Genomic DNA, 140183 nt, shown 5'->3' with positions numbered 1-140183 from the left:
TTTGCGCAGGCAACGCCGTGGAAAAGCTCGCTATGTGCGCGCTACGCGCTTCACACGGAGACCCCCGACCCGGGTCAAGGAACAGGACCGACTCCCCTCGTGGCGCAAGCTTCGGGGAGCTGTGCCACGCCTCGCCCATGAAGAAGCCTCTGCCGGGGTTATAACGTGTCCCACCCATGCCGGCTTGTTCAGCGGGGGAGACGAGAGGGCACATGTCACCAGCGCGGAGTTCAAAGGCTGACAAGCCCAGAGGAAAAGACGGGGAGGTGTTTGTTCCCGGCCCCTGTGCCGCTTGTAAACGCTTTCGCACCTGATAATGTTGCAAGTACACGTTACAGTGTGAAAGGCTAACAAGGAATTAGGCTACCAAGGCATTACCCCCAGCCTGGGCGCGTTAAAGAAAGAAAAAATAGAAAGAAGAAGAGTATTGGCTCATTGAGACCTGCCCTTGCCCCGGTTAAAGCCGTGTGGCTGAGGAGGAGCCGGCGGCCTGCCCTTGCCCCGGTTAAAGCTGTGTGGGAGAGGAGCCGGCAGCCTGGATCATAAAGCATGTGGAGCGGGGGCAGAGGAAGAGCTATTAAGGCAATCGGGAATGCATCCTCTGACGCTCAACGTCCTGATGTTGCAACCTTAACGACGTTTCGTTTGGCATGTCTTGGATGTAGCTTCCTGCAAGTGTGTTTAATGTGGGGACAAACTATTTTCTCCTTTGCATTGTCGTAGCAAGACTTTATGATAGGAGTGATATCTACCATTTCAGCCAACCCCCCTTGTCCTCTGCCCCAATGCACAGCAAACAGCCAAAGGAAGCTGTTGCCAGCAACCTCGGGAGACCTGGAAATGCTTGTTGATTCACATTGTAGGCTGGTGTCAGCTGGAAGATAGATGCCTGCTTGCCTCCATCCTTGGAAAATGTCCTGCGTGACGCAGGGTCAGCAGAGATCTGAATAGGTTGGGGGGCTGTGCAGAGGGACTTGTGATCTGGTAAGAAGCAGCCTGGCCTGGCACATCATGTTTCTTCTCAGCTCAGTGTTGCTGCCTTGGAGAAGGGATAGTCCATCATGTTAAGAAGTTCATATCCTCTTGTAAGTTTTCTGGTTACCAAAGTTTCTCTGGGGTGTGCAAGTCTGAATGAGAAGATGGAAAATTTCAGCAAAGCAATTCATAAGTTTTTTGGTTGGTCAGTTGCAAGAAATTAAAATAATTCTTCTCCATCCTGCAGCCCTTAGGCTTGTCAGTTCTCCTGCTGAAATCAGTAACACTAGCAGGGACTCACAAAAGTCACCACAATACCATACAGTGGAAAATGCTGGTACCTCACTGACAAGAGTGGCCATCAAAATGCTTTGCAGTCATCAAAGCCACTTCTTTTTTCTTTTATGACTGCTGATAGTGCCTTGCACTTTACATAAACTTCATATGACATTTTGAATCATTTAAAACATATTAGTAAGCTGTTTATGAGGTAGGCAAACACTGCTCAGAGCACTCCTCCTACTGGCCTTTTGTTTGCTTTTCCTGATCTTTTTTACTGCCTGAGCTTGCTGCCTCGCCAGCTTCGCCCTTCTACACAATTTGGTAAGCCACTGGCCAACAAGCTCTTTTCATCAAGTATTGCAAGGTTGTTTCTCTGGCCTCCGCTTGCTTTTGTGGGTCATGCACCCATGCCTGTGCTGCCCAAAGTCTCCATCCACAACCCCGCAGAGGTGGAAGTTGGGCATGCTGCTATTTAGGGCTGGAATATCCTGCATTGTGTAGTTTAGGTCCCCGTGCTGAATGAAGAAACAAAAATAAGTGGCTTTTTCCATTGACAGAGAAAAGTTAGCTAGATGATTTTCAAGTTTTTTGTTTCTAAATTCTTGCTAATTTTAGGCTGTTAATAAGAAGGGATTAGAATAAAAAATCTGCCATGCAACATGTTCAAATCACCAAAGAAATGACAACTGTTATTTTGTTGTTGATTAAATCCTCTGAAATTATGAATATTATGATTTTTTCAGTTAAAACTAGTAATTTAAGGAAGCAGTTGCAAATACTGTGGGCACCTGCTGTATTTGTATGTATGTCCTCCATAGTTAGTGAAAAGTGGATGAAAAATAGAAACCTGATGCAGACAAATGTGAAAGATTTCCTTCACATGAATATTTGGAATGAGTCCAGAAGAAAAATAGTTGTGAACATGGCTACTGGAGGCTGCTCAAAGTAAAATAGGGAAAAAATGCTTTATTCCAGATAAGCTACAACTTGTTTTCCCAGCATTATTGCAGAAGAAGTGCGATTACTGATCTAAAAACTCAACAGGGCCCAGAACAAAATATAAAAATCAAATTCCTGTTGACAGGTTAATACAGATTTTACTTCCATAGGCAGAACTGCTACATAGATAGTTATTAATGCAGCTCTAGCTGGTGAAGTATTGAGATCTTTAATTTGGTTCAGTATCATGAAATGGTTTGTGTGTTTTGAATGCAGAAATCCTGTTGGGGAAGTTTGGGAAGAAGCACTCTTGTGTTAATTCTAAAATGTCGCAAAAACATTTGGTAGGCACCTTGCTGCTGGATCACCAAAGATGCAGAAACACAACAATAAAACTGAGGAATAAAGAAGAGTGAGCATTTTCCCATTTGAGAGCTTGGCATGTGAGAAGTTGGTCTGATGGAGATTTTCTGCATTATCCAAGACTATTCACAAACCTTACACTGCTTGAAGATACAGTATAGTGTGGCTTAGTAGGTAGGCAGTTTTCAACTTGGACTCTTTTCATCTTTATCCCCTGTGGATATTACCTCTAGTATAATATTTATTTATTTATTTATTTTTAAAAAGCAGTAACCCTTCCAGAAGTAGGAAAAATTAAGACTTTCCTTCTACTACATCTACAGCTGGCTTTACAAAAGAAGCCATATTCCATCTTGCTGAAATCTAGAGCAAAGCTCCTCATGGAAAGCAAGGTTTGCTCCTCAAAGAACAGACGGGCAAATTTCCATTGTAATCTACATCCTATCTTCATTCTGTTTGGTTTGGAGCCGAGAGTGGTTACACATTTTTCTACATTTTTTTGTATTAATAATCAGCCTCTATTATTTCATGGCATATGGTGGCAAACTAGGCTTAGACAAAGGCTTTACTGAGCTATTGTATGGACAATGTAAGTTGAGGCAGAACTGAACAGTTTTATAACTCCTCCCCTGCTCTTTGCTGCACCATTAACACAGCACTGTTAACAGAGCTCAGTTATTTGTACTTGGGAGTACATTTGCTTAAAGCACATAAGTGCTTGTGTGAATAAGAACAGCTACTACTATTTCAACACTCTTAAGAGACTAAAACTTGGATTAAATGCATTGTCTTCAAAAGTCCTAAAAGAATCATTCTCCCTCCCTAACAACCTTTTGCAAATGACTATCACCCTGATTAGTGTCATAACAGTAAGAGAGATTTAGATGTTTAGCAGCTTTCAAATAGCATTTTGCTTTCACTTCACTGGATAAATTGCAGAGAAGCAAGTATAAAAAATACCATTAAATCAGATCAAATTATGTGGAAATTGCAATTTAAACAGTATAATGCTTTTTATTACATCAAAATATCATATTATGCATTTTACATTTTCCTTTATTGCCTTTGATGCTGTTTTATGAAGCTAAGTAATAAGATTGTGCACATAGATGTATCTTTTCCAAAGAAAAAAATTAGAGGGCACAGATAGCATCCAGTTACTTCTAGAACCTACTGCTTTATTGTATCTCTTCTTTAAATAAATAAATGAATAAATAAAGTCTCTCAGATTTTTTTGTATGAGGAGTTTTTATGGAACCACAGCAATAGCACCACAGTCCTGCCAACAGAAAGCTCATTGTAATTCTACTTCCCTTTACCCCCCTAAAGTAAAGCTATCAACTGTGTCTGTGAAATTTGAATAAAATGGATTGTATGTATGGATCTTAAAAAAAACAAACGGGAGAAACAAGTGTGTGCAACATCTGCATTTCCTGTAGCTGTAGCCTATGTTCAGGTTGTAGGATTTTATCACATCGCCACAGTGAACCACTTCATTTACCTCACTAGCTGCAAAAAGCTTAAGACCAGCGTAGGGGTGATCAGTCGACTCAGCCTTGTGAAATTCCACTGAAGTTACACAACAGATGATATTAACTAATAGAAGGCATGAAGTTCATTGTTGCTGGTCCTTATTTTGCTAATCCAAAATAAGGAACTGCACAGTATAACAGAGAACAGAATTTATGCTGTCACATCAGTTTAACTTTAGGGAACAGAAATATGCGTATGATTTGAAATGCCAGACTCAGACTACCCAGCTCTGCTGAAAGCACTGACACAGCTAAACAACTCAAAGAGAGCTATGCTGAACAGAAGTGATTTTGCTTGGGAAAACATAAAAATTAAAAAAAAAGCCCAAACTTACTGATGTTACCTTAAAACATCAGTGAAATCAGTGCAATGAAACAGCAAGCCAGGTGCCATCTTCATGGCGTGTATGAAACAGCCTGGAAGGCAGAGCTTTAACCAGCAATTGCAGAACATCAGTGTACTGCTTCTGGTAATTGGTATTAAACTGTGCATTTCAGCTGCAGTACTTCAAATGTTAACATCATAAAAATTAATTTATCCTTTATTTTGCTGAATTGCCACGAGCTGTCGTCTTTGTAGGAGCATTACACATCCTCATTTTGTTGCTGTCTTCTCTTCCAGAGGAGGTAGCGACAAGCATGTGTTACGCATTCAAAAGCTGACACTTGTTTTCACTGGAGGAAGAAGGGCAAAGGAGGAACATCCCTCTTCACTGACAGGAGCTGAGATTTTTACTAGCTGCTTAGCAATAGTACAAGCCTTTCAACTACAACTGTGTTACTCAAGTTTGCCATCTCTTTTATGTCATCTTACCACTAGGAAATTATATATGTCAGAAGCAAGGGACATTTTAACTACCTGATAGTTGTTCTCAATGCTAGAGCATCCTTTTCCTTTCTCCTGGTTTCTGTTAAGAACACTACAGATGCAAACTACTTCTCTTTAGGCACCACAGCTGCTTCCCTCACCTGGGCTCAGGAATGACCAGTACATTCACTGACTGCATGAAAGCCTTGCTAATATTTGATTTACAGGAGGAAGGGCTCTTTGATATGGACCTGCAGCCGTGATAAGAGAAAACCCATCACTAAGTGATCCTCAGTAGCAGCTACAACATGCCCGCTGCAAAGCCAAACATTACAACAAAACATACTTTCCAGACACTGACATGGTTACTTGCTACCACTTTCAGAGAAAGGAATAAGCGCATTTCAGGATGGAGTTTATTGCAGTCATTTGCTTGAGGTATTAGTTTTCCAGCACAACTGAAAATCTGGCAATGACAGCCCTTTTTTCCTCACAAGAGATCAGTCTTGCAGCACCACCCCCTGTCGACAGCAAACAGTTAAATGTGTTCCCTTCCACCAGTACATTTTTTTCCTGTTGGCAGAGAGGTTTCTCTCTCAAGAGAATGGTTAATTTTACACACATAATAAAGTGATAAACTCGAATTAACAAGCTGCTTAATACCTGCGTGGGTCACTTCTTTAAGGGCCTGATTCTAAGTACACTGAAACTGATAGCAACCTTTCTTTTCCAATGAGGAGAGATCAACATGGATACGTTGTTATAGACGCTACTGAACTGGGGCAAGTACTACTGCAGTGTGAAGCTTATCATGCCAAGAAAACCATAACCAGGTCATAGGAGTAACTTACTCTCTGTTCCACTACTTATGTAACATGCAATAATATCTCACTGTCTTCTTGGATTGCTCCTGTCTGGCCTCCTGGCATGCTAAGTTTGCCTGTAGGTCAAAGATGGCCAGACTCAACCTTAATTAGTGTGCTTATTATACAAGTTCAAGGCCAGGTTGAATGGGGCCCTGGGCAGCCTTGTGTAGATCCAGGCCTGGAGGTTGGTGGCCCTGCCTGTGGCAGGGGGGTTGGAGATCTATGATCCTTGGGGTCCCTTCCAACACATGCCATTCTATGATAACCAGGCTGCAAATGTTTTTGATTTATAGTCCTTAATAATCTCCCTTTGGAAGGTGATATTTTAACAGGAAAATTAGCTAATATAAGTAAAGCTTGAGATGAATCATGGAAGAATAAACTATTTTGATTTGATTCTTTCAGTATTTCAGTAGTCAAAGGACTGAAGCCCTTTTCATACCAGAGAAATCTGTATTAATAATGTCACCATATGCCACAAGATTAAATCCAGCAGTCATACATTTTAACTCCTGTCAATATCAAAACTATATCCTAGAGTTTTATATTCACTGTAATCACAGTGGCAGGGATTCATTTCACGGGGTCAGTCTCTCGGAACTTATAGTTGATGGCTGATAATGCAAAAGCCATGTTTAGAAGTGCTAGCTTAACTTCAGTTTTGTACATCTTTTTTTTAAATTAAATCTAGGAATTTTGCTTTTTTATTTTTTTAAGTCTAGGAATCACCAAACTGAATCAAATCAGAGGTCTACTTATTTCAATATCCTGCTTTAAAAACCAGCTTCAGACGTTGACTCCTGTAGAGCCAACTGAATCAATAAACTCTTTCATAACTCTTTTAAACTGACAAAAAAAAAAGTTGTTTGAACTCTGCAAAACCTTTAACTTGACTAAGCTTTGTAACTCTTGCAACTCTTTTGTTTTAGCGCATAACCTAGATTACAAACCATATTTATCTGGATTGTCCAGAGAAATACTTACAATTAAAAAGTAAAATCCTTAATTTCCAGCAGCTGCAAGCTCCATGATGTTATCACACAAAAGAGATTTGATACTCTCGATTTTTGCAAAAGCATGGTGGATTTTTTGCCTTTTATACCTTTGCTTTCTGAAATAACCTAACTTTCCTCTAGTTAGAAGAGCTTTCCTATGGTTTAGTCTTGCATGCATTCTCTGATCCTTCTACAGTACTTTAGAGGGACTTGGCTGTTGCAATATATACTATTAGATTTTTTTGTGTGTGTTACGTTAAGATGATGAAATGCATGCTTAAAATTACCTTGAATTGCAAATTTCTTACATAATTAAGGGAAAATATTAAGAAAAGGTTTGAACAGCATGATTTTAAAAAAGGTAGTTTCGTTACTTGCTACCATAAAATAGATCCCTATCTGTAATCTAAAAGTTAAAAAAATAAAACTTTTTCTCATTTTTGGTTTGCCATGGACCTTTACCTTTTTTTTCCTGTACGAAGTAACACAGAAAACATACGCTGTTACAGTTTTATTTGGAACTGCACATCACCTTTAACCTTCAATGGAGATAAGGCATTATTTAAACTAACCAAATAACGCAGTGCAGCTCTAGGTTAAGGTTAGCACATGATCAGAATTTAGACTGATAATTTATAGCAGAAAACGTTTTGTGGCTGCGACCGTGAGGCACCAGCATGTACTGCTGGTCTTCATTGTGTACCTACTGCCTGAATGAAAACGGAGCCAAGCAGTAAGATTGTATTACATCCTAAGCAAAGCTCTGCAGACTAGTCACCGAGTTGCTTAGAGATGGAGTTTTAAAAAGGGAGCTTGCATATTTATGGACATATTTAAAGCTGAATACATTATGTATGCCATGGCCCAACACAGAATCACCTCCGCATTCGTGCAGGCTCGGGAAGAATAACCTGAACTTGCAGCTTTGCATCAAGGGTTACAAATGATTAGCTGTCCTTTTGCTGAACACAGAGTCCTGATCTCAGAAATGCCATCGTATCGCAATGCCATCTACTGACAGGGCTTTTAAATACAGGGAGACATTCCCCACCCCCGCCTCTTACAGGTATGGGAAGTTCTCCTCTCCGCCCTCCCCTCCATCCGTGGCTTGAATACTGACAGTCTGCATTGGTTATACACTAGAAGACTGAGGTTATTTTTTTTTCCCTTGGGTAGATCTATGGCAATCTGGATACATGCTCAGCCTGTTGCACCCTGCTCAAATAGGCATTTGCTACTTTTCTTTCTACAATAATCCAACAAAACTATTTCATTACTACTCCGAGCAATTCCCAGAAGCTTTTCCTCTATTTTCCAATTAGTGAGAAGCCAAGTTAACAAAGTACCCCTTTACAAATACTGGCATTGCTATATTTGAAATTCCTAGCACACTATGGAGACCCTTGAAAGCTAACAGGCGATTCTGACTGCAACATATCAATAAATAAGCATTATCAGGGCAAAAGTTCATATTGTACGCACCCCCTCAAAACCTACACAGCGAAGTAGGTTGGCTTGAGGTTGTTTTTTGTGTTCTGGAAGAAATAAATATCAGCAGCACTGCCATGCATACAACAAATTGTGACCCAGTCATCACACTATCTGAAGATGAGCAAGTTGATAGCCTTTTAAACGATTCAATTTTAAAGGGTGATATTAGTTGGCACCTGCTTAGAGTACAGCTTACACATTGCTTATGTCAGGACAAAGCTTACAGAATACATAAAAATAATTTTCATGCTTCTCCAAGTATCATTTATATGTAAGAATTACAAATGCGAATGGAATTAGCACTTTCTTTTCCAGCCTGATGCAGATCCCTGCACACACACACACACACACCGTACACTTAGTCTGTATGCCACACAGAGGGAACAAAAAAGACCTGTATGGACAGCAGACAAGCCCGAAGAAGCAGAACCTGTCATCCTTACAACAAATAGGATGCGAGTTTAGCCCAGAGGAGGCCTCTTGCTTGCAAAAGCTTGCGACTAATTGCCTCCTGCCACGAGTTTACAAGTCTGGCTGACAAAGAGTTCTCACTTGCGGCAGCTAGGCTATCTGCAGGAGAAAGTACTCTGCACAGGAGCAGCAGGCTGCAGCAAAAGAAATACTCCAATGTCAGACACTACAGAAAACCCTTTGAGTAATATCAGATGTAACAGAAATTGCCTAGAAGCAGCATTTGAGTGCACAAAGCTCTTGTTTCCCTCAAAACTGCTCTTTTGCCTCAAATTTCCCCAATTTTGTTTTTGAAGTGCTGATATTTTTATTGGTCTTAAATGGGCAATTTCTTCCACTAATCATCCAGGATTTATCAGTAAAAATAAGGGAACATACTGTGCCATCCAAGGCTACTGTGATTTATAATCCTGATTATCTCATAATATTTCAATAGCCTTGGCATTAGCAGCAAGCCATCAGTGCAATTTCCAAGGCTACAGAAGAAAAGGATGTGAGCATGTGGCCTCAGGGAAGCTGAGAAAAGAAACTGTCCTGTTCCTCCAGCAAGGTCAAGGGCAGCCTAAATCAGTGCAGTGCCAGCAACTGACGGAGTCCAACAGTCCTGGCAGCCCACACCTCAGTTTTCCCTTCCTCTGAACCAAGTTCTCTCAAGTCAACCATTCTGTAAGCATGGCCCCTTCATGAACTGGTACAGTATTGGGCTACGTATTTTCAGCAAAGGCAAACAACGTGGACTCCCCACCCACCTGCAGTAAAAGTCCTCTTCATTCATAGAGTGTGAAGTTCCAATGTTCTACCACAGCAATACAGCTGTTGCCATCATTCCTCCTCCCAAGGAACCATTTTGAACTAGCTACTGCAGCTAAACAAATTTAGAAATGCAAAGATGTTTAAAAGCATCCTTAGAGACAGCCCACTTCCTACACAGCTGTTTCCAGACATAGCTGCAGCGTTCTGTACTGGATGCTACACAGAAGGGGTTCTGCTTTTTACTTCCAATGGACAAGAAAATGGTGTTGCCCCCTCCAAACTGGAAGTTCAAATGAAGGCAGAAGCCACAGAAAGGTGAGCTACAATGATCTTCAATGTTCAGAATTTATATGAACTCCTATTCCACCATATTAATTTTTTAAATTAATATATTTAAAAATTTAATTTTTAAATAAAAATATTTACAATCCTTAAAAGCAACAAGCCTTAGGACACCTACCTACCTGATAAAGAGCACGGCAGAGCTGTGACCTTTAATGTAACTGAAACTGTGAATACTTCTCTGAAGTTTAGTACTGCAACTGCATTATTAATTCAGTGTTCTTAAAATATATGAATTTTAGGCCATATAAACACATTATAGAATTTATAACCAGTCATTTGTTTACCAGACATGCTAGCAGGGAGCTTTTCATTCCATGGGAATGCTTTGGGATTTGAGAGTGGAAATTGTCAGATAGGGCTACTGCCAGCCCCACGAAAACACTGTTAATAACAACACGGTTATGTGCTGAAATTGTTCTCTGCAAAATGGTGATAAAACAGGTACGAGGTCTACAGAGAGAGGGCTGGTGCAATCAGGTTAAGAAGAACTTCTGCTAATAAGGCTTCTCTATACATACTTGTATATCCAGCTCTGAGACAGAGCGAAACCACAAGATACATTTGTTTTCTTCGTTTGGAGAGAACCTTTTCCTGCCAAAACCATCCTTTCAGACAGTACCGCAACAAAACCAAAACACAAACTCACCAAGACACATCATTCAAATCTGTCACAGACATCAGTGCATCCAGCAGCTCCTACAAGAAATCAATTTACAGTTATCTACTTACTGCAAAAACTAAATGTCAATTTGTGTCTAAAAATTTAAAACAAACAAAAAAAATGAGTCTCTTAGCTTGAGCGTAACTACCAAGCTGGTTACAAAATGCAAGGTTAATAGTATGGTCCCAGTTTCTTGTTATTCGTTTCTCCTCTATGCATTCTTGAACCAGCTCTTGGTATTACGCTCTTTGAAGACCTCCTTTGGGATCTGGTAACTTTGAAAGATGCTATGTAACAAGAAAAATAGCTGAACAGAAAATTAGCAGTGATTTTTACTTATCTGGGAACCAAGCATTTATTTCTTAAATTTTTACAAACAGGATTTTATACAAATGACAGAGAACAAAGTTTTCTACCCACACAAAAGAAATCTTATCATAGAGTATACTGAGTTGGAAGGGACCCACAAGGATCATCTAGTCCATCAACGTATGCTCAGTATCTTCACAAAGCTAGTTTGGTGTCAGTATCAAAATAATACCCAGCTGGTCCACGTACCACATTCTCAGGTGCTGTAAACTAATATAACTTTTGAGCCACACCAATTTATACCAGCTCTCACAAATATTTGTATCGGATTATAAAAAGCTCCCCACACACCAGTTTACTATCAGTTTCCCCCGTTAACTTCTTGAAAAGCAACAAACAACAAAGCCTTCTTTGGGGAATTATTGACCATAGGTTATTACTATCACAAGCAACTACATCATACAATTTCTTTCATAAAGCGATCACACAATTATTTTCCTCCTCTCTTAAGTCATTGGAAAGCAATTGAAGAACCTTGCTGTTCTGATGGGTAAGGCTTCCTCCCATCTCTGACATATTTCGTGAGTCTCAATACATGCAACTTTTCTTCAATTCCATGTTAATTTTGAAAGGAGGGGGAAAAGAAGTTCTGGGTAAGAGAGTCTTCTAAAAAAAAATAATCCAGATGATTTCAGTGCCTTTTGTCACTGGCTTTAAATACAGTCTGCCTGCATATTCCTTCTGTACAGCAACAACTGTTGTCCAGCTACATTTTCTTCAGAACCATATGAGTGTCCTTCACAAAGTGTTGTTGACAGTTTCACTATGTGCATAAACTCTCTTCACTTCCCCAAAAAAAAAGTTTGTTTTTTTTTTCCTTTTCCCTGAATTCTGCATTAGCCTTAAAATATTCCTGGTATGAGGCGGTAAGGCACTGCAGCCGTGTAGCGCTTCCAGTCCTTCCCGTACTTGCTGAAACAACGGTGTTCATCCCTAACGCAACGGTGGATCAGCAGAATAGTCATATAAACAATGTAGAAGTAAGGCAAGATGTGCTCAAACCCACACGTCAGGCAATAGGCCAGGGAGCCCATCAAGTCTCCGGTGTAGTTAAAATGGCGTGCCCACCCCCAAAACCCTGAGGTCATCAGTTTGCTGTAGTACTTGGTCCCATCCACAGACATGTAGGAACACTCAATATACTCTGGTTTTTTCCCCCATATTTTGCAGTTGCCATTTGTCCGACGGAAGAGGTCCTTCTGGTGGTTGGTCATTCTGAAGATGTAATAGCCGATCAAGCCCAGCATCAAGATCCCTATGGCATTACCTGTGCACAGCTGGACAGGGTGGTAAACCAAATACAAGCCCTAGGGAGAGGAGAAAGGGGAAGAAAAAAAAAAGGGGAAAAAAAAAAAAAAGAGACTTTTAAGTAATTTAAGTATATGCTCAGGATGCCAGACTAATTCCTTGACCTACAGTGACTCAGAACAGATAAGTAGAAACAACAGAAAAAATCCACCCTACCAGTAAAGCCATGGACAATTTTTAGAAAACTCTGCACCCTAAATTCTCTCCCTCTCCCCAAACTTGCATTTCTTAGGTCAGGATTTCGAAAAATACACAGATGGTGACAGAAGAGTGCGCAAAAGGAGAGGGAAATATGTCAATTCCATGCTGGGGCAGAAAGCCTTCCCAAGAGTGAATTATTATAAAGGATGTTATAATGGTTATTTGGTATTCAAACTGCCTAGAAACAACTTAAGATACAAATCAAACCGCTGCGGAGAATGTTTCCGCAGTTTCTTTCCTTTTAGCCCAAACACATATTGTACCACATTTTTACCTGCAAAGTATAGAGGTAAGGCAACCAAACACAGTCTCCCCAGCCCAAATACCATCCAAAATGATCATGGCAGATATCAATGGTTTTCAAATACCAGGCTTCATTCCAGAAGAAGTCCAAAACATAAATACCCTGAAACAGAATCATCTCACGTTAATAACAGAGCACTGTCACCAGCTGTCCTGTTTAACTGCATCAGCCTAATCTTTGTCTTTTAACATCTCAAGAATAGGATATTGAGAGGAACATATCATACAAATATAGTGCATCTATAAAGATAAAGTAATACACAGCAATATCAACCAAGATAACTAAGGCAAGCATGGTACTATAAGGACATACACTTAAGAAGCATACTCACATTTGACCACCCCTACACCTCTTCAACTTAAAGAGTCTTATTCTCACAGAGAGGGGGAATAGAGCTTCTATCGATCAGGGTCCCATTTATACATAGCCACAAATGAAGCCAAACTATTTTCTGTACTTACTACTTCAGGGGTCTCTTCAGTACAAAGCACAGCGGCTGCCCTCAGAAAAAAACCTGCCCAATCTAGCTCAAATTAAAGCCATGGAATGTATCATTGTTCCCTTTGGGTTCAAGATCAGGCTATGCCTGTTTCCATAACACAGGCTCAGGAAAATATCTGTTAATTGAAGTTTACACTGAAATCTGCTGGTGCAGACATGGCCATGCCACAGGTGGCGCTCTGAACAAACACAAGAGAGTACTCACAGTGCCACTCTAAATGAATACAAGTGCCCAAAGAGATGAATACAAGAGTCCAAAGAATCAAGTGGCAGTGAGTCATCACTGAATGAGTTTGTTGAGGCCAGGAGAAATTGTTTAAGTTCAACTTCAGTGCAAGGAGGGTTTTTTTTCCTAATTTAATACTACTGTATTTCCAAGCTGGTTTCTTATTTTCTTCCTCCAAATTTACCTGAAGGACGTTGACAAGGATCATGGAGTTGGTTACTTGACCATACAGCTCCTGTTGTTTAGCAGCATAGGAAAGGTTAATTAGAGTCCAGGCTACAATACCAGGGCGTCCGTTGAAGAATAACTTGAAATCAAACCACTTTCCTATTCGAGGGTTAAATTCAATCCCCATCATGTAGTCATAAAAGAAGTTGCCAGTGAATTTACTACAAAGCATAAAAAAATTAGAAATGTAGTTACACACAAATATAGGTAATTACTATGCTAACTACACACTTCAGATTCACTTGATGTAGTGATAACAATCATAAAAATATATATATACTGTTGTGCAAGATAACACAAACTGGTTCAGACAAAGGATGACATTAGTAGAGAAAAATTTTAGCTTCAGAGGTACCCTAGTTTATTCTTGGTAACACTTTTGAACTGTCTAACTATAGCCATAGATCCACCCTATTTGTGAAAAATATCTGTGACAGAGGCTGCCAGTGACATCACATGTAGCATGAAAGAAGATAGTGCTAATGAAACAGAGAACACAGCCATACACTGGTGTCTGTATCTGTGCCAGCAAAATATATCCTGTCATCATTATTTTGTACAGCATTCAATTTATATGTCTGATTACCTATTATTCTCTCATTATTAAAAACACATACCAGTCTTTAGCATTGGTAGGGAAAAAGTAGCTTTTAATCATTGCAAAGGTGGAAACTGCATATCCCAGGATATTGGCACACCAGAGGAGAGGAATCCAGTTGTCAAAAATGATGGTGGGTGAGAACCAGTGGAAGTAATAGGCGTTTGCAAACCAAAGCACATGGGTAATGATCCAAGCCTGAAGCCCATTGATTTCATACTTATTCACTACACCTAAAATATGAAGAAATAAATGGAAACGTTACTGATACTGTGTCCGTACAGCTTTTCATTAGTATTGGTAGCATACAAAATATAGAAGCTCAATCAAGTGCTCATGAAATGACCTCACTCTCCTCACCCTCCCAAGTAAACATCTTGTGGCACTTTTCTGAAACTTTGGTTAGACTTTGCTGTACCCATCAGGCTTTGTTAGGCTGAGTTTTACTTTTCAGTTTCATTTCACAAAACAGTGAATTTGGAAATTCCCCTGAAGTTGACCCTTTCTCACACTCAGTTCACATCACCCACTGGGTTCAGGACTCGTGGGTTAACTTAGCTTCAGCAGGTACAACTGCACTGTCAAATACGAGCAATGCCTAGCCCACTGCTGATTTTAAGAACCAAAGTAATGAATCTGTATTTTTCCACTGCTGGCATGGTGCCTGCTGTATCAACAGTTTTACTAACAGTAAGAGACAGAAATGCTATCATTTATTCTAAAAGATTACACTGATTGCTTTTTATTTTTGTTTGAAGTAAACATATGAGCTAGGCAAAAGCATCAAAAGAAGTTTGTGTTTCTTCCAGACACATATGGGTAGCTGAAGGCTGTAAGCACATAAATACTGTGATTTTAACAGATCCCAAGGTGTGCATATATTCTAAGGAAGAACTTACCAGCAGGGGTGACAGCACCTTCTTGCACACCTCCTACATATCCAGGAAGTAACTTATGGCAGAAGTCAGGAATGAACAGATACAAAAACACCTAGAAGAGAGAAAATGTATTAACAGTGAAAACCAACAGGACAAAACTCAATAAACCACCATCCCTTTCATACACAATGTAACGCACAGCACTTTTAATTAAGTATTGGATAAGCAAATATGGCAAGATTTAGCCGTTGTGATTTTAGACTGTAATATGTCCAAGCTACTAAACAGTTCTAAAAATGTACTTCATATATGGTTGTCACTCCTTTTTGGTGGGGAGGCAGGTCAGTTGATAACTACATTCAGGTCATCATCCTTTTATTTTTTAAGTTAACCTGTGTTAAATGAAAGCTGCTTTCTGATTCAGAAAAAAAAATGTGTTGTTTGGCAATTTTGACAGTATTTTACAAATCTAAGTTACATTTTATATGTCAATGTTCTTTTGCAGTCTGTCTGTAGAAAGCATCACCCCTTCTGAAGAGTTAAGTTTACAATACATTTATTGGGTGCTAATTTAAAACAAACAAGTATTGTTGTTAAGTAGTTTATTTTTCTTAAAAACCACATAAAGGAGCACCTCACCCAGGGAGTATCACACAAGGAGTATTTACGTATGTTCCCTGCATATTATTTTTTCAAGTGTATAAGCTTCATTTGAATTCCAAAAAGGCATGGAAAATGAGAAATGCCAGAGCAACATTTTATCATTATTAGTGTAAAATGGTTAATCAAACAGCTGTTTTAAAAACCAGCCACTACATCTAGATCACAACTCAGCAGCATACCTGGAAAGTAACCCAAATGGTATAGATGCCAGCAGCCTTATAGGTCAGTGTAGGAGTCTTGTTCCAGATGTCAGACAGATGTTTATTCCCCGTGAACAAGTCAATGAGTGGATCAATCAGAGAGCACTGGTACTGGTCACAGGACATTATGAAGTAATACACGATAAGTGGTGCAAACATGAGCAGGAAAATGATGTTTGCCAAGGAAAACCAGTCCACTTCCCTGTAATTCAAAACACAGGATTTTAATTTTTTTCCCAGCTTTCAGTTAGAACAGTGGTTTGGTTAAGCCAGGAATTTTTTTCAAAACTTCTAGACTAACCAGATGAAAAGTGAAAGTGTTTTCAGGGCATATACATTTCTTTGGGTCAAAGATACAAAAAACCACCCCCAAACCTTAGCACGTTATATATTTCTCCACAAACTGTTATAAAACATTCCATTTTATAACAGTATAGCAACAGAACAGACAATATGTCTCCTCCAAAAAGCAGATTATTATTACAGCCTTCACACTTTTGATGGCAATCATGGCTATAACTGTGTTCAGTTGGAAGTGGTAACAGAACCACAAGAATATAACACAGAACTTGGAAACACAGAAGAGAGAGACCCTGGACAGCCAGAAATTGAACTGGCTCTACCACACACTGTGGTGGCAAGCCATATAAACCCATGGCTGTTTCCAGATGCAATATAATACTCTTAATACTTGCACAACTCTGTGACAACAGGGACATGAGTCTTGCTGTTGCTGTAGCAGGAGATGTCAGCTGGCAATGCCACAGATGGATGCCCGTTTTCCAAATCTCATGAAATATTTTGTTCAGCCCTTGAAGAAACTACACATTTTACTAATTTTTATTGTTTTATTCTTTTTTTGCAAGGAGGGTTGTGTTTTAACCTAGGCCATCTGGCATGGTCTCTCTCCTAAAAATCTGGAAGAACTCTTCTTTGGCATCTGTTACAACAGCTCATTATCCATGAGCTTTCAACAGAAAGGCAATAAAACAATCTGTTAATAATAGTGTGAAGTTTAAGGAAGATGTAGCATCTCTAAGATTATGTATGAACCAAGCTGAAATCTGATGACTAATTATGATCATCAGCTTCTCTCACCATGCTCTTCCCCACTGGACTTTAGATGCTCGAGTATCGTTTTGGGTGTTTTTACGTTTTCTTTCTTCAGGTTTTTTCTCCTGACGGGCTGCCATGATGTCCTGTATGAAAGAAAATACTCATGGTATTACTCCATTGGGTTCTCAGTAATTCTTACAGCTCTACAGAAGAGAATCATAGAATGGTTTCAGCTGGAAAAGACCTTCAAGATCATCAAGTCAAACCATCTATCCAGACCTACTAGGTCCAACACTAGACCATGTCACCAAGTACATCATCTACTCTTAAACACTTCCAGGGATAGTGACTCAACCACCTCCCTGGGCAGCCTTTTCCAATATCTGACAACCCTTTCAGTACAGAAATTTTCCCTAATGTCCAACCTAAACTTCCCCTGATGCAACTTCAGAACATTTCCCCTCCTTGTCCTGTCACTAGCTAACAGGGAGAAGAGACCAACCCCCACCTTTTAGAAACATAAATAAAAGTTATTAAAAAGCACTAAATACTACATAGCCTCCTGATTACAAGAAGTTTAGGGGACAAGAGTAGGAAGCATAAGTATTTCCCAGATCCTCATGATCTTATATTCAGCAAAACATAATCAAAACATTGATGTCAAAGTAATCAACCCATTAAGGTTCTTGCTACCTGGAAATTTCTTTTAAGGAATACTGTATATGGCTTATTACTTACATGCAAGATGCAAATTGAAAAAAAAATGGTTTGCCATGTTCTTATATACCTCTAAAAGTTCTGCATATGTAACTAATTGCCTTTCTTAATTAGAGAAATTGCTACTGTTGCAACATTAACTGTACTGGATCTTGGCAAATCACATACTTTTCCCCAGACACCTTGCTCCACGTGTTAGCTGCATCAAAGAAAACAAGGCAGGTTATAATCCCATCTATATGAACAATCAGTGGGAATGAAGGATGATTTCCTAGGCAACACCTAATTCTCACACTATAGCTTTCTTTTGCATTGCCCCAATACTTATTTTGTTAGAGATCATCATCCCATAATCTGAACATGTGGTAAACCCTCATCCAAAAGGAAAAGCTATTTTTCCAGAACTTTGTCTCATGGGAGTCTTCTTGTTGGTCATTTGGGGGAATTTGCTAACAGTTGTTAGTTTTGTACTTTTTCAGGCTTTCATGTTTAAATTCAGACCAGAAACTAGCAGTTATTTCTACTGAAAAAGAAGTGACAAAATGAAAGCCTCTCAGGGCCCTGAGGACACTAACAGATCTTACTGTCCCTGCAGGGGACCCATTTCAGCCCATCCCAGAGGCACCAATCCCTGCTCCAGTGGCACCTACAAAAGCTGCTCTCCAGCTCCACCGGAGTCCTGAGCCAGGCCTGACTCACAGGCTGATGGCCTGTCCTCATCCCTGTGGCCCTGCATGGTCACCCTGGGGCTGTTCCCCTCCCCAGGCCTGACCCTGACCTCCATGCATGGCTGATGGCGCCTGCCTGACCTTGCTCAGGCCCTACCACCATTGGCTTGTCTGTCAATCAGGGAACGTGACCCTGACCGACAGACCGACTTCCTGGCTTCACCTGCCTCATCACAAAGAGCCTGCCTGATGATCTGGACTCTTGGCTGAACCCGGCTGTGATCTCTGCATCTGCCCTGCTCACCTCACGGCAGTATGAGGGGACTGACAGGCAAGCCCCTGCCTGCAGCCCTGCTATCCCCACTGAGCCCGCTGGTCCTGCCCCAAGCCCCTGCCTGCAGCCCTGCTATCCCCACTGAGCTCGCAGGTCCTGCCCCAAGCCCCTGCCTGCAGCCCTGCTATCCCCACTGAGCTCGCAGGTCCTGCCCCTTAGGAATCAACAGGCTCTCACTGCTCCCCCAACATGCTCAGGAAGATGCCTAGATGCCAAAGTAAGGACATCTCAAACGGGATCAGCCCAGCCGTAGGGATAACGTGCCATCCTCAGATTCAAAATATGTAGCATATGACTCTAGAAATCTACAGGCAGGATATTTCAATAGAAGTGCTTATTTTCACAAGTAATCAGAAAAGAAATTTAATCACTCTCCTTTGCCAACCTGGTTAGCCAGAAATCCTAAGCAAAGAATACAAGAATATACATGGACAACAGCAGGAAGCTTATATTATTTACTGCTTCACTTAACCACTTAACTACCACCCTATCTTTCAGCACAGACATTTTAAAATATGGTCAGACTTCTGGCTTAGATTTGTACTTAATTAGAGCTCAGATTTGAGCCAGAAGTCTACATCTTTCCAGGTATCAATAATTGCTTTAGAAACCTTGTACTAACAGTAATGAACTAGCTTCCAAAAGAGATTACTGATCACATACAAGATGAAAGAGGCAAGACATGAGATGTACTGTATGAAGGTTAGAGTGTGGGAGCTTACTGCAGTTATTTAGGTTGGTTTCACTTCACAGTACTTGTGCAAATTCTCACGAGGAACAGTCATATTACTAGTAAGGATGTTGCCAAGATAGAAAGGCTCATATTCAGAAATCATCAGAATTGTAAATATTTAGGTCAGATAAAGCCTTTGATGTCATTTAGCCCAACTCCACTTGCCCCCGTTGAGAGCAAGGACAACTTAGAACAGGTTGTTCTGAGCCTTGCCCAGTTAAATTTTGAGCATTTCCAAGGATTTCACATAATTTTTCAGTCCTACTGAGAAAGCAGGCCTCTTTTCTAAGCAACCAAGAAAAGAGATCTTAGGCTGAGAATTTCTCACAGTGTTTAGTTTTGGCTTAGGCTCTTAAGCAGCCAAATAGCCCAGCTACTTTTCAGAGCTCTGCATACTACATGTGAAAACTCTGCTCAGCCTGCTGAGCACTTGTAAAGAGCCTGCCTGAAGCTGGTAGTACCTGGGATTTTGTGCAACACACACACACCCAACTTACCATTAATCCTACCAGACAGCACAGAAATGGGATAATCATCCAACTGGTAAAACTGGGAACTGGCCAGATGAGAAACACACGCAATAGGATGTATATGGGATCCATGCTTCCCCTCTACATAATGGCCAACAGTTACCACTAAGTTTTGCCTTTCTACAGAACAATTTAAGCAACAAGTGCCCGCTTAGGAACATTCCTCCAAACAGATATACCTCAGTTTGACAGACAGCTATGGTGGCAAAAACAACCTCTCATGTTTAGAGTTATTTCCAAATCACATAACATTTCTGGATCAAGACTCCCATTGAAATGGTACTCCTATTAGTAACTACTTCAATTTCTATATACGCAAGCTTTCTGTTACCCCACTAAACACACCTACTGCTTTCCTAAACACTTAGTCAGCTTCTTAAGAACAGCCTGAAGCAAAGTTCACAACAGAAGTATTGCCTGCACAGAGAACTCCAGAGATGCACCCTTCCTCTGAATCCAAACTTCAGGGCTGCACGATGAAGCACTGCTCACACTGTGTTAAAGGAGTAATCACACCAACCACACAGTTCATTCGGAAGCTCTCCCTATTTGGTGCCTAAGCCAGATATCTAATATACAGTTCAGAGTGTAAAGTTCACATAAAGTCCTTTCAAGCATGTAATTGATGCTTTTCATCATGTTCTGGACTTACCGAAGCTAATCTCAATCAAATATAAGTATGGCAACCTTCCCCCTCCCCTCGATTTTGTCCTACAAAAATAAGGCAGACTCCTGGTCATGAGTATGTGCTTTAAAGGAAAATACCTAGTTAACATGCAACATCCCACTGAGCCTCATGCTTTGCACAGCAAAGGAACCGAGCACCGGGCTGCCCAAGCCAGGCTCAGCACTCAGCCAAGCAGAGAGGATTCTCTGAAAGACTTCTCGCCTGCCAGGCCCCTCACGTTAGACACGGGTACCTTGGGGAGCATCATTGGGAGCGGAGGGCACAAATTAAGAACAACCCACGCAGTCAAGGGGCACTTTCCGAGCCTACAAACACTCCCGTCCAGCCCCGCTTCGCTCCTCCGCCCCGCTCCTCGCTAAGGCCCGCCACGGCTCCCAACACGGTACGCACCCGCGAACCCAACTCTCCAAGCCCCTGCACACGGGCAGACTCACCGGTTCGGCGGGCGCTACCCGCTACCCAGGGCCGACGCGGAGACAACCTACCAAGGCCAGCTCAGCAACACCACCCGGCCAGTGCCACTCGTCAAACCGCGGGGCACACCACGGAGAAACAAACCTCACCCGGCACCGGCGGCAGCGCCTGGGCGTGGCGCATCGCCGTCCCGCCCCCGCCTCGCCGCCCCGACCAATCCCCGCCGCCCACCGCTCCACTCCGCGCCACCGCATTGGTGGAGGGCGCTCAACCCATGGGCTGAGGAGGCGTGGCGGTGCCAGGCGTGGGGTCCCCGGAGTGAGCGGGGCGCGATGGGCGCAGCGGGTCGTCTCGTCGCGTCTCCGCCGAATGACCGCGGGTACCGCTAGTTAAGGCAGGGTGGCTTGACAGGCACGGATGTTCTATTAACCGCAGCGGGAAGACGCAATTCGTGGCTGTTCCCGGGAAAACAGCCGATACAGCAGGCACGCTGCGAGCAGCGCCTGGTTCAGCCGTGGCGGGGCACGGTCCCTGAAAGAGCAAAGGTTTTGCAAGAAAACTGGCGGCCAAGGAGACAGTTTAGTACTGAATAAACGGAGAATCTCATACGTAAGGAGGCTCACGGCAGGCAAGAGTGTGAAGGGACGTAGGGCGGGAGATTGGACTCCGGAGCCTTGATACTTCGGGGTTTGCGCCCGGAAAGCTGCCGCGATGATGCTGAAACGTGAATGATGTGTAAAACTGGATCCTGCTCCTGTCGCCTTCAGTCCTCGTGCTCTGAACTTGTCTTGAGAAACACCTCTTAGAGGCTGAAGGCATAAAACCAGAGCTAAACCGCACTCCCGTTATTCTGGGCTCTGGGTTTGCAAATTGCAGAAACAGGGTAAGGGGTGCAGCAGCAAACCCCACCGGAGGAGTCACCACGGGTGCCCGGCAGCAGCTCTCAACGCTGCCGCTACCCACCAGGCTCAGCGCGCAGGAGCTCCCGGCAGCCCCGCCGGGCAGCGGCCAGCCCGCCCCACAGCTGCGCGGCCAACCACTGGTGGGCGCCGGGAGGAACGGCCCGCAGCGCCCCGGCGCCGCCCCGGAAGCGGCGGGGAGGCGGTAGGGCCGCCATGGGCCGAGCGGTGACTGTAGCCACCTGCGCCCTCAACCAGTGGGCTCTGGATTTTGAGGGCAACCTGGAGAGGATTTCCAGAAGTGAGTGGGGCGGCGGCGGCACTGGCATCGGCTGCTCCGTGGGCGCCCGGCCCCGGCCCCCACGGAGCTCGCTGACTGTCCCCGGCCATCGGGAAGCGTCTGTCCCTCCGTGCGGTTCTCGCCGGGGCGGCAGCGGAGGCTGTGCCTGGTTTATGCAGTCTGGGTCCCGGAGCCGTGGAGCCGCGGGCGGTGGCGTCGGGGTCCGGGCAGGGCGGGCCGGGGCTGGGCGTCCGGCTGGTGTTTAATCCAACCCTCTCCCAGGTATTGACATCGCAAAGAGACAAGGAGCCCGTTACCGGCTTGGTCCAGAGCTCGAAATCTGGTAAGAGGGCTTTGTTGGCTCCGCGTTTGGGATGTTCCCAGTTAATAACTGAAGAACAGCCAGTAAGATCAGTGGCAGTACTCCAGTGCCCAAAGCATCGCTTAAGGCATGCGGCTCTGGGTGCAAAGAAAAGTCTTGTAGTTGCAAGCACAAGACTGGTTCTCTTGTCTCGGAAATGTGGCTGGTACTGATAATTTTTGACCCATTTCAGCAGACCTTCCTTCACAGCAACTCTAGTGCTTTGCCTTCTGCCTCGGCCCAGGCTGCTGCTCTTGAAAGGAAAACCCAACCGTGCTACAGAGTTTTACATGCTGGCAGTAGGGACAGTGACAGCGCTGCTTCTTCATGTGCCGTATAAAACACCAGTGTGGATGAGGTGTACCTTGTCTGAGGTAGTTCTGGTCCTTTGGCTTTGGTGCTGATTTGCCTGAATTGTCTACTTCTTGTTTTTTTTTTTATATGCAGTGGTTATGGCTGCTCGGATCACTATTACGAGTCTGACACGCTCTTGCATTCGTTTCAAGTTCTGGCAAAGCTTTTGGAGTCTCCAGCTACTCAAGATATTATTTGCGATGTGGGAATGTAAGTTTGTTGTGTACGTACGTTAAAGGGGTTGGCTTAGGAATGGTGTTTTGGGATAGGGAGGGCTCTGCATCAAACTTAAATGCTTCTTAGAAGCTGAGCTACTTTCCCTGTCAACTGCCACGACTAGGACTTCAGCATGCAAAACACTTTCTGGAAGATAATCCTTTTGAGGATTTGTGGTGGCTGAGCCCTTCAAGAGGGAAATAGGATAATTACAGTTATTTATTGGGAGCCTTAATGGCTGAACCCTATCGCTGTGGGTAGGACTTTGTATTGTATGTAAGGCAAAGGGGTTTGGAAATGGATTCTCTTTCAGGAAAGTCAGGGCTAAAGTAGCTTGCTTTGCTTGGAGGCATCTTTAAGCAACATACATGTATATCAGAATCACTGCAACCATTGTAAATCACGTGCTGACAATGAGCAGTGGTAAATTGTAACTAAAATGTACGTGTGCACTTGCTTCTTAGTATAAATACAAATGCATAAAGCAAGCTTTATATTTGAACTAGCCTGGTAGTGTCACAGGGAGTCAGTTTTGATTAAAGGAGTTAGCCTAGGCAGGGGGATTCCTCTGGTCTGCTTGTGTTTGTCAGGCGTGTCAGTGATCCGCCAGTAACTGATACATCTGAGACTTGGCAGTATGGTCAGTATCTCTGATTTTTTGTGAACCATTGGAATTACAAAATTAGAAGCTAAAACTTGATATATTCTGTTCAATTCCCTTTAGTGACAATGTAGAACTGTTGTCTTAAAAACAGTTTCCGTTCAGTGATGTAGATTCTGTAGCTTTTTAAATTTTGTCTAATGAGCTTAGACAGCTCTGGTTCTTGTTTTCACAGGCCTGTCCTGCACAGAAACGTTCGCTACAATTGTAGAGTGATCTTTTTTAATAAGTAAGTAGTTTTGTGAGGCAATACTTCAGTGCCTCCTTTCAGAGACTGTTACACCTTCAAGAAAGATGCTTCGGTGCTATGTAGAGCAATGGAGTTGTCTTCATATCTACATAATCTTTAGAGACACAACTAATGTTTTTCACTCTCTCTTTTTCCTTCTTTAATTTGTAGAAATGAAATTTCCATTGCTTTCTGAAAGACTTCAGGAAAAAAAACCCTTAAAAGAAACTTTAAAACTTATTGTATGTAGTAGTTGTTTCATGTCCATCATAATAGAAAGAAAAAAAAAAAGGGTTGCTATTAATCATTGTTCTCATATAGTCCTCTTTGGCTGATCGGGTCCTAACTTGCCCTTTCTGTTTTGCTTTATGTTTTAAGGAAAATTCTTCTGATCAGACCAAAAATATCATTGGCAAATGCAGGAAACTACAGGGAACTTAGATGGTTTACCCCATGGAACAAAGCAAGGTAGGCTGGCTACCATTAAAACTCTGTTTAAAAACACAGCTCACTGTTTGCAGCCACAGCAGACAGATTGACATCTCTATAGCAATCAATCAATGCCACTACAGGGTGAGCAGAAGACAGAACCAGCTAAGCTACGTAATTGATGCTCAGTTGGAAAGCTTATTAAGTACTATTAAATCCTGAATTACTGATCTGAAAGGAAAAGTGCCTGAACAATCCTGCAACTAGGGTAGTAGCGTCATTTTTGTTGTGTCTGCTTTCTAACTACATGCAGTTCGGGATTGGCTGAGCCTGTGTTTATCAGCTCAACTGCTGCATCCTGATCAATATTAAACTGGAAAACAGTGTGAAATGGTTGAACCCCATCAGAGCTTTAATGACTGCAGAGGTTGAATGTCACATACCTTATGATGCTGCAAAATACACTCAGTGCTCATCGCTGGTGCTGTGTACCCATCCCATAGTCAGAGAATGTTCTGATGTAGTGGTCTCAGTAAAGTGCTTCTGAGAGAGCCTCTGAGCATCTGTCCTCTTACCCTAATCAATGCCAGATGAGTTCTGAGTTATTCATGTAGTAACACTGCAAAAAGAGAAACTTGTATTTGGTATTTGACTTGCATGGTGTGTTCTTTGCTAGGTCTGGTTTATAGCTGGGGGGAGCATTGTTTATTATGTATTTCTGAAGCAAAGTGGGATGTTGCTACCTTATAATCTTAGCATTTCTTATTAGTTTCACATAAAATATGAAGGTTTTTCTTTGGGTTTTTTGTGGTTGGGTTTTGGTTTTTTTGTTAGACGTACACCACCCTGTGTAACTGGAGTGCAGTTTCTTTAATGTTAGAAGGTGACAGAATGTGGACTTCAGAATCAGTTTTTACACTGTGATTTACATAACAATGTATTCACAACCTATAAACCTGCTTTAGGCATGTGGAAGAATATTTTCTACCCAGGATAATCCAGGAAGTGACGGGACAGGTAAGTTTACAAAGTATCATTTTCTTCTCTTTTTAACTTTAGCGTCTTCTAGAGCAGCAATTTAAATGAATAGAATTTGTGGCACAAAACCATAGTACTCCAAATTCTGCTGTCAGGCATTCTAAATGCATAGGTTTCAGCAATAGTTCTCAGTTACATGAGAGCGTAATTTAACCTCGTTTAGGATAGCATGTGGCAGAAAAACAAATTTTAAATTTTCTCCAATTATTTATATATACAAGACCTCTAAGATTGCCTTATTTTTCACAGTTCAGGTACTGAGATTATCTGTGCTTGAGACGAGAAATAATTATGTATTTTTTGATGAAAAACCAACCCAACCCAACCCAACCTTCATAATTCCGAAGGGTCTGAAGCTTAGGCTATTTCCTGCTAAAGCACGAGTATGATTCCTAGTGAAAGATAGGCTCTGCTTTGTTTTAGAAGCAGTTGTCCTGTCCTGAAGCAAAGCACTGGATCTGCATATGACTGAAATTGTAACACAAAATTTCAGTACAATCCAGAGATTTGCAGTTTGGGTGTGGGTTTTTTTTGGTTTGGGGTTTTGTTTTGGGATTTTTTGTTTTGGTGGTGGTGGTGGGTGAGTGGATTTCTTCACTTAAAATGAAGGAAGGTGTAATGTGATTGATACAGCGTCACTCATTTCGTAAAAGTGGGTATTCAGTTCTCTATTTTTTTTTTTAGATTTGTAATTAACTTTTTGAATCAGATTTTTCTACTGCGTGTGTGTAAGGATGTTCTCTTTTTTTTTTCTTCTTAGGAAACTGTTCCTTTTGGGGATGCAGTGCTAGCAACCAAAGATACCTGCCTAGGGGCAGAAATATGCGAAGAACTCTGGGCACCAAACAGGTAACAGAGAAGGGGGGATAAAAAGTAAACTAAAACATAAAAACATACCCCAGACCTGCTCAAAATAAATGTTTTTAAAAAATCTGCTTATCCTTCTTCCAGGTAGTATATCTTTCAGAAAGTGCCAGTAAGCTAGAGTATTTATTGTCAGGAGCAATAAATGCATCCTAGGAAAGATTTCTCTAGGCTAGAAGTAGGGTGGCAAAAGACATTTTAGGTACTTAAGCTAAATTAATTTGAAACAAAAGGTAGGAAATACAGAAAAGAAAAGGAATAAAAAGGTGACTTGAGGAAAGAAATGACAGATAGCTGTAGTGCTCCTATTCCAGATACTGTTCAGCTTTCAATTCAACCTGAAGTGGAAACATCCTTTCTAGAGCCATCTCTGTAACTTGGTCTAGGGTCAAGCTGACAGTTGTTTGACATCAGTTTGTAGTATCAATTTTTTCTATCAGTTTTAATCCCCTATTATTCCCACTTACTGAGCCTAGTCTCAAAAATTTGAGCGTAGTTTTATTTACTTTATTCTTTTTATCTTTGGCTTTGACCAACTCCTTTAAAGTGTTCCACATAATGGACAAGTTGAGTTCTTAGATTTGACAAGCTAGAGCAGAGGCGTCTAGGCAATGTCACTTGGAGATGTGTCACTTTTTTTCCCTGTTTAGCTGTTAGACTAATCTTTCTTTATTTCTAACCAGCATCAGACAATGCATAAGGAAACAACAAAAGCTGCATGAAAGCTGTTGCAGTTAACAGAAAACAAACAACATGTCAAAATGTTCCTGATGTTTTTCTGTATCTCTCAGTTACATTAATTTTCATGTAATTGCAGAGAGTGGGATGTGTTACTGGCAAAGATGTGATGCTTTTTAAAGTGGTTTTTTTTTCTATTTGTTGCTCTTGACATTGGGAAAAGAAAAAAAAACAGAAGTCATCCTCTTGTGGTTCTGATGGCTTATGCTTTTGGATTCGCAAAAAGAGAAGGAAAATGGGACAACTGAGATTGCACAAGCATCTCAAGAGTTGTCCTTTCAGACCAAGATTGTTTTACTCTTTCTTTGAGACTCAGGCTTCTGTAAAGCAGAAGGCGTTTCACTGAGGACAGAGCAAGCAAAAGCCCTTCTGCCCTGTCCAACCAGTACTGGTCTTCTGACAGAAGAGTTAGGCAGTGCAAGAAAAATAGGAGTTTTTGTGAGTCCCATCCTTGTTTGAACTAAGGCATGCAGACCACTGGCAATGATATAGATGTTTTTATTTGGTTTTAAATGATACTTGCAGTATTCACAGCAAAGTATGGCTGGCTGAATTATTTTCTGCCTTTTGGTTTGACAGCCCTCATATTGAAATGGGACTTGATGGTGTGGAAATTTTCACTAACTCTTCAGGGAGTCACCATGTGCTGCGAAAGGCTCACACCCGTGTGGATCTGGTGAACTCTGCCACGGCAAAGGTATGTGCTTAAAAAATGTAAAATTTCTTATTTTTCTCTTTTTTTTCTTTTGGTTATGTACCTCATTTTATTTCAGAATAGCCTGTCACAGGAGATGAAACTATAGCTTTTTCTTGCTGTATGAGTGTAGTGGCCTGGACAGACCTTGTTGTTAGTTTCTTGTCTTTTTAACCTGCAATTACCTTCCCTGACTGAATCAGCTATAGGAGAAGAGCTCTCTGGTTGTGGGGGGAACTGTACATTTGGTCCTGCCCTGCTATATATTGTGTTTGAATGTGAAGCAGTGTAACTTGTCTCCTGCTCTATGACGCCAAATGCCAGAGGCTGATTGATTTCAGGTCAGCTCTGTCTGGTCTGTGGACAGTGGACTCAAAGAGAGGCCACTTGGTATTTGCATGGGAATAGGGGAGATACAAACCTACCTATGTGTGTGTGTGGGAAACTCCCAGAAGAAACTTGGCATGGGAACATGTAGTTCTGCACCGGCATGCCATCTATATAATCTTTCTCTCATGTATATCTATAAAGATGAGTCACAATACCTTAAAACATTTTGATAACTCCCGGCTCTGGAGGCTTATGCTCAAAAAAAGTATTTGATGTCATTGATGTTATTTCCATTAAGCGTTGAAGAAAAAAAGTTGCACTCATATAATGGACTAAAAATAGTTCATCAGAGTAACTGACTTTCAGTAATGGGAGGTGTGAAATACTGAATTCACTGCAGACAGAGAATAACCAGCTTGAAATTGTGTTGAATGCACGTTATCTGTGCCTAAACAGTCTCACTCCATATGCATTATGTACTGAGTTGGCAGCTCGTGGCCAGTTTGTAATTTGGTTCATAGAGGGGATTATTTTCGTGGCACATATGAAGTCTCTTTTGTTTCCCTAAAATGACAGTCTCCTGAATTTTCTTCACGTAGTGATGCTGTGTAGAAGAAATATTGGTAACTATCAGGAAGGGGAAGTAGCAATCAGTGTTTAAACATAGACTTAATTTTCTTTTTCCCTTGTTGTCATCTTACTTTAAATCTGTTTTTCTACTTTGAAAGTTCTGTTTATGTTAAAGAAGAGAAGACATTTAGCTATTAGACTCTAATCCTGGCTTTGACAGAGACAAAAAGCAATGAAATACACCCACACTGAAAAATGTTTATTTTGTACAAATTGCTTTGTCACTGTAACTAAAAATGCATTGGTTATATAGAGCAGTATCTGCTCTGTCCTCAGATAGCCAAACAGCTTGTCATCGTCTTTCTACTTTTCTCAGTCTCAATTTGAATTTAGAATTTCAATTTAGAAGTGCAGCCCTCTCTGCTTGGGCTAAGGGAGTGATGACTCTTGCTAATATCAGAAGACTTCTGTCTGCCAACAGTGTGAAAGGCATAGAACTCACTACGTTTACTTAGGTAATTACTTGTTTCTGTCATGTATATTACATTCATAGTAATTTTTCAGATGACGAGAGACTCTAAGTCATAAATCATTCTCAGTGTAAAATGATGCCTTTACAGGGGAAGATTATGACATTAAGAAGGAAATAACATTTTGTCTTTTAACATTCTGTCAGGTGCTGTATTCTGAAAGCATTTCTTGTCTGCATGTTTGTTCTCCTCCCAGAACGGTGGAATATATATTTTAGCTAACCAGAAAGGCTGTGATGGTGATCGTCTGTATTATGATGGCTGTGCCATGATTTCCATGAATGGAGAAACAATTGCACAGGGATCCCAGTTTTCACTCGATGATGTGGTAATATATTCAACCTATAGCTGCTACTTACAGCTGAAATTAGGGTGGCTACATTTATGCTCAACACATTCCAGATATTAGGTCCATGTCTCTATCCCTTTCTCAGCAGTTCTGTCATCAAAGCAGTAGGTTTCCTTGCATTATGTGCCCAACTCATCTTTTCCCCCAGTATCCTTCCTTCTTGCCTTTTCCTCTAGTTCTTTGCTGCAACTGATGGTGAACCTATTGTTCAGCCATCTGACAAGTGCTGTAGATTTGTTGGAGTTCAGGAGTGTCCTGGTGCACTCAGTGGACTGAATCAGTTGTGCTCACTGTGTGATGTACGTTATTCTACTGAGTCAGAAATGACTTGTGAAGTGACCATGAAAATCTGTCTTGGAAAAAAAGTTGCCTGCTTTCTTCTTCCCCAACATTGTTTTGTAGTCCAGGTCTGTCAAACATTGTTTGTGTGGGATCAGTCTAATGTTGAAAGCCTTTCCGTAGGAGGTGCTGGTTGCCACTCTGGACTTGGAGGATGTTCGAAGTTACAGAGCAGAAATTTCATCTCGTAACTTAGCGGTAAGGATTTGTTTCAGAGATTGTTTTGATTAACTGCCAAGTTTTAATAGTTACTGAATTTTTAAAATATTTGCATGTCTTGATTTTCATAGTATTCTATAGATAGATCTGATGTTTTACATCAGATTAAAATTGATGTCTTTCCAATTCTTTTATACTATTGCTTAGGCAAGTAAAGTGAATCCTTATCCCAGGGTGAAGGTGAATTTTGCTCTGTCATGTTCTGATGATGTAGCTGTACCTACTTGTATACCAATCCAGTGGAGACATCACAGTCCTGAGGAGGAGATCAGGTAAGTACATGCTACTTCTGTTGCTTGAGGATTGTTTTGATTTAAAAAAAACCCCACAGAACCAACAAAAAATCCCCTCAAACAAACCAAACCAAGAGATAAAACATAAGATCATATTTATGTTTAAGTTAAGAAAGTATCTCATTGGAAGATCACAGTAATTATGTTGACTTGCTTAGTTCTTACTGCATTATCCTCTTGGAATAAGCATGTTCTGTAATTTCAGCCTTGGTCCTGCATGTTGGCTTTGGGACTATTTAAGGCGCAGCAAACAGGTAAGAACAACTGGTTTTATTTTTTGCTTTGGCATACACACCTTGTTTTATGCCACAGGGACAGAACACATTGCTATCCTCTGCTGCTCTTAATGCAAAGTGATGTTAGCCCAAGGTGCGAGGTTTGAGTTTTTCACTGGCAGCTCATACAGATTTAAAACAAGTGTGCAAGGTGTGACTTCAGTATGCTCTTCAGCCCTTTGCCTTAGGAATCATGCTTGCTTTCAAAGCAACACTTAACCTTCCCTGATAAAGGGGATTGCTTTTCCTTTGAAACACTGCTTTTTCGGTAAGGAAAATATTTTAATGGCATAAAGGAGATGTCTAAATTAAGCATAGTGACATGAACTAGTAATTCAATTTAATAGTGAAATAAATATGAAAAATTTAATCCTTTTCATTAAGTTTTCTGTCTTTCTAGAGTATAAAAACTTGCTGGAAATTTTTCTAGCAAAAGGTTGACACAGATTACTTGTTTGTTTGTCCAGTCAATGAGTTTAATAGGGGTTTTAGGTCTGGTTGGTTGGTTGGTTTTTCTCCGTAGAATATAAGCAGAGCTGAAAATACATTTAATTCTTCTGCAAATGTATGTTTCTGAATGGTACAATACATTTTTTTCTAATCTTGCTATTTGGAACATCTTCCTTACTCTGTTTTCAAGGCAGGATTTCTCCTACCTCTTAGTGGTGGAATTGATAGCTCTGCTACAGCTTGCATAGTATACTCTATGTGTCACCAGGTTTGCCTGGCTGTCAAGAATGGAAGTAAGTAGATGTGCATGTCTAGCTAGTGACACTTTCTAATGGTTATGGACAAGTTACTGTTAGCTGGGTGAAACAGATGCAAGAAGTCGTTCTAATGGAATCCTCTGTATAACTTCAGAAATTCCAGCAAAAATGTGCATCCAAATTTCAGATTCTTAGAACTGGCTTAATAGTTTTCATTTGGGGTTTAAGAATTGGATGTAGAACTCAGACTAGTTTCTGTCTAGAGTATTGTTCAAAATGTTGATGGATATAATTTGGGGATTTTGGTTTACCATGAGAATTTTCTTCTATTAAATTTGGCACTATAAAATATGGGTAAAGATAGTTCAAACTCTCACACTGGCTTTAAGTAGTCCAAATGCATTTAGCTAGGTCTTTATACATACCGGCTCATATTTTTTTATGAAGCTTCTTTAAGGCATAAACCAAAAGGATTTAATATTTATGTGTTCAGAATTAGTAGCCAATCAACAGTTCTTTCATTTGCTGTATGAAAGTATCTTTGGGGACTTAGGTGATGGAGTGACCTTATTTGGGAGGAGCAGTGCTAAGCTTAATTGGAATCCAAGAAACATACAAGATACTTGTGTTTTCTGGATAGCAGGAGTGCAAAGATTCCCACCCTTGTTCTGTTTCCTTTGCTGTGTCCGCAGACGCAGAGGTGCTGGCTGATGCGCGCAGGATTGTGCGCGATGAGGCCTATGTCCCTGAGGACCCTCGAGAGCTTTGCAAGCGCGTCTTTACCACGTGCTACATGGCGAGCGAGAACTCCTCCCAGGATACCTGCAACAGAGCTAAACTCCTGGCTGAGCAAATAGGCAGGTACAAGTTGAGAAGTGCTGGGAAAAGAAAACCGCTTTCTGGCAAGAACTTTTAAACTCTAAAATGAGGAAGAATAGGACAGGAATAGTTGGTATGTTTAGTAGAAGCGTTACAGGCGTTACTTAAGTATGTAAATGTGAGGCAAACTTGGAAGCATTTGGTGAAAGACATGGCATTTTGGAAACACTGCGGCAAGCACTATTCTTCCCTACGTTTCTTCATACCCTGTCTGAGATGGTAGCAGCCTTAAAACGTCATTTGATGGGTGGGGTTTTGCCTTTTTTTAAAATTTTAAATGCTGTTTTATATAGTGAGATTGTGCTAGCTGAATCACTTCTGCTTGAATTCTTCTCAGCTACCACATCAATCTGAACATAGATGCGGCTGTGAAAGCTGTTGTGGGAATTTTCAGCGTGGTGACAGGTCGAACTCCTTGTTTTTCTGTCTATGGAGGGAGCAGCAGAGAAAACCTGGCACTCCAGAATGTGCAGGTGTGTTTCATATAGGCTGAATCAAGTCAGACTCTTTTTTGGGGGGGATAGTACAAAATGGTCAAGTAGCAAGGGGGTGCTTCAGTTTGTGTTGCTATGAAAGCCTGAACTTGTTGTGGTGTGTCTCTGAAGGCTCATGGGCTTCCAGTAAATTCCATGTGCATCAGAAATCTACAATTCCATGTAACTCAGAAGACCAAGATAGTTAGCACTAGTGACTTTTTTAGGATGGTCAGGTAGAAACAGTACATGTCTGTGTCCCATCAGTAGCATTGGTCTAGATGCAGTTTAGAAAAGCATCCCAAGAGAAAGTTGACAGTTCAGGAAAATGAGCAGCAAAGTATTCTAATAGACAAGTCTGAGTCCAGAAGGATTGTGGCATATTAAGGCTGAAAAATATTGCTGATAGTATTCCAGGCTTTCCTCTGGTAGATACTGGCAATGTCTGAAAGGCCCTGTGTGAAATGTCAAGCTTATCCATTTAAATTTCTAAATGTCTTCAGTTTTAGAAAGTAGAAGAGAATATTTGGGGGGAGTCACATAAGAAGGTATTTAATCTTAAATTGGCTTATAAAACAGAGCTCAAATACACTTAATGCCCCACACAATTGTGGCTAGAGCTGGAGGTTGAATCTCGGGTCTGTTTGGTGTTATTACCATCCTTAAAAAGGTTGAGTTTCGAGTGGAGGCAAAAGCAAAGAGAACTTTTTACAAATTTTATGTAAATAAATCCCTTTGGTCTAATACTCCATAGAAGCATGTGGTAGACAGATGGTGTATCTGCATTCTTCATCCCTCGTGGATCCTTATTAGTGCTCACAGGAGGCAGAAAAAGGAAATTACTCTCCATTATGCAATTCAAAGTAGAATGAACTTGCTCAGTCAAGTAATTGTGGCAGTAGCAGATACTGAATCTGACTTTCCTACATGTGTTTAGGATCTTCTTTACAAGACCATCCTTTTTGCAGTAACAGTTACCCCTCTATCATTTTGTTCTTTATGGGTTTATTTAGGGAATTGATTAATGAAAGTAATTAAGGAGAAATTACTCTGCTTTGTAAATTTGCTTTATTTTTCATTTTGCTTTGCAGGCTAGAATAAGGATGGTCCTTGCCTACCTGTTTGCTCAGCTGACACTTTGGACTCGTGGGATGCCAGGGGGACTTCTGGTGCTCGGATCAGCAAATGTAGATGAAAGGTTGGTCACAATGAGAAATCTAAAACCAGGTGAACTGAGAACAGGTCACTGCATTTCCTTCCAACTTTACCAAATCACAGTGTAGATTATGACTCAGAAGAGGTAATAAGATAAGAATAAACTGACAGCTGTGAAATTAATTAAAATAGTTTAATTGGCCTGAATAGAAAATTATGTATTTTTCAGAAGTTTAGCCAAAGTATTGTCATAGTTTTCCAATAAAATGCTGTTTCTGCCTTAGCTGTTTGCAGTAGAGCTTGCCTGTGCAGTTATCATGTTAATTCCTAATACAATAACTGAAAATACAACAAATTACTGTTTGGAAAGTTAAGTTGTGAACTTTGAGTAGAAAAACAGATTTTTGAAATCTGGAGTACTATTCTTAGAGCTGACTATTTAAAGATTAAAGCAATCCCCATAAGATTGTGAGAATGTTAAGCCCAGAACCTGGGAGAGCAGTGTGTGCTGAGTCAGTGGGTGTTTTGGGGTTGGCTTCGTTGGTTTTTTTTTTAATTGGTCAGGACAGTATTTTTTGCATCAAATGCATCTGATGTTTTGCATCAAATATATTACCTAAGCAGAGGTGGGTTTGCAGTGCTTCTTCCTGGCAATTTCATGGCTTTAGAATAACCCTTTAGCAGCTGAACACCTGTTTGACCCTTAGGTATAAAAACAATATGCAGTCTGTTTTTCCCAGTCTTTATATGGCATGTATTCTATATAGAATAAACTACTATATATTATACTATTATTACACTGTTCTTTACCATATAAAATTTCCTCTCTTGCCAAGTCTCCGAGGTTACTTGACGAAGTATGATTGCTCAAGTGCTGATATCAACCCCATTGGTGGAATCAGCAAGACAGATCTGAAGAACTTCATACAATATTGCATTGAAAATTTCCAGCTCACAGCCCTCAGAAGGTGAGTAATGAAGCAGGGATATTTGGTGACTATATGTGTATGTAGCATATTGTGGACTTCACAGTTTGCTTTTTCTCTACTAACAGAGGTAAACTGCAGTAATATTGCAAATACTAATAAAGAAAAGTATTTTGCACGTCCCTCTGTCTTCAGATGATTGTGTATGCTCACATAATGTAAAATGCTGGGTGCTGACAGTGCCTCTAGTCTTAGGAGTTACTGTATGCAAGCATTTGTGGAGTTAATTCCACAGAAGGAACTGTTTGAACCAGATGCTTTCTGGTTTTTGTATGAAGCACTGTTTTTTAAACCTGGAGCGGCTTGCAAGTACCAACTATTTAGAGTTATCTAGGCCTTTAACAGCTTATGCCCTGAAAAAGTTTTGAATAAAGCATTTAATTTTTAACAAAACAGACTGTTAATTAGTATTCACAAGCCTGGGTAGAATTCATGTTTTCTTTCTGCCTTTTCCATACAGTATCATGTCAGCTCCACCTACAGCAGAGTTAGAGCCCCTGGTGGATGGACAAGTGGCTCAAACGGATGAGGTAATGGGCAGTGATTTTAAAATGCTCTGGGAAGCTGGATCCCAACAGAATTTGGGTGTTTTTCTCCAGTAACTACTGCTTGCTCTTGTATGTATCCGTGCTTACTGGCAAGCATGTTGTAAACAATCTTAAAGCCACTGAAGGAGGCATTAGTATCCCACACTAACCTTATCTAGGATAGCAACAATTACCAACAGACAGATGAACTTTTTTGGAATGATTTTATATTTGGGGCACTTAAAAGGATGGGTGTTCTAAAATTCAATTTGATTTAAATTTTCTTTTGATCACTGGCAATTTAAGTTTGGTGTTTCTTTGATTAAACTGGGTTATTTTAATTGCTTCATAAAACTATTAATTATAATTTGCGTAGCTAAGATTTTCAGTGACTTTCTGTGTGTATGATTTCAGGCAGACATGGGCATGACATATGCAGAGCTCTCAATCTATGGCAAATTAAGAAAAATTGCAAAGGCTGGACCATACAGTATGTTTTGTAAGCTGCTTAATATGTGGAAGGAAATTTGTACTCCAAGAGAGGTAATGTACCAAAAAGAAGTAATAAAATTATAGAATCATAGAATTGTCTTGGTTGGGAGGGACCCTTTAGAACATCAAGTTGTTGCTTGTTTGGAGAAAGGTCAAGTGGAGTTCCTTTAAACTGAATGGGATAGTTTAATTTATCTGCATTTAGAGATTATTTTACAACTGTAGCAAAATTTGCTGGCAAAACTGGTATGCATCTTAAAGTAATGGAGCTGCTTGTTTGCGTTGTGAATTGTTAGAACAGTAATTGGGTAATTTGAAAACAATTACTTCAGAAGTATAACTTAGGTAGGAAATCATTCTCTGAAACATACATGGCTAACTACTCATGAAGCCTTTGGCTATGTATTCTGAGACAGAAAACATGTCTTGCTTTGAAAGATTGTCTACACTGAAGACGTATCTGCTGTTCTGCAGTTTCCTGTCTTGTGCAGATTATTACCTGAATTGGCGCAGCTACTTCTTACTGTTAGGTTTCTTACAAGGCACTTCCTTGTTGGTAAATGGTAGGTGCAGAGACTGAGGTGGTGTCTGGAAACAGTCTTAAATGCCTCTTACAGGTAGGGTCATCCGTAGTGATTCATACTAGTAGTGTTTATGTAAACATTAATGGAGGAAAATGAACGTGTAAAGCTAGAACACACTCTCAGCTTGTTTTTTAAATTCTATGAATCTCCATCTGATTAAAAACTATAATCTTTGTACACCAGGTGGCATCAAAGGTTAAGCATTTCTTCAGGATGTATTCCATCAACAGACATAAAATGACGACCCTCACTCCTTCCTACCATGCAGAAAACTACAGTCCAGATGACAACCGATTTGACCTGAGGCCTTTCCTTTATAACACCACATGGTCCTGGCAATTTAGGTGTATAGATAAACAGGTAAATACCCTCTGCTTCTTGTATGGTTTTACATTTAAAGCCCTTGCAGTGGGACAAGCCCAGTTCCAGTGTATATCCAGCAGAAGGCAGCCAGCGTTTAGGATAAGAGAAACAACTGTGATTGTTCTTTTTGTGTAACTGTGAGGCCAAGAATTCTCTGCTTTCAGTGTGGGCTGTTGGGTTTGGGCTTTTTTCATTGTTAAGTTCAACTTGTCTTACTGCTAGGAAAGCAAGGAGAGGGAAAAATAAGAGACAACTTTGTGTACTGAGGCCAAAATCTAATAGGACATGAAGGCTTGTGGGCTTGTGAAGGCTAGTAGGGAGAACAAGCTTATGTGTTTTGGTTTCAGTTCAGGACCTGTCTGAAGAGTTTTGACCTACATCTGTGTGGGAAAAGCCAGTAAGAAGCAGCAATTCATTGTGCATGCTTCTCCCACCTGCTTCTACAACAATACCTTTCTTGAACCTCGTTTGACTCACAAATATGTGGTTGCTCAAATCAGCAGTAATGTTTAGTTTGAGAGCTGTGAGGTATGGAGGAGCTCAAGCAACTATTGGAGCTGTGCTTGGCTTTTTATAATATTTAGTCACTCCTTCAACGTAATTTTAATGCATTTTTTAATGGCAAAAGTGCTGGGCTGAAGAATTTCAGTACCTTGATTTTTTTTTTTTTTTTGCCAGAGATTTTACGCCTCAGTTGCCTTTAACAGCATGTTTATATATGTAATAAAACATTAATTCCCTCGTCTGTGAAATGCCAGACATGCTGTAATAGTGTTTTATTACCTTGGAACCTAGGATAAAAGCTGCCACATGCAGTGCTTTTTTAAGGTCTGCATAATAGGGTTTCTTCCATGGCTTTGGAATTTTTCCCACTGAACTCCGGGACAAAAGTTCTTTTGGCCTCACTGGGAGTTGGGTAAAATATTTTTGTAGGGTCTGGACCAAAATGTAATTATTTTATGCTTATAGTAAATGTGATTAAGATCTTTTAATGACCCGGGATATTGTTTCACTCTTTAACTAGATTTGTATGTAATAGCACCTGTGCTATGCACGGGTATTAGCCATTGCAGCTTATTCCTGAAAACTGGGAGTCAGGTTTGGGGAAGAATCTGCCATGTAGGCGACAGTAACCTGAGCTGATGAAGTTCAGTAGTAACCTGAACCGATAACCCCCCTAACAGATAGCTTTTTGCAAGGCTGGAGAATAATGACTTGCAATAACCTGAGTCAAATCTGCCCTATGGTAGAAAGAGAATACTGTGAGAGCTTCCACTTCCTGTGCATAGACACCACTATAGGAGTTCTGAAGAGAATCACTCTCTAGGGCGATGTCTCCCTGATAATTATGCTCCTTGGACTTTATTTGCACTTAAGGTTTTTCTGGCATAGTAACAGGACTGTGAAAACATGGCATAAACTGTGTATTGCAAGAGTTTTGCCAGAAAGCCTGGCATTAACTGGTGAAAAGTGTTTTTCTGTAGAAGAGTCATGTTACAGCTTGAGCTTATTTGTGAAGGGAAACAGTTTGGAGTGCTAATGGTAGAGAAATCTGTTGGATTTATGGAAAGTACTTTTCTACTTTGCATATTTGTAATGTTGTCCAGGCAATTTAGCCACCCAGTCTTTTAAGTGCAAAATTCCCACCATGTTTGCTGCAGAAGGAGCAGGGTTAAGAGGAGGCTGAGATCACAGCATTTCCTGGGAATTGCCAGATTTGCCCTTGGAGTCTTAATACCATTCAGCTCTATTTAGCTGAAGGGTTCCACCTGGGTGATGAAATTTCTAGTGGTTTAGAGCAACCCTAGAAATGCCAGTCTGTAGCTTCTGCCTTTGAGTGATGTCTGAAGTAATGGATGTGTGGTCAGAGCATGCACTTTGACAGTTTAAAGGTGCCAAAACGTTCAGTGGGATTTTAATGGCTGGCATAATTTGAAGGAACTGTGACATCGCTCAGAAGAAAGCTGGCACACCGACCCCCAAGAATTAGGTATCTGCAGTTTGTCTTAGGCTCTTTCTGGTGCTTGTTGGTCATATCACAATATTATTTGGTCAAAGCAAAAGATTTTATCAACCTGAGTATCTTTGTGTCTCTCCTTCATGACCAGTAGCAGATGTTGAAGGAACATAAAAACAGGGAGTTTACAGCATGACTCTCCCTATATATCCCCATACATTTTGGGGAATATAAAACTGAATTTTCCGGAGTTAGAGGTAACGTGCAGGATGTTGTGCTTAGTTCATGCTCTTGGTCTGTCCTCCATGAGTTTGTGGAATCCTTTCTGGAACTATAGTGTTACTCTTCACAGCACCTTAGCTTAATAGAATGTAATTGCTTTTCCTAAGTTCTAAGCACAGTAAAGAGCAGTTTTCTAAAATTCTGTGTGGTGTGTGCATGAAAAGTGTTTCCAGTGTTTGTTTTAGTTATTCTAGGCACTCTGTTACGGGCAGGGTTCCAGGTTATGGCCTGATCTGATCTGACAGCTGTCAGGGAAAGGGGCAGTCTTGCCTCCATCCCTGTCTCTCCTGGCTTCTGAGACAGCTTTGGTGCTTGGCTTGCTCCACACTCAGCCAAATGAAGTCACCAAACTGACAAAAAACTATGAACTGATGGGAGCACACAGCCGAGGGGAGGTTTAGGGGGTGGGTGGGAAGAAAGTTTGACCTTCTCTTTTGACTTCAACTAACAGCCTGTTCAGCTCAGTTGTCCCTTACAGCATATCCCGCTGTCAGTTCCTGATAAATCTGGGCTCTACACTGTTTTGTGATGGAAGCCTGAAAAGACAGGACACATTAATTGCAAACTTGTTTTGCTATTGAATCAGTTTCCTTTTAACTTGCAGGTATCCAAGCTAGAAAAAAAAGAAGGAATTTCTCTAGCTGAAGATGTGGACTGATTTGCTGTCTTGCTTAACTGTGGTAATTAATTTGCTAATCAGGATATTCAAAACTGGAATATACTGTGATGATGAACAGAGAGGACCATTGTAAATTGTATTTATAATCAAGCCCTCCTCTCCGCTTTTTTTTTTTTTAAATTGACTCCCTGTTTTGTTTCAAATATAATTTCTACATATATTTAAACCATAGGTTGGCTAAGGAATAATTTATTAAGGATTTTCTTCAACTACATGAGTTAATTGCCTTTAATTGAAAATATATGGACAATTCCATCATGCAGGATAGTCATTTGTGAAAGTGAACACATATACAATAAAAAGTTTGGTTCTAATAATCTGGATAAGGTTTTTGAGTAACATTCAGCTGAAAGTATAAAATTTTAACAGTTCTGGCATGTGCTGTTGAGGGGAAAAATCCTCATTTTACTTTGCAATAAACTTGTAATTTTATAATGTAATTGACTCAGTTCTTACTTTTTTTTTAAAATTTATCTAGCATTAGCAATGTAAGCTGGCCCAGTGTTTTCAATAGCCACATAAGGTCTAATTCAGCAAGCTATTGGAAGTACATCTAATTTGAAGCAGATGGGTAATCTTGTTAGCAGGATCTGAATTAGAGTTCAGCTTCTTGTTTTGCATCTTGCTGTGGAACTTGTGACAATTAACTTCAAAATCTGTGACTTAATTTTCCCAGAGAGGACTAATTCCTACTTCATCAGGCTGTTCAGGGATTGTTTAATAGTTATTGCTGCCTAAGGGTAACTTGCCATGCCTGTAATAAGAAATGTCTTCTGGTACATGGTGTCCTGAATAGAGAAGGCACAAGTTTGGTATCCATGCCACTGTTGTTATTCATTTTTGGACTGGTGCTGCCTGTCCAGGAGCCGTGATCAGTTATTACTGACCATGCAATCAGTGAGTGGTTGGCCTTGCCCACATAATACCTTTACTGTTGGAATCAAGGTGGCTGGGTATAAAACGACTGGGAATGGAGTGAATATTGCAGAATGAAATATAAAGCCAGCTTCCTTTGAGCTCCATTAGTGTGGTATCCACCTTCCACCTCCTGTCTGCAAAAAGTTACTTTAACTTTGTGACTCCACTGATCTTTTGAATGTGTCTGATGCTGCAGAACAATAAAGATGCAAGGGCAAGTTTGTTGCTTCACTTGAGTCTCCTTTCTGCTTATTCATTTAATGTTTGGCCACTTCTGTTGTTTGGGATATTTTTGCTGGGTGGGGTTTTTTTGGTGTTTGTGTTTTCTGGTTTGCTTTTTTGTTTGGTTTTTTTTTTTTTGTTTTTTTATTATTATTTGATTTGAAAGATGCACTTTTAATAGGGGATATTAGAAATGCATTCTGCGCAAATAGTGCTGTAACTGCAGCAGCAGGGGAGCTTAGCCCAAGCAAGACTTCTGTTAAAGCACTAATAAAAAGTGCCTTCTAAAGGGTGTGTTCTCTGTTTGTTTTCCACAATCCAGAAGGACAGTTGGTGCACCTCGAGTTGAAGATGCTGCTGTTCTTGGTGCGTTTATTAAATGGTATTCATTAAATATATAGCCAACTTACATTGGTGGATGTTGCTGGTACTAAGAACTTATGTTAGTCTGACAGAAAACCACAGCTGAGATTTGCCTTCATCCACCATCAGTTGGGCACTTCCTGTTCCAGTTAGAGGGAGTGGATGAATTTTGAAGAGAAGTTCAGGACTACGTTGTATATTTGAAGACTTCTTAATTATATTATTTTTCTTCCTGAAGTTATTGATTCTCTTTCTTGACAATCACAGAAGATGAAAGAAGGAAACATTTGCTTTAATTCAAATAAATATAACAGCAGAAATAATGTTTACATGTGCTCCCTGTTACTGGGGTTACCCTGAGTATTTCAGATGTGTTTCTCAGCAGTGGCACTTACAGCACGTGTGCAAATGGCATTTTATTTCTTACCTACTAGTGCAGAATACAGACCGTACCAGCCCATCCCGACTTTACTGTCCTGAAACTTTGTACCTTTTAACATCTGATGCCTGTAGTTTAACTGTTACTAAAACTAAAACCTTAATTTTATCAGTGCTTTGTTGTCTGCTGAGGATGGGAAACAACTCTAATGTCTAACTGTTGATGTTCCCCTTTTACAAGTTACTGCTATTATAGTAATGCCATGGAGTTTTCCTTTTTATCTTGAACTACCCCAGAAGCCTGGCTTTTACCCTGGCTTACTTAAAAGTCAGTGTAAAACCGTGATGTGTGACCCATCAGTTGTGCAGCTGAAGCAAAAACTACCCTGATGCTGATTAAAGAGCATAGGATGGGCCTACTTTTACTGTTCAGATTGGAATACCAAAATGAGGGATTGATGCACTTTTACATGTATTGTTACACTGCTACAGCTTCCAGTATGCAAAGAGTGTAGCTGTCAAATTATCCTGAACTCTACTCTTTTGAAGTTGCAGCTTTATAAGCAGTGGTGGTGTGTATGAAGGGGACCATGAGGAGCAGCAAAAGCAAAGCATCTTTTAACAGTCCAAGTTACCTTCTGGGCTCTCTAGGTGCTAAATACAAATTACTTTCTTCAACAAGGACGTAAATGATTACTTAGGGGTAATTCCTGCAAGCAGGAAGTAGTAATTTCGCTCCTTGCTATTATCTTCACAGCCTCCCCCCCCAACCCAGCCCCTCAGGCACCAGCCCTGAGGCACCAATTCGCTGAGAGACACGCTTAGCCGAGGAGACTGAGGTTACAGCTGCCGTGAGCTAAAAAAGCTGCAACTCTTGATGAGGGATATTTTTATTTTCATTTAAATCGTAAACGACGTCTGGGACCTGCCGTCTTAAATCCGGGCGCCGAACCAACGTTTCTCACCAAAGACTTACTGTCGCGTCTTTCATCACTCCCCCGACTACTTCAGGGTACTAATTCTTGAGGCGATGGACGTTGCCTGAGGGGGGGTGGTACCCTGTTTGCTGCTAGAGGGAGAAGTCTGTCGAGGGAGGCCGGTGAGCGGCTGCACGCCCGGCGGGGGAGACGAGGCGGGCAGCGGCGGGAGGAGCCCGCTTCCCTCCCTCCCCCGGCACCCGGTCACGTGCAGCGGGCGGGGCTGCCCGGGGCGGGCGCAGTCCTTTCCACCCCGCCCCCGGTCCCATCCCATCTCATCCCGCCGGCACAGAGGGAGCCCGGCGGTTGCTGCTGATGGAGGAGGGAGCGGGTGCTGAAGCAGAGCCGCTGTTGCCCCCGCGGAGCTGGCGAGCGCGCCGGGGGCTCTGGCGGGCCCGTAGCGGTGCCCGCTCCACCGCTGAGGACGGTGAGCGCCGTGGGGCGGGCGGTGGCAGCGTGCCCCGGGCCCGGCGCCGTGGGCTTGGCGTGCGGCGCTGAGGGAGCCGGTGCCTGGGGCGGGAGGCGGCGCTCTGGCGTTTTCCTCTCCTGGGAGCGGGGTGGACGGGCTGCGCGCCGGAGGGGGAAATCTCACGGTTTACCGACGAGCCGGGGCTCGGTTGAGGTCTGCTGCCTCGGCGGCGTTTCACCGGCGGCTGTTCCCGGCAGCTCCGCCCGGGACAGCTCTACGAAACCCGCTGCGGCTGAACACAGCGAGCCGCAAGCCCTGAGTTTAGGTGTGAACCTTGCACTGCTTCAGCTGGAGACTTAATTTATTGGGGTTTCTTTTAAGTTCTAGGTTTCTTTTTGAGGAGCTGATTGAGGTTTTTTTCTCTAACTCAGTGAATATTAGAGATCTAACTTCTCAGTTGCCCCTGGACAGGCTCGCCTGGAGACCTCAGGCTGTTTTCAAGGTATCACATCGCTTAAGTGAACCTTCTCTTTCTGCTGCCTGTTCGGTATTAAAAATGCACGCAAAGCGAGCAAAACTTTAATCATCACTTGTGACTAAGTGTCACTTGCTGTGACTAAGAGCCGTAGAATAAATTGCATATTCTCAGCAATGTGATAATGTGTGGTGGTGTTTTGGTTTTTTGTGTGTTGGTTTGGGTTTTATTCTCTGTGTGTTTGACTTGTTTTTTTTTTTTAAAACTAAAATTGCTAAAGTAAACACTTATTGGTAGTTTCCCTGGTTTATTTTTCCATTAAGAATGGTTGCTTAGATCCTGCCCTCTCCAAGTCGTTGGCATCAATACTAAGCTTGCTGTGTGCTCCAAGAAGCTAAAGCTTTTGCTGTTCTTTTAACTGATACTGTTCCTTTACGCAACTTTATTTGTATCTTACCAGTGTCTCATGTCTGGGAAAAGATAAGATCTTTACTGCACCAGCCCGGCCTGATTCCTGTTTGTGCTGGGTCTTTCTTGCACTGTGGCTCACACCAGAAACAGTACAAAACTGCGTTGTTGCTTATGCTCAGATAAACGGTGACATTTAAAAACTGTTTATGGATTTTTGTAGAGAATGGATGCCACCTAGTCATGCGGAACATAAAATCATCTGGTACTGAGATCAGTGATACTTCTGGTGTTTCTACCAGCCAGGAGAACGTTGTGCTAGCATGGGGGCTGACTTTCTCTCATAGTATCCCATGCTGGGATTGCAGCCTCCTGGGAGGAGATGGCACAAAATGCTTTCCCCTCTCTAGGAAGGTTACACAAGCATGTATTTTCTATGTTGTTAGGCCCCTCTCTTTATTTCTTTTTCTTTCTTCTTGATTTAACTGCCTTTTTCTCTCTCTTGGCTTAATGGCTGGGTTAAATACTCAAAGGTCCTAATTCATGTGAACGCAAGTGATTTACCTACCCTTCATTCATTATCTATATATCTTCATATGGATTTCTTCATAGTGGGGTTTGAAATGTTGGGTTGTGGCTAAGTTGGTAACACTTTATTTGACTTTGTGTACTTTCACCTCTTTCTGTGTCTTGAACTCTGATCTGTTTGATATGGTAAAAATAATTCTCAGGTCAAATCAAAAAATGACTTAACTTTGTTTTCATCTGACTGGAGATTTCTGTTGGTTTTAGACAGAGTGAGATCGATCTAAGCCTCAGTACATAGATTAAACAAAAGTGAAAATGCCTGAGATACTAGTGTCTGATCTTTCGAGCTTCACTTGGCTGTATGCTTTATCAAAGAGTGATTTGATTGAAGCTCCATTAAAGAGAAACAGGTTTTTTTGCAATCTCATTTAGGGGTGACTTTGTGAAGATGAGGTTCTGAGGAGGTAGGGTCATAAAATATAATGCCTGTTACTTAGCACTTGTCTCTGTATGGTAAGTTTTGTGATAGCTAGTTAACTACAGGTATAATCTAGCTCCTGAAGTTAAATGTAATATAACCCTTTCACAAAACACAGGAAGGTGCATGATGTGTTTGAGCCGCTTATTTATTTAACTGAATGCATGGTGCTGCTAACACAGCAAACACGGCAGGAGCTGTCTCTACTTTGTGTGTATGTACAGTGCCCTTTATCATGAGAACCGTGGTTGTGGAGCCTCTGTTAACTAATAAGCAAACTGTAGGCTTTGTTCAAAACACAGCAAGTGATTCTTATTTTTTTTAACTTCATAGGTACTGAAGCTGATAACGACCTTTATATAAACCAGGCAATAGTATTTATTGAAGATGCAATACAGGTAAATATAACTTGTTTGTTAGCTATTATGCTTCCCATGCTCACTATTTATCATATATTCTGCTAGTTTTCAAGCTTTTTGTGTGTTTTGGCAACCTCTATATAACATCTTCGTGATTTACAAAGTAAAATGAGACTGCTGTATTCCTGTGGTAAGCAAGTTTGAGTGAACTTCTGCCTATGAGAAACATGTTTCTCCAGACAATGAAATTGATAGTGTCTTCTCTTCAAGGCTGTTGGTTTTGGGGTAGTTTTGATGGGGTGTTTTGGTGGTTTGGGTTTTGTTTTGTTTTGTTTTTTTTTGTTAGAGTGACTGACCTTACTGCTCAGAGGAACTATATAAGAAAACCCTGTAATTTGCCTCTACATCTGACTCTTTGCATAGCATAAGAGCTAGTAGAGTTTAAGGCTAGTTTTTAGCAAGCTGGAACTGTTCTGCTGAACTTTGTATGTTTGGAAGTCTTTGTCTCTCCTTTACTGGCTGTTACTGCATATATGGAGGTACAATACAGCAGGGAGGAAGCAGTCTAGCAGATTCCTGGAGTGTTTGGAAGACAACTTCCTGACCCAGCTGGTAAATGAACCCACCAGGGAAGGTGCCCTGCTGGACTTCTTGTTTGTAAACAGAGAAGGCCTAGTGGGGGATGTGAAGGTTGGAGGATGCCTGGGGCATAGTGATCATGAGTTGATAGAATTCTTAGTTTGGGAGAAGTAAGAAGGGGAGACACCAGAACAAACACCTTAGACTTCCGTAGGGCTGACTTTGGTCTGTTCAGGAAGCTGCCCTTGAGGGCAGAGGAGCCCAAGAGGGTTGGTTGCTCCTCAAGAAGGAAATCTTGGTGGCACAAGAACAGGCTGTCCCAGTCTGTTGGAAGAGGAGTCGTCAAGGAAGGAAGCCAGCTTGGCTGAGTAGGGAGATCTGGGAAGATATTTGGGAAAAGAGGGGAAAATACGGGCTTTGGAAGAAGGGGCAGGTGTCTTGGGCCAACTATAGGAATTTAGTGAGATCATGTAGGGAGAAAGTCAGAAGGGCTAAAGCTGAACTGGAACTCAGACTGGCCAGTTCTGTAAAAGATAATGAAAAGTCTTTCTCCAGGTACATTAAAAGTAAGAGGACGATCAAGGAGAATCTCCAGCCCTTATTGGATACTGAGGGAATATTAGTGTCAAGGGATAAAGACAAGGTTGAGGTCCTTAATTCCTTCTTTACCTCAGTCTATAATAGTAAAGATGGGTATTCCCTGAGTACTCATCTTAAGGAACTGGCTGACAGAGAGGGGAGGAAGAGCAAAATTCCCATGGTTAAGGAGGAAATGTTTAGCGACCTACTTGGCCAGTTAGATACTAACAAGTCAATGGGGCCAGATGGGATTCACCCGAGGGTGCTGATAGAACTGTCAGATGTGCCAGCCAAACCCCTTTCCATCATCTATCAGCAATCCTGGCAGACTGGGGAATTTCCACTGTACTGGAGGCTGGCAGATGTTACCCCCATATATAAGAACGGCCAGAAGGAGGATCTGGGGAACTACAGGCCTGTTAGTATGACCTCGGTCCCGGGGAAGATCGTGGAGAGGGTCATCTTGGGAGCTATCATGCAGCACATGTGTGATGGCCAGGGGATCAGGCCTAGTCAACATGGATTTACAAAAGGTAGATCCTGTCAAACTAACCTGATCACCTTCTATGACAAGGTGACCCGCTTAATGGACAAGGGGAAGGCTGTGGATGTGTCTACCTGGACTTCAGTAAAGCCTTTGACACGGTTTCTCGCAGCATTCTGACTGAGAAACTGGCTGCCACTGGCCTTGACAGGTGGACCCTCAGCTGGGTTGAAAACTGGCTGGCTGGATGGGGCCAAAGGGTGGTGGTAAACGGAACCGAATCCAGCTGGAGGCCGGTCACAGGTGGCGTCCCCCAGGGCTCAGTCCTGGGTCCGGTCTTGTTCAACATCTTCATCAATGACCTTGATGAAGGGATTGAATGCTCCCTCAGTAAGTTTGCAGATGACACTAAACTAGGAGGAAGTGTTGGTCTGCCTGAGGGTAGGGAGGCTCTTTAGAGGGATCTGAACAGACTGGACCGATGGGCTGAGACCAACAGGATGAAGTTTAACATGGCCAAGTGCAGAGTGCTGCACATGGGACATAACAACCCTGTGCAGCGCTACATGCTTGGGGGAGACTGGCTGGAGACCTGTCAGGTAGAGAAGGACCTAGGGGTGTTGGTTAACTGCAGGCTGAATATGAGCCAGCAGTGTGCCCAGGCAGCCAAGAAGGCCAATGGCATCTTGACTTGTATCAAAAACAGTGTGGTTGGTAGGTCTAAGGTGGTAATTGTGCCCCTGTACTCAGCATTGGGGAGGCCACACCCTGAGTACTGTGTGCAGTTCTGGGCTCCCCACCGTAAGAAGGACATTGAGGTCCTTGTGCAAGTGCAGAGAAGGGCAACCAGGCTGAGGAGGGAGCTGGAGGGTAAATGATATGAGGAACGGCTGAGGGAGCTGGGGATGTTTGCCTGGAGAAGAGGAGGCTGAGGGGAGACCTTATCACCACCTACAACTACCTGAAGCGAGGTTGTAGAGAGGTGGGAGATGGTCTCGTCAGCCAGATGACAGAAGATAGGACAAGGGGAAATGGCAGGAAGCTGTGCCAGGGCAGGTTTAGATTGGATATTAGAAAAAAATTTTTTACTGAAAGAGTTTTTAGGGCCTGGAACAGGCTGCCCAGGAAGGTGGTTGAGTCACCATCCCTGGATGTGTTTAAAAAAAGCGTTGATGAGGTACTTAGGGATATGGTTTAGCATAGGATGGGAATGGTTGGACTTGATGATCTTCAAAGGTCTCTTCGAACCTTGTGACTGTGATTCCATGACTCTATTATCTCCCAGTTGTTAGAAGGAACACTGGAGGATGGTCCTTGAGCTTTCTTTGTGCATTTGGATAGCTTTTGGTAGTGAGATTTCTGGGGATTGGGTATATTTAAGATGTGTGCACCTTTGTAGAGCCAGATACTTCTCAGGGGAGGCAGAGGAGCAGCCACAGATGAGGGGCTGAGCAGATTTCAGTAAAAGCAGGCCTGTTCTTGAAGCATCGCAGGTACTGTTTTGAACTTAAAGCATCTTTTGCTTAAAGGCCTAGGTTGAGGTCTCTTATTTTCAGAATTTTGATTGTTTCCTTATGTCTTTTTGGAAGAGAAATACAGAAGATCCATGAGTGGAATGAATGTTAGCAAGGTAAACTGAATTGGTGGACTGGTTTTGATGAGATGAAATAAGCACTGAATTATTACCGACGCTGTTATTTGTAATCCTGATAATGCTTGCTTCAGATGACTGGCTCAGCATCTACGTGGTCTTTAGAGTAGATGCTGAGACATCTTCTTTAACATATTTTGCATTGCATGCATGTAGGCTACAGCTGTGGTCATTGGTGACTGACACCAGTAATTAATAACTTGTGTGATAGCTTCTTTATCAGAAAGTTGGAATTTTCTCAAGACTTGAGCTTTTTAGGTTAGAATTTAGTCTATTTTGGTAACTTGAGCTTTGTCTTTGAGACAGGCAGAAGGTAATGTTTTAACGATCCTTCTTGCTTTCTGCCTTCAGTATCGATCTATAAATCACCGTGTGGACTCCAGATCCCTGTGGCTTTATCGCTGGTACTACTCAAGAACTTGCCAGTGGTAAGAACTTGATATTCTTTTTGGGTTTATGTTTAGGATAAGTCTTTATTTAATAAAAATACTAATCTTTCTTACTTTATAATAATTATTAAATAATTAGATAACTGTTAATAATTATTTAATAATTATTAACATGTTTAATATTGATATTATTTATAATTATTAAATAATTATTTAATAATTATTAAATAATTAGATAACTGTGCAACTTATTGTCCAACAATAAGTTCTTATAAAGAAGCAAGCGTATTGAGCGCATGTGAACGTCTTAAGTGGAAAGCAACATGATATGTAGAAGTGTGATCTTGTAAGATGGCTCTTTAAAACAGCAATAGGGCCATTGCGTGAATGGACTGCTGTTATGATTTATAGCACCCTGTGTTATGAGTTTTCCAAGTGTCTATTTCCAAACATATAAATACACACAATCTTGCTGTTAGTTTCAGAAGAACACCCCCTAAGGTTGTTTGGTCGTCAGCAGTGATGTTATTCTACTGCAGGCAACAGCTTCATAATCTGTGGTCTAACCTGTTTGTGTTAAATATGATGTTATAACACTTGTCTGTCTTCTAGGAAAATTGCTGTACTGTAAGCCTTTTGTTATTCTTCTGACTCATATTGTGGAGCTTGTTTTGTTGTTGTTTTTAATTTCATTTCTATCCACACAGGATTTTGAGTTTAACCATTACTATAATCCTGGCTTTGGCTTTCTTTGAAGAGCCTTCTTCACTTACTGTCACGTCAGATGTACGATACCGCCATCCTGCGTGGAATCCTCCGTGTGGCCTAACAGAAAGCATTGAGCTGCTTTGCTTTCTTGTGTTCATCATTGATGTGTCTGTGAAGGTGAGCAGCACGTTCAGCTGGTATTGAACGAAATACTAAGTGTCTTGGGCAGCTCAGTAGATACACTCACTGTGGCTTTTCTCTGTTTTACATTTTTGAAGAAACATCTTAGAACTGTTATTAAAATCCTGGGCTTGCATGATGAGGTTGCTTTCCTATATTGAAGCCTTACTTTCAGGAGAAATTAGAAAGTATGTATTTTCTGAATTTAAAAAAAAAGTTTTTTAACTTAAGAAATAGAAACTCTTATTTGTGTGGAGTAAGTGAAAAAAATTCTGCTAAGAATACAATGCTTGTAGTATAGCTGCTTGTATTAGGCTATAAAAATTGGGGTATATAATATAAAATATATGCCAGTTCATTTAAATGAAGCAAAATTAAAATAATCAGAAACTGACCTGTTCTTTGAAAACTTATTTATGGATTTTTATGGCTATTAAATAAACATTTTATCTTGCATGCGAAGGATGGGATTCACACAGCCTGTGTGCACCTCTCACTTCTCTTGACCTTTATTTAATTCTTACAGGAAACTTCTCTTGAGTGGTGTGTTTTTGTTTGGATTTCAGAGAGCTCTTTATGAGCACTGATGTAAAACTATAAATACCTGGAAAACAGTTGTGCTGACTTCTTGGGAGTGTTGGAATTTATTATTGCAATAACTTGTTTGGCTGCTTTTTTTTCTTTTCGTCTTCCCCAGAGTTACTTAATAGGATGGGAAGAATTTTGGAAAAATAAATGGCTGATGGCTTATATACTGACGTTAATTGTTTCCCTTACTGATTGGATTGTATCGCTGAGTTTTTTCTGCACAGAGGTAAGAACTACTTTCTGCAGAAACAGTTGGCACCTTAGTTGTGGGGAGTGGCAGAGAAGAACCTGCAGAGGGATGGTCAGCAAGGCCTGTGTGATCTGTTGGAGAATTAAGAGGGGAGGGTGAGGTAGTTCATTTCTGGTCTTTGATAGCTGGATAATACACTGAAACACAGAAAATCATTGATGTAATGTAGGGATCTCAAGGGATTCTGTTTGCTTAATATAGGCTGTGAGTTAAGTAAAATTAAATAAGCTTAGTTAAGGAATAACTGTTGACAGACTATATAGAGAAAACTCTGGTTGCATAGCACCAACTTTGTCATACAGTTGGAGAATTATGTTCTTAACTTGATTCAGTGGCGATGAACGTGTAGTGATGTCTAAGTGAAAGATAATCATACAGTTTAAAAACTGCCTTCTAAGATGAAGCTGTGTTGTTTTGAAAACCACTGTACCCTGAGAACAACGTCAGTTGTGTGAAACTGGTTTAAAAGTGTCCTATTTTATGTAATAATGCATTCTCCCAATTGTTTTCCTCTACCATGGCATGAAATTTGTTGTTTTTCACTGATAGTCCTCATCTAGAAAATACTAATGTGGTGAAAATGCTGGGAAGTGAATGAGGCAGAAATCTTAAATTTTGATTCTTGTGTAAGTTGTATCAAAGCCATTATTTGTTGCTTTGAAATAACTTTCAAACTTTAGTCAGGGTTTGCTTGGATGATGTTGCTACTATTAGTAACTGGCTCTTTATTTGTTCATGCTTCAGTGGTCAGAGTTGACTACTGGTCACTGTTGACTCGGATGTCTTGTAGCATCAAAGAGGTCATCTTAAAATGTAGAAAGAGCAGGCCACTTACGCTTATAAGCCAATAACTATAAGAAAAATACATATGTCCTCACACTCAACGAAAATAACTTTTTGGGTGCATTATATTATCTATGAAGAAGGTTGTATTTACAGCATGGGGGATGTCTGGAAAAAAGTGATTGTGAAGTCTTTGGGTATGATTGTGGACAAGTAGCTTGAACAGGAGCCTTCTGTACAGAGCAGTGGCAGACAGAAGTTTTAACTGCTGGGATGTATGAACAAGGGAATAGTGAGGTAGAAAGTGATTGTTTGGTTGTTGTTTTTTTTTTTTTTTTTCCCCTTTGTTACATGTGGCCCAAAGAAGATGGATTTTAAAATACAAAATGCTGAAATACTTGAAGCAGCTGTTAAGTCACAGAAATAACTTTAAGGCTGGCAAATGTCTTGAATGCAAGAATCAAACAGCTTCATTGCTTTAGTGTATGTTAAGGAAAACAAAGGCAATCAGATGTTTGAGTCTTGTCAGAGGCAGAAAATGCCAAGTAATTTGCAGGCTCTTTAATTATTAAAAAAATAAAGGCTGAAAATTGAAACCAAGCACTTATTTTCTAAATATGTAACTGTGTTTACTGCCAGTAGCTCACTGTTAATTCCTTTCTTGAAACGGACTGTGTCAGAAAATATGAAAATGCCATCTCTTGGCCTGCTTGTTTTGTCTACCCAGCAATAAAGTTGGATTGTTTATAATTTGTGGCCTGATTATGCTGCTGAAATGTCAATGTGCATTTTAAGGCAGTCTCTTATTTCTTTTAAGGAGGTAGCCATATGTATACCATCTTTTGCATTGTTGGTGACTACAGCGGCACAGATTTAGGGTCTGAACACAGCCTTTCTATCTTACACTGTTGACTTTATTGCTATTGTGTATCAGTGTTTCTTGACAAGCATATTAGAAATATTTGTGGCAGTACTCTTGTGAGCACTCAGTATCTGATCCATTGTTTTTTGCAGGTTGTGAGAGTAAGAAGAATTCTTCGGCCTTTCTTTCTCCTTCAGAATTCTTCTATGATGAAGAAAACGTTAAAAAGTATCAACAGCACATTGCCTGAAATGGCAAGGTCAGTAATAGCACAGAAAACTTCCTTTCGTAGCATGTGTGTGCTTTCCACTAGTATTCTGAAGTCTTAACATCTGAGTAGCTTCCTTCTTCATGATCTAGCTAAGTGGCTGGTGAGATCTGGTAATAACAGACGGAGCATTACGTTAACTTTTTGGTTCTTTAAGTTTGTAAAATTTCTCTAGAATGCATGTGATGTGACTGTCATGTGACAGTATATGTATAGCTTACAGAACTTATTGTCCTTGCCTGTTCTTTCTCAACTAACAAGTCCCAGGAGAACCGAAGGTATATGCAAGCCAAAATTTTATATTTTGATCAGAGGTTATGAATATGGTCCTACCAGGCATTAAAATATCATTGACCTCACGACTGTCTTAAGCTTTTGCTGAGTCCTATGTGAGTGTGATTCTTATTTGGAATTAAAATCTAGATGATCATCTATTGAATCCATAAAGCATCTAAAAAACACCTATAGATTTTTTTTTTTTATGGCATCGTTTTGCATTTTTATCAAAGAATTATCTTAAGAAGATAAATTTTGCTATTAATGCTTATGATATGTTTTCTTTCCAACAGTGTTGTTTTACTACTAGCTGTTCATCTGTCTCTCTTTACCATGTTTGCCATGCTGCTGTTTGCTCGAACAAAGGTAACAAGTTACATTTATGCTTTGGTAGATCTTGGTTTGTGTTGGTTATAGTGTCTTTAGTTATATGGCTATTGCATGTCTAGTTTTATAATCAAATGTTTTCCCTGAGAAGGTGACATTAACTTGTCAAATTTACTGGGATGAGTTTAAAGTCCATTTAGAGAGATTCAGTATGTGCATAGTACGTGTGCATAGTGCTGTTTCTGTAAGTGTGAATTAGAAGACCCATTTTAATAGCATAAGAATCTCTTCATCCTTTAGTAAAGATTTTTTTCCCAGGCTCTGCCTTGCTGCTTAAGTGGTAACACTCCTTCCTACTCTACAACTGAAGTCTTTCACTCTTCCTGTAAGTTGTGGTGTATTATTTTATTCATCTGGCTCCATTGCTCAAAGTTCAATGGTTCTATACTAAAACATCTGTATTTGTTTATGGGCCTACATTTTACTGGCATTGATGCCATTATCACAGATAAGAAATTGGAATTCTATTTTATACAAAAGGCTTCATTTATACAGTTCTCCATTTTGATCCTTTGAGTTACTTTCTCTGCTTTGTTGAAATCTTCCGTGCTGTTCTATGTCCAGAGCTCTTAATCTTGTTGCTTTTTTTTTTTTGTTTACATTCTCACTCATTTCTTTTCTCTTTTCCTTATCTAGCTTTTTGCTAAGTTTAGTTTATTCTGTGTTTTCTCGTCTTGTGCTACTGGTATCCCTGACCATGCTTTGGTAGGTTTTTGCCTGTGCTTGCTTGCATTGCTTGGATGCTTTGGTTTCAGACACCTTCAGTTTTTCCTCTGTTTTTTTCCTCTTTATGCTTCCGAAAAGCAAATCTGAAATTTGGTGAATAAAATCACTTTTGTCTTCCAGTGCTCTTGGTATGTTTCCTCTGTCCTAAACTTCCTCTATCTTAACATATCATGCTCAGATTTTGAGATACTTTTTGTCCTTACCTTTTAAGGCCTTTTATAAATGTGTTCCTGTGAGCACAAAGATTTGTTGTCTGCTTCTCCCAGTAATTTTCATCTGAGTTTTGCACCTTCATTCCTAATGCAATTGGCATTTGAGCATCCCTCTACTCTTCCTTACCATTAGTAGATTCCTTGAATTCCCATGTTATAGAATTCCTGAAATTAAAAGCAGACCTCTGTTCCTGCCCCGTTTATTTGCATTCTGGATCTTTGTATTACCTCTGTGTGTCACATCTAATTTCAGTTATGAGCTTTCCCCGCTCATGGGGGGATGTAACTTGTATACCTAAACCAGTCAACTTTATATACATTTGGGTGAAAATAATAAATTAGGGCAGTTTCTTCCTTTTGTTTTATTTGCTAGTGTAATACCCATACAATCTAACTTTATCTACCAATGTGAAATACAGAAAGCAAGTTCTAAAAATACTTTTAGTAATGAAATTCATGCCTCTAGGTTTTTTTTGCATTGTCTTGTGGATGGCCTGTGGAGGGACACTTCCAGCCTTTGCAGCATATTCAAGGGCTGTTAGTTCTGTGCTGCATGATTTCTGTTTGTATCTTTTTGCACTCTGCACCTTTTTAGCTGTCTATACTTGACCTTGAGGAAACAAAAAAGTGTAGACGATCCAAGACCAGCCTCCTAGCGTGTTTCTGATGAAAACTGTGATAGCATCAAAGCTTCAGCAGATCATCTGATGTTTCCACTGAGCCGCAAAATAATTTTGATGACCTTAGTTGCTACAGTGTTTGCAAATAATTTTGGGGCACTGTAGCACTAATATTTTCCCCCCGCCCCCCTAAGATGCTTAAGCTATAGGTGATGTTTGAATTGATACTGTACATAGAATTTTGAATCTTCATTGCTTTCAAATCAGAACAGTTATGTTTCCACCTGCCCAACAACTCCTGAAATGCACCCTAATTCTGCTTATAACATATGGTTTTACATTGAGTATATTTTCTTTGTGTAAATATTTATTTCCTCTATAATAAGATGAGGACTACCCGTGCATTCATACCCCAAGTACCTCTTCACGTACATTATTGAGAAGAGACCTAAAACTTGTCCAGCTGTGTTCTGTGTAGATCTTGCTGCAATTAAACCCTCTGAGTATGTAAAGGGATAACTGGAGAAAGGAGAAAAGCTCTTTTCTGAGTAGGCGTAGTAACTTCTGTGCAAATAACTTATTTGAAGGTTGTTAGGTAGTTTTTTTTGGAAGTCAAAGAGGGAAGTGAGACACATCTCACGCTCTGTGACTGTGCTAGTGGAGCTGTAGGTGTTTTAAGGGGAACTTGTAGTCTATAGGGAAGGATCTTTTGTGACATGGCAGTTAATGAGGCAGCTCTTCATTACTGAGGAAGCTGTTATGTTTCTGTTCTTCAGCATAGACAAGATCTATTTTAATATTATTCTCGAATTGTATTATACTTAAGGACATGTCTTGGAGTGTAGTCCTAGAGTATGCCATTCAGGGTGGTTAGGTTTCCATCTATGCTGAGGGGCAGCATGTTGTAGCTGGAAAAAAAAAGCAGCTTCTTCTCTACACTGATTTTTATAATTCAAGTTGAGACTGATGACGGTATTAGTCTGCTTATGACTTCTTTTCTTTTTTTTTTTTTTAAATCATGTGACTCCTTTCAGCCTAATACACTAATATCTCTCACAGGCTAAGAGGTAATACTTTTTATATCAATCGAAGATGGCTTCAGGTTCCTATATTGTCTTTGTGACATAATTGTTCTTCCTGGGTCTGAGGTATTAACTAGATACAACTTGGGTGTTGAGCCTCCTGTGTGCATCTTAGCTTGCTGTTCTTTGTTATATTTTTTTAATTGCTGTTAATAAATGAAGTGATCACACTATATTCCTGCATGTTGTCCTAATTTTTAAGTTAGTTCTGTGCTTTTTTTTTCATGGGATAGATTTGTGTAAGGAATATATTATTGACTGATTTTCAAATTCCCTACCTTCCTTAGTAAAACAGTCTTGGTGATTCTTCAGTGTTTCTTCTCTAACAATGAACATCTCTTTCACTAGGACAGCCAGCAGGATAAGGAGTGGGTCGGATATTTCCGGAATTTGCCAGATTCGCTGACGTCGCTGCTGGTCCTGCTAACTACTGCAAATAATCCTGATGGTAAGCAATCTTTCAGAAATAACTCTTAGTCTCTTTTCAAACATCTATAGAGTAAGATTATCTTCAGACTGCTAGCAGCATTTTTTCAGGTGATAGCTCTCAGTACAGCTAGGGGAAGGTAATGTAAAGATTTTTTATGTCTTTAGTAACTTGAATCTTGCCTTTCCTTTGGTGTAACTGTATGCAACTCCTGAAGTATGAAAGCTTTTACCAATTGCCAAAAAATGATAGAGGTTTCTAGTTTTAGTCTTGCACACTGCATTCTTATTGCCTTTTTGTTAAATCTGATACAGTGATGATTCCTGCATATTCTAAGAATAGAGCATATTCCATCTTCTTCATACTCTTCACTGTATTAGGTAAGTTACCTCTTTAGCATCTTAAATGCATTTTAATGTTGACACTTGTGTGTACCAGCTACAGGGTAATTTGTTTTTCTAGGCAAGCTTAATCAGTCTTCTCTTTATGTTTTTTCTGATTACTGTGTAATGCCTTGTAAGATAAGTTTCATGGAAGGTACTTACGGTTTGTGAGTTGTTTTTTCTCTAACATATCATAGGGGAATGGATACATCACGGTATATTCAAACATTAAGAACAGAAGAAAGCTAATCCTTTCCAAATTTTGCATCTGACTTACCATATACATTGAAACTTCTTTGAGAAACTGATATGTATTTCAATAATTCTTACTGCCTCTTTTTGCAATAGGCAATTTGTTTCTGATGAACTTGCTTACAGCAATAATATACAACCAGTTTCGAGGATACCTTTTGGTGAGTAAAGCATTCCGAATTTGTGTTGTGCGATAACCTTAAAACTATGAAGCGCTGAGTATTATAAATTCCAGCTGTATATTAAAGCCTTATGCCTATCCTGATGGTAGACACAATTTTAAGATAACTAAAAGATCTTTGATAGTAGATAATTCCCCATATACTGTTGTATCTTGATCGCCTTCCATGACAAAATTACCTGCTTGTGTACTTCTGTGTATATTGTGGATCTGCAGCTTTGTCTATTACAGAAAAACAACATCAAGCTATTATAAAATTGAACAAGGACAAGTGAACAAATAACTTCAAACTTGGTCTCTGTGAAGAAAACCTGTTGTACTATTTAAATAGCTATTGTTGCAAATACTAGCACTTAATTTCTCTGACTAGCACAACATGAGAAGCCTCTGATAACAAAGAATTGCTGACTAAAACATCTCCATCTTTGGAGTTTTCAGCATGGTGAGTGTGTGCAATGTTAGAATGATTAGAGCAGTCTGCCACCTCTTAAAAGATGGACTTGAACCTTGTGATTGGCTTGTAGCAGAAGCATTTGCCAGAAGGTATAGTAGTTATGTGTGGTAGTATCCATTCTCAAATAAAAGGAACCTATGCTTACTTTCCATGCAGTGCCAGTCATCTGTGTAGTACTTCAGTGTGCTTCTGGAAGATGCCTGATTACATGTGATTCTCTCCTCTGTTTTGTGGAATGTGAATGTGATGTGCAGTGTCTTGAACTCTTTTGGCTTGTGTGTCTATATTAGAGAACTAAAAGCTGACAAAGTAAGAGTACTTCCACACGTTGTCTGAGGAGCATGCAGTCTATGGTGACAGACTGATCACTAGAAGTTAGTTTCTCCTTTATTAACAAGTTGTGCAATGTGCTTTGTTGCATTCTGTATACCAGTTGTTTAGTCTGCAACTGAGAGTGTGATCTGGAGTCTCATAGCAGGAAATAGCCTGAGTGCCTTTGTTTGCTGTATGACATTGTGCAGTTGAACAGTCTAGGAGGAATTGTAGTGATCTGGGGTGAGAGTGTTTTAGAAAGCAGATACAATGTAAGCCAAATGATCTGTTAGTTAGAAGTGCTTCATCCAAGAGGTTGAAATTGGGACTTTGCTGCCGGGATTCCAAAAAGAAGTAACTGGCTGGACAGGTGGTGGAAGGAGGAGGCTGCATGGGCGCAGGTGGGGATCTCCAGCAATGAATACAGAACATCCAAAGGCAACCACAGTTACTTAGAGGTTAACCTACATAGTAGATTATTAGAAATAACACAGTGCTGGACTAAGTATTAATGGTTATTGCACTAGCACACAACTGAATCGTTGGTCATCAGTCACAAGGGGAGCTGAGGTTCCGTCTTTGAACTATTTGAACTTTTTCTTTGAGCTTTGTAACTTCCATGCTGAAACTTTTTTTTCTTGAGTCAAGTTAGTTCTTCAAAAGTTTCACTTCCACCTGTGTGTTTTACTTTCCTCTTCCATATTTTATACAGCATCACAGCTCAACAGGAATATTTTTGGTAAAGCTGAGTTAGGGTAATGCTATGCAAAAGCACCAGAGGCTGACAGCTAAACTCTGGGCTGTATGTTAAGCTTTTTTTCCTTAGTGCCAGTATGGTGATGGCCTCTGTAGGTTGGAATGAACAGCAGCTCCTGATGGCATCTGTTTCAACTGGCCTTTTCTTGTGCCTATAGTCTACTTAAGGTTTAGTGGCAGGGGAAACTTGGAAACTTTGGATGTGATTTCCCCCTTTATTAAATATGGTCTTATAGTTTCTTCATTACTTACTTCCCCCTGTATTTATATATAGTCTTGTAGTTCCTTCCCCCTACTAACATTGTCTTTATGGTTCGTTCAGTCTTTTAGAGGGGTAGAGTTGAGGGTTTGAGGAGGAAAAGTGAAATAATAGCTGCTCTAATAGACCTTCAGAGAGAAGGTAAAGTTTGTTGGCTAGTGAGCTTTGAGCACAGAAGGAATTGCCCCCCACCTTCTTGTGGGAAGACGTTTAAAACTGATGCAAAGAGTAATTTTCGTAATGCTCCTGGTCTGTTTCTTCCCTTCTTTCTCAATTTTCCTCTTTCCCCTGTGAGAGCATGCTATAATTTGGGTCCAGTAAAGTAGCCAAGCTTGAAAGTGATGACTACGCAAAAAACCCAACAAAACATGAAAAATTGTGGCTCAGGCTTTCTTCTTTATTGTCAAGAAGCTGGAGTGGGACAAGCTGTGTAACACTTTTCTCTTTGCACAGTATGAATTTCTGTGAAAACTTGAGCTTTGCTGTTGCCATTGTCTCCGGAATAGACATGTGCCTAAGCAATCCAGAATTAAAAATAGACCATGACCTGGCTGTTTACTTGAACTCTAGAGACTTGTTTGCTTGCTTTCTTCCTTGTACACAGAGTTCTCGAAGGGAGTGAAGCCTAGGGAAGTCTTCTAGTCTGATCTCTAATTGAAAATCTGGGGTATGTGCCAGAGGATCAGTATATAATCTGACCAAGGATGTAGTACTGAATAAGGAGATGGGTAGCCCTGATTTTCCCCAAGTCCTTCTGGTAGGAATGGGCTTCACTGATTTCAGCCTATGACTTTTCATGGTATTCTCTTTAAATTGTGGAGTGTCTGTCTGGTTGGGCGCAGTATCTGGACAACTAGTCCCTAGTAGCTAATGATAAGAACTTTGACAGTGGGGAAAAAAACAACAGTATCTCACTTTCCTGAAAAGTTATTTTAGTTGAAAGTACTATTTTAGCCCTTTCAGAGGCTTGCCAGTAGGCTCTGTGTGAGTGCTGGGCAAATAATTTACAGGTCTTATTTGTATCATCTAGTTGAATTTCCTTTAAACAAGTGTAAGTAATTTGTCTAATCTGTGGTGTTTGGTGTTTTTACTGTCCAGAAATCTGTTCAGTCCTCCCTCTTCAGGAGGCGACTGGGAATCCGGGCTGCATTTGAAGTGCTTTCTTCTCTGAGAGAGGCTCCTGCTAATGCACAGCAGTAAGTGAGGAATGTAGATTATCTAGCAGAAAAGATCAGATTTTTGTTCATATTGTTTTGTTTAATGTATTTACTGCAGATACCTTCTTCACAATTGACAGTTGCTTATCTCTTAGTTGTTTCTTAACTGGATGTTTATAACACACTGGACCTCTTATGGAGTCTATTTTGGTTTTATTTCTGATTTTATCTGCTTTTTAAAAAAGAGCTAGGCATGCATTTGGAACAGCTATTTTTGCCATCAAGACAATTAGCTGTTTCAAGGCCCATCCTGTTTTCTTTAAATAGGTTGTATGTCAGCACTGGGGCCTTAATACAGGTACTGCAGAAGGTTGAAATGGATTCTCGCTGCAAGCAAGCCATCATGAGAGTAAGAACTGGATTTTATTAGCCTTTGTGTTGGTGACTGTCCACAGCTGTGGAAATGGAAATTTCCTTAATCACAACATCGATGTAAGAGTAGTAGCTTTCAAGTCAGCTTGCGCTATGCTGCTTTCTTTAGTGTGAACAGAAGCCCAGCTTAGTGTCTGTTTATGGTTTGGTGTTTAGAACAAAATCAGTCCCTAGGCAGTGATTTCACCTCAAGTTTGCTATTTCTTTGGTTGGTGTGATAAGGAACTCATTCACCTGTAGAGACGTGTAATAAAAACTGTTTTGCACAGGTTATTTTATTTGCTTTACTTTCTCTCTGTAAAGTATTTCTCACTGTGGTTTAGAGCTGCTGTCTACAGCAGCTTCCCTCTATGTTTGAAAATGCCTTTTTTTAATTGAATTTTAGCTGTGTGGCTCCCAGTAGGTGTTAATACTTATTTCAGGCTACAGGTAGTGTTGTTTTGCTTAACTAAACATTACAATTCCTGCCATAGTTTTCAGATATATGAGAAATTATTTAGCTCTAATAGGAGATATGGAGACTAGTGATGTGGTTTCAGAAAAACTAGAAGCTATGTTGCTTTTTGAGAACAAGATTGCAGCAGGATTTGGAAGTCCATATTGTAAGATCTTCTGCCAAAAGGAAGTGACAAGTCACAGCTGACAGTTATAACATCAGCAATTGGCTTTTCCAATGTGCAGGTTAGAAGTGGAATGAAGAGGTATGCATGTATTGCTTCCAGTTGTTATTATCTGGGATAGGGGGTGTGTAAGCAGAGTTTCCTGAAAATGAACACCCTGCTCTGTAATTGTGCTGAGCTGTCCATTGCATTTTTAGTTAGGTATGCAAATCCAAGTTTTATCTTCTTGTTGCTGTGTGTGCTACAGTTGCAGTTAGTGTTTAGCATGCTATGGGAGTCTGTCCGTGTTCTACAGTCTGTGAAATAATTCCATCCTTTTAGGTAGTGCAGAAAAGTGGTAACTGACATGGTTTTATCCAAGAAATGAAGATAGTAATGGCATATTAGATAAGACTAAAAATTCAAGTGCTCCTTTTAAGCAGCATGTGATCCCAGGGAGGGGAAGTAGAAAAGGCGATACGAATCCCACGGTCATCTGGCAGTACCAAAGCTTAATCTAATACCTTGATGTAGGTTGTATTACATCTCTAGTCCTAGACTTCTAAGGGCGTTGACACTCTTTGAAGATGTGTATATTGCAGCTGTTGATCTGAATGTTTCTTTTTCATGTGAAGTCACTCAAAATGTGCTCCTGTGACCAGCTGTCAGCTGCCCAGTTTCAGAAACTCTTCGAAGAACTAGACAAAGATGCCATTAAGCAAGTATGTGTGTGGAAATCATTTATGGAGTGTCATAAACTGAGTGTTCTTGCACAAAAATAAGTGATAGTATTCTGCTATAAAGTTTACAAAAAACCTTCTTGAACACATGATCAAGTGCCCTTGATTTTTTTAAGTTGTTCATGGGTTGCTTTTATAGTTGAGGGCTCTGTGCATTTTGTACAGTAGGAAGATTCACTACAAGGAAATGCAGGATAGGAGTTGGAGAAAGGTTGGACTATCTCCTTTCTTTGCTGTTATCTTGGAGCGTTCAATAATTGCCAACCCATTTGAATGGGTTGATCTCTTGGTACTAATAGACAGAACATTAAAGCGCCTTTGGCTGAGATGGGGCCTTGAAAAGTTTGACAATTAGCATGTGGCCTTGAAAAGTTTGACTTCAAGGTCTGTTTCTTAAATCTGAGGCTGTGTGGGTTTACCTGCTCTGTTATTAAAATGAGTATACTTTGTGTTTTAGCAAGTCCTTTGTGTTCTTTTCAGCATCCTCCCAGTCCAGAGTACCAATCACATTTTATGCAGAAAATGCAGTTTGCCTTTAGCCATCCCTACTTTGGCTACTTGGGGAATGTTGTAGCCCTTGCAAACATCATTTCTATCTGTGTAAGTAAAAAGATTTTTCTTCTAGCTTCTTTTTTTTGCTTGGCTCCCCCTTTCTCCTTGCTGCAAACCTCAGTCCTGTTTTCGTTTTCTAGTCTCTGTGATAACCACTTTTAGCAGCAGATGTCCATGTTTGGGAAGCTTTAGAGATACAAAATCTTAGAGAATGCCTGCAGTTAAAAGTTCTGGGAATGCTTGAAGAGGTCTATGCAAAACATAGAAGACTGTTTTACTCTTGTACTGAAAAATCTGTTTTGTTAGCAGTAAAGCAGTGGATTAATAAAATATTTCTTGTTGTTTAAGGTGGTTTTGGTGATGGATGCAGATAAGCAGCCTTCTGAAAGAGATGACTTCTTTCTGGGGGTAAGACTCAATAATATTTCTAGAGTTATTACTGCTCTCTGACATGTTGGTAATTCTAATTGTTATTATTTTTGGAATGAAGGCTATCAACTGCTTCTTCATCCTATACTATCTGCTGGAAATGTTGCTGAAAATCTTAGCAATGGGCTTGAAAAGATACTTGTCATACCCAAGCAACAGATTTGATGGACTTCTGACTGTAATTTTGCTGGTAAGCTTTTTGTTAATGTCTGGATTTCTAGATTTGTTAACTAGGATGATCAGGAACCACAGTAACTAGTGGAATTGCTTTTTATTTAACACTAATATGCTAAGTTAAACAGGCTGAGACAGATGTAGTTTTCAGTGGTTTGAATATTTTGGTGGGGCTTGGTGCTCATAGTGTATTTTCTGGAGGTAGACTTTTTTACATTGGTGGAAAAGGTGAGCTTTCTTATAAGCAGCATTTTTCATGTTGTTTGGAAACATTCAGATTCTGGAGTCATTACATAATGAAGTTTGTTACATAGCCAAAGATCACTTTGTTCATTGAATAAAGAAAAAAATGTCAGAAGATTATTTTCAGTATTTGATAAAAGCCTGAAACACATATGGCAGATAAAGCCAAATTCACAGTTAATGTGATTTCATTGTATATCCTTATATGTATCACCACAGGATTATGTGCATACATTGAATAAATTTGGGGCATACCTAGTAAAACATAACAATTTCAGAGCTTGAAAGTGAGTCTGATGCTCTGAAATTAACAGCTTAAAGCTCTTGAAAATGTTTCTGTTAAGAATTTTGCTACTCAGAATTACAAAGTAAGATTTTGACCTTTTGGGTTTTTCTTCCCTAACTAAAGATTTTGGAGATAGCAACTTTTGCTGCCTATGGATTTCCTCATCCTGGTTGGTATGTAATCTCTGAGCTGTTGCACTTTGCTCGATGTCTGGGGCGGCTCAGGGGAATATAGAGAAATGTTCGTACACACTTATGTCATTGAATTATGATTGTCAGTCCAGTCAATGATTTATAAAACCTAGTAGAATTTCTTGCCCTTGTAGTCAGTAGAGGCTGTGCAATATGAATAAGTGGAAGAAAGTTACATATGAATTCCTAAACAGATGGTAAAGCCACTTCAACTCTGTGTGCAGACTTAAGTCTGAGTCTTGTGCTGTGAAATTTAGAAGAATTCCCATGGACTTAAACTATTCATCTATACTGGAATAGCAAGCAGCTGCGTTTGATACAGTTATCTTGGATAACTATCTTGACCTTTTTTCCAAAAGCCAAACCCCATTGTTTTGTCTCATAAAATTTGAAATCAATGCAACAAAAGAGGAAAGCAAAGGACTTCTCAAAGGCTTCCTGAGTTTTACTTTCAGGAGTGATCTCTAACACATTATAATAGTTCATTTCTTTACACAAACTTATTCTTAAGGCACTAGCGCTCTCTAATTTTTCAGGATATTTGTTATGTTGCAATCAAGAAGTTACCTTAATTTACATTAGTGTCTGTGAAGAGACCTGGTAGATGTTGTAGCTAGTGATGGGTTATTTTTGAACACTTCTTGTGTTCCAATCACCCTAAAGGGGTGGTTGCTGTAAGGATATTAATTGCTGACAATCTAATGGTGTTAACTAATCTAACTTACAGTTTGATTATCTTTGGGTTTAATTTTTTGCCCATGGATTCTTGAATGTAGGTGATGAATGACAACAGTTGTACACACTACAGGAGTATCTTGAAGCACCAGTAAAACTTAGATGTTTATTTTGTCAATCATGACAAACAGATTATAATCCGCATGAGCCATTCTGATTCCTGTTGCTGGTTATGGTGTAGGCTGTTGGCAAATGCTTGGTCTATAGATGTAATGCCTTCAGGACAGGACTAAACATGACTATGTTCTACGTTCATGTTCTATGCAGCGCTGTTTTAAATAATTTATTTTATTACTAGAGTTTAACATATTGGTGCTGCAAAGCATGAGTTAACATCTATGTTGCCAAGGGGTTTTTTCATTAATGATTTTTGTCCCTCACCACCTGTCCACCTTTCCAGCAAAGAAGCATCCAGCGTGTCAGTGTAAAGGTCAGCTAAAACCTCATCTGACTATTGAGGTGTAGGAGCATCGTTCATGCAATAGACATGTAAGAAAGGTGGTTGGCAAGACTCTTATTTTAGTGCTTTTTTGAAGCCTACCTTCAGCCAAGCATACCCTGAAAGATGAATGTGCATCTTTGTGCTACAGCAGTATTTTTGTTTTGCTTTGGTTTCTGAAAAGACCACACTTGGTGCATCTCCCCCAGCAGAAGGAAAGCCACTTAGCCAGGTATTTTAGTACAAAGATGAACTTTAAAGAGCACTAAATGCATATTTAAGAGTGAAGGCTGAATGGATTGCTTAATTAGAGTTTACTATAGCTGAGATTCCTGCGGACTAAATTAGTGTACTTCCTTTCACAGATTATAGATTTTTATATAGGATAATTCAGGCTGGAAGGGACCTCAGGAAATCTCTAGTCCAGCCTTCTGCTCAAAGCAAGTTACTCAAAGCTTTATCCGGTTGCATCTTTAAAACCTCCAATGATGGAGCCTTGCACAACCTCTTTGGGTAATCTGTGCCTCAGTCTTACTGTCCTGATGGCTGACAGGTTCTTCCTTATATGTAGTGTGAGCCTCCACTGTTTCAGGTGACACCTGCTGTCCCTTGCACTCCTACTTTGCACCACTAAACAGCCTTGCTTCTGTTTTCTTGAGGACCACTTCCTAAGTATTAGAAGGCTGTTATTAGAGCTTCCTGAAGCAGAGTAGTCTAACAAGCCCAGTTCTGCAGCTTCTGTTTTAGGTCACGTGCATCAGCCCCTGACTGTCATCTTAGCTGTCTGCTAAGATCTTGCTGCAGTTTCTTCCTTTCACGTGTTAGAGATTCCAAAACTGGATGCAGTGTCTAGTCAGTTACAGGTTATAAAGAGTATTTATATGAGGAAATAAAACTACTTCCTCCCCCACCTCAATTTTTTTAATATACCATGGATGTTAACCAGAAGTTGTGGGGAATTTAGAGTTAGCTGCAGCCTGGTAGATTTAACTGTGTCATTCTGTCCTGAGTTATTTCTATGATTTTCTTTCATCTTTTCTAGGAGACCTGAGTTCATGGGCTTGTTATCCCTGTGGGATATGGTGCGATTAGTGAACATGTTGATCGTGTTCAGGTTCCTGCGGATTATTCCTAATATGAAGGTGTTTGTTTACCCCTCCACACTTTTCAACTCTTTGGTCAAATTACCAATGTTGTTAAAGCCTTTAAGAGTAACATGTAGTAGATTGAATTTCTCTTACAATTGAGTTGATTATAATTTACTGTGCAGACTGTTGCACAGCACCTCACAAACTGACTCTCTTTATCTAGCTTCCTCTGAAGTTCCATTGATGTCACTGCAATTGATTCTGGTATTCTGAAGTGGGGACATGGTTTCAAAAATATTTGTGCAACTGTGCAGTGCTCAGTCGTAACTAGATGAGTGGATATAGTATCCTTGAAGAATTTTGTCCTCAAGAGGTGATAGATGTGCTTTCACTAGATATTGCCAGGTGTTTCTGTTGTGCGAAGGGTTATTTGGGATGAATCCTTTTTTTTCCCCCTTTCCTTGTGTCAGTAATTCCATCAGAATACCTGTACTTGAATCTGGAATCACTTTAGGTTGTTTGTTAAAATCCTGCATTTAGACTTGCTTGAAAGCTAAACCTTAATTAATGTCAGGTGCAGAACTTGTATCTTTGTTCAATAACCATAAATATCTACCAGATGTAATCAGAGGTCATAATGTCAGTGGAAACTGTAAACCAGAAGCAATGTGGATCAAATATGAGCAGTCACTCTGGGGCATTTGTGATTATCCTCACAGTGATTGTGGATATTTAAAACTTAGCATAATGTCTGCCTATGAAAAGGACTGCAGCATTGTTCATTCATTGTAGGCACCTCATGCAAGTATCACTATAGAAATGATGACCTGCATTTATATATCGTTCTGGTTGGTGTTTCTTTACCCTTTTAGTGAAAAACAATTTGATACAGATTGGAAGTGTGATCCAAGTAATGCATATGCATTTCTGCTTTGTTTTAGTTCATGGCTTTGGTTGTGACTACATTGCTGGATCTGATAAAAAACTTGAGAGCCTTTGCAGGAATCCTTGTGGTAAGTCATGATGCGAGATTGCAATTTCCTTTCTATAGTTAGTGGTATACTAAGGGTATGTATTCAAAACAGCAAACACAGTTCTTTGACAATCACCATGAACAGGAAGTAACATTTCACCTTAATCAGGCAGTTGTTCTCCAGGATGTGCCTTGCAAAGCTGGAACAAACTATTGTTTTGTTATGGGTTGTTCCTAGTGACAGTGTCTCGTTTATCAGTTTCCTTTAAGAGTGCCTTTAAAAGATTGTTTGAAACTTCAGAGTCCTTGCCTCAGTCTGGGTACTCTAGTTTGAATTAAGTTAATCTGGATGCTAAAAGTAACCTGATTTTCCTTACCCAGCCTTCATAGAATCATAGAATGGTCTGGGTTGGAAGGGGCCCCAAGGATCATAGAGCTCCAACCCCCCTGACACAGGCAGGGCCACCAACCTCCAGGCCTGGATCCACACAAGGTTGCCCAGGGCCCCATCCAACCTGGCCTTGAACACTTCCAGGGACGGGGCATCCGCCACCTCTCTGGGCAGCCTGTTCCAGCACCTCACCACTCTCTCTGTAAAAAACTTCCCCCAATATATAATTTAAACCTTCCTTCCTTTAGTTTTAATCCATTCCCCCTTGTCCTTCCATTGTCTACCCTTTCAAAAAGTTGAATCCCCTTCTGCTTATAGGCTCCCTTCAGGTACTGGAAAGCTGCAATGAGGTCCCCCTGCAGCCTTCTCTTCTCCAAGCTGAACAAGCCCAGCTCCCTCAGCCTCTCTTCGTAGGGCAGATGCTCCAGCCCTCTAATCATCTTTGTGGCCCTCCTCTGAACCCTCTCCAACAGTTCCACATCTTTCTTGTATTGGGGGCCCCAGATCTGGACACGGGACTCCAGATGGGGCCTCACAAGGGCAGAGTAGAGAGGGACAATCACCTTCCTGTTCCTGCTGGCCACCCCTCTTCTGATGGAGCCCAGGATACCATTGGCCTTGCGAGCTGCAAGAGCACACTGCTGGCTCATGTTAAGTTTCTCATCCACCAGAATCCCCAGGTCCTTTTCAGCAGGGCTACTTTCAAGGAGCTCTTCTCCCAGTCTGTATCTGTGTCTGGGATTCTTCCAGCCCAAGTGCAACACCTTACACTTCGCAGTGTTGAACCTCATTAGGTTCACCTGGGCCCATCTTTTCAGCCTGTCAAGATCCCTCTGGATGGCTTCCTTTCCTTCTGTGGTGTTGACCACTCAGCTTGGTGTCATCTGTAAACTTGCTGAGGGTGCACTCAATTCCATCATCGATGTCATTGATAAAGATGTTACAGAACCGGTCCCAAGACAGACCTCTGGGGGACACCGCTTGTCACCGTCCTCCACCTGGACATAGACCCATTGACCACCACCCTTTGGCTACGGTCTGTTAACCAGTTTCTTATCCACTGGATGGTCCACCCATCAAGTTCACATCTCTCCAGTTTAGAGATAAGGATGTGGTGGGGGACTGTGTCAAAGGCCTTGCAGAAGTCCAGGTAGATGACATCGGTCGCCTTCCCTTTATCTACCGATGCTGTCACTCCATCCTAGAAAGTCACCAGATTGGTGAGGCACGACCTTCCCTTGGTGAAGCTGTGCTGACTGTCCCGGATCACATGCTCTTCCCTCATGTGCTCCAACATGTCATCCAGGAGGACCTGTTCCATGATCTTCCCAGGCACAGAGGTGAGGCTCCCGAGCCTGTAATTCCCTGGGTCATCCTTGCTCCCTTTCTTATAAATGGGAGTGATGTGACCTTTTTTCCAGTCCCCAGGGACCTTGCCTGACAGCGACAACTTTTCAAATATGATGGAGAGCAGCTCGGCAACCACATCAGCCAGCTCCTTCAGCCTTGCAAAAGAGCAAAACAACTTCAAAACTGTGTTCAATTGAGAAGGTCTTGAGTTAACATGTTTGGACATGATTTTTAAAACCCTCTGCCATCCTGTTTTGGGTGTGTCTGTGCAGAGCATATACTCTGTAAATATGTGATTAAGGGATGGATCACAATGTGTGATGTCCATTACATAAATCCTGCATTCCTCGGCTCTTTTGTTTCTGGCTTTGCAAGAAACATCTGTCTTCATGGTACAGCAAAGAATTTCCTGGGTAGTTGTTTGTTGATTTTGCAGGGTTCTTTAGGTTACCTTAATTTGAGGTTAGAGACCAAGGATTTGCTGTGTAGTAAGTATTGTCTAAAAATTTCTTCTAGTGAATATACTTTGAGCATAATTTACCCAGAATATCTCTCTTTTGTCATTAGTAATCTCTGCATTTATCCGTAGGGAACGGGTCTTAAATTGTGCTCTGGAAAGGTTTATGTTGCAGTTGGAAATAAAGGTACTGGCTTGGGCAAAGCTAAGTTAGTAACAACTTTGTCCTGTGCAAGTAACACTCGAAACAGAAATACTGTGGGAGTGCACTTGGGGGAAGTTAGCTTTTGCAGGTGAAAGTACATTTTAGGAGCCTAAATGCCAATCTTGCATATGTTAGGAACAGATTTAAGATAATGGAAAACTTATCCAATCCATGGAAATGAATTATCCAATTCATTTCTCAATGTCATAAGCTGTCTAAAGGCTGACTGCTGTATTACTCATTTTGCCAGTTTTTGGTTCAGTCTGTATTCCATGGTAGAGGAGCCCACATTTGCTTGTGACCCTGTCAGAGGCTGGTTAGGGTTGTGTTGTGGATAAGTGGTATCACTACTGCCACTGCAGAGCTCTGACAGAGCCTACATATCTGAGCCCTAGGAAAGAGCAATTATGGTGTGAGCTGGTTTGTGCTTTACACAAGGACCCAAAAGCTGTGTTGCTACTGACACGGCCACACCTGGGCTGTAGCATTCTGCTGGCAAGACTTTTCGTCTCTGAAAGACATAGCTATGATGGCAGGAGCCTGTAATAATGTGCCTGATTTGATTTTTAGGAATTATGCATTAGTGTTTCAGCATGGTGTCCCTACCAATGTATGTAAGATGTAACGCTCAAGAAGTGGTTTAAGTATCTGCTGCTTATTGTTCTTCATGCCAGGTGTGTGAATTGTAGCTTTGCCCTGATTGCGAGGCAGTGAGCCATGGTGTTTGCTGCTTCCATTGGTTGAGGCTATGTAGAAGATGTCACTGAGTCTCCACCACAATGACATGACTCTGTTAGCAGCTGATGCAAAATATCTTTCCTAATGTTAACCTGGAACACACACTGCTAAAGCAATGTGATTGATTAACTAATTTCTCAGACAGTGTGTGCTTTGGGAGTCTCTCTTTCCAAAGAATAAAATTAATTTTATTACCAAGCCAGAAACCCCATCTTCTGGTGGACTGTGGAATGTCAGCTTCAGCTTAATCCAGTGGTGTTCCAAGTGCTGTGACTCATAGAGGCAGTCTCTCTTCTCCTCCCAGACTTCCGCCTTGGGTCTGTTTTGTAGGAGGCTACAGAGATATGACATTTTCATTTGAAGCCTTTGCTTCTTTCTAGTTGTCTTAGGATAAATGGCTCTTTACTCAGAGGAACAAAGTTGTAGGTTATTTCTAGAATGATCATTTTTAGGATAAAATTTGAGAAATCATCTAGGCAGTTGCTTAAGACTGTGAAAAATAGTTATTTTTAAAGAGGCTTGTATTTCTAACAAGTAACAGGCAGAAGTTCTAAAATCCTTTGTGTTATTGAAACCTATATTTTTAGATTAACGTTTTCAAAGAAGTTGCTGAAATAATGCAAAATACTGACTCAGTTTTGCCCTTCAGTTACATTTAGTACAAGCTCTTTTTCTCTGAATCTAGCAGAAAGCATTCCAGATATTTAGATTATTCCTTGTAAATACAGGTACTGGATTTTGTTTTGTTTTTTAAGACCCTGTTCTGCAGTGTTAATAGTTAAATATCAGTATTCTGAGTTGCAGCAAAGTAAAATAGATTGTAAATTAAAATGATCTAATACATTTTAACAGCTGAAAGTTAAATACAATAATAAAAAGCAATAGTTAAGTAGTTCACACATTGAGAAGTCTTTTCACTTTAATAGCTTCAGGCATTGTTCTTGACAAATCCCTTTGACTGTGCTACCAATGTGAGTTCTGTACTAATTGCATTTATTTTTTTTTATTTAGTGACAGAAATATTCAAAACTAGTACTTCTTTATATTCCTTCCAGGTGGTTTTCTATGCATTTGCTATAACTGGCATAATGCTATTTAAAGGTGCTGTTGTTCCCTTGGGAAATATCAGGTAACTTTCTAAACATCACTACTTGGGTAGAATATGTTTTTCAAAAGTGTTTGCAGCTCAATACCTCTGAGTTGTTTGTGGTTGGTTACAGGTAGCTTTTTTTTGCCTGCTTATTCTTGGAGCTACCTTTCTTTTAATGTTAAATCACACAGACTTTTAAAATCTGTTACTCCTGTTTCTTCTTGCTGTTTTGAAGTTGCAGGAATGCTTATCTGTAGCTTGAAGTCTTATCCTGCTATAGCTTAAATCTTTTTGTAACTGTTTCCATTGTTTTTCTACCCATATAAAATACTTAACTTTCTAGAAGGCACTTGGAAAAATCTCACTTATAAGGTATAGTATATAAAAAGCTCTGCTTATGTCAGCCTGTGATTCTCTCGTAGCACTGTGAATACAACGTACAGTAATGGCACTTTGCAGTGTGGAACCTACGAACAGCTGGAATATTGGCCAAACAACTTTGATGACTTTGCTGTAAGTCTGATAACTGAATGGAATCTGCCTCTCTCTCCCTCTCTGCTTGTCTCTTCCCCTCATTTGCGGAGGTTTAAGTGCATGATATAGCCACTCATCTTCTGTTTTACTCATGGTATTTAGGCAGCAGTGGTGACCCTCTGGGATGTGATGGTGGTGAACAACTGGCAAGTCTTTCTGGAAGCATTTTCAAGATATTCAAGTCCGTAAGTAGCAATAATAATCCTGAAAAAGTCCCATATAAATCTAGTTCATAAAGTAACTGGATAAGAACTGATTATGTAGCACCGTTCCTGCCATCTGCTAAGAGGAGTGCCGCTTTCTTTAGGGTCAATTCAGATGGATAGAAAATAAAGAACGAGCCAGGAAGTATTAAGTTAAGCTTGTGTAACTTGATGGGTGGTCTAGCACTTGGTGGATGCTGTGAATCTCTTGTCACATCTAGAAGGGATTGGAAGCTGGCTTGGTGGTCATCTTGTACCAAAAAAGAGTGAATGAATTTAGTGGGTTATAAACAGGTTTACAACATGTGTTTGGTGGGTGGCTCTTGCTGTAGAGCCAATCTCACAGAAGTGAGTATTGGTGAATCATGGTAACTAGTTTTGGGCTGCTTCTGCATTTTTCCCTGTGGGTGAGCAATTTTTGGTAGACTTAAAACCTTGGATGTATCTGTCAATTGTGTTTAATAGCTTTAGAGGATATCCGGTTCATTCAAACATTCCCATAAACCGAGCTGTACCAGTGGTCCTTGGCTCCTTAACTCTGTATGTAGTTAAGCTGTAGAATGCTTTTCTCTGGGCTGTTATATGTGATAATTTTTTTATGTGGTCTGGTGAAGACTGGACAAGTTGTGAAAGAGAGATCCATTGGGATCTTCATTGAATGTAAGCTACCTCCTAGCTCAAGAAATCTCTGAACTTCAAATGGTTACAGACTGGGAAGATCACATAGGGGGTGGTATCATAGGTATCTTGCCATGGTTTTACATTCTTTCCTGTACTTCTGCTTTTGACCACTCTTGGAGAATACTTGCCTAGATGGATCTTTTTCTTTCATCCAGTACGACTTCTTTTCTGTCTCTTCAGAGTCTAATTAGGTATCTTGGGGGGGGAAGTGGAGGTGGAGGGGAGTGAGTCTGTTGGGCTAACTTAATAAAAAGCAAAGAGTTTTTCTTTGTTGCAGGTCTCCTTTTACATTAAGAAAGTAGTGGTACTGTATTTCAAGGAAAAACATGGTTTCATGTATGGCTTTCTTTAGACACTTTCAGGCTGAGGTTATTTACAGTCTACTTTTCTTATTGTCTGTTAATCTCATCTGCAGGTGGGCAAAGATCTACTTTGTAGCCTGGTGGTTGATATCGTCTGTCATCTGGGTTAATCTCTTCGTAGCTTTACTTCTGGAGGTAAGAAAGTGTGTTTATCTGGTATAAGATCCTGAAGACAGGTTCTAATTTGTGTGGGAAATGAAAAGAACCCAGACAGCACTTCCAAGAAAGTAGTTGGTTTTATGTAATCTTTCTCTTTGCCGCCCTTCCCCCAGCATATTCAGGAAGCGTTTTTTCCCTAGACAATAGTATATTTTACTTGCAACTTTCTCATAAATCTGGTTGTATTTCATTGGGTGTGTGCATTTGCTCACTCTCTATAAAGATGAAAAATGTGTTAAGTATTATAAAATTGCTTCTCTTGGATGTTTGCATTTAACTTGTGTCAGCTATTCAAGCTGCGGGCTTCTTTTTAATTTATCAGCAAATTGAGTTAGTGCATTAAAAGTTAGATACTTATTTTATTTGGTTGTTCTTTTCTTCTTTTCTTCCCACTCTGATTTGAATTATTACCCATATTCAGTTCCACACTAAACCAATTCAGCTGATTGTGTATTTTGAAGAGATCCTCTTCTATAGGTCTTTTTTAAAGAAGCTGTGGAAAGGTAGGTACCTAAGTGTAGTTCCTTCGGTTTCTTGTGTGTGCATTCTTCTCTGAAAATCCAAATACCTTTTGAATTTTTGATGGTGAGGGAAACATTAATTATAGTCATCTACTCCAGGTTAATTATCATAGGCTTTTCTTACAAGCAATGGAAGAAACTGAGTACCTGTAGAGGGCACTTCACCCTATCTCAAAAACTACAACAATTTCATTTGGAGATGCTGTCGTTGTTGACTGCATTGAGAGTAAAATTTATTACTGTGGGCAGAAAGATAAGCTTTTAGACAGAAACTTTGAGGCTGAGCATGAGACGCATCTATTTTGCTGTTGAGCATTTCAGAAAATACTTTCTTTTCTAACTGGTGGCTAATCCTACAAAGTCTTCCACATGCTTAATTCCAGAGGACTGTGGCTAAAGTTTGCTGTAAGAGCCAAGATGGAGCATTCTCTAGCAGGAGACCAGGATGTCATTTATTATTTTTGTCCCTCCTTCCCCCCCACCTTTTTTGTTTTTGTCTGAACTGTCTGTCTATTTCCTAGGTGTTGATTTGTCAGAGCAATTAAAAATGGATAAGGGGAAAAAAAACAGAAAACAGAAGCTGAGTTTAGGCTGTGGTGCTCAAACTAGGAGTACGTTTATATATTATTGGGTTTTTCTAAGACGAAAAAAATCAAAGCAGGTGAACTCTTGTGGGTAGTTCACACAGTTATCTCAGGCAGCAAGCCTGTCTTCTGCTCTACTCTTCTCTTACTGTCTGGTGAGAAAATGATTTCATTCCTGAACAACAGGCTTGATTAAAGTAGCGATCTGCAGCCAGTAAATATGTTGATGCCTAAAAAAGTCACTGTTCTGCCACTTTGTGTTAAAAGCAAACCTTGCCTCCCCTCCCAAACCTTACTTGCAAACATATTGACATGATACAACCTCTATTCTGATGTCAGCACAAGTAGTCTTTAAGTTTTTTTCCTCTTCCTATTACATTGCAGAACTTTATTCACAAGTGGGACCGTCGCTGTCATCGAGAGCCCCTTTCAGATATCGAATACCAGAGGACAGTTGAACTAATGTTCCGGTGAGTTGCACTATCAGACTTGGTAACTCAGCTAGGTTTTTGTGTTCAGCTGTTTTAAAGAAAGTGTGCTGGCTGCAAAAGGATAAAAGGCTTGTCTTTCACTTCCTCCAAGGCAAAATGTTTCATTGGTTAGTTTGAAAAAAAACATTACTAAGTGTTTTATGTCTGCTTTAAGCTGAGTAGGTAGCCTAACCTTTATGTGCTTTCTGCCCACAGTGTGATGGGAGAGGAGGTGCTGGGGGTTTGTGGGATACAATGGCTGTGTTGAGAGGGAGTAGAAAAGGGTAGATGAGGAAAGTGATGCACGTTTTTTGGCTGCTTATGATATTGTGGGTGGTGAGTTGATACTTGATGATCATGCACAAGTGGAACTTCTGGTGCGCATAGGATATTCAATAGTAGCGTTGGGAACGTGTTCTCATTTGGGAGCTTTTCAGGACAACAAATCTACTGACCTTCAGTTGTGTTGTACTGAGTGCAGGAAATTGCTTCCCTGCTTCTTATGGGAAAACAGCTGCTGGTTTCCGTGACACATCTGTAAAGGATGGATCACTTGCGAGTAGATGCATCTTTAGGGAGCATCAATTTATTGTAACTTTAATTCCTTGTTTCATTGTTGAAACAAGCACACGTTACTTCTCAGTATGTGCATTGCAAAAACAAATGCTGAGGAGCTCCTTTGCTGTCCCTAACAACTCATGCTTTTTCTTTGTAGAGATGTTTTGGAAGAACCTACAGAGGAAGAGCTGCTGGAAAAACTGCACCAGCATCCACACCTGCAGTTATGTAGGTGACTGCTGGGAAGGACCAATTTATGTAGACCTCTGTTTTCTTGAGGTTGTCAGCTGGAAGAAACTGAACGAATTTTCTGTGAGGTGCTGTTAGGAGAGGCACTTGTAGGACAGTATGTGAGGTTTTGCTTGGCAATTCTCTACAGAAAGAAGTCTTTTATTTCTGGTTCATATCTTTTCTCTTTTTTTGAAAAAGATTTGAATCCTGCTAATTTGACTTGATTTTAAGTTGCAATTTTAAAGGAATATTGCAGCTGTTATTTTTATAAACTGTTGATATCAGAATGTTTTATTTTATTTTTTTTTTTAAGAAGGGAAAGTGTGTTCAAAATGACAATGCACTTTAAAACATGAACTTTGTAACCACTAAATCTACCTTTTTTTCAGCACAAGAAAATAGAACTGCCTTTTCTGGTAGGTGAGTGTGGCAAGGACTGACCCCCCAATTCATGCATGGGTTAGGCAGGACCAGTACAAAATCCTTCATCTTTTAGTAGTAAGAGCTAAAAACACTATTTTATTGAAATGTGACACCAGCATATCTTAGCAAATTTTCATGAGTTAATCAGAACATAATCAAGTTCAACTTTGTAACAGGAAGTGTCTACTTCGCACATCCTCTGGTTTTCCTTGGTTTTGATCTAGGGTTTGTGCTGGTTGCATTACGGTGGTAACTTTGACAGCAGTTTGGAGCAATTTTGGAGCAATTGCACTTGTGGTTTCCAATGTGGTAAAATTGAGCTGTCCCTTAGAGTAAAAATTCTCACATTGCTTTTTAGTGAACTTCTTCCTTTTGCTTTCTTCCAAGTCCTGTTCTACACTGTATCATATTCTGTGAAAAAGCTGAGGGTTGTGAACTTTTGACCAGAATATAGCACCGTGATCACTTCAAGCCTCTCACTTAGAGGAGGGAAGGTTGATTGGGATAATCAAAGTGCTTAGCAGCTCAAATTTTCATTTGAGTCTGTGGGAATTAAAAGTGCTCAGCCAGTATTGCAAGATCACATTCTTCTAGGGCTTAGTGACCACATGTTCCATATCACAAACTTTCACCTGGGTAATACATTTTGGGTAAATAACTTCATCAACAAATGTAAAATAGAGCATTAACAGTAAATCATGTCCTTGTGCCTTTCATTATTCCTTAGGATTCCTCTAAAAAAGGTGATTTTGGTTGAGTCTTTGTCACATAATTAGTAAATCACTATGAAGAATACAATCAATCCCAACTACTATTTTTCTATATAAAAATAAAACTACCCTTTGGGGTGCTGCCTTGTCATTGAGACACTTGTCACCAAAACAGACATTGTGATTATCTCTGAGTTGACAAAGGCTTGGAGAAAGTAATTAAAGCACTGCTAGTGTTTGTAAGTTATCTGATCCTATTTAGAAAACAATTTTTGAAAGTGCCAAGCAGTCATCCTGTGTACTTTCCTCCCCTTTTTTTCCCCCCCTTTGTGTTCTCACGCTTATACAGGAAAGAAAGAAGGTAAATGTCTGGGATGACGGCACATTTGAGTTTAAATTTCTTCACTGTTGTCTTACTGTTTGGGGCTTGTGTGGTTATTCTTGTCTGTGCCTTCATTTTCTGCTTATTTTCCTTGTGCTGTGGAACAAAATACGTGTTGTAATTCGCATAGGTGTAGAAAAAATCTGAGCTGAGCTCAGAGGCACTCCAGCAATCTATCCATACTTTTGTTATCTTGCCTCTCAAGCCATGCTCTCCTCTTTGTTCAGGCTCCTGTCTCTTTTCCAGAACAATCCACCCTGTAACTCACTCACCCCGGTTTCAGTGGCATTACCATTCGTATTTTCAGTCATGTGCTTAGACACATCACAGTGAGTAGGTAAGGGCATCACCACACGGTTTTTCTAGATAGGAGTTTGTGGATTTTTAAGTATGGTTTTACGTCAGGATGGTTTCTGTTGCTTCCATCGTGATGTAATCTCCACCAACAGTTTATTGGCACTTACTTGTAGAGGTTCAATACTCTTTTACCTCACTACTTGAATTTTTTCCCCTTTCCCAAATGCTTGCCTTGCCAAAAAGGAAGTGGCCAGTTCTTATCTGCCTGCAAATTGAATTATTTTTTTGTCTCCTAAGGTTGTTTAGGGTTGTTTGTGGGTGGGTTTTGTTGGATTTTTACCATTGTATTCCACTACAATCTACCAAAGCAACAGAAACTGGTGTAGGATTATCACAGATGTCTCCATTATGCAGTCTTTGCATCTGAACAAATGTCATGTTGGCTTTCTGAAGGGAATGGTCTTACTCTTGTTTCACATTTGTGTCTTTGACTGGAAGCGTAACTAGAGTTGAATACAACATTGTGATACCTAATGTCAGTTGTACTGAAAGATGTAAATGACCACAAGTCTTATGCAATAATTGTATAAATCATAAAAACAAATGTATGTAACTAGGTCAAATTTGAGGTTTGCATTATTAAAAAAAACCTTTCTCTTTCTTAAAATATGAAAATAATTGAGGTGTTGAAGTTCTTGTGGTTTGCTTTTTACCTTTCCCCTGTTACTGATTTCTCTTGTGTTCAGCATCTGTGTTCCCATTATCTTTACTAGTAGAAGACAGAAGAGGTTACGTGCAGATGCAGTGTAACTGCCTAGGACCCGAAGTATGCTGTTTTGTTAATATTAGAGGCATGTAGAGGGATGAGATTTGGTTTCTGTTCCAATCAACTCTCGTCACTTCACTGTATAGAACGCTGTTTCAAAATGACCTTGATAATTTTTGCAATTTCCTTTCTTTTATCAAAGTAGAATTTAAGACATAAATATAGACTGCTAGAGTTTAGAAGCATAAAATGTGGAAGTAGGTAACAGAGTAAGTATAACACAATATTTTGTGTTATAACACAAATATTTTATGGCTTAGAGTACTATAAAGTGAATGAGCCAACAGCATCTGAAAGAGATCAAAAGAAAATTGCCATAGTTTGTAATCGTGCTTCCCTTAGGTCACACTGTTCCCACTTTGGGCTCTGCATTTAAAAATCAACAGGTGGGGGGGAGGCATTTGTTATAGGACAGTTACAAAGGTCTTAAGAAATGTGGAAGGTATGAGTTGGGAAGAACTTTGAAGGTGATCTTTTTTTCAGGCACATAGCATAGTGTTGTTTTAAACTATTCAAGTGTGTAAATTGTTGAGAGGGTGAGCTGTTCGTGCTGTGTAATCTCTCTCTGTGTGCTGATTGTAGGACAAGTTACAGTTTGGATTTCAGCAAAAAGAGATGCTGAGTATGAGGGATGCTTCTTAACCCACTGGAGGTCACAGCCTCCCCTTTGTTTGGATACCCTTTTAGGAAGAGTTTGATGGTCACCTGCTACAGCTTTGTGTGGATGTTTGTGAACCTGCCCTTGCTTGACGATGCCTCTGCTGGTCCCCGAGATCCTGTCTCGCCTACCTCACTGTTGTTTCACTGGAAAGAATTCCCATGCCTGTAACAAACCTTGCTTTTGTTGTTACACCATGTGCTGTGGGTTCTAGCTAATGGCTTACAAATGTTTACAACATGCAAATATTTTACAAGTATGGATAGAAAAAAAACCCCTCTCCTTCAGCTTCCCACTCTAAAGAGGAAGATGAGATTTAGTTTTAAGTCCTCTGTTGCTAATACTCAACCGGTATCTCCTGGTCATTGCAGGGTCTCCCCATACTTCTTGCAGTCCTCCTTGATGGGCTCCCTTTAATCTCATTTCTAAATCCCTTTTTGGGCAAGAGAAGGAATGTGCTGCTCTTCCAGTTTGTGTTCGCTCACTGGCAAGCTGAGCAATCACATAACTTGATCTTTCCCTTGGTAAGGACACTACTTGCACTCTACTTGGTACCAGTTGTCACAAAATGTGCAATGCATATGCTTTAGCTCTTCCATCAAACCTGGCTTGGTGAGTGAATTCAAAAGCTATTTCCGAGGAACAATGATTCCCAGAAGCAGCTAGATAATTGTACAGAAAATAATGCCGTGTTCTTGGGAATTATGTTAATTAAAACTGGCCTGGTATTTCTCTGGATCCAAGGGAACTTAGGGTCTGAATCCTTTTAATGAGAATTGAGCACTTAGACCCCAGTGGGGAGAAAGGGAGGTGGCTGGATCCTTGGGATGTCAGTTTATAAAAGTGTGGGCTAATGTGTTTCAGAACTGTGAAAGGGCTTTCTTGCATCTTCCATAGATGCCATCACTTTTTCTTTTTTACGATAGATCATGGTATACCTAAATGAAGACTTTAATGTTCTGGGAAATCTGTTGCTCATTCAGGAATAAACACCAGATCCTTGGACTTCCCTAGTCAAAAACTTAATATTTCATTCTGTGCTTTATACTCAGAGAATAGCAGCTCTACAAATAGAGAAAAATATTGAAGTCAGAGAAAACGTTCAGGAAAAACCCTCTAAGCTATGATAGCATTCTTCAAATACTAAGTACATAGTGATGTGTACAGCAAGCTACTGGAGGAGCCACTTCTTTCCCGCCTTTCCTCCCATAAAGAATGTGAGGAAAACCTTCAATGCTGTTTAAAAAATGGAGTCTCAAGGCATATGAAGTATGTGTGTTTTTTTAAAAGTGTCTTAGTTAACTAAAACAGTTGCAATTCTGTGGGAAAAGCTGGTATACAGTTACTTCCATCATATATGTGCTTGTTTGCCAAAGGTAGCAAAATGGTATTTTTGTCATTAATTACCTCTGTTAGTTACTATAAGGGAAAACTTTAAATGTCGTCTCTACGTTCCCAACCATTTATGTAGCCTATTTGCATTGATTGTCATATCTAGTCCTATACTTAAAACTTTTCCACAGTATTTGTATAAAAATGGCTTACTGGTGCTGACTTTTTTCTTTTTTAAACTTTGGATTGTAAGTTGAAGACAATTGCAGCTTGTCCTTTTCTTTAATGCTAGAGATTCCTTCTAACAGTCTCAGTCATCTTTTTCCCATTAAGCTTGTTGAGCAGGTGTTGCCTTTGTTCTGTTCAGATACTTTCATGGTCCCCATCATTGTGCTATTTGAATGCCTCCCAAGTACTTTCCTGAAAACATCCTGCTGGGATAGGAAAATATTACTATCCTTATTTTGTAGATGATCAGCTGAGATATTTGGTGATCTGCCCACAGCTGAGCTTAAAATCCGTGGGAGAGTTAAGAATAAAACCTGCAGTCCCTGCTCACTGCTTTTGCTAGCAGACAATACTGCCTTCTTTTTTGCAACAGCTGTCAACTTCAGTTGTATGTTTATAAGATGTCATTGACATTTCCACATCAATTAGTTTATAATTTTGCTACTGCCTATTCTTGTATGTAACTTTTTATTTTATTTTAAAATTGTAGAACAAATCCTGGAATATCTAAACTTCTCTCTCTTACTTATTTCCCACTTTATCAAAAGAAAAGGAAGGACTATTACTGATTTGCCATCTGATTTATATTTAGTACAGATGATCTGAGGCTGGCACATGTGCTGGAAGTTTAGTAAATGTAAGGAAACTGCTGGATTGCAGTAATTAAGGTACCACCGCAGTTGTAAAAAATACGAGAATAAAGACAGGTTGACTGTTCTAAACAGCAGTTATTTGAGAGCTCTAATTTCTGTTGGACCTAAAATTCACCTCAAATGTGCTTGAGGCTTTCTTCAGCCTCGTCTTCCTTTGTACTGCTGGTATTCTGTTCTTTGAGGTGAGTGAACAATCTGACTTTTCAGAGCTGGAAGTGCTTACAACATCATGCTGAGTTTGGAAAACTGTCCAAGAGGCTGATTGTCCTGCATGATCTCATTGACAAAGGATCATCAGCATCTGAAAGAATGGAAATCCATGTCAAAATAGAAAACAGAGTGCATCTTAAGGATGATGTTCTATTGTATAGCAGGTGTGTGTCTGTGTATTGGGAAATGCAGTCTCTAATACAGGTTGCTGGGCTGGATGCAGAAATTACTGAGTTGAACTGTAAGGATTATGCTGCACAGCCTGTCACATCAGGTAAGCATAAAAATCAAAAACCCTTCTGGCCTTAAAGTTAGGGTTATTGTGTAGGATTCTGGCGAAAATCAGGCTGGGTTCTCTTGGCTTCCAGAAAAGAATTACAATTCTGTGTATGATGCAAAACTGCAACACTACAGCATTGAGATGTGTAGTGGTAGTATAATAAAGACCTTGTACAATGCGCATCATACTGAGGCAAGCTGAAAAGCCGGTCTAGTCTGTATTATTTTATTATGTTGGGTCTCCTTCTTGCATTCAGGAATTACTTGGTTCCACACATAACGTGCTGAGCTGTTGCAAGTGCACTTTTTTATTAAGTAATGGTCTTAGAAAGTAAAACTTCAATGGGTTGTCCCTTACCTGCTCAACACCAGTGAGAATAATCTTGTATTTCACCAAAACTACAAGTGTCCAGTTTCTGTCATCCTGCATAATTAGTGGCTTCTCTGAAAAGACTTGAACAATAACTTGGCATAGAAAAATGGCTCTAAAGAAGTTCTCTGTAAAATCAAAGGTGAAGGTGTTAAACCCAGACAATAAAACTTAGATCAAAGTAGCCAGCAGAAGGGGCTGTAAGAGGAGAAGCAGGTTGTCCTTTAAGCTTCACCATGGTGTGTAAGGTGCTACCTCTCCCTTTCTGTAATCAGATTTCATGAAGAAAGCAAAGCTATTCTCCCCTGACGTAATTCAATCGGAGCCCTTGGCTAGATCCGCAGGAAAAACACCTGCCTTCCTTGCTTCAGATTTGGTCAATACACCCCAGGTTTTGATAGGAGTTGGTTAATCCATAACCCAAGCACGTGGCTGCAGCAACACCTGCTATGCAGGTGAGATTTTAGTCTTGTTAATATACAAATATATACTATAGATTTTTGTATTTATCTTGCATATACACACACACACTAGTGATCATCGTAAGTAGGAGAGTTTAATAAAATGAGATCATAAATGTCTAATGTACTTTTGGTTGGGCAATAAAGTTGCTCACGTGTTGTAATTGAGGTCTGAAGTTAACTTGCTTGTTGGGGCCTCTCTAGGGTAGGTTTCATGGACTACTAGAGCAAGTGAAAAAATGTTTTTCATGCTCTGCTTTCCCTCCTGTTTTGTGCACTAGCCTTTCCTCCTTAACTGTCTCTTGGGTTGGTGCCCACTGTAATATCCACTGCCATTGAACTCAGCACTTCAAAATAAGGCACACATTTGAAACATCTGCTTGATTGAGACCCTCCACAGTGACCATTAAGCTTTTGCTTCTGACTTTGGGAAAAGTCCTCTGTTCTTTTGTAGTCTCCTGGGTGATCCTGATACAGTCCTCTGGAGATCTGTAAAGCAGGCTCCTGAACTGCCTAATTGAAAGTGAAGGGTGGGATGAAGGTTTGGGTTCAGGCTTAAATTTTACAAAACTCAGCTAAGTTGTGTGGGTGGCCACTGTGAAACTTAGACCTGAAGCACCTTATATTCAGTTTTGCCCCAAGTTTTCATGTGTATGATTTCTGATTTGTGAAGAGAGGTGTGTTACCTGGCTTTTCTCCAGATGCTCCTGAGCATGTGTTTGAGAAGGATCACATCTAATTTACCAAACGAGGAAGGATTGAATAGATAAGATCGTGTTTCAGATAGAAAGGGTTGTGACATGTCAGTATATGTCAGAATCCTGCTGAGAGGAAGGCAATTTCATTGTATAAGAACAAACTACATAAGATTTGTGCCAACTGTGTTACAGCAATTTTTTCTGTGGCCATTACCATGTTAGTGTGCTACCAGACTTACCAGAAAACAAAACTAATGTTTTACAGAACACCTTACTGTATCACTTTACAGAACTCTTGAGGGACTATTTGTGAGGATTTCACTCTCTGTCATTGCTACAGTTGCTGTCTCCACCAGCAAATTTACACTGGCTTGTGCCAGGGGTGTTACATTGCCCATGGCCTTCCTTCATAGTGCTTTTTCATGGCCTTTGGTGATGGCTCCATTCAGTCAGATTGTCTGCCCTGTACCTTGTGATAGTGTTCAGGCCCAAATAAAACATATGTAAAATGTTGTCATTTGAATTTGGAAGTTGCTTGTTGCAGAGGTGGGACTAGCAGTGGGGTTAATGGGATGGGAGCCTTTGGACTAAAGCCATTTGCTTTGCTATATATGCTTCCAGTAATTTTTCTGGGTTAAGGTCACAGCACTGTGCAGCCTTTCTATCTGTGCTATGCAATCTCAGCTGGCTAATTGTGACCTGGAAATGAGTATTCCCCATGGAAGGTTGTGGTGGGTCACACACAGTGTTCAAAATATACTTTTGGAATATATTTTAAAAAGCTGAGTGATGTGACTTATCACAGAAGGCACTGGGGGGGGGGGGGACGACAACGACACGGACACACCAAGTCTGCTCTGTAAGCTCCTTGGGGCAGAAACCTCCTCTCTTGCAGTGAAAATAGATGAAGGGAAGAAGACAAGTAAAGAACACTCTCCAGAGAAGGATCTGGGATCAAATGACTCTGGATACAAGGAGTTTTCTCAGGAGTGGGGACTGAATGAAATTCTTATTTGCAACTTTGTTATCTCTAGTAGACCATTTTCTACTTGAATTTGTGATTTTATTCCTTGATAAACAAGTTTTAATTTGCTGCTATGATTGTGGATTTCTTCCCAGTATTCTCCCACCCTTTCCTGTAAAGGGCTTCTGACTATCTTCGTTGGTTTTCTTGTCAAAGATACCACACTCCTTGTGATCTCTTGTCTGTGCATGATAAGGAAATGGTTTGTTCAGGATTCATCTGCAGAGCTTCCCAGTCACAGTCTGGTGTTTCATGGGAACCATAAGCAGGGAGACAAGGAGTTTTCCTTTCAGGTGCAGTACTCTCACTTTGAGTCACCAACTCGCAGAGGTTGCTAAGCTTGGGGTAGCAGGTTGCTGGTGTGGGTGCATCTGAAAGCTGGAAAGTGCAGGGGGAGATGTAGCCATGTAGAGGGGCAGCCTTACCTCTTTCCCTTGCCGAGGAGAGAGGCAGGAGCCCAGGACAGGCTTTCACCTGGAAGTAGCAGCACCAAAGTTCTCCATCACCTCCAGTAAGGTTGAGAGGCCGGCTCTGGGCAGGAGAATGTGGAGGTGGGAGAGTGCTTTCTGGGATGGTGCAGAAGGAGGTGTGATGTTATGGAAGGTGGAGAGCACTGATGTTTAGAGGACCCAAGGCTTAGCTTGGTGAGTTTGTGCTTCGTGTGTATTTGTCAGCTGAATTTCAACCCGAATTATTACAGAAGAGGCAGAAGCAAGGAGAAAAAGATGTGAAGTGCCAAAAGACGATTTAAAGATTGTCTGTCTTTATCTTTTTAAAATGCTATTTTCCCCTTTTGAGCATGCCAAGATTGTTTTAATTCTCTACCTGTGATTTTAGCCAGCAGAGGGAGTTCAAGACCCCACTATGGATTCTGACCGTGCAGGTTGGGCTGTAAGATCAGCACTTCTGGATGCACTTAATGGAACATTCTCAGCATAGTTAAGTGCTGGGGCCTGAATTAAGGGGTTGGAATACAATCGAGTTTTGTTTTTTATGGAAAAACGTAAGAAGGTATGTTTTGAGGCAGCAATTTTTTAGTAATACACATTGGTCTGTATGAAAAGGTTTGTGTTGGGAACATTTCTGCTTTGTGTTTGGAGTGTGAAAATGTAAAAGTCAAAAAGTGAAACTTCTTACAAACTGGCAAATCCCATTTCATTACCCCATTTGAATGAAATATAGTTAACTGGAAATGAGTCTCAAAATGATCTCTGATTTTCAGAAGCCCCAGAAAGCAACAGTGGACAAAATGTTTTGAAAGTAACCTAAATTTTAAGACACTGATAGGATTTCTTTGCAGACAGTTCTTGGGAAAGAAGTTAATTCTTCCTTTCTTTAGTTTTTTAGCATATGTTCTAGGACCTGTATGTTCTGGTAGCAGGGACATCCTGCTATATCTTATGTGCCAAGAGAATAATAATGATGAAATATGTGAAAATCTAGCACTGCTGGGCTTCCTCTAAACCTATAATTGTGGTTCCTCTGTGACAAGCTCTTAACTGAGCATTCATCCATTGAGGAGTCAGACTATCATACTATCTCAGGCTGATGACTGAACACATAAGGCACATTTTAAATAATTCATTGTATAAGTTGCTCTTGTAAATGTTAAATTATACTAATTTGAGCAGATGCACATGTTGCTGCCCTGGCAATCTGGACAAATTCCTCAGAACTGAGCTTGTGTGCAAATACATATTGACAAACTTCTCTGGTAGTTTCTTGAATTTCTTTCAATTGGCAGTCTACAAATGTCTTTTTTTTTTTTTTTTTTTTTTTACTGTGAGGAAAGTTGAAGTGTTTGAATGTTTGAAGACTTAGGTGTTGGTGGGATGAATCTCAAGGTGGAAGTAATAGCATTTCTCCTTTTCACTTAACCTGATGGGCTACCACTTGTATTTCTATACTATTGAAAACTTAATTTAGATGTAGTAGTAAAGGCTAAAACAAGTTGTGCTTTGTAAAGGGACCAAAGAAAGGAACTGAACAGTCCCTGAGTGAAAACAGCAAGGGGAATCAGCGTGTCTGGCATTGACATAATACTGCGAAATCAAAGCTTTGATCAACTATACAGCATAACAGCTGTGTGAAAGGTTTGCTGTGGTTAGCTGGCATTATCTCTTGTGTAAAGGAAAGTACATTGTAAACCAGTAAAAATTAACTGCCGGAGTACAATGATGTTTTTGTGACTGGGAATTCAGATAAAGTTTTGCTTCTGTTGGCAGAACGATAAAAAGAACCGGGGCCATTTGCATACAGGTGAAAAGAAGTGGCGACATCCCGTGTTCGACAGAGCCCGAGGCACCACAGGTATGCAAAGGACTTCAGCTCTAAGTGCTGCCTTTAGTTTCACTTGATTTTTTTTTTAATTTTTTTTTTTTTTTTACCTGGTTAGTTCTCGAGTGGGGAGGGATGGACTTGGGAAACGGGCAATACCAGGAAACGTCAGTGGGTGGCAGCAGAGCATTTACCACTTGCCGTGGTATCCCGAGCAAAATAAAAGCAGAAAGCACTGTAGTCCCGCAAAATTTTGATACAGGCAACTGAAAATAAGGTCTCAGAACGTCATCTCTGGTGAGACAGGAGACTTCTCTCTGAAAGTGTATTTGCATGTCTATATACACAGAAATGTATTTGTGTATAAACTTGTATGGATGTATACACGTACAAACCACGTCTGTGTGGCGTCTGGAGGCTGCAGCTCTGTGCTAGTGTAGTGAGGAGACTTAATGTGATTACTGCAGCTACCAGCTCCCAAATTAGATCCCATATCCCTGACAGTTCAAGATTGTTCCTAAGATATATAACTTGGTGCTGGTGCAAATAAAGCCATGTAATAGTTCCCAATTGCTCTCTGCTGGAAGGAATCAAGTCTGTGAAAGTGGTCAGCAATATCCACTTTCACCAAAACTGAAAATTTTTATTAGTTGTGTCTAGTTCTTTGTAACAAAAGTATGAGAAGCAGGACAGTTAGCATTTATTATCCTTTTATGAAGGAGCTGACCTCTCCATATTTATTCTGTAATATAAATGTTGACTCTTTTTGCTGAATAATGTGGATGGTGCTTGAAGAACTTTGAAAATACTGTCCTTTTTTGGAACTAGAAGCTAAGTGTATTTTGTGTGTGTTCTTTTCAGTGAAGAGAGAGATAATTTGGGTTTATTTGTTGTGTGTTTTCCTTTAACATCAGCCCTAGAGATGACTGATGCTGTAAACCTCACAATATAGTTCATACAAAGGAATGTGTTATAACCTTAAGGAGGACACAAACTAGCATGCGTCCTTTTCATCATACATATCAAAGTCACAACTTTCTTTGCTAGCTTTTACAAAATTGTTTTTGAGTTGCTGCTATTGTAAGTAAATATCTTGCCATTTAAATGTCCATTTTGGAGTCACTAGTGTTAGAAATGCTACAACTTTTATAATTCATGGGAAATATTGCTGCAAATGTGGAAACTCAGTGATTGAAAGGAATTTCATGTCTTTGTTTTGCTACTTTGCCTGGGAATAAAAATAAGCAACTGCAAAGTATCCCACCATCAGTTTTTAATTTCTCATGTGTTTGGAAGGTCCCACGAACAATCCATGCTGGAAACAATCCTCCAAGAAATGTAGGTTGAACTACAACATGTGCTTAAAAGCAGTTTGGGGGCAAATGTCCATGCGTAGACTTGAAGGAAATGCAAGAGTCTGTTCCAACAGATGTCCTACAGGCATCAAGGGCAAGCTGGCTTGAGAAGTGTGTGCCCCTGCAATAAGGAGAGATTTCTGGCTCACGGCTCCTGCTGAGCTGAACCTGAGCTACCAATTTCTTACTGTCTGGACTTGAGATCTTGTCTTGTTAATGCTGAGATTTTCTGAAGTACACTGATTTCTGTATGATTCAGGATTTGGCTGGGTTTGGGAGCTTTGGCTGAAGCCAAGGACCACAGCCCACAAGCTCTGAAGAAGAGCTGCCCTGTTCCCAAGTCCTCCTTGAGGTCAGAATTCAGTGCTTGCTCCTCAATCTCCAAAAGTTACCTCGTTACCAGTAAGAGGCAGCGTTTCCTGGATCCTAGCTCCATAGTAGCCCTAAGCCCTTGTTCACTGGTGGCATAAAACTGTTTGAGGAATAAGGGCTTTTATCTCCTGCAGAGCTTTTTACACCCTCTTCTGAGTACTGTTTGGAATGCTTTGAAGAAAGATTTCTCTAAAATTGTGGTACTGCTTTAGTTTGACATATTATTGCTGGAGATGGTTATTAGAGTTAACATATCAGTTGACAAAGATATCCCCTGCACTGAAAAGCTTGCAAAATTAGGCAAGAAGTAATGTGTGAAAGTAGAGTTGATCAGTTCTCTGAAGGCCTGGTTATTCTTTCCTTTAGTTTTACTCACCCATTCCAAGCAAGAAGACATGGCATGGAGGTAAACTCTGGAAAACCTGAAGCAGGAAACAAATTCCACAATTTCACTTTTCACCCAAGCACACCTGGACTTGATCCTTTGTGATAAAAACCTACCTCTGTGTGTTTATGCCTCTGCATTTGGGAAGCTGGGAGAGAAGGGTGTCAGAGCAAGCGCATATGTTCCAGGTGATCTGAACTGTCATGGTAACCCAGAGAGTCTGGGAGGTACCTGCACTGATTTGCTAGGTCATCTCTCTCAGTAATGATGCAACGTGCTTTCTGCAGGAAATGTAAGCCACCACATTTCTTTGGGAGCAATTAGGAGGTAGATGTTACAGCCAAGGTAGCTGCCCATTGGAAGGCATGAAACAGAGAGTGGGGAAAGATAACAGTGATGGTATGATGGCAGTGGAATTTCATTCCTTGTGTTTGGACCAGGTGTCATGAGGTTATTACAGTAACTATTCATTGGACCTCCAGTCACTAAACTAGAGTGAATTCAGTTCATCCCTACTGGCTTAAGTAATTCCCCAGTTAACTGTTGCATTCACACAGCTTATTTGTATTTGTCTGTACAGGGGCAAAATGTTTCCTCCTGCAGTGTTTTGTTATTTGCTTCCATGGTTGGTGTTAAGTTTTGCAGAATGTTAAGGTATAGCCTTGAAATGCCAGGAAGTATGGTACAGAAGGTCAAGTGTACAAACTCTTATGGTACCTCTCTTTGCATACTAGAAGTGCAGCCATTGGTGAGGATGTGGCAGTAGAAACAACGCTGAACTTCTTATCTGTAGAGAATTTATTTCGAAAGCACTTTGGGAATATGTCAGTCTATGGTGATTAAGAGAACTGGTGGTAGGAAAATAAAGGTGACTACTGGGAATTTTTTGTTTATAGTACATGTAGCAGAATTTTCTTTCTTTTGGATAAAGATCTTGATTGAGGAAAGAGATTGATACTGGAAAATCTTAAAAATCTATCTGTACTGAAGTTTTGCGTTCTTTACGAGACTGTGTGCACTACTTCTATTCCTTTGAGGAGTTGGCCCTCTAAATCTCAACTTTGTAACCCTTAGTTAATTAATAGTTTTTTTGGAACAAATTGCCTTTCTGGCTTTCATTTTCTTCCCATTCAGGGATTTGTCAACCTGACTGCAGAAAAAACATAGTGCCTATTGTCCTGTGCCTATTTTACATGCTGACAATGGAAAAACTTTATTTTTCCCACAAGTTTGCAATGACATTCTCGTCTTCTCCAGGGGTTACTTCAAGAGGATAACCACCACTTCCTCTCAGTTAAGCTTCCCTGTGTCAAAGATATTTGATTGTTTCCAGTGGGTGGAAAAGGGCAGTTTGCAGGCTGATAATTGCCTGTCTGCCTCTGCAGGCTGTTGCAAAGGATGCTATCTTAGGGCAAATCTCTAGGAGATAGAAAAAAATCGCATTGACAAAACAGTGTGAGGATTTGTAAGATAAGTACTTGCCTGGTGTGCCTTGTCCCTACAGCCTCAGTGACTGCAACCAAAGGTCAGATCTGCTAGTAACATTAGCAGGAATTCCTGAAGGTTCCCTTGGATCTGCCTTGGATTCAGCAAAAGTGCATCCAAACCTCACGTTTAAAAAGGGTGATTTTTAGGCTCAGTGACTTGACTGTTTTATTGAAAGTTCATCTTAGCTTCAGACCGTATAATTGGGAAAGACTCTACAGAAATTCATGACCAAATAATGAGGAAAGAACATACTGTCATTCTGAAGAAGGTCAACTGAAGTTGTCAAAGAATTGATGTATTCTTGGGGCTCTTTGAGGTGAAATGTGGTTTCTCTGAAATGACGCATCTGTAGAGACAGGAAAGCAACGTACCTACGACAGTATGAGCACTAGAGGCATCTGGCAGCTTGAGGTGCCTTGGTATCTTGGTGTGTGTACTGTCCTCATGGTGGGAGTGGTTTCCCAGGAAGGCTTAAATGTAAAAGGTTAGAGTAATTTCCTTGAATCTATGCTGAGTATGATCTATAATGTTGCCATGTAGTGTTACAGTTCTCTCTGTGCAGGATAAACGGCGGTCAATAAATCCATGTGTTTGTGTTAATACCACAAATTCTTCTGTAATGCAGTGTAGGCCATTTCAGACACATTCTGATCGTAGGTGTGCAAAGAACCATCTGTGCTTCTTCAGCATTTTGAATATTGTTTAAGTCCTTACTTGTTGCTCTCGTTCAGTGGCAAATTGGTGACCCCATTATAAGCTGGAGTTTCATGCCTCTTTTTCCAGTGTAGTGCAGACTTTTGGAATTTCATGTGCTCTTATATCAAAGGAAATTAATTGTTATGTATTAGTCATAAAATAGTGTTTCCATCATCTTGTCTGTTTCCTTTCCCCCTGTTCACCAGCAGAGGGTTCAAGGGTTTACCACCTACTTAATTTGGTTTAAATTCACAGATAAACTACTCAAACTCTCCTCCTGAAACAACTGCTCCTGACAGGTTTTTGCCATAGATCTAAACCTCCTTGTACTTTCTGAATACATGATGCATGCTGCATAAAGTGCTAAGCTAGGAGCTGCCTCTTCTTTGTATCTGAGTAGTGTTCACAGCAAAAAACTTCAGATGTCCCTTTTCAAGCAGTATGGTGTTTAGAAGCATTATTGTTTTACTTCAGAGCTGCCAAATGGATGCCATTCTGGAATGTGCACTTCTAAACTTCTTAGATCTGCCTGATAGTTTCTGGTCCGTGTGAGGCAGATGATTAGATAAGGTGGCTGTAACAGTCCATCTTGATCTGAAACCAATGTCTTTCTACAGCAGTCTTGGCTGACTCCTCAGTGCATGCTCAGGGAAGTTCTTCCACTCTCCTTGTTGCATGCCCTACTGAGCTGGGTTAGAAACAGGACTTTGTATTCTGAGAACATAGATGAAGGTGGAAACTTGAGCTTCATGGGAAAGAATGCAGATCCTTTTGGCATCTTATTGCAAGGAGTAACAACCCAGCAGTTTTTCCCAACTAGAAGGCTGGGATTCTGAGTTCCTGCTTGCTTAACAGTGGTAGAAATTCATCTTCTACTCCGCCGAACTTGTCAAGTTGCTTTTGAGCTGTTCTGCAGAAGAGGGAATTATTTCTAGATTCTGAGTGTATTGAAGAGTTTAAAAGACTTCTATTGGTTTTAGTAGCCTTTGGTCAGACATGTGCTGCATTATGAATATAACAGAGATGTCACTGTGGGGCTTTTTTTGACTCTAAAAGCAGATTGATAGCATACCTATAGTGTAGCTGTTCATATTTTCCAAGTGTTTGGAAACCAAGAAAACAAAGCAAATTGTTGCTATAAAGTTATCAGTAAAAATATTTAGATGCTGGACGTGCTCAGAAACAGTTTACTAAATGGTTTGAAGGCTGTCTTTTTGGGTCTTTTGAAATTCCCCTAGATCCAAATATGGTCTCTTATAGAACAATTTTTACAAATTGAATGTTTTCTAATTGTATTCATGTAGTTCAATGAAGAAAAAGGAGTGATTGTGAACAGGTATGAATTACTTCTAAGTACACTGAAAAGGTGAACAAATAAGACCTGAGTAAAAAAAAAAAATTGCCACCATTATTTAATATTTCAGAGAAGCCTAGAATAAAAATGTTAATATTTTGGGTTATAAAATTTGTTTGAAATTGTTTTTCAAAAGAATTAGTGATTTGGGTTTTGTGATGTTTGGCATGTTTGTTATGTTCTTTCTGGGTTTCCTTTTGCAAAGATGGATAAATATGATTGATATCACTCTGGAGAGCATTTACTTAGGGCAAAGGCAGTTTCTTTTTATTCTCAACTTGTTATGGTAGTGCCTAGAGGCTGGTTAAGATTGGGTTGTGATGTGTTAGTATGCAGAACAGTTTCTGTAGGACAGGGATTATTTACTGTAACCTAAAAAATGCAGCTTGAGGAAAGGGAAATTCAGAGAAGTAATGATATAAGAAAACATAAATTGAAGTCTTGGGATACTTTTGTTTTGAGATAATGTGTAAACTGATGAAGGTGCTGGCTGAACCTGCACAGGGAGGTGAAAAAACTGGAGAGAAAGATGGCTCTATGCTGGGCGGACAATGCTGAGTGATCTGCCTCTGAATGATCTCTGGTGGGGGGCACCGCTTTGTTTTAGGTTGAGTACCATAGTGTGTTTTTACTCATGGTTTCTCCAGAAGCTTCATATCTGTATGAATATTTAGAAATGTTTGTATCATTGTACTAGGTTTTTATTCTTGTCTTGGGAAAAGCATGAAAGACAGAATATCCAAGAAATTGTAGGGGTTTTGAACCTGAGTTCTCATAGCACACAGTCCCTCCTTACTGCTTCCTCTGTTGTGGGAGACGATGAGATACTGCCCCAACGGTAGTGACAGCACAACTCCAGCATGGTCAGTGGTAGAATATCTTGGGGTTTGAGGGAAAGTCCTGATTTGGTTTAAGGCAATGGAATAAATTATAACAATGTCTTTTTGACACAAGGATTGTAAAGCTGTCTCAGTCTTTCTGTATGCCATGGACTTCAGCAACAGCTATTGTTTCTGAGATTCCCAAATCCTTTCTAAAGATCTATATAGAATCATAGAATGATTCATAGGATGCGCTAGGTTGGAAGGGACCTTTTGAAGGTCATCTAACCACCCTGCCCCCACCCCCCCCCCCCCACCCCCCGCAGTAAGCAGGGTCATCTTTCCTAGATCAGGTTGCTAAAACTCTGTGTTTCTCTTCAGAGATATGTTATTTCCTGGACAAAGTTCACCATTCAGAAATAAATTTGGGATGTGTGTATTCTTGTTTTCAGTATCTCAAAAGTGTAATAGTCTAACCTCAAAATTTTGATTAACCTCCTAATTCATTGATGGAAAGGAAGAACAGGTAAATTGGGAACTTCTCTTGAGTTTCAAAAGCTGAAGCACACACAAGGGCCTATTCTCTTTGCAGTAAGCAGTTCTGCTGAACTGCTCGGGGAAAAAATGTGAGAGCATGATTTACGTTTTTTTCTGCAGATTGGAGATGGGTTTGGAGTTATTTTCTTTCATTTAGTTGGGAAAGTTGATTATAGTTAATAATGCTACCTCTAATGTTTCATTGTAATCTTACTTAAGGAAATGTTTGAGTATTAAGCATTTTTTCCCACAGCAGTGAAACAATGTATACCTTTCCCTGCCAAAGATCACATTCACGTATATCCTCCTCATTCCTGTAGCTAGAAGGTGAAGTTTGGAATTTTTCCAGTAGCCCAGCTGCCAATTTACCATCATTGATCATTATCAGGAGTCACTTGAGTGAAGTGTCTGATGTGTAGCAAAGCATATTCTGGGTCTGTGTGCTATTAGCTGTTTCAGGTCTTGGGGTCCTGCTTCTTCTGTCTTATAGAAGGCTGCACTTCATAACTGATTGTAGGTTGCTGAGAGTTCCTATGATATAATTAGTTTGTAGTGCACTGATTAGTTGGGGGAGTGTGTGTGATGGGGGAAGAGTTTGCTGGCACCCATGCTATAAACAGAAAGCCTAGTCCAATTCCTTGGCATCAGTGGAAGTTCAGCTATTGAATTCAATGGGAAGAGGCACATGGGCACTGCTCTCTTGACTTAATATTCAGCTCTATTTTCCCAAAACAATACATTATCTGTTAAAAAATGTATTATGATATTGTATGAGTTACTTGCATTCGGTGTAATTATCAGACAATTAAGCAGAAAAAAAACCCCCAAACCCTAAATCAATAAAAAAGCCAACAAAGTCTATCAGAAATTCTTATTTCACTTGAAGAGAAATCAAATTTTTGTCTTGTGAAGGTATCTAAGGTATTAAGTACTGCAAGAGTTTACCAGCAAGTGAGATTGCAAAAACGTGTCACGTCATGATAATGCTCAAGGTGCTATAAATGCTCTGGACACTGATTAATTTCTAAAACCGAAGTTTCATCACTAGTGAGATTGATTTATTTTTTTTTTTTTTGCTGTGACAACTAAGCACCTAAACTCAGCAAAATGTTTTGCATCAGTGCCTTGCTTCAGCAGTGTAACTAGCAAGCTAAGAAAAAAAAAAAAAAAAAGCCACAGAAGGAATTTTAAAAATTCAATTGATCTTAGCATTTTATGATGCTTGTTTCATTTTGAGTTTTTCAGTTCTGCATCGTTAGGATTACATATGCCATATGAGAATTTGTTTAAAGATCATTTTTTATTGGAAGTAAAATAAAAACTGGAAATCTTTCTGTTATTCTAAGGCTTTATAACAGCTTGTTTGTACAAAGTCTAAATTTGGAGCCAGATTTGACTTGTCCTTTAAAACAATAATAGCCTCAGAACGCTGCTAATAAATGCTTGAGGATTTGTCAGTGCTCAAGCAAGTTTGAAGATATTTGGATTGTTTGCCAGACTTAGCTGTTACACTGATGGAGTTTGAGCTAGAATGTGTGGGCCTGCATTGTACTTTACTAAATAGCTGATGATTAAGTACTAGGTGTGTAACAGCTATCCGTAGTCTTCATGCTTGTCCATACTTTTTTTTTGCAATTTCATAATCTATTAATCATTTATTAACCCTTTATAAACCATTTATAAATGTACCCTGGATAAAAAAGTTTGACCATTCAGTTTTTTTCTCAAGTTTAATATTAAAGGCGAAGTCCAAGGTCAAGATGGGCACAGGGAGGCTTTAGGGAGCTGGTGTAGTTTATATTTTGTCAGTCAGCTGAGGAACCACGTGGAACTAAAATTAGTAAAGTGTGTGCAGTGAAGAAAGTTCACACGGTGTAATACGCTGTGGGCAGTATTAGCGTTGATTTACCCAATCTGTTAATGGTGTGGTCTGTCTAGACCTTTGGAACATTCCTTAGCTCCTTATTTAATGTAGGAGGAATCATTTCTGAAATTAGCATATAAATTGTCTGGACTCAGCAGCCCTTTAAAGCAGTGTTCCACCCTTGTGTCATGGCACAACAACTGTTTTAGAATAAAAATAAAATCTTCAATCGGGCACGTTCTCATGAAGAACCTCTCGACTTCAGACTGCATGCTGAAAATGTGCATAAACCTGAGAAAATTCATTAAGTTTAAAATGGGGAAATGGTCAGGATTTGATTTGGGTAAGTTGTATTAATTTAGTCAGGTTAATGAGGGGAAGTGCATTATAGAAAAACATCTGGCAAGGTCTGCTTGCGTAGAAGGCTTATGTATATGTAATTGAAACTGGAGGCTTTTCTGACTTGGACGTTGGATTTTTCTTCTTTCCTTGATCTTCCACATAACCTGTATACAATCCGTGCTGTGTGGTGCATTCATTCCAGGCCTCGGTCCAGCTGAGGCTCGTAGGAGAACAAGTCTGCTCTGGTACCAAACTCCAGGTTGCTGCAGAAAGGTGGTGCAAGGAACCTGTCGGAGGCAAATCCTCCACCCCTGCTGTTTGTTCTGCTGGTGCTTTTTGAAGTCCTTCCCACTTTAGTTCCCGAGGGTAACATACAGTGCCCTGTTCTTAAGTTATCGTTTCAAGGGGAGATAATGTAACGCATGTTCAGCTTGTGAATTTGTGCAGGAATAGAAAGAGTATTAGTGTACCCAGAGGTGGAAAATAAATGGCGATACGGTGTGGTAGGTTTATTTGGCATGAGCCTGAGATGACCACACTGAGCAGTGAAGCCAATAAAATCTTTGTACTACAAAATCATGTGTTCTGAACATGCCATGTACTTTACAGAAGAACTATTCCAGGAATGTTGCTAGAGAGTTTTATATGTTTGTTTGGTACTCGTTTTTCATCTCCCTTGCTCCAAAAGCCAGGTGCTTTAATCACAAGGAAATCAACTGCCCAGGTTGCAGAGGAGAAGAAATAGAAAATAATGTAATTACAGAAACTAAAAAAAATTATCTAAAATAACATTTTTGTGTGTAACTGAGTAACAATTCAAGTGGGGATATTTCCTTACCTCCCAAGGGTTAAATACTGAATTTGTTACTGAAAATGCCTTATTGAAGAGGTGGGGGTTCTTTCTGGAATGGAAAAATTTGGCTTGTGGCCAGGAAAGTCTCCAAGATGCTGGACCCTAAATTTGTCATGCTCCTAGTGTCCATCCTGTATGTCACCTTAGTGTTCTGAAGAAAGCTTGTATTTCAGTGGAGGAGGGGGAGAGAAAACATCTTTTTTGTTTGTTTGTTTTTCTCCCTAATCAATGTTGAAGTAACTGTTTGAGAAGAGGAAGAAAATCCCAAGAAAATACAATTAAAGGCAACTTTCTGAAAACTGAATCAAGTGCTTACCTGATGCCAGAGAAAGGTATGAGGGAGAGAAAACTTGTTAATGGCTTATCCTACTTTCTGTTCAAGCAACTTATTTTTATTAAAATTCTTAGTTTAAAGGTGGGCAGACCAGTGACCTTCTGATTGTGATCTCATGTTTAAGGTTGTTTTACTTTTTGCACGAGAACGTCAAATGTTTAGTAGTTGTCTGTTTTCTGTTTGCCTGGGTGGGTGGTTGGGTTTTTTTATTATTTTTATTTATAAAAAAATAACTCAGATGGCTAAACATAGGAGGAGCAATACCTGCGGAACTACGTGCAGTGAGCAGAATTTGTCCTGTACTAGCGCTCTGCCTGGCACGGCGCGGCCTTGGCTGGTGTCAGTAGGCCGTAAGCTTGATGCAAAACAAAAAATGCGGCAACAACGTGACAGGCAAGCGGTACGGCTTGAAGCAGAACACAGGAGTCCTGGCTTTTATTTGTACGTTCCAGTTGAGGTGAAATGGGTACACCGAGCCTTCCCGCTAGAGTGAGCGATAGCAGTTATTTTGCGACCGCCAGCCTAGCAACCGAAGGCTCGCGTTTATTTCCCAGGCTTTGGAGAGCATCTGATCCAAAGATAACGGCGCTTACAAGTGTCAGAATGTCCTGGATGAATCAGTGCAGAGGCTGTTCATGCAAACGTGAGGTGGGCTGTAGCGCTTTCAGACAGGCGCAGATTTGGAGAGGTGCTATGCAAAGTCTCAACGCGCTTCTCTGTGCGCCTACCACACCTCTGCCGTAGCATTCGCAGGCCCTGCTGCCAAGTCTGGGATGGGAGCTGTGAACGTGACAAATGCCTCTGAGGGACTGGACTTGGGACTATTTCACCAAGCTTGTGGCCCAAGCCAGACCCAGTCTGTTTACGTGAAAACTTGCTGCATTCATTCCAAGGAAGCATGGTATTTGTGGGGCACAAAGTGATGTTCTTACAATCTGCATGTTGTAAGAGCCATGTTTTTTGAGAGGTCCCCAGTGGAGAAAGGGCTTTGAATTTTCTTATCTGTGCTCCTCTCTGGTATTTTGTGGCTTATGGTAAATGATGTAGGCTTGTTTTTATGTTTTCCCTTTAAAATATTTCTGCTTCAGTGGCACTTTAAATGTTTGAAGGGTTTCCCCCCCCTCCCTTATTACTCAATTTAATTGGAATTATGGTGCCTATCAAAAAGTATTACTGCAAGGTGACCTGGAAATAATGATTTCCTTTCATCTATACCAAACATTTGTAGATCGTTAAAATGTCACAAATAAAAAAGTCTTATTCACAAAGAAATGGCTTTATATAAGCATAGTAAAATATGAGATTTCATTATATACAAAAAGGCTATGTTTTGTATTCCTGGTTCACAGAGCAAACCTCCAACACATGTGGAATGCATGGCAGGATGTAGGACCCTCTAAGGGCTGTATACAGATATGTGAGGGGGAAGGGGGGAGTGCGGGGGGAAGCACTTGTGGGTCTGAGGAAACGACCCCTTCCAGTAACAAATGGAGCATGTGCTCTGGGTCTCCGGGAGGATTTGTGTGGGGATCTTGCTCTCCATGTGCGCGCATTCCTCTGAATCAGACAGGTGTTAAAGCGAAATGGTGCCCGGAGGATGCAGCACCCTCCTATGCTAGCAGCAGCCTAACCACATGACTGATCCAAAAGCAGCCAAGCACAACTGCTGAGGGGTTTGCCAAGGGGTTAGATGCCAAATGCTGAGAGAGGCTATCCTTGCCAGCTTGGCACCTTTAGGCCATGTGGCTGCTGCTGGCACGGAGCTGTCATTGTAACGTGCTGGGGAGAATGGAACCAGAAACTGTCTTAATAGTTCCTGGTGAATGAAGACCTCTTATTGTTGTGAATATAAAATATTAATTACCTTACAAATGTGTTTGGGAGGCTGTGCGTGGCTTTGGCATCTGTCCAGACTTGCACTGGTGAAATCAGAGAATTGCCTCCTGGCAGTTGAATTAATTTATTGCTGTCCCCCACCCCCAGCATCACACTGGAAATAAGAGGGAACTATTCAGAAACAATTGACGTCTGGGGAAAGATGTTCATTGGCTTCTGGGATTTGAATTGGTCCCTGAGCTGGTGCCTTAGGAGTGGATTTAACCAATGCTGTCATCTGTTGGCACCTGTTGCAGTTTTGGCAGTGGCACAGGACAGCTTTGATTGCACTGTGACTGGAGTAGCGAGCATATGTCTAATGCCCATCCCAGAAGGAATGACTTAGTGCCCTTAATGCCTTTCCTATTGTTTTTCTTCCACTTTCTCTTCTCTTGTTCCTCAAGCTGCTGTTAGTAGTTATCACTACGTGCAGACAAGCGCCTACCAGCATCTTCAAAGCAAACAAATCAAGGATAGAGCAAGAGGAGAACAGGAACTGGGAAGTTTCTATGTTATCAGATTCTAGCTGTTCTTTGCATTTGATTTTGAATTACTTGTCTACCCCCAAATCTTTAGGAAGTGTGGCAAACAAAGGATTCCAGGCAAAATGATACATGAACTACTGTCGAAGATGTAATCGGAAGAGGGAGGATTATTCAAGTTTGCAAATATGTTTGTGAAATAACCAAGTATGTATCTTCAAGAAGAGAATTCAGCGGACCCATTAAAGGAAGTCTCTGCCTACATGTCTCTCTACTGATTGTACATCTGTAAATGGCTGTGGTCCAGCAAAGCTCTTAAGTGCATGCTTAACTCTCAGCACAGCTTGGCTACAGCGATGTTGCTAACTTTGGCATGTGAGCTTTTATGCGTTTGTGGCATTCGCATGCCTAGTGTGAAGCACACGCTTGTGTGCCCTTCTGGATAACTAACCCTTTCTTGTGTCCTATAAGCCTGTAGCCAGGAGTACCACTCCAATACCTTCTACAGGAGCAGAAAACTGAAGATGACATCAGGGCCACATATCATCTACAGCTTTGAGGTTTTTGCCTTTCATTTGCATGACATTGAAATACAGAGGTATGAACCCCAAATAATGTTGTGTCTGTCTGCAAACCAGTGAAGTCACCAGAGCAGTTCACTAAACTCTGGTTGACAAACCCATTCTCACATATTGGATTAATGTGCTGACTAGATATAATTAAATTATCCATAAATGCTCCCCACTGGTTTAAATCACTATTTAAAATATATTACTGGTACAGTCTGTGAAGGATTTAGTGGTGTTTGTTGAAAATTACTCTTCAAGTATGCAGATTTGCAGCAGAGGTAAAAAGCATCGTGGGAAACAGCAAGCTTGGGTATCACACTTACAATCCACGTTGCTGCGTTGCAGTCAGATGTGTTCGTACCGCTGGATAGCGGAAGAGTTATGTGTGTTGAAATTTCTCATTGGTTTGCTGCCTTGCAAAAAGTCAGTCTTGAGAGTTGGGGTGATTAGATGTGAGGACAAAGTCCTCAGGTCTCTACAGTGTTTCTTGGAATGACAAGTCAGATTTTTATGTAGAAATTCAATAGAAAACCTTAGTCTTTCTACTTGCACCTTCCAAGCAAGATGAGCGTTTGTAAAGGCAGCCCAGCTGGTAAAGCTTTTAAATTATAAGTGAGGAGAACTTAATGAAACCTAGCTGTCACAACTCGGATCTCATTAAGTACTTCTGTCAGCATACCTGGTTTGTGGGGGATGGGGTGGTGTGTAGAGGTGGGAAGAAAGAGGAAAAATTCCATCAGAAACAATCAGCTGTGCTTACAGGTGAAGTCCAAGCAGGCAAACTTGTCAAAATATTGATGTGTGTGCAGTTCAGAGTCCAGTCAGATATTTTTCGAGATTACTATCTGTATCAGAAAATTGATGGGTAAATAAATCTGATTCTTTCCAGTAGCTTCTTGGTATGCCTGAGGTGGGATTCCAAAAGAGGAAGAGCTATTGTGGGGGGTTTGGGGTTTTTTGCCTTCACCAAAGCCTTTTTGTAGTACAGGAATCATAGCGCATCTCTGGTCTTTGGCACCTGTACTAATTTTTAAAGAAAGTTAATTTCTGGGAGATCATTAAAAAAAAAATCCAGATGGGGGTAAAATATCCTGCTGTGAGAGAACTCTTTTCTGCTGCACTAAAGTAAAGTAGTTGAAAATGGCTTTCTAAATAGTCCAAAGTAGACCATTTATGGGCGAAGGCCCAAATTTCCTTTAAAAGAAAAGACAAAAAACGCAAATTTGATAAGTACTTTAAAATGGTTTTGTCCAGCTTTTTGCCCCTGGAGGAGGAAATGAGAAATGTAGGAAGCACCACATGTGACAGATGCTGCTCAAGATGCTCAACACACTACTTGAAGATTCTCTATAACCATCATGTTGTGAGTAATAGAAGAATATGGGTGGGATGGAAGTACAGTCCAGATTTACTGTAACTGCATCTGTAGCCTAGCCACTCTCACATGATGTAAAGGGGTCAACAAATTCCTGCTGGTTCCTGGAGTACTCCTAAGTGCATCTTTGCAGTGCAAGGCAGCATCAGATTAAGGAGCCCTCAGGTTACCTCCAAGTGAGTTGGCATGTCTGTAGGAGATTACCACACAGGGATACTAGCTTCAGTGCCAGAAACAGTAAAGCTCTGTTACTGCCATACATAGTTAATTAGCTCGGGTGTCACACCAAGCAAACACGGCTATATTGCTTCTGGTTCTGCAGCTAAGTTAATTGAGGCTGGCTTGGGGATCTTTGCCCCAATGTGCGGTGCAGACATACCCAGGAATGCACTCCTATTGTTGACTGAATTACTGTATTTTCTCATAAATGTGGCAGGAGTATAATTGCAGGGTAGAAAAAGAAGGCCAATATACATTCACTTCACTTTAGAAACTAAATTAAACCTTTGACTTAACTCACTTCTATACCAGCTCCCTGCAGGCATTTCTACAGGCTTCATTAGAGCCAACCTAGAGGCCATGGAAAAGGTCTTACAAAAGACTAGCCAGGAAGCCAGTCACAGACCCAGATCCTGCTGCTACAGAATACAATCTGCCTCTTGGCACCTTGGGCTTGCAGCTGCCAGGCACTCTCCTTATGTGGTCACTGGTGTTGGCTCAGAGGCTGGAGCAGATAGACGAGGAGGGCTGGGGGGAACACATTCATCACTGCCAGCAGTGAGCAGAGGCAGTGCCAAGTCACTATGTAACTAGGCACATGTGCCAATTTGCTCAGTAATTGGATTGCTATTTGAAAAATTAAAGCGGTGTCTAGAAAATTCTAACCTCTGCATTTATGAAGTATGAAGTTTGCAGCCGAGAGGCCGAGCAGGAAGGATGGAGGTGGTCAAATGTAGGTGTTTTAGAAGAGCAAATGTAGGAAGTAATTTGATTACTTTTGAAAGTGTTATGCCAGCCTCAGAAGCAACCTCGCTGTATCGGAGAGACAAAGAGCAAGACAGAGTGCAGTGGAAAGCTGTAACATTATGGACAAGCTGTAACCCATTGCTTACTAAGGAAAACTAGTGTGGACTTGTCAGCTGAAAGCCATTTGTAGGAAGAAAACATGTAATTAGAAAGCAGGGCTTGATATATACCTGCTATAATTATCTTTTTCCCCACTAAAGAGACAAAACCATTATTGGGCATTGTTATAACTTTTCAGGTTTTTTTCTGAGCCTGCGAATTTGTTACTTCTGCTGTATGCACTGCTGTCAAATACGCTCAGTGAACAAATCCTATGTGTTAATATCAAGTGCAAATTATATTGAATTATCCAGATACAAGGAGAGTTTCTTATTCAGAAATATATCTCTGCCACGAGCCATTTCAGTTCCCCCTGAAGTCGAATTCAGACCTTGCTTTGACTTCGGTAGAAGCCTAATTGTAATGAAAAATATAGTTACTTAAATAGCCCTTCAGGCATTTTGTGATTCTTTGCAGTTGAGCTCACCGTCCACCCTTAAAACTTTGAGCATGTGGATACAATGGGATTATAAATTGTTCCTAAGGTAATATTTGTAGTTTAAAGTATGATCCAGTTGCTAGTAGACGCATAAAAGTAGTGCCTGTGTTCTTCATCACTGTTAAGCGGAAACTCAAGCTGGAAGCTCTCTATTTAAAATAATAAAAAGTAAAAATCTATGGACTCATACTGAGGAAGAACTATTTGGAACCTCTGTGAAATGTCTGATTATTTCTCATGCACTCAGTCCTGGTAGAATGAGGTTAACACATGTCAAAGCTGAGGCTAAGGAAATTTTGGGTTACATTTCTGCCCCTAGATGGAGTGTTCTGCACGCTAGTATTTTTTTTTTTTTTAATATATTTTGGGAGAATGGAGCTGTGTTAGAAGCCTTGAAATGCCTCTTGTTCTGAACTCCCTTTACAGCGTATCAAGTGCTGCCCATTGGGACTAGACTAACTGGGTCCCAGACACCATTTAGAAGAGAAAAATCAAAATAGGGTTTGTTTGTGTAATTGATGGGATACTGGAAAGGGCATTGCAATTTATTTGTGCCTCCTATTTGTTGCTTAGTAATGGAGATATATGTAAAAAAGTAAGAAGCCTATACTTTACAGTGTGTCACTAATTACTATGAAACATCTGATACTTGCAGCTCTGATACGTGCTGAATGTTTCTGTGATTTTCATGGTATGCCCTTCTCTTGGTATACTGTGAGTGCCATGGTAACCTTAGCCGCTTGTAAAACATTTTAATAGTGACCACTGTAATATAGTGGTTGTGTGCAAACAGCATGCACCATTGCTTCAGAGGTGTTTGCAACGTTTTGGTTTTGTCGCAGTCCATGTAAAATGTTGCCAGATTTCAAGAACTGAGTCTTGCACTTGCCAAACAGGGAGCTGAAAGTAAGTTCTCCTCTTCTCCAGCTTCTGCCTTTGATCATCTCTGGAGTTTCATTGATACATTCCTACCCAGCACTCGCGAGCTTAGTGAACCATGGCTCCAGAAAGCAGAGACTTGCTTGGGAAAAGCATTTGGCTACAGGCGCCGTGTTTGGAGGGGGGCGGTGGGTGTCAAATTAGAAGCCAGCCTTTGAAAAACCTAGGTTGTTTTATATGTACGAGTGAGAATTCAGCTGCGGGCTCTTAGCTCAGGTATGTTCACATGTGGGCTTCTGGTTTAGTCTGCTGTAACAGGAGGGACCAGCTGCAAAGTTTGTTCCTGGACTGGGAGCTGAATTCCTGCAGATTTCGGTTTGGACCTTTTTAGATATGATGTAAATGCCAGCAGCTTCCTAACAACTGTTCTTGAAGCTCAGAGCAGAATTTAGAGCAGACCCTTGTGAGTTAGGGAATTGCACAAGATATCCCTTCTCAGAACAGAAAGAAAAAGCCCAACAAAACCTAAGCCATCTGACTAGAGTCCTGAGAAATGCTTTCCAGCTTTCAAAGAAAGAAAGGGTCTTAATTCAGATTTGCCGGAATCGTCTAATTAGTCCCTTTAATGCCATGCACCTTATAGTCTGTGCCACTGGATTCGTCCTATAAATGAGACGATGGGCTAATTCATCTTGGCAGCAGTAAACAGACCTTGTGATTGTCCTCCTTACAAACACCGGCCTGATTTTAGGAAAATGCTTTGACCAAGCCTGTGTCCCTGCGCCTTCCCTGTCGAGCCCCCCTACTTCAGCCACCCCCATGCCGCCTTTCTGAGTGCTGCCTCTGCTTCTTGTCCTCCTGCTTCCCCACCAACCCAACCCACCCCGTCTCACACACAGTGACATACCTCACACATTTGCCACTGCTAACAACAACCTGTCAACTCTTTCTTTGCACCGTGCTAGGCGCCCTTTGTTTCTGCAGCCCAGCAAGCCTTGCAGCTGTTGTCCGAGGCCTGCTCTGACAGCCTGTGATCAGTCAGCTGCAAAATCCTCCCTGAACAACTCGGTATTCACAGCTCTAATCGGGCCAGCGGACTGTTTCCTCCTCTCTCGCAGTAAATCTTTATCACTTGCGCTCTGCTCGTCAGTTAGTGGCGCCAGGTCTTTGGGCTGCTCTATCCCTTTCCCATACTCTGCTGGGCTGTGTGCTCTGAATGCTAACTCCAGCCTTGTTTAGACTCAGTGCTGCCTTGGTGCTGCGATCCACATGTTTGGAAGGTCTGAATTCCTGCTCCCTCCCCATCTTTTAAGCTGGATGTACATTGAGTCAGTATCTCTCCAAAGGCAAAGATATTCAAAGGCTCCCCTCCTTCTGCCTATTTTGTACTTTATACATAGAAGTCAATTTTGTGACTATCTTTCTGTTTCTTCCCAGCAGGCTGCTGTGCTTCTGTTTAAGAGCTGTCTTTGATAGGAAGATGACGGTGAGCTGCTCAGCCCAGGGAAGCTGGTGCTGGTGAGGGGAAAGCCTGGGGAAACTGGCACAAACCTTAATTTGATCGCATGCCCAGGGCTATTAACCTTCCTCTTAATGGTTCCCCCCACGGAAGGAAACACATTTTCCTCCATCCTGTCCCTGACTTGATGCCATCTCAGCCTTTTAAAAGATTTACATCAAAGATGTGGAATTGTGAAGCAGATTTTTAGAAAAAAGGATCAAAGTTTGCTTGCTTAGTATCCCAGCTGAGTTGAGGAGAGTCCATGGAGCTTTTTGGGTGAGGTTTCTGTCAACATGGAGCTGCTGAGGATTTATACTTGTGAAGCTGAAAGCTCAGTTTTATCCATGCCTGTTGCTGCTTCTGCCACAGGATGAAAACTCTTCTTGCATCCTTTGGCAAAAAAGTTACAGGTTTTATTTCCCTGTGTGTTGTGCTTGGGCCCAGGATTAGAAGTGACAGTGTAATTAAAGCTCAGTTAAGCAGTGTATTTTTGCCAAGACACTCAACTGGCTTTTAAGTAAAGCTTGCTGGAGATTACTTTAAAAAATAATAATATTCAGGATAGTGAGGGTTATTTCAGTTTATAAAGAAGCTGAGAAGCTTTTGTCTGAACACTGGTCAGAGGACGAAGAAGTAATGATTTCTGATCTTGTCTCTGAAGCTGAGTCCATCTTTGGCACTGGAAAACCGATCTTTCTTTCTGCATCAGCATTCCCTCCTTTAAGTCCTCATGTTTCAGCTATTCCAGGTTTGTGTGTGTGTGTGCATGCAAAGCTAAAAGTTAACCAAATATAGAAATATTCCTTTAAAAGTAAAACATGAACTGGCTTTAAAAACATAGTGTGTCTATTAATTTTGAGGCAGCTGTAGAATAGATGGTCCTTGGAAAAATATATTTCTTTATATTCAGAATTTCTATGCCTCAGTTTCTCAGCAGTATAGTATTTACTAATATGCTTTTGTAATATAGGATTCTTACAGTTTTGCTTTGGTGGTTGGTTTGAGCCTGTGCTTAATGCAACAACAGTCAATTTGATGCGCAGAAGAACATGGCCATTAGACCGTATTATGTAGGTCCAGTGGTCTGCAGGTAACATGTAACACCACTTACTGAGATCACAATTTGAGTCTTACAGGCTTAGGAATATACCCATGTCCCACGCCTTTTCAGCAGTCTGCAGTCGTATTTGTCTTCTGGCCATCCTGGTGTAGTGCTCTGTTGGTGCGTCCTTTGTAAACATCTCCCACACGCTTCCAGGTGGGATGTGTTTTTCACTCTGTAATCAGACATACAAACACATTTAGGCTCCATTTTGGGGAAAATAGCTCAGATTTTGCTGATACTTACCACAGAAGTGCCCTTCTGTTCACAAACATTCGACTTCACCAAAGAACACACTGAGTCAGGATCTGAATGTTGGCCCATTTTTATTTTTTTTGTAGGCTATTTACAAGGGCAGCAATAGAAATACCATCTTGAATGGTATGGATTATGCCATAAATAGGCTGACTGTGCCATTTGTTGGGGTGTGCTTCATTGTTGTAAGTGCTTTCATGATCAGGAGGGAGAAATTCTTCCCTGTGAGGGTGGTGAGGCCCTGGGACGGGTTGTGCAGAGAAGCTGCGGATGTCCATGGATTCCTGGCAGTGTTCAAGGCCAGGTTGGAATGGGCTTTAGGCATAGGGCTAGTGGAGGGTGTCGCTGCCCATGGCAGGGGGGTGGTACTAAATATCTTGATGGTCCCTTCCAACCTGAACCACATTGATTGTATGATCAGAGTTAGATTGTTGGAATGTTGGAATGTAAGATAAAGATGATTCAACAGCATCTTGATAGGCCCTAGACAAACACCTTAAAGAAAATCCTTTCTAGTTTGCAGATTTATTTTCTTATGTGTTACTGTTCTCCCTTCATGTTCCAGGGTTTTACCTGTCATACTTTGGGACTTTTTTTTTTTCCCCCTAGCTGTCTTCCAGGGCTTGACCAGTGGGACCAGTGTGGTAGCTGAGTTGTGTAGTTTGGTGATGAAAGGAGACCTCCTGGCAACCAACTACCTAGGCATACTCAGTATTTGTATGACTCTTCTTTCATGTGAGCCTTGGTGGGGTTAGTTTGCTTGCAGCCTTGATGGCTATATCCTTTGGAGGAAATCCTGGTTGTGTTCCCAGACCCCTACCAGCTAGAAGTGCAACAGCAGAGATTGGCTAAATGTTTTTCTATTTTTTCCCTGTAAATAGTAAGCTAATGGACATGGTTATTTTGTGATGTGATTGCCTTTTATTTTATAAAACATGCTTGGGGGGAGTGGGATGGGTAATCTGTATTTATTATTTTTAGAAAACCTATGGTAGCTAGAATTTCCATGTAACCTGATACAGTGGAAGGAAATATTTTGGCTTTAAATCTTAGGTTTGAACTGTCTGAATGGGAAGTGAATAGAATAAGGAGAAGATTTCCTCAATGTTATTATTGATTTCTTTTAAAAATAAAAACAGCTCAAAACACAACACAATATTTTGATTCACTTTACACAGAACTAAGCAAGGCTGTGCAAAGCCCAGCATATGCTTTCCTGAGTATGTTGCTACTGTCCACATGTCCTGGTTTTGCAGTTCCTCTACTCATATTTGTGCCTTAAAATGAGTTTTTTGAAGGATGCAGGTGGTGCTTACCTTGGTATGGTTGTAACTCTGTGGTGCTTGATGATGTGGGCTGAGAATAATCAACTAGAAAAATGTATTAGAGTTATGACATAAAGTTTTTATATCTGAGTAACTACAGGCCAGTCAGTCTCACCTCTGTCCCTGGAAAGGTGATGGAACAGCTTGTTCTAGATGCCATCTCCAAGCACTTGGAAGAAAAGAAGGTTATGAGGAGCAGGTAGCATGGATTCACTAAGGGGAGACCATGCTCAACCAGTCTTGTAGCCTTCTATGATGTCACCACTGGCTGGGTAGATGGAGGGAGAGCAGTGGATGTCATCTACCTTGACTTCAGCAAGGCTTTTGATACTGTCTCCCATGACATCCTGATAGAAAAGCTGAGACAGCATGGGATAGATGAGAGGACAGTGAGTTGGGTTGAGAACTGGTTGACAGGCCGAGCTCAGAGGGTGGTGATCAGTGGAGCAGAATCTGACTGGAGACCTGTGACTAGTGGTGTTCCCTGGGGTCGGTGTTTGGTTTGGTCTTGTTTAACATCTTTATCTACGACCTCAATGAGGGAATAGCATCTACCCTCAGCAAGTACGCCGATGATACAAAGCTGGGAGGAGTGGCTGACACTCAGGAACACTGCGCTACCATCCAGAGAGACCTGGACAGGCTGGAGAGCTGGGCAGGGAGAAACCAGATGAGGCTCAACAAAAGCAAGTGTGGAGTCTTGCACCTGAGAAGGAGTAACTGTTTGAATCAGTACAGGCTGGGGGATGACTTGCTGGAGAAGAGCTCTGTGGAGAAGGGCTGGGGGCTCCTGGTGGACGACAGGTTGGCCATGAGCCAGCAGTGTGCCCTGGCGGCTAAGAGAGCCAGTGGGATCCTGGCGCATCAAAATGAGCGTGGCTAGTAGGTTTAAGGAGGTGATCCTCCTCCTCTACTCTGCCCTGGTCAGGCCCCACCTGGAGTATTGTGTCCAGTTCTGGGCTCCCTGGTATAAAAAAGACAGGGTTCTCCTGGAGAGAGTCCAGAGAAGGGCTACAAAGATGATTAAAGGAGTAGAGCATCTCCCCTGTGAGGAAAGGCTGAAAGAACTGGAGCTGTTCAGCCTTGAGAAAAGAAGACTGAGAGGGGATTTTATTAATGTTTATTAATATCTCAAGTGTAGGACACAAGGGGAAATAACTAGCCTCTTTTTGGTGGTCTGTGGAGACAGGACAAGGGGCAATGGCTGCAAGTTGGAGCGTAGGAATTTCTGCGCCAACATGAGGAAGAACTTTTTTCACAGTGAGGGCGACAGAGCCCTGGGACAGGCTGCCCAGGGAGGTGGTGGAGTCTCCTTCTGGAGATGTTAAAGACCTGTCTGGACACCTACCTGTATGACCTGTCCTAGGGAACCTGCTTTGGCAGAGGGGTTGGACCCAATGATCTCTGGAGGTCCATTCCAACCCCTACGATTCTGTGATTCTGTGTGATTCTGTTCTTTTCCTTAGAACTTTGTTCCACAGGGGAAAACTTCTTGCAGAAGGCAAATATTCCTGATGGGAATGTATTGTCCCAAGTCTCCTATCTCAGCTCTTTTGTCTTAGAGGTAAGTTCAGTCTTGTCTTTATTTTTACCCAAATCTGCAAGGAAGACTGAATTTTTACTGTAGTTACTGCTAGAAGAGGAGTTCTTCATGGCTGTAGGATGAACAGGATGAGCAGAATTTGAGTACAGCTTGTTCCTTGTTCTGGATTGAAAGTGGACTTCACTTATTTATCCTAACACAGAGGGATGCGTGTATTGTGGCAGGATATTTTATTGATCTGCTTTTTTATTTTTTAGGAACAGCATTAACTTTTTTCTAGCTCCTCTTGTATCTGACTGCTAAGAAAATCTCAGACCCCAGCATATTTCTACTTGAGGTTGTGTTTTTTTTTTTTCCCAGAGTAATCAATAATATGCTTCTACAGTGATTCCATTTTAAAATAGTCTTTTAGTCTAGGAATTTCCTTGTCTGATTTGCCTCAGACTTTCCAGAAAAATTCTACCTTGGCATAAAGTTTGCACCTGTGAAAGTTCAAGGAAATCAGTTTAGTTTTTGCTAAATGAGGGAGGGATTCTGCCAAAACTGAGTTTATGATGAAAGGGCAGCCTAAGTATGGTTAGACTAGTTTCTTCATCATTATTAGGTAATATTAATATATAAGCAGTCTCATAAAAAAAAAGACAAAATGGATTTTATAGAGCTTATAAAATTGAATTTTTGTTTCTTCTTTGACTAATCAGGGAAGAATGCTTTCTACTAACATATTGTGTTTAATTTTGAGCCACTTCTTGTGTGCAAATGTTCTGTACATCTTGAATAAAACCATGTAAGCGATGAACAAAGAATGAGAAAAAGTTATAAATGGATCCGTGTGACTGCCTCCTCTCCAGACATTTTATTTTTTTTCTTCACTTAAGAAGTTTAGAGGGAATGCAGGACCGTGGAGTGTTTTTTAAAGCTGATGGAGTATCTTTCTCCCGCAGGGTATTTCTTTAATCAATGTTTCTTTATACCATTAGGTCATCTCTTTTTTTATACTGTTTTTTTGGGTGTATTCTGAAGAAGCCTTGTTCTCTATGTTTTCATGCATCCTGACATTTATTCTCAGAATTATGGCCTGATCACTTCCTCTATTTTCTTCAAAATTTCTATCGTTTTATCTATTTTAAGTGCTCAAGCACAAAGATTACCCCGTCATAGTTCCCTCATTTTCCCCAGCACTCTCCCCCCACTTCCCTCCCCATAATGAAAAAATGAAAGGTCTCATGGTCTTACAGATTTTCTTTATGCTTATTTTGGCCTATTTGCAACCCAAATACATCATCACGCTATAAGACGGCTCTCTAAGGCTCTTGGATCAATTAAAGGTAGCCCTATTCATTGCCAGTACAAACCTTTGCCTATTAACTCTTTCAAAGGGCATTTGTCATAGCAAAAAGCTGTGAATGCTGTCTGGGTTCATTGATTTAAAAAAAAGTATTGTTTTAAGGCTGCTGAATATCTTAATTAGTTGTAATCAGAGGGTAGCTTGTGTCTGTGAAGCGATACAGTTACCTTTCACCTACTTGCTTTATTTTCTGTGTTTTTAAAAGACAAAATTCTCAAATGTAATTCAAGCATACTGTGTTTAGAGTACAAGAGGAGTGTATTTGCTGATCAAACTAGAATTTATGACATTATTTTGTAAAACCAAATATTTAATGTGGTAAACCAGAATACGTCTTGTTGGCTTATGATCAGCGACGAGCGACTAAGCGGAGCAGCGCTGCTCACTGCCAGCGATCATCCTCCTTTCTTCACTCAGAAATCCAGGGTCTGTATTCTGAAAATCCAGAAACCCACCCTAATTCTGCAAGCATTTGCACGTGTGCTTAGCCTTGAGCGCGTGAATTGTTTGCTAATATAGGGTATACACAGTGCTGTTTGGCAGGTAGAACAGGGTGGTTTGGGTTTGTTGTCTGGTTGGGTTTTTTTTTTTACTTTTTAGACCAGTACTTCATGTGCAATGGTTGCTGTCTCAAATGGTTTGAAGCTGTTTCTGAATGTGCACCAAAACTCTGGCAAATTGTTTTAGCTGGAAAAAATGTCTTTTCTGCTGTCCCCTGAATCAAAACATTTCTTTTGGTAGTTAATAATACTTACTGCCTATTTAGAGAAACCCTTTCAAAAAATTACAATCAATACTTTTCCTTGGGCTTTGTGAATAGTTTTGGTTGTTGCTGTTGCTTTCTAGGTTTATTTTCTTGAGAAAACAACTTGCTTTATATTTCCCTTAGAATATTTTGCTCAAATCAATGGTTACTTCCTTGTTATTAATGGAGGCATCAGGGTCTGGACAGAACTCTTCCAATCAGATGTCTCAATGGTGCGGCAGCAGCTTGCCTCATTTGACTCTCACCCTCTGGAAATGTATTTCCAGAGTAGGTGATTTGGGGATATATATGTTTTGGTTTATTTTTTTTTCCCATGCTTGTGCAGATATCTTCTTACAGGGAGGAAAAAAATACTTGGAATAAAGTCTTTGTCACAGCTGGTAGAAAGGTGTGGTTTTGTGCTTGAGTAAGATGCTAGATACAGTGGTTGTGGTAAGTTGCATTTGATTTGTTTTATTATGGGAAGGAGAGGGGGCACAAATGCTGTCTCACTGGGTGACTCCCTTACCTGGGACAAAAAGTCATTAAAAAATCACCTAACGTGAACCGTGTATATCAAACTGATGTGGTTTGATCAGCTGAGAAGCAGGGCAATGCCGCGTCTGGCAACCACCAGGTAAACGGATCCCTAAGACACGCTACTTCTGGTTTGCTTATTACAGGAAATGCATGCATGCGTATGGACAGATGCTCAAGGTAGTGTGGCAGGGTTGTGTAAATGCAAGCAGTGCTGCATTCAGTCTCTTTATTTTTTTCCAGTGGATAAGTGTACTAGACAATGTCTGGCTTGAAGGTTATTGGGGTTTTTTTAGTAATTTTTTCAGAAGCCAAAGTGATACATGCACTTCCTTCACAGGAAGATTTTGCTATACGTGACTAAATTCTACATGAAGTACTTCTTGTGACTACTTGATCTACTTATTTCTAAATTTTTTTTTTATAAAACTGCTTTCGTACACCAATTGACTGTATAGATAAGAGACTATCTTCATCTCTCTTTGATACCACTGATTTCAAAACCAGTCCGATAATGATTAAAATCCCAATTCCAGGAAATACTCAAGCACGTATTTTAATGTTCCTGTGATTTTGGCATAAACTAGTCTAAAAGTTTCTCTGGGATGCTGTCAGATACAAAAATAGAATAGGCGTTTGTGTTGCAGACAGTACCTCAGCCACAGTATTCTTTGCTGCAGTGTGTGGACGTAAGAATTTTTCTTATGCTTGATAAAAAATGTGATGCATGGTCATACAGGAGAGATTTATTTTTGTAGTTGATTACTTAATTCAGTGGTTTATACACTACAGTACAAAAGCTTATTTTGTTGTGGATCTCGATGCAGCTCTAATTTTTTTCTTCAGCTTTGTACATTTTTACAGAAGTATGTAGTGTCTTTTCTTTGGTCAGGTGCCTTGGAAATAAATTTGGAGAAATAAATACGCGCATTTCTACTCTGTGTGTTGTTCATATGTATTTATATATAATGGTATTGTGTGTCTTGTTCTATGTAACCGTTTTAGGTGTCTGTACAAGTAGGAGATTTATGAAGTGTGACTCATTTTTCCTTCTCCACACTGTTCCAGTGGAAGAGCTCAGACTGCGATGAGAAAAACTAGTACATGTTATTAAGAATTCTGATAAAGTAGGCTGAATAAATTTGTTTTCTTTGTGAGCCTTAATCCTGTGTTGTATTGGCTTCTTGGACATGGCTAATTTATTTGGAATTCCATTCTGTTCCCGACAGCATTCCTGATTAGCAGTTTGATCACCCGGAGCAAAGTTACATACCAGCTTTCAACTCTTGTAATCTAGCAGTGTAATTTTTTCAAATGGGGCCTTTTCTTTCCTTCTTTGCCCCAGCTCCCCTTCTTTTTTGTGTGCAAAGAGACTTTAAAAGTAAGCAGGATAACTTGTTAGTAGTATGAAAAACTTGTGCAAAAGACAATATAGTTTACTGAATGCCTGACTGGAGTCTGGCCACAAAGCCTCTATCGCAAAGTTCACACTGGAATATGGAAACTTCCAAAATCAAAGGCAGTCAGATCAGCCTGTCTTTATTGTAAATGTGGTGTCATATGGCTATCAAAACCAAGATTTGATAAGTTAGTGATTAGGCAAAGACAAAAGCTGAAACCACGCACTCCCACACGTTTTTTATTTTTGTTTTTAATTTAGTATGATAATGGTAGGTCTGACAATTCATTGCTCACATAGCATTAGATAAATGCTAGTTATTTACATGTGTATTTAATAGGGATGCTGTTGAATGTGATCATGTTTCTGATCATCTGTCTTCAAAGCTTCCAAAACCCTGTTAATTTACAAGTAAACCTTTATAAGAAAATTTCAAGTATACTTTTCAGATTACATTTTTTTTCAATAAGGTTTGGCGCTGTGTCAGTGCAGCGTGTGAAATATTTACTGCCATCGCTTATTAAGGATAACAATTGTGGTTGGCTTGGTGTTTTTATTTGGTTTTGGTTTGTTTATGGGTTCTTTGTTGGTTTGTTGGGGTGTTTTTCAATAATTGCATTTTACAGGTGGTATGATATAATTTTCAAGTTTTTTCCATGATCTATAGTTTGTGAAAGTATGCTTTGCCTATGGTAAGTTTTAGAAACTTTAACTTTTATTTAGCAGATAAGTTTGTCAGATGCGGGACCTCGTATGTGTCATTGTTCGCTTCTGTCCATACTGGCTTATGCTGTCAAAACAAAGGATGACTAAGAATCCCACACTTAATTATAAGCTTGAGGTGAAGTTTGATCTGCTCTCTGTTTGGTGGAGTACAGGATGAGCATCATCCTAGTGAAACTACAGGAAACATAACATGCGGCAGCCCCGTTCTGTGAATTCTTGGTCTGCTGAAGACATGCAGATACAGACAAGAGAGGACTGGGTTTTCCATCATGTAACACTTCTTAAAGTCCCAGTCTGGTTTTGCACAGTGAGAAGGAATCAAGGTTTTTAAGTCACAAGAAATTTGCGAATAGCCTGAAGATAGGTGGGCGTAGCACTCATCAAAAGACTCAAACTGTGGTTTTATGCATGTGTGCTTTGGCTATATAATGTTTTGAAGATCTTGATCTATCTCTTTTTGTTCTGATGTTGAATTTTATGGATCTGAAAAGCAGCTCTTAACAAATATTTCATCAAAGTTGGAACATGTTTTGCCAGATTTCCGGTTTTGAAAAACTGGCATTTCAATTGAAACACTGTTTCTTCAAAAATAATCATGATAAAATTCTCTACTAGATCGATATGAATTCTATGGATTCAGTGGGTTAAAAAAAAATTCTACTGATGAAAGGAAGATTTAAGGCTAGATCCATTATATCCGACTGAATTCAGTGATAATTCCTTAATTTCACCAGCAAAAATCCAGAGGTTCTTTCCAAGCAAAAAACTATGCATCAAATTGAGTGTGAAGACTTAGGAACTTGTGTAGGGTCTCTGACCATAAAAACTGCTTGATAGCAAGCTATTTTGAATAATTCTAAGTATTTATGCTATTTTTTTTCTCCAAGTGGCTAAATGTATGTATTCTGTTTGTTCGCCATTAGATGGACATGTTAGATATTGCTAATTGTTAATTAATTTATGTGATTAAATATCAAGGCATATATGTGTTCTATTCTGCTACTTTTAGATCATGTTCTGCTTGCACTTGTAGTAACAAAATCCTACAGAGGAGGATTCTACTGCTGGGCATTGAAGGTCTCATCAAGTCTTTTTAAAAACACATGTGATCCCTTTTAAGGCTTATTTGTAAGTTTTTGTTACACTTTCTCCTAGTCCTTTTCTCTCACTTTTATTATTGTTTTTTTTGTGTGGTCTTTTTTCTTTCCCCCCTCCTCCCCCTTTTAAATCTCACTTTTGACTGTGAGGCCAATGAGGATGAATTAGAGTTTTACAAACACTTCTGGTTTTATGGACACTGAAGTTGTTCTTGGGAGAAGAAATATTTAATAAATGAAGTATCTTATTTCTGCTCTTGCTTCTCTTGATCATGGAAATGGGCATAGCGAACTGACTGTAGTGGGAGGAGTATGTTTGCTGGGGATTTTCCAGTAGAAAACCAGTGGGGCAGGTGTTTGCCTGCCTTTGACTCGATGCAAAATTGAGCGATCTTGATATGTGTGTATTATCACAAGTTATTTGAAGCAGGAATTGACTTTGAATGTCCTATTTTTGTCCTCTAAATCTATGAATACCTTGATCTGGCACTTTTCAAATGGTGTTTTGTTTTCAGTGCAGTGTTGAACGCTTGCTCAGGAGATTTTGCGTATGTAAACTGGAGCAAGGTGCCTTTTTGCCTCTGATAACTATAGGAGGCACATGATCCTGAGAGATAAGTGCTGGTCTTGAATTTTTCTTTTTTTCTTACCAATGGACTGGGAACTTCTTGTTAGCCATGCCAACACCTGCAACGCTTTGCCGTTTTCTTTTGTAGATACTCTGACTTTTGAACATGTGCTAAATACAGTAAGTCTAAGATGCTGTTTTTTTAATTCTAATTTATTTTGTTTTGGGATATATTTCAAACTGATTATAACAGTGGATATTTTATTATTGTTGTTGCAGTGTCTGCTTTGTTGCTTGGAAATTCACTTGATGTTTAAATTTTAGGAGTCTAGTGACTTTTTAGGAGATAGACTACTTTATAATCGGAACTGGAAAATTAGATATGAAATCTGTTGCCTTACATCTTAAAGGTCAACAAGAACACAGAATACTCTCTTTTTTTTTTTTAAAATACTCTTCAATGGGCACTGATTACCAGGACAAGTAATTATGTGATAAATTAAAAGCAAAATATGGCATTTGTCTTGGAAATAGCTTCATATTAGAAGATTTTAATAAATATTTATAGCAGAAAAGGGCAATAATATTGGTTATATGTTGAAAACATATGTTAGTAATAAAATGTCACCCGTCAGGAATACTGTTCTATCATGGCATTGTTCTCTAGAGAGATAATTATTTGAGAAATGATTTTAACAAAATAAACTCTCAACCAAGAGGGTACTTTTATGTGTGATACAGCATACATTCTTCGAAAAGACAAACTGTTTAAAATGGTGTCAGGCATTAGGAACATCTGTTGTAGTGCTTTTCCTCACTCAGTCTCAAAATACTTTACAAAGGATAGAAGAACAGCTATCCAGATAAAACTGCTCTTTCGAAAATGTAGTCATGCAGTGTGTTCATCTGGCATGTAGATTCGCCTTGCTTATGCTGTGCCATTAATTTTCCACGGGAGGAAATCTGTCCTAAGAAGTGAAATCTAAGCAGGATAGCACCATCCTTACATCTTCAGCAACCGAAATGCAGCATTCCCTTGGGCGGATAAATGCAGCACGGGCAAAGGGTGCCAAGCTGACAGCCGTGGCATGCGGAGCCATAGAACTGCTGTTGACCAGGCAGCCATTGTGGAAGCTCACCCAGCTTTGTCCCAAGCAGAGCCCCACATCAGGAGTGAAAGTTGTGTGTTTTCTGTTCCGGCTTTAACACCTCTCAGGGAACACTGGAGACAGTGTAGCTGAGAACTGTTTGTGAGCCTGTAGAGGAGGTACCTGTTCACTTGGCGCTGAGGAACAAGTTGGTGGTTCAGTCCATGTGTCCTGAAATAACCACCGGGCTTCTCACCATTAACAGATTGAACTGGAGCTGATGGCCAATGTGTAGGATGTGCTGTCTTACATGACATTGCCATTAGCTAAAATGGTAAAATCCTGCTGGTGGTTTTCAGCAGCCCTGTTAGAGTATGGACAGCAGGATGAAGGGAGATGGCTGTCACAGAAAATACCCTTTCAGGTATAGGAATCACATCCATTCAAAGGAGACAGATACAGTTATGTTTTTTTCTGAGAAAGGAAAAAGAACCAAAACAACAAGGCAGATATCATTGCCTTGACCAGTAAATTACTTCACAGCTACAAAATGAGCCAGTTGTCCAAGTGCGTATGTAACATGGAGCCCCTCGTGATAGACTTACAGTGGTTGTATTGTAGCAGATAAAGCCACTAAACAATTTGTTAAATTGTTTTTTCCAGCTTAAATCCCTTTCAGATGAGACAAAGTTTTCCTTTTTTCTCATCTGTGTGGGTGTAGGTCTCTTAAAAAAAACAGGTTAAAGAAACAGCTGTCAGGACCAATCTTGCTTTAGGGCAACCTGATAGACCTTTTGGGTCCCTTTCATCCTTTTTCCTCTAACTGGAGGGAAGCCCTAGTAACTTGAGTGTGTGTGTGTGTATGTATGTATGTATGTATATATATATATATATTTGTTCTCTCCAGCCTGCTGCATTTTTTCAGGAAAATCTTGCTAGTTAAAAGGAGTAGTCCCTCTAAACTCAGCATCTTTTGAAGTCTGTAGGTACAAAAAGACACTCATTGTTCTGTGCCCCTTCACCAAAGATTCCTTCTTAATCCTGATTGTGTGTACGCATCTTTTGGTTGTACAGAGGAATTTGAGCTGATTCAAATTCCTTTATAAGCACACATAGGCTAATACATCAGGCTTTCCTTACTTTAAAGCAATCTATTTTGACACTTTCCAACTTGATTAAAATATCCCTGTAGATGTTAAGAGTGTGAGCAAACTCCTGAAACCCATTAAAGTATTTGCTTTGCCATGCCATTTAACTGTTTATAAAGGCTGGAGCCTTGATTCACATACACAGTAAATAAAAGGGAATACACTATATACTTTTTTAATTGTAAATATATTTGTTGTCCTTGTAGGTGGCAATGTATTGACTCGCATGAGGTTACTCCAATCAGGGCAAATTTGAACAGAAAATTGTATTGTAAGAGAGTACTGATGCTCAGTATTTTGGCATGCCATTTGCTTAAATGCAGAGTTTTGAAAATCAGGGAAGCAGTCCTGGCACTGTGCTACTGCTTGGACCTCGCACAAGTCACTTCACTGCTGATACTTCATGGTTTTGCCTTTGCAATTCCACTTGTCCAGGTCTAGTTGCTGAATTCTAGTCCCGGGCGATGCATTATGTAAACATCTATCAAAGTTCCTTGTTTTCCTCTTGAACTGGGTCCTAGAGTTTATGCTTGTTCTGATGGGGATTTGACATTGGTGAGGACCTCAAGGTATTACTGTATCTATTCCCTGATTTTAAAGGAAAAAGAATGTAAAATTCACAGAGCTTTACATCTGAATCAGGCTTTAATTTCTTTTTAGATGGAAAGTGTAGTTTCTGGGGAAAGGAGCTTGCTAGTTGATTAAGTTCAAAAAGACCGTAGCAGTTCCAGTAATTACTCATTTCATCAATCCATCTATATTTAAAGTGAGCTAAATAGAGTTCTTTCCTATAATGTCTACTTCAAATAATGCTGCTTTGCACTTGGAGAGCCAAATAAGGAAATAGAACTTAATCTTCCAGGAGTTTCTTTCCCTTTTGGTTCATATAGCTCAGAGCCTTGCTGAAACAAGAGCCCTTCTTTCTATGAAACCTGCTTAACATATTTGACTAAACAAACTATCTCCTAAAGAAAGTAGGAGCACTTTTTGTGTGTGCCTTGCTCTAGCATTGGCTCTTGAGAACATTTCTGCATTTGTCAATGTACTAAATGTGTCATGCATTTTGGACAGCTTCTGTGTTCTGATTTGTTTTGTTGTGCTTTTTTTTTCCTCCCCCCTGCCTCCCTTCTTCCCCTTTTAATTTGTCTAGGAAAAAAAAAAAAGCTCCTCCAGTGTTGTTTCCTGCAAAGACCATTCTTAAGAGCTCGTTGGACAGCGCAGGGCTCTTGAAGTGATAGCTAATTGGTGAAAGAAAGGCCCTGATTGTCTTGAGGGAGCTGGAAAGTGCTGCGTGTGCTGCTGAAAGGGACTAGGGAGAAGGTGCCTGGTTTCGCTGAGCAGCTGCTGCTGGAGATGTTTGGAGATTACATCAGCATTGGAAAAAAGGGGCAAAAAAAAAAAAAGTCTAACTTCACAGAGACGGAGTTTATGGAGTTTTTTTCCCCCCCTTCCAAAGGTCTTCTGACAATACTGTCATTGTCAATATAAGAGTTGTTAATTCTTTATGAATAGCACATGGGGCCTCTTGACTAAATAGTACGTTACATGTCCCAAATCTGTCAGCTGGACTCTTCTCTCACATGCTAGTGAGATCACTTTGATTGGAATGTTACAGGAATTGCTGGGCTGGCCGTGCAGAACTGAATACTGCATTATATAATTAGATCTCCCAGAGTATTTTTTTTCTCATTACCTCATTATTCTGTCTTAAATATGGAATCAGTTCTTTTGATGATTTTACTGGTTGTAATTATATTAATACGATTCATTTTGTGGTCCTGTCTTAGTGCTTATATAGATTATAAAATGTCCCGAAGGTTTCCTGACACAAGAAAAGATGACTAAGAGACTTCAAAAGGCTTGTTTGAATTGACAATGGGGAGAAATCGATAAGGTAAATGGAGCTAGGGCAGATTTTACCTTGGGATCTGATGAGAGAGAAATGACCTGCTGAGACTGCAACCAAGTGAAGGTTCTTCAGAAAGCCTCATGCTGACAGAGGGGGGGGAAAGACCAACAACTGATTGAGTCAAATGACTTCCTATCAAACTCAGGCATGAATTTGTTGCTGGGAACAGACTTGTGGACTTCCGCCAATTAAATGATCTGGACAAGCTGGAAGGAATCCTATTGCTGGGCCGTCCACGACTGCCAGTGCCCTGTCCTGATACATGAAACGTGATGGCGTGCTGCCTGCTGGACTAACTGCTGGTCTGTATGTTAAGATGTCAGCTGCACAGCCTGCCTGGATGCAACAACTGATGGTGCCTGAATCAAGCTGAAGATTACTGGCAGAGCTCGGATCCACATGCCATGCTGTGGACTTGCAGGAGTGGCTTTTTACACGCTTGGCTTATTTGTTACCAAATTCCCTGTGGTTATTCTCAATCAGGCAGACAGAATGTCTTTAACTGACTGTAACCTGCTGATTATTCATGTTTCTTAGCAAGTGACATATCTGAGTACCAGAACAACTGGGATACCACTGGAATAGTTTCTTCTATAAGAAACAGATCTGTGCTTTAGTGGTTGATGGACTCTAGCTGCAACTGGGTTGGGGGGATCACATGATAGCATGACATGCAGTGAGTTTTGACTTCAAAGACTGGCCAAGGTATCTCAATTTCTAGCCTTAAATAAGGAACTTAGTAGGACACCAAAGGATTTGACTGGTTTCCCAAGGCCAGTGACAGGATTTTTTGGTGAACTCATCTTGCAAAATGAAATAAGTTGTTCCAATGGAACTGTCTGCTTTCAAATGGATGTTATAGAAAGCCAAGCTTCCAAAAATCTTACTGCATATACAATTCAGTTTAACATCAACTTTTAAGAACCCTGCTTTTCTACAGTAAAAGTAGGAAAATTGCATTGCCTTAACTGAGAAATGCAGTGTCCTTGGACCAGTTACCTGAAAAAAAAGTCCTTTTTGGGTTGATAATGTTCTATTCCATGTAAAAGTGAAGGTTGCCACTTCATAAACGGGCTTCTATATAACTTGGTAGCTCACATGATGATATTGGAGTTCAGCCTAGGTAAAAACCTACAGCATTCCTATACAGGATTTCTGTCCCATTCATGATTCTCACACTTCTCCAGGCATGTCTCATTTGGAACTGTTAATCAACCCTTATCACTTCGTCTTTTGAAGCCTTCCTAAAATTCAGACATGAGAGCTGGTATGTGTTTATGCTGTGGAACAGGGTAAATGTAAGGTCAATTGATGTCAGCCTCAGATTTTATTTATGGTGGATGACCAATCTACAGAACAGCTTGTAATGCCTGAAGATGCGTGTCACTGACTTGAAATCTAGCCAGATGACAATATATTAAATGCAGCTCTAACTAACCTCGTTCATCTCTGTGGTTCTTAATTTTTAATGATTATTCAGTCTCTTTTTGGTTTCCCAACACCAGAAGACCACAAAGGGAAAATTAAATGTTGTCTACTTGATGTGCAGGCATACCTTTGATAGTAAGTAACTGGAAAAATAAGACTAGTGATCCATCTTTCTTCTTTCAGTTAATCATCTCTATTCTTAGTTGTTGATAATACCTTTATTTAAATTTTATTGAGGTTGTATTTCATATTCATGTTGACTATTTTAAAATGTGGGTGTAATGAGGTAAGTTGTGTGTTAATGCCTGTAATGTTTGATATAAGGAACTGACAGTGGTATGGAATTCACATCTTTGATTCCTTTATCCGTGTAGAACAGCATATTAAGTTTTCTATGTAATTCAGAGAGTGTGGTCTTGTTAAGCACCATACTCTTACACAGGCCAAACTTTCTTTCACCTCCATGGAACAGTTGGTAGAGAATCATTAGAACGTTGTCATGCCTGAGATGTCATGATGATTCTCCTTACTGAATATGGGAAAAAGAGCGGTGTTACTGGTTGAATTTACTGATTGGTAGACTTAGTGAATGGTTGGTAGGTATCTATTTTGTAGACAACCCCTGTCCTTAAACTTGTCACTGGCCAGATATGAGGAGCAGTCTGTCTGTGGGCTTGGTTCTGTTGGGTTTCTCTGTTTAAATAATTTGCTTTGGACCTTGCATGAATCAAAAGGCTTTCACTTTGACTATAAGAATGGTCTATCCAATGTTTGGCATAATACTGGTCTGCATCCTATACAGGTAAAACTGGCTGGAACCCTGAGGAATTTATAAGTTTTGAGTCCAAATTTAATTAAAAAAAAAAGACAAAAGAATTAACTGGGATCCTGCTACCTATTAAACTTCTTAGTCATTCAAAGTAATTTTAATAGCATCTTGGCTAGTTTCTGTAGATACATTATTCAGTCCTTTGGGACCTTTTCAACATGGGAGACCATCCTGTTCATGCTTACAAACTCGGGCTATCTCTCAGTGCAAAGGAGGATCTTCCTCTGTTCACAGAAGCCTTTTCCATTTCTCTTTTCATGGAGAGAATAAAAATCTAGGTCATTTAAGTGTCAGTCTGGTATGATGTGAAAGCATCTACTATGATGTGAAAGCATGCTGGCCTCCACCACCACCCCCCCCCCCCCCCCCAAAAAAAAAGGCCACCTCATGTGGAGTGTGGGCAGCCTCTAGCACTGATAAATGGCATCCATTAATACCAAGAGTCAGTGTGTAGAGCCAGAATTCCAACCAAAATTGTTGTGTTGATTTGGAAGGAGCTCACCTGGAGCCAGCTTCTGACCTACGTTCTGTTTGAAGTAGCCACTATGAAAGTCAAAGTTATTTTTCCATGCAAACAGTGTGTTTGGCCCTGCTTGGTGCTTTCTTAAGTGTCCTCAAAGGACTCTTCTGGCCTCTGAAAAACCACTGTATCTTTATGCTTATTAGGAATATTGTCACAGGTAGATTAGTTTTATCCTGTAATACTCTGATTTAACCATATTTCTTTTCTTCCAAAAATATAAGACTTTAAACTGTAACTTCTTTGTTCAAATGTAAAAGTTAGACTCTGCCTCCACTTACAAGTTACTTTCTGGTTACTGGAAGAAGTGCAGCAGAAGAAAAAGTGTTGTGGAATAAGCACTTCATGTCATGTAGCTGTAGTTTGTTGAATATCCGTTTCAAAGCCCACATTTCAGTGGGATTGGAATGGGCATGACCGAAATAATTTTGGAATCTTTTAGAATTGATTTAATTTCAGGTATTTAAGAAGATACTTATACCCCACTGATTTCGTTTGTGTCTAAGGATGTGAATGAAGATTGCAGTGCAGAGACCTCTTTCAAGAAGTGAGGGAAAAAGGTATATGTAAAGAAATAGAAAAATAATAGGTAAATACTGTGATGACATTAAAATCCTTGCTAATGTAAAATTGGTTTATATACATCAATTAAAAGTCACTACATATAAATTTATTCTGTATGTGTTTATTAATTTATATCATTAATATGCTAAACAGTGGCCAAAATTACCATAGAATATATTTGCTTTAAGCCATTGTCCTGAAGAATGCCCGAGATGGAGTTAGGAGATGTTCTGATTTTTATTTAGGAAAATCACATTATAGCCAACAGGCTTAACTACAGATTTTTGTCTCGTGCTGTTTGATGCTGCAGTACTGTTGTAGCCATCAATTAATGTTGACCTGCTGAGGCAGTACTAAATGCAGTTGGAATTACAGAAGCTTATAAGCCACGTGTGATGCAGTTAAACTCACAAATATTCCGTTTTTATTTGTTAAAATTTTCCTTTGTGGGAAAGATTTCTTGATGGGTTTTTTGCTAATCTAGTGCTGTGTGTATATATTTTTATATAATGCATTTGGATTCTATGTATAATTATAACTCTCTGATGTATGGATGCAAAGCTCTTACTTTGATACTGCAACTGTATATTTCTTGCATTTATAGGACTATGCTTTGCTTCAGTTCTAGCCAGAGATTTTAATAAAATTATAGGAGCCAGTACTAAGTACTGTCTCTCATTCTGTGAAGACCTTAGGAAGGTGAGAGCTTCCAGTGTCTGAATTTCCTCCTCCGTAAGATCAGTGTAACAATGAAGGTCTGCCTTGTGAATGATACAAAGGTCAGTTTATGAATGTTGTGGAGGGTTCATGAACACACTTGGCAGTGAGCGCACACAGATGTCTGTGCAAATGTGTGTGCATCTATATTTTCTTATAGGAATGTTAATTATTTTAATATGATAACAGTCTTTCCCACTTTATGCTGGTTGATCTTGTGCAGTCCTGAAAGGAAAATGGTGGATTTGGCTGTTTCAGTAGCTGAAGTTATAAAGTGTCATTTGTGTTGGTCTTAGGACTGTGTTAATAGATGGTGACTGTTTTCCTGATACCAATGCTACCACTATAACCGAATTTGCTCCCAAACTAAATAGCCATTTTCAAGTTCCACGGCTGATATGTTGAGCTTTTTTTTGCCAGGGCTCAAAATCCTTCTGAGCCGTAAAACAACTGGTTGCAAATACCCTGTCATCTGCCAATATAATTTGTCTGACATCCTGCAACGTGCCACAGATGGGTGTTATGGACTGCTTTATGATATGATGGACTAATTAAATATAAGATCCTGGTTTGCTGAGCATGTAATTATATTTATTGATTAGAATAATTCTACAGTTTTAATTTGCAGTGCCATTACAGTGGCATCCACTTGAACAATTTCTGTCAAATCACGTAAACCCACCTGCAGAAGGACACATTTAAATGGATCAGGTGATACAAGAGGTGGTCTAATTATTTTAGGTAGGGCCATGACAGCAAACTCTTGTGAAGGCACAAGTGGGGCTCTGGTTCCTCTGGCAGAAGGAATCTGAACACCTGATGGCCTAGTGGCTCATCTGCCAACAGTTTACAATGAACCACTACATTATAAGTGGAGGCTCGGGGAAATGTTATAACCAGCGCTGCTTACCCACATTCATATTCCATGGCATGGCCCTAGGGAATGGAAAAGTATTGTTGGGATCTCTTTACCAGGATTTATGCAGGCATCAAATTGTTGGACAATTAAATAGCAGAAGTCTTGTCTCAATTATGTTAGTGGGAACCCAGCGTTACTCCCTAAAATGCAGTTGGTTTATGCTTGATTGTCACCCAAGTGGGTGACCTAATAGAGTGGCCCTTTGATTCTCTACAGGCAGGGCTAGTAATAGTATCTATTACTAAGGCTGCCAGGCACTTCCAGTCCTAAAGCCCTATTTTCAGCTGTTCACAACTTTTTCAAAGTAGCTTTTCAAACTACATTTTTCCATGTTGCATTGGGTGTCTGCCTAAGGCTGAACTCTCTTCAGAAATTTTCAGCCAGAAGACCATAGCATCTTCCAAGAACAAGACTACAGAAAAATGCGTTGTTTTACCCATGCAAAAAGATTATTGGTGATATTTTTTCTCTGAAAAGATGTAGTTGTCCCATTCTAGGAGGTGATTGTGTCTCTGCCTGTCAGGGATACATAACTTTTGGTCACACAAAGGAAGTTACATAACTACTTCAAATCCGAGGGAGAAAAGACCAGATCAGATGTGGGGAAATGACGATAAGGGAATAGTGAAGAAAAAAAAGAATTATAATGAGGTTTTATGTAGAGAAGAAAGTGGAATATGCATAGTTGATGAAGGGCAAGCTGGATTGCACCATGTAAGAAGGGGATAGAGAAGAGTGAGTGATAGAGATCTGATAATGAACAGCTGTATAGCAGGGAGAGCTGGGAAGAAGATGGTAGTGATTACTGAGGGTGATGAGACTCAGGTTGCCCAGTGAGGTAGTGGAGGCCCCATCCCTGGAGATATACAAGGTCATGCTTGATGGGGCTCTGAGCAACCTCATCTAGTAAAGATGCCCCGGGTTACTGCAGGGGTTTGGACTAGATGTCCTTTAAAGGTTCCTTCCAACTTAAAGCATAGAGTGATTCTATGCTGAAATGAGAACCACTGGTGAGGATGTGGGCACTGGCTGAATAAAGGGTTGAAAGAAAAACCTACATAGGGGTGGTGGACTGAACATAGGCTGAGGAAGGAGACAGACAGGATGAAATGAGAGTAGTTTGGTCTAGCTGACAGGACAGAAATGGAGTCTGAAAGACTGAAGTTGGGAGGTGAAGACTTATTGAGCAAATTGATTTGACCAAGAACAAAAACTGCAGGGGACTGTCAAAGGAGGAAGAGCAAGATAAAATGTCTGCTGGACCTCTTTCCTTGCAAAATGTTGATATAAATCCTGGAACTTGAGCTTCATTGCTTTGGGGTTGGGTTTTTTGTCTATCAGCAACTTTCTGTGAAATTCAGCTATTAAAAATTCCTCTGTCCCATCTAACACTAATCCCCCACATTAAGTACTGTGGATCTGTATAAACCCATTTTGTTGGTGAAACACAACAGTGTCAGCATAGCATAACGTGCTGAGCATCTACAGGGCCATGGTAACAGGATGTAACAAAGCTGAGCGCTGAGATTAGGACAGTGATAGAATTAAGGCCTGTGTGCAATTTTTGTTCTGCTTCCTGAGCATTAGAATACAGCCTTGAGCTGCATTTTCTCACAGGTTCTTTTACTCATTGCATAGCATGAAATACTCTGGGATCGAAGCTTGCAGGAACAATGCTTTGGATGTTCCAAAATGGGAATATGGAGTATTAAAGACAGAGCTTTAAGGAGGCTGGAGTTTTGAGTGCAGTGATGAACAAATGAATTCTGACTTTGCCTGTCATTGAGTTATAAGTAAAAGCATTTGGAGATACATTTTATTAGCTTTTTGGCTGCTTACCTTAAGATTCTGGGTCTAATTTGCTTACACAACAAGCAGCACTAGCAGCTGCAGATTGTCAATTTAACAAATAAACTAGTACCAGTTTACCAAATCAACTGGTATACCACAAATTCAACTTGTGAGATTCTGAAGCGAGATATTTAAAATAAGTAGATATAAAAAGTGTCATTCTTCTGTACTTTGGCTTCTTATTGCAAACTGATGTAATGTGGACATAACAAAAAAGTTAATCAACACCTGCAAAACACATAAACATTAAAGGACATTCAGGAAGAAAGTAATTATTCTTGCACAGGGGACCAAGCACTGATAATGAAGAAAACATGAGAACTCATTAAGCAAGCACTGTCCATCCTGTCCAATGAATGTGGCAGGAATACCTTGGAAAAATAATCTAATTAGCAATTGAGTATAACACAAGGGAGGGAAAATAACTTTTCCTCTCCATGTGCAAGGGAAGATATCAATAGTTGTTTCCCTTCGTGCTACTTGTGGGCCCTTATGCCTATTGGATTAGGTCACTCGGACGAGTGGCCAGACATGTCCAATACCACTTAGTTTCTAGGTCCTGTTCACACTTGACTGAGTGACAGAAGTGGAGCCTCCAGCACTGAGTGCAAGTGCTCTGGGTGTATGCACAACTGAAAAGAGATTTTAAAAGAAGGAAATTTTTGTAGAAGAGACACACCCTTAGCATTTAGGTATGTGGGGGATGTTTTTAGGTTGGCCTGTTGGCCTTAGATCCCTAGACTGCGTGTCAGTGGTACATGTCCAAATGCCTTCCCCACCCTTCACCCCCCCCCCTTCTTTCGCCAAAAGGCCCTGCTGAGTTTGGAGCCTGGGTCCTATATTTAAAGGAACGCTTGAATTTAGGGCTAGTCTATGTGACTTAAGAGAACTGGCAGCCTTAAAACAGTTCATCAGAGTTTCTAATTAATACTTATGTTGTGGATAGTCTTTCTTGTTCTTTCAAGAATATTTTGTTTCCTTGCTGCTAAGTGTACTAAAAAAAAAAAGCCAAATAATTAATTACTGCTGTATTCTGGCAATTTTAACAATAATGAAATCTTGAAATAGGCATTTCTCCTCCCAGGACAACTTGATCAATGGCTATTAAATGCAGGAAATCCTTGTGCTGCAGTGTCGAAAGCTGAAGAGGATATTAAAAAAGCATCACTATATGCCTATTCTGTCTCCTCTTAAATATATGTTGTTGATCACGATGAGGAAACAGTGCAGAGTTAGCTGATTCTGCAGGGTTCTTTTCTACTGGTCCAGGACACTCTGTCTTTGCATCTGAAAAATAAGAATCTGTCTGTTTTATTAGACTTGGTCAATGACACAAATGCTTTCACAGGGTTGGAAGAACTGGCATGTGCCCTCTGTGTCCTCAGCAAAATAGTGTTGTGTTGAAAGGATGAAGGGAAAGGTGACAGTGAGAATTATGAACTACCTGAAGTCATGTAACTTCAATTTAATGGTTTCTATACCCACCCCAGGACAGGTACTTCCAGTAGCATACCTCTGTGCCTCTGGTAGCTGATGAGATATCTGATTTTATGTCTGTGCTCTCTGGCTCTTTCTTTAGACATGCTTTCTTTGGCGTGTATCTCAGACCAAGTATAGCAACTTCCAAATTTTTAGTCCTTGCAAAATGTCTCCCACCACACCTACATTTAAAAGGGCACAGGAATCAGTTAGCTAATTTCTTCCTAGACAGTTAAACTACTTTACATGAGCTTCAGGGTGCAGAGTAGATTTAGCATAGTAGTTTAAGCACATGTGAACAGCATTGTGCAGGGGGGATGTATCAGTATCTATCTTAGACCCAAAATCTAATTGGCGGTCGTCCTTTGTGTAACCCTATTAACATTTTAGACTATTCTGGGAAACCCTGTGGCCCAAGTACTATGGAATGTAGTTAGGAAAAACAGTGTTTTCTCAAATATTTCAGATGTGGAATATTTATTTTGTAGCCAGAGAAACTTGTTTTGTTGCCAAGCAACTGGCCATGAATACGATCTGCTGCCAACTGTACTTGAAAAAAAGGGGGAAAAAACCTACTTACCTCTTCTCAGACTGCATGCAAGTGTTTGTAACGCTGGGGAGAGAAATTTTAAAATAAAATCTGTGTGGCAGGATTCATTGCTAGTAGCAATGTCAGTTAGGTCAGTTAGGCCTTTTCCTTCCACCTTCTGTCATATATAATTGACAGAAGAAGAGGCTACTGAAAATATTGGTGCAGGAAATCCAGTTACTTTCAAAAGCCTTTCACGTTGAGATCTGCGTACTCAGAGCCCTAGAGAATAGAATTGGGTTGTTTGCCCTTCGCTGGGTTCTTGGTCTGAAGGGTGATAAGGAGCTTAGGTATACCTTGGGATTCTACTCAAATAATTTTATTGACTTGATACATTCACTCAAGCAGGAATCCAGATGTTCAAATACTGTTTGTTTCAGGCATTCAGGCTGGTTCTCAGAGGAGCTAAAGTTGTTCAGCTTGCAGAAAATGGATGAAGGTTAAAATGGGACATAAATGGCTTTAAAGGAAGCCTATAGCAAGTTGTTGTAACTGTTTCACTGCACAAATCTATTGAATGAATATTAACTGCTTCTGGAGTTGTCTGTTGGTAGACAAACCTGTCTGTTTCACTGGACTTAGTTGGAGCAAAGTAATTTTGGATTAACCTTGAAATTACTGAGATTTATGCCTTGTAGTGGGTATGCCCATAATTAGTGTCGCCTCTGCTTCTGGACTCAGGCCTTTATCAGTCATAATAATGGGGAAGAGTGTTCTGGGCCCGGGTGAACGTAATGAGGTTCAACACTGCGAAGTGTAAGGTGGGCCAGAAGAATCCCAGACATGTTTACAGACTGGGAAAAGAGCTCCTTGAGAGTAGCCCTGCTGAGAAGGACCTGAGTATCATGGTGGATGAGAAACTTAACATGAGCCAGCAGCGTGCTCTTGCAGCTCACAAGGCCAATGGTATCTTGGGCTCCATCAGAAGAGGGGTGGCCAGCAGGGACAGGGAGGTGATTGTCCCTCTCTACTCTGCCCTCGGGAGGCCCCATCTGGAGTCCCGTGTCCAGATCTGGGGCCCCCAATACAAGAAAGATGTGGAACTGTTGGAGAGGGTTCAGAGGAGGGTCACGAAGATGATTAGAGGGCTGGAGCACCTTCCCTATGAAGAGAAGCTGAGGGAGCTGGGCTTGTTCAGCCTAGAGAAAAGAAGGCTGCAGTGGGACCTCATTGCAGCCTTCCAGTACCTGAAGGGAGCTTATAAGCAGGAGGGGATTCAACTTTTTAAAAGGACAGACAATGGCAGGACAAGGGGGAATGGATTAAAGCTAAATGAAGGAAGATTTAGATTAGATATTAGGGGGAAGTTTTTTACAGAGAGAGTGGTGAGGTGCTGGAACAGGCTGCCCAGAGAAGTGATGGCTGCCCTGTCCCTGGAGGTGTTCAAGGCCAGGTTGGATGGGGCCCTGGGCAACCCTAAGTAGATCCAGGCCTGAGGTTGGTGTCCCTGCCTGTGGCAGGGGGGTTGGAACTCTATGATCCTTTCCAACGCAGATCATTCTATGATTCTAAGCTTAACTGCTCCACTAAGGCATAAACAGCCTGTGTGGCCGCATGTGATAGAAAATGCTACCCACCCGGATAAACAGGAGGAGGCAAGATTTATTGTTGCTTGATATAAGAATCCTGCTTGTAGCTAAGTCTTGTGGAGAAGAGGGTCAAGAAATTTAAGAAGATCCAAGATGGCTCTCTGAAATTTGGGGATGTAGGGGTAATCTCGGTGATAATTCATGTTATACTGTTTCACACAGCACTAATCGTTTGGGTTACTCCAAGACATCCAGGAAGCACCTGTTTATCCATGTTTCCAGCATGTATTAGTTTATCTGTTCTTTGCTGTGTGCACAGTGCCTTTCCATGCTTCACTGCCTGCTTTGGTGATGTTGCTTGGGTTTCTTCCAGGAGAGGTCAGATGTCAATTTCTTTATGTTTTCAAGTACAAAAGGAGCTTGCCCATGCTGTTGCTGTTTAGCCTCCTAAAGCTTCCACTCCATCTTTGGCTCCTCTTTACATTTTGCCCTCCTACTTCAGAATAATGCCTGTCAGTTGACCTCATTTAACAGCCAAGGCTCCACATGGTGGCATCACCTGTTCTGCAGCTTGATCTTCAACCACTGTTGGAGACTGTGCACACATGTTTGGTTAGCTTGTGATCACAGATGATTTTAGATTATGATGTTATATGAGGCATTTTTGTGGCTCTCATAAATTATTTGGAAAGTTCAAGTAGTGAATTACTTTTAAAAAAAAAATTCAAATTTATTTCAGGGAGGTAAGAATGATTGTCGTTCTTCAGTAAGATAGGAAAAGATTTAATGGACTTGAAAGTAAAGCTGCTTACCACATTTCTGGTGAGTTTGGGAGAATTAATCCCCCCAAAATTCTACTCATTATGTTTTTCTCTAGCTAAGAGTGTGAGTAACTTCTGTGCTGATGAGTTTGAGCTTTTTGTTAACATAGTTTCATTGGGAAAGATTTTGAGGTTTCAGGCAGGATTCCAAAAATGTAGAGTTATTCAAAGGGTAGTTCACCATAAGATCAGCTAAATTTATTTTTGGTGCAGAACAGTGCTTCGAGTATCAGTGAATTAATTTCAGGTCATGTGTTACTGTAATATTATCACAAGAAAATAAGTCCAGCAGTGCACAACGGCTCTGAAATGTATACCCTTTTGATATAATTATATGCACAAACACATACTTATCCCTTAGAGGTGTAGGTAGGACAGCCTGTGATACTATTCCTTTCCAGTACTTTAAAAAAAAATTCAAAGATCAGCATTGATGGTAACTTACGTGTTGGTAATGCCAATGTGACCCAGATGGATGACCCTCTGTGTTGAGCCATGCATAGTTGTATGCATGTGCAAAATGAAAAAATAAACCCAAATGCATTCCATACCATTTTGTTTGTAGTGTCTCACACTCTGGAAGTGTTCAGTCACACTGTATGAACTACCGGGATGCTCAAGTCTATAGCCTCCAAAGGGTACCACGGTGGAGTCAACATTTCTCTGCTCTTTGCTAATGGATTATATGAATTTTATACCAAGGGAAAGAGAGACAGATAATTTTAAAAAATTGCCTTCCTTTCCTTCAAGCCTTGCCGTTCAGTGGCAGCAGAGCACAGGATCTGCAGCTCTGCAGGCAGGAAAGCAGTTGTGTCTATGCAGATCACACCCAGGGGTGAGGGACTGCAAGAGATGTTGTGTTTTGAAAGGATGTGTAAAAAATGTTAATGTGTGTCTGGATGCCAGAGGCTTTTGAAAAGGAAAGTACTCATCTGTCAGATCCAAAAGGTGGAAAAATTGTGACGAAAAAATCGTTTGGAAAGGTTTCTTTGTTTCCAACCTGAAATCAAAGCTCAAAGAAAGAGAGCCCAGCTGTACCTCAGGACTCTGGAGTGGAAACGTCCTCCTTCATGCAGCCACCTAGAGTTTTGCAGACCAAGTCCAGATCTCCATTCCATCTTGCGAAATTGAGACCGACACCATCCTATGTGAGTCTCGTGAATTTTCAGCTGTGCTAAACTCTACCTGTAGCTCTGATACAAAATTGGAAATGAGTCTTTGTGACATAAAAGGATGATTTTTTCCCACTTAAATATTAACCTTTCTTCAGCAGAACTTAGACACTGGTTCCTTCCAAGTTCTCCCTCAGCCTGCTACACACCCATATACAAGCACATTTCCAGGAGACACCTGACAAGCTGGGATTAATGCTGCAGGATAGGTTGTGTGGGGAAAGAATGAAACCTCCCTTGAACATGTTTGTTTCACTGTCTTCAAATTATCCAGGTGTCATTTAGAGGAGAACTGGAAATCCTGTTGGTTCTTGTGCTATGTTTGTTGTGTTCCTTGTGTGAGAAAAAAGACTAAAAAGAAGGGATTTTCTGAAGTGATTTTTTTTTTTTGTCAGCTACTTCCTGATATTTACTTCCATCAGTGGAAATTATACTGCAGGCTGTACTTCAGGCAGTTTGGTGTTTGAGATTAATAGCTTTTGAAGATTCAGCCTGGAAATACCACTGATCCATCTTGAAGTCTCTCCTGTTTTTGTCACATAGTTGTGGGTTGTGGGACAGAGGCAATACTGATTTTGCTGTCCAGTTGTAAGAAAGAATAACAGGTGATGAAAGTATGATCCAGTTCAGCTTTTTGCCCAAATCCATGGTCAAAAATGTGGGTGCACATATTTTTTTAGCAGATAGTTTTTTGTACCAGGTACGACAAGTTTTGTAACGTGGGGAACTATGTACTCCCTCTTTATATTGCAACAGGTATGGAAAACATCACCAGCTGAAGCTTGCTTTCCCAGCTCTAATATAAGCACGATATAGTGGATGTGGTACATTCCCTATTGTTTTGTTTGAAAATCCTCTGTACTTTGTGCTCTTCCTACATGCTATGCCTGCTCAGAAGATTGTTTTTAGTCCTCCTGGCCCCAGGTCTTGGCTGTGCAGTGGTTGGTTTGCACTGATCTACTGGACCCATACGATGAAAGACAGTCTATGAGCAAGGTAATCCTCTCCTGTCCCTCTGTTGCTGTACCAGTTCCTGTGCTACATAGGGTGCAAAGCTATCAGCAAGGGACTGTGGTCAAAACATGCCAATGATGCCTGAAAACTGCAGTAACTCCAAGTCAGTGGCAGCTGATGTAAAGCAGAACAGATTGGAAGATGTTCTGCTTTAGACTAGGGTTTGACCTGGAGGATAGCCAGCCCTGTGGCCTGGGGAGCCCCGGTGGTGTGTACCTGCCTTGCCTCCGCTCTGGGCTCTCTTTGTGCGGTGTGAATGTTGCCAAGAGCCTGGCTGGGTGAGTGGGTGCTGGCTATGGTGAGGCTCTTGTTTTCTGAGCGCTTGCGTTGCATGCACACTGCTTGTGGCCGGGGCAGCAATGAATATATGTATAAGCTATAGCTGGCAATCACGCAGCTGGTAAATAGAAGAAATAGAAGTGAGTCAAGTAGCAGAAATGTGCTTTCATGCTTCTCATGGTTTGCAGGTATTACTGACCATACTTTACATTAGGTGCACCGGTAAATTTTATTGTAAAATCAATATTGAGGTCCCATACCTGCTGAAACACTGGTTTGTTGTTTGGTTTTGGGTTTTTTTTCCAGGTTAGAAAGTACTGAAGTGGTTTTATTTTCCAAAAAAAAAGATAACATTCAAGGGTAGCAATAGTTCATTAACAGACATTTTTAGTCACTTGTTTTCTGTCATTATCACTTTTATTTCCTGTCTGCTACTGAGTTGAAAAAAAAAAAAGGGGGGGCTGTGCAGACTGAACAGTCAGCTGTGGAATAGTTAGAGCAAAGTGTAATATTTGGAGGCGCCACTTTCCCAAGGCTTCCTGAAGGAGTCTCTGTTTATCATTCGGCCTGCAGCGCCCATATTGGGTTACATGAGGAATGTGGAAAGCTGCATGGGAAAATCCATCAGGCTGCAAAAAGATCTCAGGCTTTGAAATTTTATGGACCACGCTTGCTAATGCACATTCCATATTTCGGGGTGTCTGACTGCCCTTGCCCTTTGTAAGGATGTGATTGTGGAACCTACGTGCATGTTTTGTTATGTGTGTCACTGAAGCGATAAACAAGACCACAGAGCTGGGGAAGTCAGAGGGGAAATCTCATTAGGGAATAAATTATAGTGACACCTACTAATGTTGGTACAGTTAAGGGTCAGTCACCATTTTTGAAACACGATCTATAATGTGGTAAGAAGCACTGGTGTAACTCTCTTTCTGCAACAGGAGCCCCATAAAATCCCAGTTCAGGAGTGCGGCCCAGGTTTTTCCTATGTACAAATAATTGAGAAACTCATCTACAGGTTAGATTTTCAGCTGCTACAATTCAAGTTCATATTCACGAGAGGATTTCCTTTCAGATATTTCAGCAGGACCTAGATTTGCAAGTCGCCAAGTGCAGTTAATAGTGCTTCAATCAGATGTCTTGAGTTGTGCAGCTATTAACTACAGCGTATGTTACATGCACTTTGTAAAAGAAAAGGCTCATGAAATTAGCCTTTGCACATGCACGATACTGTATAAACAGTTTCAGGAATCTAAAACTGTGGACTGTATCAAAGAGACTTTTTTCCTTAATTTTAACTTCAATTTGCCTTGTAAGGTTACCTATGTGCTCTGGTAACGTTGTCAGAAAAGAAAACAAAAACTTAGGAAATGGAAGGAGCTTCCCAATTAAGCAGCTGCGACAAAACATAATTATTAAAATGATTTTTGATGGCGAGACTTAACAGATAGGATTATCTACATGTATATGCTTATAGGAAGTGAGGTATGAATTCCAAAGCTGGAGAAGATTGTCATGTCCATTAGTGTTTCTACAAAGCAGAAGACTCCAGGTTTAGGAACGCAAGGTGGAGTCAAAGTAATAGACACATCTGATGCCACTTTGGGATTTTATACATACAAAAAAAAAAGACAAACTGCTCAGAAGGCAGCTGACACCCCATTCAGATGTAATTGAAGTTCTGTGGGTTTTACTTGATAAGCATTTCTCCATATAAGCACAAAAATTCAGTCTGTCTGTTGGATGAAATTCTGTGCCCCGGTTTATGCAAATCAGACTGCATTAATGTAATATAACTCAGTAATACTGTAAAATAACTCAGTACATTTCTTAAGTAACTCTGTCTTCGCTGTTCAGTAGCTCCATATTTTATACCACGGTCATTGTTTAGAAGTTACTAGGGTTTTTTGTTCACCAGAGAAAAGAAATGCTGGTTCCTGGCAAGCCACTGCTGCCTTGAGAAGACCACCCTCAAGAAGACATGGCCTAGAATAAACTTCAGGCCCTAATGAGGGACCATGGATTTCAGCCATGACGCCCTTCTGTAGCACCTGCATACTTACGGGCCAGTTTGAATCCCTGGCAACACCTAAGCTTATACCTATGAGTTCAAGGATGCATTAAGAGTGATGGATTATGGACACCTTTCCTGAACGTTTGTGTCGGTTTTTTGGGCTCATATCCAGACCTTAGTGTTATTCAAACCTCATACTTTTTGTTTAAAACATGAAGCAAATGCATTGTGAAACTGATCTATTTCCAAATAATTTTGTCATCAGGCAATTAAAATATCATGTGCTATAAACATCTCTGAGACGTTATGGATGGGAAAGTTGCCAGTTTCACAAGTCACATTGCTTTCAAAAGTACAATGAATGCACAGTACTCTGAACAGTCTGGAAAGAAAAGTCATTTTCCAGCTCTTAAAATCTTTTTTTAGCTTTTCTCAGTGCTCTGAAGTCAAATTATGATGATTTTAAAGGCAGAACTGTTAAGCGCCAATGATTTGTCAGTACTGGCACATTTAAATTCCTAACAACATAGCTGGGCCCATGCTTAATATCTTAATTGTGCATGTGAAGTGCTTTTAAAGTAAAGCTAGCCAGAAAAAGTGTGCTTCTTAAAAGAAAAAACCTTGTTATATTAAAAAAACCCTTCAAATGACTTATACATTTTTTTACTCCAGCGTTGCTGTTTCTGGCTAAGAATACGACTGTGTAGACTAGGATTTTAAAGAGGGGGTCTGTAAAGTTTCACTCTTTTGATGTGATTGGACACCAGACTGTCTTCCTTGACTGGTGTCAAGGAAGCTGGATCTTCATTGGGCTTGATCAAATTGATTTTATTTTATGAAAAGTTCAAAAGCATCTTCTGAAGTAATTTGTTAGCTTTGCTGGAAAATGTTGTGCCGGATGCTTTAGAAATTTATTTAGAGCTCTGAATGTGGTGTGATTAACAGGAATTTTATTTCTGGTCTGTGCCTCAGTTCACTGAGTTGCAGGATGAAGACAGGGGTGTTGTGCAGTTTGGTATCACTTCTCTTGTGAGGAAGATGCTTTTGGAGTGACAAGGTACTGTTCCCTGTGCTGCCTGTGCTTTGGGGTACTTCTAGAGCAATCATTCGAAGTGCAGTAAGTGTAAAATTATCAGCTAATTAAGATAAATGTCGTGTGTTCCTTGGAAATTGTGGTTACTAAGGTCTTCAGTGTGATGTGCTTGGAAAAAAGAAATAACTTTCTAGAGCCTGTAATTGTTATCTGAAAAGAAGAAAAAACAATGTGACAATGTTAATGACCCTTCCTAACGTAATAAAAGTTCCTTCAGTCTATTGTTGCTCTTTAGGAACAAGAATTCCAATGGGAAAACTAACAATTGGAAAATTTCACCTAAACAATTAAGAAGATTAGCTTGAGTAATACAATTATTTAGGAAGTACAGCATGCCAGGTATGCTGTATGCTGATGTTCTGAATATATGTGCTGGCTAATGTGCTCATGATGAGTTGACTTGAAGGTTATCAAGTTAAAGGTTAAAAGCCAGTTGGGGAAGGCAAGGAGTCTCTGCACTCACTGGGCATCAACGTGTACAGACCTCCTCAAGTCTGCCTGTCCTGCTGACAACTCTCCGAGCTATGTTGTGTGTCCTGTCACCCCCTGGCTGGGCTGGAGAGATAAACCTGCAGCTAATGACGCATTTCTGAGTGGGCAAGGTTTGCTGTGGCCCAGGAGCAAGAGCAGTCCCATGGCTGCATGGTGTGCTCTCACTGTCGTCTGTTCTGAGGCACTGATTTCTGTTGAGGAGAAAGGTGAGGCCAAGATTATTGATTATGTGTGTAACTATACCAATACTTGGGCAGCAAAATGTAATTTTGCCTGTGCTGTGGAGGAGCCATCAAGCTGTTCCATCCTCTGCTGTAAATCAGCATGTCTGTAGTAATGCTGCAGCAGTTGTGCCTTTTTGTCAGGTGCAAACCTATTGTAAGGTTATACCCATGCAAATGAGGTTTTCTGACTTAAGAGACTACAGTTCTTCAGATGAAGATGTCACCTGCATGGCTGGCTTGGTGGAAGTGCAAGGTGCTCAAGAGAATTTTGGCTTCTATTGTATGGGTTGTGAACATGTAGAGATACTGCCCGGTCGGGAAAGGTAGTCTGTGATGATAAAGGAGTCTCAGAACAGAATGCCTTGAGAACTGACGTATAGCACAAAGAAGATTTCAATGCAAATTTGGAAAGTTTTCTTAGTAAAATGTATGTGTTTAAAATGATAACATTTTCATCCACAGAAAATGACTTCAAAAATTCTGAAGAAGAAAGAGGATCTTATGCAGAGGTACCTTTTTGAATACAAGGCCTTTGTCACCTTTATTTTAACTAACCTCTGACCTCTCACTGCTTTGGCAGGTAGAAAAAAGCTCTTATAGTGAGGATATATTTAACGCTGCTGCTCCTGGGGCCATGCTGTGCTTCAGGGCTAATGAAAAATTGGTATAGTAGTTATGGATGTATGATGAAAGTGTTATCACTGCATTGTCATCTGCGATGCTTTTGGAAAATTCCCACTTAAATTTTTGTAGGGAAATTATATCTGGAAAAAGAAAGCAATTAGTTCTTTTCTGACACACAGAAATGTAGTGTACATATATGACTGAAGCGACAAGCATGAGATTTCACTGCGAGTGCTGAGAGAGAAATAGATGGGAATTAGCAGAAGAATAGGAGGAATGAATGGGGATATGCACTGAGCGTTTATTCTCTTTGAAAAGTGATCCCTCTCCCTGAGACTTAGAGTTACTAAACAGCTAATGGCTGATACAAATGGTTGCAGATAGGATAGATGGCCTCAAGATTGATGGTTGACTGTTGTTGGCCTAGGTTTTTAATCCAGGCTTCTCCTGGAATGTAAAGTTCTTAGCTCGAGATCAATTATACAAGGACATCAAGAAGAAAAAGACAGTCACGGTATTTGTCTGCTTCTCAAACTACCTAAGATGTGAAACTGTTTTTGCCTGCAGTGACATGCCTGTTAATGCCAGGCAATGTAAGACTTTCTTGTTGCAAACCTTTGGTGACAGTTAAAAATTAAAACCCCCCACTTTTCTGGTACATTGCTTGTTCCTTGCACTCTTCAATGAATTAGGATTGTGTTGTCTATGCAGATAAATCCTGGGGACTTGAGAGGTCACTGTAACAAAGGAGGAGGTGCCTGAGTCGCTTGGGGTGGGCCAGTGGCTGTGCTCTCAATCTACATTCACTGCATCACACTGCAGAAATACTAGAATAGACCCAGAATATACTCAGAATACACTCTGAATCGATTGCTAGCTATGAATTAGGAGTTCGTACCTTAAACAGGCAGCTTGTCCTCACTTGTGTTAATAAAACAGAGGCTGGTGTGGGGAACTGAGTGCTGGGTAATGTAAGAAATCTAAACTTTCAAGTGTGGCTCCAAACCGCAAGACATACGTAGATAGTGACCGTGAAGCAGTTGTCTCCAGCATAAAGCATTCTTTACAATAACACCTGTTAAACTTCCTTTGATTTTCCATTAACTAAATACCAGCGGAGAGCCGTATGAGTATGGAAGGCTGAGAAAAAGATAGGGCTATGACACTCTAACACTAGTCTTAACAAATGGAAACTCTAAAAGAATGTGTGCCATTATCTTTATTTGCTTTTAGCTTCTGAACAGTCCTCTAATATACACAGCATAAAAATGGGATAAACGACAGGGATCAAATTTTGAAAAGGTGACTTAAACTGCTCCTTTGCTCCTTGGCTATCATTCTATGAAGGAGAAGGAAAAAAATCTGGTCAGGTCAAGGACAGCAGACTGCGAACAGTTGATGCTGCTGATGTGATTTAAGATGAAATGATGGCAATAGATACAAGATTGTGTCTCTCTGCAAAGTAAAAATATTAATTGAATGGCTTATAGGCAATAGATACAAGATTGTGTCTCTCTGCAAAGTAAAAATATTAATTGAATGGCTTATAGGCAATGCTAAGATTCAATAGAGAATTGAAAAAAGAAAGGGGAACTAGGCTGTTTTAACAGATTCTAAACTATTGTGTCAGTTTTGGTAAAAAGGCGTGAACATATTGGTTATTAATTTAAATTAAACTAATAATTCTAAATGTCTGTGACTTTCTAAACTTTCGTAGTCAACCAGCTGTGGTCAAAAATTCCCTACAAGCAGAGGACTGAATTTTTTAAAGATTAAAGTAAAAGACATTTTAAATTTTGATTTTTTTCCCCCGCTTATTTCTGGCTCCTAAAGACTTCTCTAATGTAAAAGATAGTGTTGATGTTTTTTCTGTTTTTCTACTTCTCATTATGCTCCAAGAAGTCACCAGAATAGTCTTCTATGGAGCATGTAGCAATTGCTCCTGACAGTGATGTGCATAGCTCTTGGCGCTACCTCTACCCTCTTCTTGGAAATAAAAGATACGACCTATGTTCTCTGACTTCTCCACCCCATAGAGGTCCATAACTCGTGAGTTTTAGCTATGAGACAGGACATCCTGTGTGATTTCAGCAAGTCCATATGGTTCTCAAATGCTATTCCCAAGGTGAGGATTAGAGAACATCAAATGCTGCTTGGTGGAGAGAGGAAATCTCATG

At 40.4% G+C, this 140183-nt stretch overlaps 3 protein-coding genes across 3 annotated transcripts; 2 read left to right on the top strand and 1 right to left on the bottom strand.

Annotated features, from left to right (window-relative positions):
• Positions 1-10810: 10810 nt before the first annotated feature.
• On the bottom strand, positions 10811-17150 carry DHCR7 (7-dehydrocholesterol reductase; the record flags this gene model as incomplete). The annotated part of the gene is made up of 7 exons (XM_084262945.1): positions 10811-12157; positions 12634-12765; positions 13575-13779; positions 14236-14449; positions 15116-15206; positions 15937-16159; positions 17056-17150. 7 exons carry the CDS (start codon positions 17148-17150, stop codon positions 11693-11695), a joined length of 1425 nt encoding a protein of 474 aa, XP_084119071.1. The 3' UTR covers positions 10811-11692.
• Positions 17151-22212: 5062 nt separating this feature from the next.
• Positions 22213-40283, top strand: NADSYN1 (NAD synthetase 1; the record flags this gene model as incomplete). The annotated part of the gene is made up of 21 exons (XM_084263889.1): positions 22213-22297; positions 22559-22619; positions 23085-23201; positions 24044-24097; positions 24476-24565; positions 25492-25543; positions 26325-26413; positions 27746-27863; positions 29487-29618; positions 30102-30176; positions 30345-30469; positions 30696-30744; positions 31406-31508; positions 32165-32333; positions 32689-32824; positions 33916-34022; positions 34816-34947; positions 35426-35495; positions 35907-36035; positions 36752-36928; positions 39775-40283. 21 exons carry the CDS (start codon positions 22213-22215, stop codon positions 39826-39828), a joined length of 2124 nt encoding a protein of 707 aa, XP_084120015.1. The 3' UTR covers positions 39829-40283.
• Positions 40284-43022: 2739 nt separating this feature from the next.
• Positions 43023-75589, top strand: TPCN2 (two pore segment channel 2; the record flags this gene model as incomplete). The annotated part of the gene is made up of 25 exons (XM_084263330.1): positions 43023-43104; positions 45339-45403; positions 49009-49085; positions 49754-49931; positions 50632-50748; positions 52570-52676; positions 53255-53327; positions 56337-56436; positions 56730-56795; positions 57147-57211; positions 60111-60208; positions 60497-60578; positions 61836-61922; positions 62421-62540; positions 62841-62900; positions 62983-63111; positions 63748-63797; positions 66032-66131; positions 67019-67090; positions 71247-71320; positions 71704-71794; positions 71918-72000; positions 73115-73196; positions 74710-74795; positions 75511-75589. 25 exons carry the CDS (start codon positions 43023-43025, stop codon positions 75587-75589), a joined length of 2223 nt encoding a protein of 740 aa, XP_084119456.1.
• Between the last annotated feature and the right edge of the window lie 64594 nt (positions 75590-140183).

This window comes from Gallinula chloropus, assembly GCF_964237585.1.
Source record: "Gallinula chloropus genome assembly, chromosome: 4".
NCBI classification, from domain to species: Eukaryota; Metazoa; Chordata; class Aves; order Gruiformes; family Rallidae; genus Gallinula; species Gallinula chloropus.
This window is presented reverse-complemented; position numbering and strand designations above follow the sequence as displayed.